Here is a 144179-nt window from a genome sequence, read left to right as displayed (position 1 = left end):
TTCAAATGAAGTTATTTTCAGCGGACAAAATAAAATGATTTCAAAATTTGCATCACAGGGTACCTTGATATGTACGCTATTACTCCATACATGTGGCGTTCTTGGGTCAGCTAGGTTGGCATTATCGTGATCCACGCTAACCGTGGATCACGATAATGCCAAGGTTATAATTATGGGAAATAAGTCTCTTCTGCCGTTGGTAAAAAAAAATAGTTACATAATGATTAGTAAATAAAAATATCAGTAACAAGCATGCAATCTTTTAGGATTTTTTTTTTTTACCTATTTTTAAGAGATTTAAACTGGCCTGTGAAATTTTAGATTTTTAAATATTTTGTAGCTATTTCAAGCAAAACAAAAATCATTTTCTAGTTTGAAAGTTTTATATGAAAATGTGTTAAACGAGTTGTCTTGTTGCTATGTTTATCTTTTTGTTTTTGGTTTTTACTTGAAAATGAATTTAATGTTTCACTTTATCTTTTCTAATTTTTATGATTCATTTTCTGTGTAATATACTTGGTATATGCTAACCCAGCACATCTTAAAACCTTAAAAATATTAGGGCAATTCCACGTAAAAAAGGAAAAAAAATAAATAAATTTCACGGCGACATATAATAATTTCATTAAATTTATTTTCCAACTATTTAAGAATACTTTTAAGAAAAAAATTTATTAAAAAAATCATTTTTTCATGCTATAACATACTTTTAAAGTTATAAGGGTTATATGAGCATTTTTTGACGTTTATATATAGTCATGTTGTGAAGCGTTGAAAAAGGTTTCAGTGCTGTTTTTTTAAATAACTTTTACTTCTAAATTTGACTAAAAGGCAAAATTAAACATTATGCATAATATTTTTTATAAAAACGAACTCTAACTAGGTCTATAAGTAGAGCATGCTAATTAAAACAAGACGTTACGACCGTCACAAAAAAAAGTCGAAAAGTTTTTTCTATGCTTCGTATCAAACTTTTTAAAGCTACAATCATGGTAAAAGTAAAGATACTCATACATATTTTATCATTGTTTCAAAAAAAAAATAATCAAGTGCTTTAGATCACCATTTCAACATGTTACTAAGTACGTTACGGCCATCACGAAATGTTTGTTTTTCCATCACGGTTTCTTGACTTAAAAAAAATGTTTAAGCGCGAACGATTTAATTTATTTCAAACGATATACATCATTTAAACCATGTTATAATATAAATCAATTTTGTTTATTGTTTAATTTGCAGTTTGTTTATTCATTTTATTGCTAAACTTGTTAAAGTTTTTTTTGAAACTATGAATAACTAATTTCAAAAAATTGCGAAATGTTGTAAATTTTTATTTACAACATTTCGCGGGTTTTTAAAAAAAATTGTAACGGAGCATATATCACAAACAGCAGCCGTTATATTTGATAACATTTAAAATGCCAAAGTCAGATGCTGAAAGATCGAAAGCTTATAGAGCAAGAAACAGAAAAGCTTTGTTAGAAAAAGAAAGAAAGAGAAGTTATCTAAGGCAGCTGTTATTGACACCAAGAAGAAAACAAACAAAAAAATCAAGCGAAGGTTCGTAACCAAAGGCTAAGAATGAAAAAAAAAACTTGATTTCAATGCTAAAGTCAGTCTAAATTCCACACGACAATTCTCATTACTGCAAATCGTCAATAAGAAAGGCATTAAACAAGTATTTATTATACTAACATTTTTAATACAATTGCTTACACATAATTTGGGTTTTTTTATATCAAAAAACATTTTTAGGACAAAACAGGCTCTTCCAAAGTCTCCAAATAAGAGACGAACTATTGTAGAGCAGTTGGGTACTGAATATGGCCTATGCACTGCTAAAGAAACACATTGAGTTCACTTCACATCAGAAGAAATTAAAAAAGTAAAAGTATTTTATGAAAGAGAAGATATATCAGTTATGCCTCCAGGAAGAAAAGTTTGTATGAAAATCGACGGAGAAAAAGTTCAAAAGCGCTATTTAGTTATGAATTTAAAGGAGCTGCATGTATTGTGGGGAGAGTGCTAGCAAAACAATTCAATTGAGTAAGTTTTGTGAATTAAGTCCTCCATACATTCTTACGTGCAAAGATACACCACTTGAAATATGTGGTTGTGTTTATCACAGTAATTTTACTTATTTGTGTGCTGCTTTGGCAAGTAAAATACCTTTTCCATTGTATTGCAATAAATGGTTAGAAAATTATGTATTGTGCAAGCCCCCAACGTACCAATGTTGGATAATCTAATGTTAATTGTGTTGTGTTAGTAAATTATTGAAAGTTTCTTTGCCCGAAAACGGAGACATGGATACCTTAATCATCTATAATTGATGGATTAAAGAAGATCATCGCTGTGTACTCAGTCAACATAAAAAAAACATAAAAGGTATTTTTAAGCATTTCCGCGACTATTTACTAGAGTTTACTTAGCATCATCTCACTAAAATGCACCAGTCTGAGCAATACCGCAGTCAAAAAGAAAATCTCGAACCAGACCAAATTTTGATACACTTTGATTATTCACAAAACTATACATGTGGTTATCAAGATGCTGTTCAAGCTGCTTATTGGTCGCAGTCAACTATTACCTTGTTTACAGTTGTAATTTATCGTTACCATTTAGAGCCGAAATCAGTTGTAATAATATCCGACGATGATAATAAATCAAAACGCGCCACTACTATATATTTAAGTGAAATATTTGACCTCTATTGCATTGATTATATAAAAAACGTTATATTATGGAGTGATGGTCCATGCACTCAATTCAAAAATAGATACATGGCCAAATTCATACAACATTGCTCTGTGAAATATCATTTTCAAAGTATAGAATGGAACTTATTTGCTACCTCTCACGGTAAAGGAGCAGTTGATGAAGTTGGAGGGTCATTAAAGCGATTTGTTTGGAACAGCGTAAAATCTCGTAAAGTGGTCGTCTTAAACGCTAAAGACTTTCTCTTAGCATCAAATGGGTGCAAAACTTATGTTAGACTTATCAACACAGATGATATTAATCTAAGGTGGGCCTTAATAGCTGATAAGATAGAAGAAGCGAAACCCGTTACAAATATTACTAAAATGCATTTTTGGCAAGTAAAAAAAGGAAAGTTTTTGTTTTCAAAATTCTCTAATATTTTGTAATGGGGCTGCGGAACAATTTTAAAATTTATAAGTAAAAAAAATTTACCTATCTATGATATTGCTTTCCTATATTGGACCCCCGGCTCCGCAAAACATTTACCAGGCGTATGAAAGTGCATACTCCTAGGTATTGAGTTGTGTTAAATAGAGTTAATAAAACAATGTGTAGTTAAAGAACACAGCAGAAGATTTTTTTTTTCACTGTGTAGATGGCTGCATAAAGATTGACAAAGTTTATTTGTTTAGACTTGTCAAAAAGTAAGCGTTACGACCGTCACGCTACGTTAAGTTGATTTTTCAAATAAGTTGAACACTTGAATGATTTAACTTTTTCATACTAAATTATATGATAGTATTTAACATTTCTGGAAATTTTCATGTAAATACCATTCTTGGTTATTTTTTAATGGCTAAAAAAGCGTCAAATGTTACGACCGTCGCTTGAGTGGAATTGCCCATATATATAATCGTCTTACTAAATAAAGCATCATAGCAAAAAAATTATAAATACCTGCAGCTTTAAAATCATCAGTAATATTATTGTAAATCGATGCAAGGTTCATGAAAAAATCTTGGATCTTCTGTAAAGCTGATGCGTTGGTAAAAATGGGGCCCAAAATTTGCACAAGCTTGTAGAAACTGAAAAAGAATGCATATTTTTTTGCGCCATCTTAATATTTTTAATGACTGTCTTTAATTTAGGATTTAAATTTTGTTTCTGCCACAAAAGGTTTTGCATTACAGAAATTTTTCATTGACCAAAGTATCAATTAAACAGTGAAAAAAAACTGATTGATTTTTACTTACTCAGCTTTACTTTTAAAATAATTATCTTTTTAAAATGTTTTTTGTGTATTCTTTTATATTTTTTTGCTACATTTTTGATATATTTTTTCGGTAAGGATTAACTTTGAAGTCGTAAATCTCGAAAGAAAAAAAGTAACAATTCCATCACAAACATTATTCCAACATTTGTTGTTGTTAACATTGTTGTTGTTAACACTCGAAACTAATAAAAGAAAAATAAATCCGCTGAATTCGAAGCTAAATTAAAAGAAAAAAAAACTTAATGAAAAATAAAAAGTTAAAAAAAAACAACTTATTTCAAAGTTACTTATTCCTTGTTAAGATAATAAGCTAGAATGACGTTAATAAAGTTTGGTAAATTTATGTCAGCTTATTTTAATTCTGATCTATTTACTTATGATTATTATTTATGATATGTTATTGAAAAAAAATTTTAGTTTTTTAAAAATTAAATAAAACGTTTACAATAAATAATGCAATCAAACAATTAAAAAGAGTGCAACAACGCATGAATATCTGAAATGCAGTTTATCATTTCGCCAAAACTTGTTTTTCTCACCTTTTTAACTTAGTAACTCAGCTACGTATGTCCACTGGTCCTGTATTGATAGTGTCCTGTAAAAGTAGTCCACTGGTCCTGTATTGATAGTGCAACTTGCATCAACGAGTTCTCAATAAGCTGACTGTGCACACTTTGGTCATTGGAATTGACAAATTTCGTTTGGTGAACGATGACTTCGTTTGTACAAATACCATTCTAAATTTTTGGAATATAAGCATGAGATGCTTTACCATAAGAGATTTTTCAACTACCCGGTAAAATCCACTGATGCTTTTGGTAGAAGTAATCCTTGACGTCTGTCAGACACCTCTACCAAAAACAGCGTCCCAAATGTGGTTCTGTAGACCCAAAAACCAAATGATCCTGCAGCCAGTGATCACGATGATTGTTTCGATTCGTCAGTCTCGCCATCTATTGGATCAGCATTCTCATCTGAGCCTCCAAATGTTGTGAATTTTCTTTTAAATGCTGCTCACAAATCTTTCTCATAAACTTGCACAATCAAATAACTGTTTTTCTGGTGAGGCAAAACTCTCTAATGATTTGTGACTGTATAAAACCAAAGTGCTGCAGGTGCAACATCAAAATTAATTTCATTCAAAAAAGTAAACGATGTCACACAGCTTGACTAAAATTGTCAGCATTGTAGGGGAGAATCTTAATGAATGGGACGATTATTGAATGGAACAAACTCAGATTCTTATACAAACATCGATGTAAGGATATTCAAATTCCTGTAACAAAGAATGATAGAAACAAGAACTCAACTGACCGATTCATCCATCCTATTGCTCTATGACCATAATGACAATGAATGTTATTGTATTTTCGAATGTAAAAAGTAATTTTTAAAAATGTTTTTTTTTCTGATTTTGCAGCAATTTTTGAAGTTATGGAAAATAAAATTCCATGCTTAAATAGATAGCAGTCTCTAGTACTACAGTGAGTAAAACATTCAAGCTTAATTAATGGTGTTTTTGGCGTGACTAATCATTTTTGGATAAAGTGATGAGCATATTGAATGGAACAAAGTACTACCTATTGAATGAATTTAACAAAGTATTACTTACAGCTCAGCAGAGGGATGCTGCAGTCCCTTACTTTTATCCCCATTGGTAATGGGTATTATTTACACACTTTTATACTGCAATATTTTACTTAAATAAAAATAACTAAATATAATATTCTAAAATGTGAAAATTCTACTTTGATTGAAATTTATTTAGAGTTAAAATGTTTAAAGTTAAAAATATTTTTTGTGTGGTCTTTATGTATGTATCTATATATTTAACTACATTTACAATTAATAAATTAATTTGAAAAATGATTGAATTAAATACGTTTATTTTTAATTCTTTTATGTTTGTCCCATTCAATGAGACATACTTAATGAATGGGACAAATGTCATGCTCCAATAAAACTCTCTTTTTACCAATAGCTAAATGTAAATCCAATTTTTTTGTTTTACTATATAATTGAGCAAGAGTCGGTGGTTATCAAACATATTTAAATATATATATTAAACAATTTTATCTACGTTTAAAAAGCATTTTGCAAAAACTGTCCCATTCATTGAGGTTTTCCCCTAATGCCATCTCCAAATATTTTAGTTTTGATTATATTTGTTCAATGAGGATGGTATGTTATAGATTGTACAATTTACAATGTTTGTCACTAATTGGTGTCTAGCTGCATATTGTAAAACAGAGAAATAGTCATTGAACTCTACAAAAAAAGAAAATACTGTGATATTCTCGAAAAGAATTTCTGATGCAGAAAAAAACTTTATCAACAGTTGCGATACTTGCTCTTGGTCTATAAGTTAAAAACACGGTCATCAATGTAATATTTCGTTCATAGATTTTTTCCGCATGTTAATGCCTTTGTTAGGTTGGCACGGTTCCTAAAAATTGCATTTAGCTCATAACCTGAGAAAATCTTTTAGGTTGTTGAAAGAGTAAAAACTTGTAGTTGGCAAAAAGGTAAACACCAAAAATAAGGATTTTTTTATGGCTCAAATGACAACTCAGTTTTGCATTTTTAAAGCATATTTATTGATTTATTTTCTTTAAGTATATCAAAGACATTTTTTATATATTTTTGACAAAGATGTTTTAACATTTTATATAACAGGTATTTAACAACCATCAATTTAAGACAAAAATTCTTTTTAGTTTGAAAGGATTAGAATCATCTCATTTTGAAAGGCTAGTAGTAATAATTTTTCTGGTAAAGTTCTTTATTTAATAAAAAAAAATCCTTGTAAATAATTCGCATATGAGCAAATTAAGTGGATGTTTTACATGTGTTTGGCATTGAAGTCTGGTAAACAGTGTTTTAGCCTTGTTCTATAATTTGGATTTGTGGAGTCACATTTAAATCAATCCCAATGAGTTTGAAAAGTGTGGTGGAGGGCTTCAGTAGCCTGTTCTCTGTAAATTCCAAACGAGTATCTTTTTCTCTGAATGAAATGCTCAACATGATAAAAGATAGCATGATTTTTTGGGGTTGTGCTAAGGTCGGCTAAAAGAAATTATACTTAGAATTCTTGACTTTTTTTCTGATAGTTGAAACACAATTTTTTTCCAAAACATGATTCAACAACTTTGTTAAACTTATGCAAAATGTCAATTATTGGAATGGCTTTGTGTGCTAAGAGATTTTCAACACATTGAAGATGATCATCAGATTTTTTCAAAATTTTTCGGCAATTAGGACCTTTGAAATGTCCACCATGTTAAGGCTGAGGATAAATGTGATGATTTTTCAGCCATTCATTTAGAGAACCAAATACATTCTTAAAATATTTCAGAATGTAGTTGACAACAACAGTCATTTGGTGCAGTTCTATAGGAGGGATAATATCAATCACAAGTAAGTTGTCAAAATTTGTGAGCAAAATTGGAAGGTGAACCGTGTTTTTAAAATACTTTTTTGATATCTTTTTCGGCAGTGACATAGCGATTGAAAGTAGGGATGGCAAATTTTCGGCTTCATTTTAATTCCAAATCGTCGCATTAGAATTAGAGGGTTCTATCTGCTTTTTTTAATTATATCTATCTGCTTTTTTTATATTATAAGAATTTGTTAATAAAAGTTTTAATTAATAATTAATAATAAAAACATAAAATTTTTAAATTTTGTAAATAATATTATCAGTTTAATTATGAAACATTAAATAACAAAAAAGACACATTAGCTATAAAAAATTGAAAGTTAAATTCTATAAAAAAATTCGATAGAACCCTTTAATTCTTATGCGACAAAATGTATGCGTGAATCTCAAAAATTTTTCAACTACTGTTTAAATTAATGAAGCTTTTAAAATACAGAAGGTTTATTAAGCAAACTTTTTTTACAGTTATTCAAAGTGGTTATCGTTTTCTCAGTAAAAAATTTATTTAGAATTATATATATCTGATAAAGAAGCCTATGTTGAAATAGTTTAAGAACTTTAGAACTTTATAAAAAAATTTCGAACTTCAGTAAATACTTTTAACCTATAATCTATAAGGGTAGAAAGTGTAACTTCTAAAACTCAAAAAGAAATGTGGTTATATGAAAGTGGTGCCAGAAGAGGTAATCACCTTCAAAAAGCATATGATTATATACTATCTATACGCCCAACAAGTGTGGAGTCCGAACGAGCAAATTCAGCGGCTGGGTTTTTATGCTTAAAAAATCGAACGCGATTAAACGACGAAATGATTGACGGTTTCAGTTTTTTAAGGTGGTACTTTCAAAAATTAATAAAATTCATGTATACTCATTTATATTCATATTATTTTTAACTATTACTTTTATTTATATTGTGTTATCTTTTTAATGTATTGTTTTATAATTTAAATTACTTAGGTTCATTAGTAAATGAACTATTTTAGTTAACTAAAAAATGAAAAATGGTTAATTTATTGATAATATAATTATATTATCAATAAATTAACATGACATAATTATAAAAATTTATTGGTAATATAATTATATAATCAATAAATTAATCATTTTTCAGTGTTTGATGAGTACTTTGTTCTTCACATGCTTCACCTCCAATAATAGTTTATGCGTCCTAATTAATCCCAGGATTTCCGGAGATAAATTTCTCAATCCCGAAACCCCAGGATTGAGAATGTCCGGGATTTTTCCATCCCTAATTGAAAGGTTTTTTGATTGATCCAATTGTTGTTAGAAACCCTGTTAGATGCAGATCTCTGGAACTGATGTTGCACTAGCAGCACGGATGCATGCTGGAGTGAACCTGAATGCCACAGATAATGTTTTCAAATTTCATGTCATATGATAAAACAAATTTTAACACATCTGCATGTACAAGATCCATTAAGTTTTGAAATTGTCGTAAGTTTCAGGCAAATCCTTGCAAACCGCAACCAGCAACTGTTGATTGACACCGGAAGCTTTAGGTCTGTTTTGGCAAAGAAGATTTTTTGAGAATAATGATGTTACTGATTAAGAAGTGTCTGAGCTCACGATATTGCTCAAGTTCCTAAGCTCACCTTTAAAAATCCTCCACATCCATCAATGCCCATTTTGGTAATGTGATTCAAAGGAATGTCTCTTTTGCTCAGCATTTTCTCATAGACCTCTCTGATATTTTTGCATTGAACAATTGTTTTCAAAGATGTAGTACCTTTCTCTGAGTCACATATCATAGATATTATTACAAAATAATCAAGATAATCTTTGGTTAATTTTTATAATTTTTCACGGAAATTTGATTTAACTAGTTTTTTGCCACTAATGTTTTTTAAAGTGGATGCCAGCTTAAACATTTTGTTGTTATACAAACCAGTATTGACCTGAACTTGTACCATATATTCAACTGTAATGCTTGAATTGGCCCTGCTACTTTCAGCTGTTTTAAATGATCCTGAAAAACAAAAAAATAATCAAAGAAGAAAAAATTAAAAAACTAAGGTGATATGAAATGTTTGGTAATGAATTACATTTGTACCTAATTGGACTGGAAAACAATTTCCACCAGAAGCTTGACGGAGATATATTTTTCCCTTCGGAGAAGCTGGAGCTATACAGAGAAAATATTTTGCAATATTTTCGAAGCCACCTGGTTTTTTGATGCTAATTCAAACAGATTTTGCTGAAGTGTTGATTTTTTTACAGAAATGATGCTTTTCCTTGCTAACACTAGTCAGACAGCTTGAATAACGTTTCTCTACCTTTGGCATTTCGTTTTTTTTTTTGTCTGAATTGGTTGTTGCAGTGATTGGATGAATAGCTTTCCCTTTAACTCTTGCAACGTCATAAATTAAACACTCACTAATGGTAGTTTCCTGTGTTTCTTTGGATGGTTTTATAGACTCAAAATCAAAAAGATCTGGTAGTCGAGCAAAATGCCCCTCATTTCTGATGGATGATTTGCAACTTTAAAAAACATCTTTTGGGATACGAGCATTATCAAAATCAATATTTTTTTGCTTAACAAATTCAGTGAACTCTTTTAAAACAAATAAAAGAGCCTTTTTAAAACAAATAAAATTCATATTGAGCCTTTTTAAAACAAATAAAACTCATATTGAGCCTTTTTAAAACAAATAAAACTCATATTGAGCCTTTTTAAAAGAAATAAAACTCATATTGAGCCTTTTTAAAATAAATATAACTCATATTGAGCCTTTTTAAAACAAATAAAACTCATATTGAGCCTTTTTAAAACAAATAAAACTCATATTGAGCCTTTTTAAAACAAGTAAAACTCATATTGAGCCTTTTTAAAACAAGTAAAATTCATATTGAGCCTTTTTAAAACAAATAAAACTCATATTGAGCCTTTTTAAAACAAATAAAACTCATATTGAGCCTTTTTAAAACAAGTAAAACTCATATTGAGCCTTTTTAAAACAAGTAAAATTCATATTGAGCCTTTTTAAAACAAATAAAACTCATATTGAGCCTTTTTAAAACAAGTAAAACTCATATTGAGCTTTTTTAAAACAAATAAAACTCATATTGAGCCTTTTTAAAACAAGTAAAATTCATATTGAGCCTTTTTAAAACAAATAAAACTCATATTGAGCCTTTTTAAAACAAATAAAACTCATATTGAGCCTTTTTAAAACAAATAAAACTCATATTGAGCCTTTTTAAAACAAATAAAACAGGCAGCTCTTTGGCTTTCTTCATGAATTCTTGTTAGAGGCATTTTTTGAATGATGCGTTTTGTTCAAAATTATTGGGTCGGCATGTCTCTCAAATGCGCCAAATTACCTCTAAATGATTTTGACGTAAATTTCGTATCTCTTCCGATCAAAATGATTAATTTAAATTTTTTATGCTATAAAAATGCAACACTGACTTGTCATTTGGGTCATAAACTAACCTTATTTTTAGTGAAATTTTAGGTGCAAGTTTCTCTGGCATACTTTAATGCCTGATTTTAAGGTTTTCATTTTTGTAAACTACAAGTTGTACTCTTTCAAGACCCAAAGGATTTTCTCGTGTCTTGAAGTTAGGGCTAAATGCAATTTTAGGGAACCGTGATGGCATTTGCGATGTAGTTATTACTTTTTTTTTATTATTTGAGATTTACGACACTAAAGTTAGTCCTTACAAGTTTTTCGACATCTCTTTATATTTTTTAAATATTTTTCATACAATTTTTAAATATCAAAATTTAGCATTTTTTAACTAAGCAAAAGTTAGAAAGAGAATTTTCTAAAAGACTGCATATTTGAGTGTAGTTTGTTATTAATTGGCTCCTAAAAGTAAAAGATCCGACAACCCTGTTATATTAATGGATCGTTTTAATATTTTTCTTTCTCATAAAAAAAGTTCTGTTCAAACTTTCTGTTTCGGCATTTAATGATCGTCGACTTACCCGTATATTTAGCAAGATTAAAATATTTAAAACGGGGAAAAAACAAAGCATCAAAAGTGTTAAACTAATCACTTATATCAATGTTAAGCCAAATATTTGTACCTATTAGTAATTGAGGAGATCATTGAATGAGGTAAATATTTACCTTAAGGAGATCAGTGAATTAGGTAATTATCCATATAAAGGAGATCAGTGAATGAAGTAATTTTTTGTAAATTATCAGCAATTACTATACACGTTTTCACAAACTTTTAAGCAGAAAACATATGCACCTTAAATCGTTACAAATGTGGTTCAAACGATGGAAATTTCAAAAAATAGTTTTAAAAAAATGCTTGTGAAAACCTCTTTCACAAAAATTTTTTGAATTGAGAAATTTTTTAAACAAAAAAGTAAACTGAAACTTATGAAAAAAATTAAAGTTGGACAACAACTGAATGAACAACAAGAACGAAAGGAGCACATGAAATAGTTCACTATTACAAATTGAATTTGAAAAAAATGAAATAATTTACGTCCATTGAGTCTAATAAGAAAAACTAGGTAAAAAAAAGGCTTACTTGGTTTGACTTAGGTTTGGTACCTCCTGTGGCTTAGTGAATATTTTATCAACCCTGTAATGACAAATTAGAGAGTGAACAAACGGTAGAAATCCGGCAGATGGAAGAGCTCTCGGAATAAAATAGATGGAGTCTAAACAGTGAAAATAGTCAACATATTTTCTGGAACGAATTAATAAACTCCTATACTTTATATAAGACTGATATTTTTGGAATTATCGCAAATTCTATTGAAAAGAAGGTTATCGAGATTTTTAATATAATTGATGGACTTCAAATAAAAAATATTGCTTTAACATAAGTGTTTATCAGAAGGTTTATTAGTTGAAAAGTCAGTTTTATCATCATCATCATCATCATCATCATCATCATCATCATCATCATCATCATCATCATCATCATCAAGTAAAAGACTTTTTTTTTGTCATATTTATTTTGTCATATTTATTTTATTCATAATTTAATCTATATTTTATAATATTTATATTAATAAAATGTTGAAATATATTTTTTTAACTGCGAGATTGAACCTTTTGGTCCTTAAGTATTTGGCTGTATCTATAAAGAATTCAAATGAATTGAAGCATTAAATAGTTAATACAAGTAATACTGATCTGACATGAAAATATCTTTTTTGCTCTGCAAATCTTGGTCATCTAGGGAAATTTACCTTTTGCATCCTCTGGCAAATATATTGGAGGTTTGGTCATGCGACTACCGAGTATTATAAGAAAAATAGTAAGAGGCCATACAACTTCGACAATGTTACGAAGCTAAAAAAGCAAGTAACTTATTTTTTAGTTGTAGTTGTTTCTTATGTTAAAAATTGGTCAAATTTTTTTTCTATATCCTACATGAAATTCTTGTTATAAAATATAAAAAAGCGTCACATTACAAATCAAATAATAGTACTATACCAGAGATCTTTTTCTTATCAAGAAGTTCTTCCATAGCAACAACTTAACTTTTGACCAGAACATTTTTTGTTTACCGGTAACTTTGTTTTATCTTTCAAAAATGTTTTCACAACATCAGTAATAAATTATGTTTAGAAAACTTTCTTAACTCCCCTTACACAATATCCATTTGAAAGTCTGATATTAGTAAGTTTTTCTTTCTTACTAAAAAACATTCCTTTTTTTTAAAGCTTTAATCCTACTTTTGTTTCAGGCTTAATTAGCGCGGAAAAAAAAGTTTAAATATCTGTAAGCAACTTAACAGTAAATAGATTAGCATTGTTATTACTCGTAATTAAACCTTCAAGGTTAAAAGAGGAGAAGAAATTTAAAAATCCTCTGGTTTTTAACAAAATTTACCAGGGATTTGTATAGTTACTCTTAATTAAGCTCAAATGATGGCTCACGATAAGTTGAAGATAACACAATAATACAAGTTTTATACGGTGTTAACTATCTTTATCAAAAAAATATTTATAAAATGAGTAATCGAAAATTGTAATCGAGTCACACCGTTTGGTTGTTTATTTTGATCTTGAATTATGATCAGTGATCATAACCAATCACCACCATACTTATCAGGATAGTTTATCTACTTTGTTGGTATTGGTTTTTTAAGTTTTTTTGCTAGGGATACAACATAACAGTAAAATATGAATACTTTTCAGTGCTTCATTAGTGTTCAAAGTGTTCACTATTTTTTTTCCCTTGAGCCAGTTTTTTAACTGTGCAATTAGCAGTTTTCTTTATTATTTGGTTTAATTGCTACTTAGCGCAATAAGTTTGTGTTAACGTACGTAGTGTAAATTTCAATACGTACTCACTGTTCCAATATACGAATAAGCCCAAACATAATTGTGATGGTTAATCAGCAGCTATAACACTTGATAACAATTTTAAATATGACTTTGTTGCTACGCAGTGTAGATCTCCCTAGCATTCCAAAAATAAATAATCATGCGCCTAATAAACATTAAGTAGTCGAACCGGTGGAGGACCGCTGTCAGCACTTATGCTGGGCCGACGTCGGCCGCCCGCTGTGGTGCCGTGCTGTCTTGCACATCGTATTTATATCGGTCCGTTTGTTTGCAAGCTTTGTTTAAAAAGTTGGTGGCAAAACAATGTAGGTACGATAGCGGTTCAATATAGGACCTTTAGTGGTTTTTAATACCGTTTCTAAGGATAGATATACTTGTTCACTTGCATTTTTAATTTTTTTTACGTACTAATCTATTGCAAAGTTAACTGATAATTATATTTTTCAAGTAACTGAATCCTAAGAATGAGCATTTTTATTTTAAGATTGCAACAGGCCGACACAATGTTGGCAAAACAACAGCCGATACTTTTGACCAAATGCTTTGATATATAAACACAAATAAATTCATAGATCAATGCAAATTTGTGAACAAATACAAAAGATATATAATATAAATAATATAAAAGATACTCAGAAATACTTTTATAAAAGATACTCAGAAAAACATCTTATTATTAAGATGTTTTTCTGACACAAATAAATTCATAGATCAATGCAAATTTGTGAACAAATACGAATATAAAAGATACTCAGAAATACTAAAACATTTTATTATTTATTATTATATTATATTACAAATTACATATTAAAGTCATAATGAAATTGTTATTAATAAATATAATATACAAGAAATTGGCGGGTTAGCGTTTAATTTACTGATCGATTCTTCGAATATAAGCAGTTTTTTTTTAAATCTGCTTTACTGCTTTAGCTTTAAGTCATGTTTATCATCATTTCGATCAGATGCAATTTATAGTAAGCAAGTCATTTCGTGGTAAAAATCACTTTACGTTACTTTTCTCGTCTGCAGATTTCTAATTTTGCCCTGAAAACAGATATTTAATCATAATTTAACAATCAGAAATTTAAGAGATATTGCAACAAACATATTTAAAAAACTATATCACTATACTATATAAGACAATAGAACACTAGCCAGGCTTTACATGCATCTTTTGAAGGTGTCTCACTGCAAGTTTTTAGCTAGGAATTCTCTTTTCATGGGTGTAGTTCTGACAGAAATATCTGCTTCAACTCCTCTACAGTGTATGTTTAACCCCTACATCTCCAATATAAAAAAGAAACGAAAGAGTTGATCAGAATTGCAGATGTACATCTTTAAGCTGAATTGAATTGACTGGTCAAGTATGAAGTAAAGTTAGAAATAGCAGAAGGCGACCCCTGAAAATATTAGTTTCAATAACTGCATTAGTTTTAGAAACTATAAATCTGAAAATGGAAAACCACTTCTCCCTGATGTTTCGTCTTTTTTAATAACGTAATAAGAAAAATAAAGCTGTTTTTGCTAATAATATTTTTTTCTTTTTTGTTTTGGTCATAGAATAGTAAGATAAGATAATACGGTATTTTGATTTTTTAAATCCAAATCTTTTATTTCAACTAGTATATGTGCGCGTTTTGGTTTGAGGAACACAAACGTTTTTGTTTATATCTATCTTCGTCCGCGTAAAAGACTCTAACAAGCGTACTCGTGTGTAGTACGCGTCTTAGATACATGTAAAGTTTATTTAAAAATTATGTGGTATATATGCTTATGTAGTTTTATATGGTATTTGAGATTTTTTATTTAAATCATTCTTTTCGCGTATAAATGGCACTAAAACGCATACTCGCGCGTAAAACGAGTCTTAAAAACGCTGAAGACTTTTTTCTAATAAAAAAATTAGATATTCTGACCTAAAAGTACTAATATTGATGCATCGCATGTTTACATTTGATGGTTATATAATTTTTGCTGTTTTTTAACCTTTCTAACTCACTATACGGCGATATTTACATTTTAAAAATTCTAAAATCTTCATAACTTAACGAAAGCAATAAACAATATTTTGTCGATCGGTAAAAATACTACAACTGGGGGCAATGCTATAAACAATTCGAAGTTTTTTTCGAGAAAAAAAAATCTTTCGTAAAAACGCAATTTTTAAATAAATTATTTTTACGTAAAAAAAATGCGTAAACTCGAAGAATTTATCGCTGTTCGTATTTTTTTCGGCCATTTCTATAAAGCATAAATTGTATACGTCACTAAAGTTCACGGACTTTTTTATCCGTAATACGTCATTGATAGCAATTTTTATTTTAATTTTTATTTAGTAGGCCTACTTAATAAATTTTATTAGTTATTAAGTAGGCTGTGCTGTCTATTCTATTTTTATAAATATTTTCACATTCTTGTATTTGGTGTTTAAAAAAACTGTGTAAAACTAAAATAAGAATATGGATTTAATTTATTCGGATGAAGGCTTAGATTTCGAAGTTGCAGAAAATGAGCTTCGCCACCGATTGCCTCGAGAGGTTGGTGTTTAAAACATTACTTAAAATTACTAAATTTTGATGTTTTTTTAATGATTTTTCATCGAACAAAATCAGAAATCATACTAAATAGGCGCAGAAATTATATTTTTGTTTTGTTTTTCAATTTCATTTTAGTTTAATGGCCGCTTTTTTAACGAAGATGTTTCTGACAACATTTTTCGAGAGCAGTATCGAGTCCCTAGAGCTTTATTAGATTTTTAGAAACTAGGCTTAAAGATGATTTGCAACATTATACTAAGCGAAATAAAAGCATTTCAGTAAGTTTCCAGATAATGGTATTTCTTCATTTTATTGGCACAAATGTTTTTTTTCATGTTCTCTGAGACTGTCATGTTATACACAGTGTAGGAGAAGCTATTTTCAATGTTAGTGTGTTAAGTTAATAAAACTATTGAAAGTATGTATGTATACATATATATATACATATACATATATATATATATATATATATATATATATATAATTGATATATACTATACATTACATCATTTTATCATTGTTAATTTTATATATTGTAATATACCTCTGCTGTTGCTACTGTTTTTGAATATAATGATTAAATTGCCACTATTATTACCCTTGTTATATATTATTAGCACTATTAGTAGTTTACTTCACATTAGTTTATAACTATTTGTGTGTAAACTTGAAGGTAAAATCTTTATTTAGAAATATGATTGATTACATACTTATATTATGTTAATATATACTATATATTACATACTTATAATATAACATTTGTAAATATATATATATATATATATATAAAACGAAGAAACAACAATTATGTATGGTACGTAAAGTTTCATGCCTAACGGCAATCATCAGCCATGAAATACAAATCAAAAATATATAAAAACCGTGACAAATTGAAAAAATTACTGTATCGTGACTAAAAGGAAATGCCGATTCTGAGCCATTGATACCTTTCCTATACTTAAGGTTGATACCTTGCCAAAATCCGCAATGAAGTAATAAAATTCTTGTCAGGTTCAAATCTTTAAAATTTTCCAAGATGGCGTCTTATTCCGGACCAAAGACTTGATTGTAGTCCATGAATTTAAAGCAGGGCTCAGGACAAGGTCTGTTTTTTGTTTGCCTGCCTGCCTGCCTACAGTCATTCTTTCCATTTTTTTGGCTCTGAGTGCCGATTCTGAGCCATTGAGTTCTTTTTGTTTATTTTGTTAGTTTGTTGGTTTGTTGGTTTGTTATTTTTAAGAAATAAAGTTTTTAAAAATTTCACCACAAGGTATTATTAACTTCTTGAAAGCCAAACCCTTCATTCAATTTTTTCAAGACGTAAAGACACAAGTGACCGCAATAAGACGTATCACCAAACTGAACCCTTTCGCTGTTATAATAAACGGGACTTTTCAAATATTTAACTAATTCGACAAGAGGAGGCTGTGCATAAGAATCAAAACTATATTTCTTATCACCGTCTTTGAACCAACACACCCAATGAAACCCACCTGTGCTCTAGTCTCCCGTGTTGATAATCCCGCATTCTTTTCTTCTCGACTTCTTTGGCAGATCATCTCTCATAAAAACACCTCGAAAGCTTTTTAATTTTAACCGTTTAGCAGCCTTTATCAATTTAAAGTTGGTCAAAGCTTCATTAGGTAAAATAATTCCTTCTACATCAATCCATTGAAGGTCAATCATTTTTTAAATTTGTTTAAAAGTTTATCTAAATTCTTGAAAAAGGTGAAAGAAGTTTATAGAATAGCTCCTAAGAATGGGATGCTTGAGAAGGGTGAATTGGGTCCAAGCAGCAAACCAGAACCAGCATATTTATAACCTTTTCCATTTTTAATGAAGAGTCCATCACCTTGAGCATTTTTAGTCCATGGAGTTATAAACAATCCGTTACCACTTACAGTCTTTAACTTCATTCCATGACCATTTTTGCTCAAGTAAACCACACCACGTCCAGCGATTTTATCAACCATAGCTGAACCTGCAGATGAAGCAAGTCCACCCAATAAGCCATTGGCAAGCACTGGAGCTGAACGAGATGCAAGCATTCCTAATAAAGGTAAAAGAGCTCTGATGAAACCTCCTTCCACTTTAGAGTTGTATGCAATTTGTCTTTTGCTGAGTTTAAGAGTGACACCTTTTCCATTGCTGTATGCTTTTTTAATTTTGTTCAATTGCGCGTTAGTGACAGCGAGAACATGTTCACCGTCCAAGTCTTGATGAGAGAGTTTAATGCTAGCATCAGTTTTATCATGCATTGCTTTTTTAATTTTATCAGCTTGACCTTGTGAGATGTTCAGTTTAATGTTTTGAGAATTGCTCATTTTTAATAGATAAAAAATTTTATTTATTTTACTTCTCGAATATGAAATCGTATTGTAACATCCTCTCCACGAAAATCAACCTAATTTTCATTTTGATCAATGATGCGAGTAACTATTGTTGAAATTTCGAACAGTTTAACAGGAAGATAAATCAAATGCATTGGTCTCTCAATGATTTTAAAAACTGGACTAACATTTGGATAAAAGGAGTAAATGCAATTTAATTGGGTTCCATTAATATAGGATGATCCGATAACGTTGTTAACAATTCTGATGGTGTTGATGCTTGAAATTCTAACGATATGATCAGACTCGTATTCAGAATTGGAATTTAATTTTCTTTTAGTAAACCCTAACACTGAAGCGATGCTGTTCTCCACGTTAAAGTCAATCAAATAATTCAAGCCAATTTCAATTGATTCCAATTTGAACGTTGTTTGGAGAGTAATTAATTTTATTCGCAATAATATAACTTCCGCGTTGAGCTGTTTTTATCGTGAATGAAATAGACTTTTGCAAATACTCGTTGATGTCTTTAATGTCATAGCTTCCATCAGGAATGATAACGTTTTCCCAATTAGCTCCATTGTTCATGCTGTATTTGAAAGAATTGTTTTTACTGTTTACATTTGGAATGCTGTTATAAGTCTCAAGCCCGAGAAAAGCCATTTCATAACTTTTTCCTTCGTCAAAAACGATTTTGTCTAAAAATTCAGTTGTGATAACACTTGATTTTCCATCTACATTGATTATAATACCAGGCATTTTTTAAATAAGAATTATTTTTTAAATAGTTTTTTAGAAGAATAAAAAATCGTCCAACCCGCTTCGGTATTTTCCAAATTCTTTTTTAGAGGATAAATCAATGACGGCATATCCGTGTGGTTTAGACCAGCAGTATTCGCAAAAGGCTTTAAATTCTTTAAAAGGCATGTCTCTCGAAGCGTGGTCTAGATAAATATGGTTAATATTTTTATCGTCTTGAGGAAAGAGACAAATAAAGTTGGCATTTTCTCGTATGGTTTGTCTGGGGAGCAAGAAATAGTTTTGAGCGAGATAAAAGCAGTCCACGTTGGAGTGTCTTCCTCGGGTGTAGTATTTTTTGCACGTGTTTTGTTTTGTTTCGAGTAGCAAGTCGTCAAAGATCATCAAATTGTTTTTGGCTGAATCGAGATTTTGAGGTTCAGGTACGTCTTCTTCATTTTCGAAAAATTGACACTCTATATTCTCGTTGACAGAATAATTTTTTGAAAGATCGTCAATAACATCTTCAGAGTTTAAATTCAATTTTTTTTATTTCTCCTTTTGCTTTCAACAAACCAAGAATATCCTTTTTAGAAAGTTTCTTCTCAAAGGACCTTTTGAGTATTTGGTAGTTGGGTTGAAAAAGGGATTTGGCAAAGACTTGTAAGTGGTTGTAATCCAGCCATCCAGGCTTGAGAAGCAAATTGAGTAGCAACGTTGTTTTTCCGCAACCGGACTTTCCAACGATGAGCCCTCGAATGCTTTTTGGCAGAAACGCGCTGTTGTTTCTTTTAGTTTTATCAATGTCCCATGACAAATTATCAATATCCATTTTTTATATTATAACTTTTTTTATATATGTTAAAATGTATTGTGTTAAATGCAAAAGAGAAGCTGAGACTATTCACTTGAAAAATGAGAAGACAAAAAAAAATCGAAATATGCTCAAAGGAACTTGCGACTCTAGCGGAACGACTAAATGCAGTTTTGTTTCTACGCATGCGCTCAATGGATCATCTTCGCCAGCAAAAGGAGGTGATTTAGTGGAATCGTTGAATAAGATGTCGAGCAGAATCAAGCTTCCGTGGGCTAAGTTTCCAGGAGAAATGCATATTCCTGGGATGAACTTTGCAGGACCGGGCACCAATTTGGATAAGAGATTGACTTCCACGGACATGTATCAAGAATGGAGCAAGCCAGTGGATAGAGTAGACAATGCAGCATATTATCATGATTTGGCTTATAAATATTTTAACGACCAGCAAAACAGAAATTTAGCAGATCAGATGATGCTTGAGGAGATGGATTCTATTCCTAACCCCACTCAAAAAGAAATCAACGAGAGAAAGCTGATTGCTCCAGTGATTAAAGCCAAAGCTAAATTCGGATTAGGTGTGAGTGATTTGAAATGGACAGATCAGCTTGCAGAGGAGTTTCATAAACCGGTGATTCATCATTTTAAAAGAAGAAGAGTAATTGTGAACGACATTGATGAAATATGGACTGCAGATTTGGTTGACATGCAATCGTTTTCAAAATTTAACAACGGCGTAAAATATTTGCTTTTGGTGATTGCTGTGTTTTCAAAGTATGGATGGATCGTTCCGTTAAAAAGCAAAACAGGCTTTGAAGTAGCTGAAACGTTGAAAAAGATTTTTGTAGAAAGAAAGTGTATCAAATTGTGGGTGGACAAAGGAAAAGAATTTTACAACAGGGATGTGAGAGCGTTGGGTGTTCAATTGTATTCTACTGAAAACGAGGAAAAAAGTTGTGTCGTCGAGCGATGGAACAGGACGATGAAAGAGAGAATGTTTAAATATTTTTCAGCCAACAACACTAATAAATACATTGACGTTTTAGATGAAATGGTGAAAAATTACAACAACACAAGGCACTCTTCCATCAAAATGTCACCAGTTGAAGACAGCGAAGAAAAGAATAAGAATAAAGTCTGGTGGAATCTGAATGGAAAGGTACAAACAGAAAGAGCAAAACCGAAATTTTTTATGGGTGATCAATAGGGTGTCCCAAATTTTCACTTTTTTTTTAATTTCAATGTGCACGCAGTTTTTTCCCATTCTCTTATGTCCCCTGATAGTAAATATATATAAAAAAACATTTTAGGAAATCAATTTTAGCTATATGTAAAATTCCAATTTTTGTTAAAAACCTAAATTTTACACAATTTCTTAATAAAAATACAAAAATGTTTAAAAAAATATGTATTTTAGGAATAACAAACTATATATTTTTTATCTGGGACTTAGAAAGAACCTTTTTAAGCTTCTTTCTATTGTCCCTTGCCACCAGCATTAAATTTTGTTGCATAATGTCAGATTTGTATCCACATACAAAGTCCTGAATAAGGCGTATGTTCCTTTCTGCACAATCGTTAACGCAAGTCAAATTTATAACAAATTTTTTGAATAAATCTAATGACTTCAAGGCTTTTTCCTTCCTCCACAGTTCTACTTCACCATCAGGGACTTCAGCAATTTTCAACAGAAGCCAACTCTCCGGACCTACCAATTCCCAAAGCTCAGTGGACTCTGATATGACGGGTAGCTTAGGTTTTCCAGTTTTGAACTTGTTAGAAACGTCATACTGAACTAATCTGTCCAACATCTTTATCTTCACTTCCTGCTCTACATCTTCATCAGCCAGAGATAGCAGCACCAACTGCTCAGTTAAGTACCAGTTGTGTCTTTGCATACTACCAACCAATGCTGAACCAAGATTGAGATATTTATCTTTGATGCTAAATGCATTTTTGAAAGCGGCAAGATCATTTGAGGGTGATTTTGCAACCAAATACGACTTTAGAAACCAAGGTGCATACCAGACAGATGTGAAGAATGCCGCTGTCTCTATCATATTTCTTTCCTTTTCGCTCATAATCATGGTGATCTTATCTGTTATTCTCAAGGTAAGAATGTATAAAGCATCAGCCATAAACCTAAAGATTAAAATTTTGTTACCATTAATATTTATCATATTTTTTATTTATAATACTTGCACAAATTTTATAATTTATCTATAAGGTTTTATTTTTTCAATATACTTTACCTGGCTTCATGGCAGGCTCCAGGTTGATGGAAACAAAATCCAGGTACTTCTCCTCCCAAATAGAAAACAAAAAGCTCACATAGTTTCCTGTAATCACTTCTGACAAATGTTTTTGAGGTAAGGGCTTCTTTTCCAAACTCCAGAGCTTTCTTAGCAATTTCATAAAGGGGTAACCCAGTCTGAAGCTGACTCCAATCAAACCTAACTAGATCTAGCATCTAGTCCGCCTCTTTCTTGACTGAATACCAACTTTTCTGGAGTTTGACATACAGCCCTTTTCTTGGGGCCTTCGTCTTCTCTCCAGTCAAAGCCTCCATAAAGTGTGAGATGTGTATTTCTAGCATATGTCTTCTACAGAGAAACCATAAAAGTGGAGTGTTAAGGATGGAGCTAAGGATAACAATAGCTCCAGAGTGTATTCCAGTATTAGATGCCGTAGTGTCGCAGCAAACAGCAAATATTTGATCAACAATGTTGAAGTATTCTAGCAGATTCAAAATTGCTACAGCCTGGTCACTACCTTTGGAACTAGCTGTCTGAACAACACCTAGCAGTATGTCATCTGTGTCATCCATATCAGGGGATGTAACACTCACCGCTATTCTTTCTACAGAAACAGTTATTTTCAGATCTTCTTCAATCTGTTTCACCCGTTTTCCATCAAAATGAACACATAGCTTTTTTCCCTTCAGAGTTGTTATAATTTCTTGTCTGAGTTTATCTCCTACTGCCTCTATTTTTTGGAATCTTTTTCTATGAACTGTACTTCTTGATAGGATAATATCTTCTAGATTCACACCAGCTTTATTGCAAATAGCAGCTACTATGGAAGTTTGTGGTCGTATACCTACTCTGTATTGGGCGGAAACTGCAGCAGTACAGTCAACCAGATCTTCAGCACTTATACTTATCATTATCTTAGATTTAGTAGAATGACTGAGTCTATTAGGTAAATCTTCATCATCTAAAGAATCTAAACTTGGTTCCGATTCAGATTCATTTTCAGATGAATGCAAAGAAACCTCAAGGTCATTGGATTTTACTGCATTCATTGTGGTTCTACCTTTACCTATTGCCTCCTCCATCCTCTTGAGCCTAATATTTTTATTTTCAACTGAATTTTGTAATACTTCATCAATTTCTCCTGTAATATACATGTTTCGCTCTCCTTTTTGATCTAGATAGAACTGAATATCCTCATCTTTTGCATTCTTAGAACGAAAACGATCCTGATTTACTTTTTGTTCAAAATTTGGTAATGAAATATCAAAGAGTGTATTACTCTCCTCTAAAAACTCTGTCTGTATCTTAGAGAAGTTGCCTTCACTAGAGTTCCAGTTCAATGATTTGAGATGATACAAATTTATGTACTTATTATGGAGCTTCAGTATCATATCCGTGACACTGCATCCACTGATGATAAAATCTTGAAACCCTGCTCTCTTCCAAGTGTCTATTACAGCGGAGGCAACACATCTTTGTTCAGAATTCTTGCAGAAACTATCTTTACATATCAGATCCCTGTTCTCATGTTTCTGAGGGCAGGCTACTATCAACTTAGTAGATTGAAATCTTATAGATCTAAAATAAAAATAGACAAGTATTAATCATTATGTTTTTTTTTTTCTTACGTAACTTTTTTACTCATTGCGTCTCATTTTTAACACTTGTAGGGGAGGGGGTGATATTAGATTAAATCTGTATTGCATAAAATAGACCATTTAAAAATTTTATCATTGTTTTATAGTATATTTATATAACAATAATAATTATTTGTTTTACCTGGGAGATTTTAGAAACTGGATGTATCTAAGAATATTTCCAATGGTTGCCAGCTGGTTTATTGGAAGCCCATTGATTGTGAACTTTAAGAGAAAAAGTAGCCTCCTTGGATTTGTTGACAGGCTGTACTTTCTCTTCTCACTCTTACTTTTTTTGTTTTTTTGAGTACGACCCATTTAAGTTATTAATTTTATTATTACTTAATCCTAAAACAATATTAAAAAAATTTAATTCTAATTTCCCCCTAAAAAAGTTACATTTAATGATATAATTTTTAAGTAAATATATGTATATTGAAGATATTCATAACTATTACATAATTATATATGAAAAAATTGGTTCTTATTTCAGTAAAATAAGTTTCTAGTTATTACTATAAGCTGTTAAAATCAAAATAATAAACAAAAACCATTTAAAACAAAACAGTATACAGAAAACACAAAGATTGTTCAAGTAGTCATTATTATCAATATTTTCTGTGAATCAGGCTTCAATGAACCTTCTATAAAAAAATAACAGATGGATTAATTCTTATAGTCTAAAATCATTGGTTTTCAAATCCTCTAGGGTAAGGGGCATTAAAAATGTAAAATTATTAGGTCCGCATCTAAAATAGTGTTATAAAATGTCAAATTTTATCAAAAATGAAGAAATTTAGATTTTACATATAGCTGAAATTGACCTCAAAAAAAAATTTTAGTCATACATATGAACTCAGTAGACAAAACGGAATGGGAAAAACATGCGTGCAAAAAAATTTTTTTTTTTTGGGACACCCTAGTGATCAAATGAGAGTAACAAAAAAGAAGTCCAATTTTGAAAAGGAGTATACACTGAGATGGACTGAAGAGGTTTTTACCGTGTCAAAAGTTCAGTATACGGATCCTCCTACGTATAAAATTGCTGACGCTAACGGTAAAGAAATTCAAGGTACTTTTTACGAGCAGGAGATGCAAAAGGCGCATCAGGACATATTCAGAATTGAAAAAATCGTTCGCAGAACCAAGAGCAGATCACTGGTCAAATGGTTAGGATATCCGGACTCGTTCAACTCTTGGGTGGACAATAATGAATTGATAAGTTTGCAAAAATGATCTAAAAATTTATTTTTTAATATGTTAAAATGCATGCTCCTCACAAGTTTTTTAGAAATGTTGTAGCAGCAGAAGTTCACAGTTTAGATTTGCAATTAAGATATTTGGAAGAGAGGATTAGAGAGTTGGAGGAAAGAAGACCGAGTAACATTATTGTGTCTACGAAAACGTTGGATTATCCTACTTATTACAATACGAACGGACAGTATGAGATTTTTGCTCAGAAAGACATTAAATTTGCTGCTCTCTCCCATACAACGATATCTTTATCCATTGGACTGAATTTGGCGAAAGGTGTTGCAGTGGTAACATTAATGAATAAAATCACTGAGCAATTGAATTATAGAAAAAACGAAGTTATTATTTCAGAGTCTGTAGATGACGTCATTATGGACGTGAATAGCGACAGCAAACAGGACGTAATTGTTAAAAAAGGCGAAAAACTTTGTAAAATTAATTACATTGATTTAAAATAACTTTTATGTATTAAAAAATGGAAATATTGAATGAAAAGCTTTATCCAGTTTTTCCAAAGGCTCCTGCAGATGAAGAAGGACACGTTTACAGGCTTCAGAAGATCGGTGAGATTCAGAAAGAGATAGAGAGTGAAAAAGCAAAGCGTGTTCATCTCAGCAAAAAGTACCATCGCGTTTTTAGGATCATTACCAATGTGGACAATACGATGCAAGCCTTATGCATAGCTCTTGGTACGACTGGAATAGGCCTTTTGTCAACGATTATTGCTAGTCCAGCAGAGATTGCGTGTGAAGGTGTTGGTATTGGAATGGGTTTTTTATCGATTGTTGGAGGCCAAGTGAATAAAAAGTTGGCGTTGAAAGCGGAGAAGCATGAAAAGATAAAAGTGTTAGCCGAGTCTAAATTGAATACGATCAGCGACCATATTTCGAAAGCGTTGGTAGATGGAAGAATAAGTGATTCTGAGTTTCAGTTGATTTTGGAAAAGCTTCAAAAATTTAAAACCATGATGGAAGAAATACGAACCAAAACCAAAATAGGTATTGATGAAGTTACTAAAGAAAATTTAATCCAAAAAGGACGAGAAGATGCGATTCAAACGTTCAACAACCTATTTAAAAAAGGATCGACATAATTGTAAAAACCAATTTATGTTTTTTTTCCACGTATTTTAAAAAGATGTTTTTCTTTAAAATACAAGACCCAAACAAAATGGATGAAATTTTGAAAGAAATTGATGACAGAAGAAAGAGGATTTATCAAGACAGCATCAACGATAACATTTCAGAGTCGAATTTTCAAGCTGATGTGAGCAAGCTGTTTCAGCCGCTCATCGAAAGCAACGAAAAGATGTTCCAACCGCTCATTAATAAAAAGCTGATCAAAAAGAAAATGCCTTTTGAAGTGAATAAAGTTGGAGATAAAATGTACATTGGAAAAATGGAGGTTGAAATGGATCGAGAGACATTATTGTAAGTGGAGGACATTATTGACATTATTGTTGTATGAAGGAACAAAAGGTCTTTGGGAGCTGATGACTAAATTTGAAATACCGAACGAGTATACTGAAGAAGATTTGCAAAATTATGAAAAAATTTTGATGGACAGTGATGCTATAAGATCTGATTCATAGCCACATAAACCAAAAGCTTCAAGGAGGCCGAAATATCTGCAACTTATTGCTCCTATTTGGGAAAAAATGATGCGTATTGAAAAAGAGAAAAAAGGTCGTGGAGTGATCATTCTTCCGAGCGATCCAAATGCGTTGTTGGAAAAGCTTGAATTGAGTATTGCTGCTTGGCATGCTGGAAATACAGGGTCGAGAAATGAGGCTGTTGCTATTTGCGACGAGCTGTTGAGACAAGGGGAGATTAATAAAGAGGAATATAAATCGTTAATGAGGACTATTGATAAAGTTATTTAAAAAAAATTGTTTTATTTAAAAATGCTTATTTGTAATAATCGAAGATATGTGAAAAAGAACGTTGTTGGAGGAGGTGCTATTGTAGACACGATTAAAAATTTCATCAAAAGAGTAGCTGCTTCTAGCATGACAAAAGCAACAGTGAATTCGCTTAAAAATGCTGCGAAAAGCGAATTAGGACGAGAAGCGATTACAGCTGCAAAATCTGCTGGTACAGAGTTAGCCTTTTCTGTCATCTCTGCTGCTAAAGACGTAGCCATTGATAAAGGTAAAAAGACCATTGAGAAATTAAAGACTGGTTCATCCATTCAAAGCAAGAAAATGTCAAAAAAGAACGCGATCCGAATCCAAGACCTGGTGAAGATGGGAAGAGGCATGAAGATAGCCTGAAGTATTCCGAAATTCTGGCTTCCGAAATTCTGGCTTCCGAAATTCTGGCTTCCGAAATTCTGATATTCCGAAGGTCTGAAGTGTACGAAGGTCTGAAGGGTCCGAAGTTCTGCCAAAGTACTTTTGTCGCAGGGGAGACACGCCCGAAGGGCGTGTCTGGGGTCTGAAAAAACTCATTTTTCAGACTTTTTCAGAGGGTGTGCGTGCCTCCGTCTTGCGTAAACTGAATTAAAAAAATTTATTTTCTATAATAAAAAATGATAAATACTGATCGATTAAGAATGACTGAGAACCCAGAGTATGATATTGGTATTGAAAAAGTGGATTTTTTTGAGTACCTTCCAACCAATCTCAATTTAAATTCTTCAGAAACGATTACTTTTGAGATTGACTGTCAATCGATTCAAACAGTACCATCAGAGGCTTACATTCTCATTGAAGGAGTGTTGAAAAAGAGTGATGGAACAATTTACGAAGCTACAGACAAGATCGCCTTGGTGAATAATGCTTTAATGTATTTGTTTAACGATGTGGCTTATGACTTGTCGGGAGAGCAAGTGGAGAGAGTTATTCATCCAGGTCAAGCTACCACCATTCTTGGAATGTTGAAATATCCTTACGGATTTCAGATTACAGATGGTTTGAAGCAAATGTGGTTTATGGACTCATCAAATCTTGTTGAAAATTCAGGATTTAAAGTTAGACGAGACCATTTGTTTGCAGACACTACATCTGTTGGAGCTTTTTCGTTTAAAATTCCGTTGAAGCACATTTTTGGTTTTTGCGAAACCTATGACAAAGTTGTTTATGGGTTCAGACATACCATCACCTTTACAAAGAAAGAATGCGATGATGCGATTTACAGAGCGGAGAGCGTTAGCGCAGGAATGATCGACCTTAAAAAATTCAGACTTTATATGCCTCGCGTTGAATTAGATGTTTCGAGAAAGACTGATTTCATGAATTTAATGGCTAAAAATATTCCCATTCAAGTGGCTTATAAATCGAACAAATGTGAAAGACAGCTTATTCCAGCTGGACAAACAGAATTTACCTGGTTGCTTGGAAGAATTACGGATAAAAGCATTCTAAGATTAATCGTGTTTGGACTTCAGACGAACAGATCTTCTAGTCAAACTGTTAATCCGTCTATATTTGACCATAGTGATGTTAGCAATTTTTATGTGACCGTTAATGGAATAAAGTATCCAAATTACAATTACGACTTGAATTTTGGAGAAAAGAAAGTGGTCATGGCTTATGCAGATGCGTTCTCTTTTGATGAAAAATACTACGGCACAAATGAACTTGTTTGTCAATCAGGGTTGACCTTGTTTGAGTATATAAAATTGTATCCCTTGTTCTTTGTTGATATCAGCAAGCAAAAAGAAAAAGTGGCGTCAGAAACAGCTGAATTGGTGGTAAACCTAAAGTTTCGAACAGCGACTATTTCAAATACTGTTATTTTTGCAGTGGTTATTTCTGATAAATTGCTTAAATTTGTTTCAGATGGAACTGCCATGACTGCTGTTTATTAACTTCTTTTTTTTAAAAAAATTGAATTGACTTAAAAAATTTTCTTCCCCTAAGAAAATGAGGTATACAACTTCGTATTTGAAAAATTTGTTGAATGAAAACGGTGTTAATAAAACAGCAAACGATTTAATCACGTTGATGGTGCTCGCGGTTGAAAATAATTTGATCAGTAAAGATGAGATTTTAGGAAAAGCGAAAGAAAAGAAAGCACATGTAATAAAAGAAGAAAAACCAGTTGATCCAAAATGGGAATGGCTTAGTTTAGTTAGAATAAATCCCATCACTGTGAGAATAACCAACATTGAAACGGGTGAGGTGACTGAATACAAATCTCTTTACAAAGCGATGGCAGGGACTGGTCGTGGATGGAAATATTTAGAGCGTCGAGATGGAAAGGTGGACAATGGAATCAAGATTGAGTTTCTAAATTCTGAAAAGCTTCGTAAAATGCAGAAAAATTAATTTTTTAACATGTTCAAAGTTAAAAAATTGCATTGAAAAAAAAATTTCTTTACTTAATAAAAAGATGAAATGGTTTAAAGGGAGTGATCTTTTAAATGCTCTTGACGATGATCCGACTTCTTATAAAACGAAATCAGCAACTTTATTTGCATTCTTTAACGATGTTGAAAAGCTTCCAAAGGAGCTAAAAATAGCTTTCAAAGAAATGTTTAAAGGAATACCTTTTGCAGAGGTGTTTCCAATTTTAAAAGCGGTGACTTCTTTGCATCATTTTCATGAAGTAGGATTATTAAGTCCAAAAGGTCTTGAACAATATCATAATTTGTCTAAAGCTTTAAAAATGTTTACTTTTATTCATTCGGATATATGTCAATTTGCACTTACTGGGAAAATGCAAGGCTTTTAATTCTTTTTGAAGAATTGAAAGAGCTGCTAAAAATAAAAAAAATTGAGTTCGGGTTAAGAAAATTCTTGGCATAAATAAAAAAGATGAGTAGATTCGGAAGATATTTTACCACCTCCTCTGGTGAACAACTTTGGGAAGGTCGTGAAGGATTTGCTTTACCCTATGAATTAGACTCATTTGGAAAAAGGGTTTTGATTCGTGAGGATGAATTTGGAAATAGGTATGTCGTTCGTGTTAACGAATTGGGTCATCAGTATGTGGAAATGCTCGATGGAACCGTTAGGAGTAAAATTAATTTGGAAGAGCTTGGTGATGAATTTTACTTTGACGAAACTGGAAAAAAGTATCTCATCATTCACGACTCTACTGACAACGAATTTTTAATTAAAGATTATTTCATGGACGAATTTGGTGATCGTTATTTTTTAAAAGATGGCAAAAGGGTCGTTATTCATAAAAATTCCCAGGGTGAAGACCTTATCACCGTCACATACAGATCAGGTGATCAGGATTATGTGCTGGCGTATGATTTACGATTTCCAATCCTCGATCCAGAGGATGACATTGATTATGACAGCGATGCCAGCAATCATGGTTCTGAAGGCGATGAAGAAATAGAGTTGGAAGATATGAGAAGACGGATGGAGAGAGATATGGAAGATGATTCGTCAGACGAAGAGGGTGGTTTGCCGGAAGATAAGTCGGAAAATGATATCATCGCAGAAGAGTGGGAAGAAATTCAAAAATTAACTTCATCTCGTTGGATGGGAAGATTTTGCGCTCCTGCTGCTTAATTCTTTTCAAAGATTTGTTTTTTAATTCTTTTTTAAGAATTGAAAGAGCTGCTAAAATTTAAAAAATTGAATTGACTTAAAAAAATTTTTTCTTCCCTTAATAAAAAGATGGAAAGGAAGTATGTGATTGAATTTGATGATATGGGTCGTGCACATGTGTTTTATGAAAACAAAGAAATTCACACGACTGGATTTGAATTTACTGCACGTGATAACTGGGGGAGAAAGTATACGATTAGATTTGATGAAATGGGTCAAGCGCATGTATACGATTCAATAAGCGAAATTTTTGCCAATTATCTTGCTACTTAATTTTTTAATTCTTTTCACGGGAGAATTGAAAAAAAAACGGTAAATACTTTTCGAAGAAAATATGCCGACAGTGTACCAAGAAAAAAAAAAAATTGAATTGAGCTAAATAAAATCACGGCGAAAATAAAGATGAGTTCTCTATCTTCAAAAAAATTAATCGTCAAAGAGCGAAAAACTGAAAGCACCGAAAATAATTTTCTTTCACCTAATAAAATGGGTGATAAAGCTTCAAAGAAATTAATCAAAAAAGAGGGAAAAATTGAAAGCACCGAAATTTTTTTTCCTTCCCTTAATAAAATGCCAGATAAAGCGTTTAAAGATAAAAAAGTCTCAATGGCAACATTGAAAAGTCAGGCTAGAGACCGGGCGATCTAAGGTTTTTCAAGAATGACCAGGGAACAGCTCGTTGAGGCCATAAGAACAACAAGGCCTATCATTGGTCCTGTAGCTCGTAGGAGGACCTGTAGCTCGTAGGAGGACGACTGATGCAAGGCCGCTTCCCCGTTCGATAGCTCAAAGTCCAGTTTCGAGGCCGATTCCAGCACCGCATCCTGTTTCAAACGACTTAATTTCATTCGGACCTGCTCTATTGCAAATTGGGTGATTGGATCTAGACCGTCTATTATAGATGAGCCTTTTCAAGATTCAACAAACGTTATTACACCTAGACCGGTTCCAGCACCGCGTCCTGGGTTGTTTTCAAGAATTACAACAACTGTCTCCAACGGTTTTAACCAAGTGCTTACTGTTATTGATCCATACGTTCCAAATACGGTGAAGAATACAGTGAGCAGCGTGAGAAATGGAGTTGAAAATACGATAAAGTCTCTCAAAGAGGTTGTATTTGGTAGACCTGTTCCAGCTCTTCGTCCGGTTCCAGCTCCTCGTCCTGCTAAGCCGGTTTCAACACCAAGACCTTTTACAATAAAGTTTAATACGACTGAGCATGCAGTGGAGCGTGCTGTTAGACAATTTTCTTACGAGCCTTCTGTTCGATATCAAGACCTTGCAGCCTTTTTTAATTTGGTTAGAGAGTCTGCTATTCATGTTATGGAAGGAGAAAGGAATACAAAGGTAAGAATTATTCTAACATGCGAAATGAAATGTGTAAGTTTCTTAACTGGTGAAGAAGCTACTCGAACGGCTAGTTTCTCATCCAACTCTGATATTATACTAGAGGCTACGAATTTAAGAACGTTAATGGGTGAAATGGAAGAAAAAGTCTTGGAAAATAGTGTCAAGTACAATAAGTTGGGATCCAATTGCAAAATGTCTAAGATTTTAAAAATGGATATTAACTTTATTGATTACGTGCCTCTTAGCGGCAGATCCTATATTGATTTACCTCCTGACTTGAAAAACAAAAAGGCGATCATCAACATGGAAAACAATGACGATCAGTGTTTCAAATGGTCGGTCACCAGGGCGTTGAATCTGAAAAATATGCATAATGCAAGAATTGATGAAGACTTGATTCTAAAATCTGAAGAGCTCAATTGGGATGGAATTAAATTTCCTGTTGATTACCATAAAATCGACAAGTTTGAAAAGATTAATCCGGAAATTAGCGTTAACGTCTTTTGCTATATTGAAAAAACACCTCGCCCTTTGCGAATATCCGAATTTTTGGATCGAAAGCATTGTGTTGATTTGTTGTTTATTTCAAACGAAGACACTAACCATTATTGTGTGATTAAAAATTTCAGTCGGTTTGCTGGTTCTTCAGCATCAGCTCGTCAACACAAAAGATATTTTTGCAGAAATTCCCTTCAAGGTTATGACCGGGAAGAAAAGCTTCAAAAACATCAACCTGATTGTTATAATAACGCTCCAGTAAGAATCGAACTACCTAAAGAAGGGACAACCGTTGAATTTAAAAACTATAAAAAGTCTATGAAAGTTCCATACGTCGTATATGCTGACTTTGAAAGTTTCATCAAACCTGTCAACACTTGCACACCAAATTCGAAACAGTCATACACCAAACAATACCAAAAGCACGTTCCAAGCTCCTTCTGCTATTATATCAAATGCTTTGATGAAAACCTTTACAAGGAAAAACCTGTCATGTACACAGCAGAAGGCGATGATGACGACGTTGCTCAAAAGTTTGTAACCAGTCTCGAAACAGACCTTAGAAAGATTTTCGATAAGATTGATTTAATAAAAAAGAAAGTGATGACTGATGAGGATGAGAAAAGTTATGAAGATGCAACAATTTGCCACATTTGCAATAAAGATCTTGACGGTGATAAAGTATGCGACCACTGTCATTTGACTGGAAAGTATCGTGGAGCTGCGCATAACAAATGCAACTTGGATTATAAAATTCCAAAATTCATTCCCGTTGTCTTTCATAATTTGTCTGGTTACGACAGCCATTTGTTTATTAAAAAATTAGGTGGGAAACTCAATTGCATACCTAACAACGATGAGAAGTATATCAGCTTCACAAAAAGCATCAAAGTGAGAGAATTTATTGATAAGAAAACTGGAAAACCAAAGGAAGTATGGAAAGAGCTAAGGTTTATTGACAGCTTCAGATTCATGGGAAGTTCATTAAAAGATTTGGCAGACAACCTTGTTAAAGATTTATGCGCTGAGTGTTCTAGGTTAGATCCAAAGACATGCAAGAAGAGCTGTCTGGATAGAAAAGGAAAAAAATGCAAATGCAAAGCAAATTGTAAAGATTGCGCTTATAGAAGATCTAAAAAAGGAGATGAAATGTGTAAGAATCTAAATTCACTATTCAGCGGAACAAAACGAGATTTGCTATTTGGAAAAGGCATTTACCCTTACGAACGGGTGGACTCAATCGAAAAGTTCTCCGAAACAGCATTGCCACCTATTGAAGCATTCGACTCTAAATTAAACGATGAACCAGCAGAAGTTGAAGATTACGAGCATGCGCAAAACGTTTGGAACGAATTTGGATGTGAAATGTTTAAAGATTACCATGAGCTGTACAACAAGTCTGATGTGTTGATTCTAGCAGATATCTTTGAAAATTTCAGAGATGTTTGCATGGAATATTACGGTCTTGATCCTCCTTGGTATTACACCTCTCCTGGTTTGGCTTGGGATGCAATGTTAAAAAAAACTGAAATTAAATTAGAGCTTCTATTTGACCCTGACATGCTTATCATGTTTCAAAAAGGAATTCGAGGTGGAATCAGCATGATCTCCAACCGACTTGGAACTGCCAATAACAAATACATGGGCAACTCGTACGATCCTTCACAACCGTCAAGATTTATCCAATACCAGGATGCTAACAATTTGTATGGTTGGGTAATGAGCAAACCTCTTCCTATTGGTGGATTTAGATGGATGACTGAAGATGAGTTTAAAAATTTGAAATCCATGCCTTGCATTTTAGAAGTTGACTTGAGCTACCCTGATGGTCTTCACGATTATCACAATGATTACCCTTTGGCTCCTGAAAGAATGCTCATTGGGAAAGTTGAAAAGCTAGTTCCTAATTTAAACAATAAAGAAAAATACGTCGTCTGTCACGAAAACTTAAAACTATATGAGCGAATGGGATTGGTCATTACAAAAATTCATCGAGGTATCACCTTTAGAGAAGAACCTTTTTTGAAAAAATACATTGACCTCAACACCGATTTAAGAGCGAATGCTAAAAACGAATTTGAGAAGGAATTTTTCAAGCTGATGAACAATTCTGTGTTTGGAAAAACAATGGAGAATATTCTAAAGCACGTTGATGTTAAGCTTATCACCACAAAAAAAGAAGCTTTGAAATTGTCTAAAAGCCCCAATTATGAGAGAAACACCATTTTTGATGAAAACTTAATTGCGGTTCATATGAAAAAAACAAAAGTCTTTTACAACAAGCCTGTTTACTTAGGAATGTGTATTCTCAACATCAGCAAGACTTTAATGTTTGAGTTCCATTATGACTACATCAAGCCTAAATATGGTGATAAAGCAAAGTTGTTAATGACTGACACTGACTCGCTCATTTACGAAATCGAAACAGAAGATTTTTATAAAGACATTGCTGGTGACGTTGAAAGCAAGTTTGATACTAGTGGATTTGACAAAGAACATCCTGCTGTCCAAGGTGTTGGGTTCAAAGTGGGTATGAATAAAAAGGTTATCGGAAAGTTCAAAGACGAGACTGGAGGCAAGCAAATTAAAGAGTTTGTTGGGCTTCGACCTAAGCTCTACTCTTACAATATCCCTGAAGAAGATGAAGAACACAAAAAATGCAAAGGTGTTAAGAAGAACATTGTCAAGAATAAAATAGAACATCAAGATTATAAAGACTGCTTAATGAATAAGAAAGAAAAGCTTGCAACCATGAACGTCTTCCGATCTCATCTTCATGATATTTACACCGAAGAAATAAACAAAGTTGCTCTTAGCGCTGAAGATGACAAGAGGATTATTTTGGATGATAGAATTCACACCTTGGCTATTGGACACTACAAAAACAGACCTTGTCCTGAGCCCTGCTTTAAATTCATGGACTACGATCAAGTCTTTGGTCCGGAATAAGACGCCATCTTGGAAAATTTTAAAGATTTGAACCTGACAAGAATTTTATTACTTCATTGCGGATTTTGGCAAGGTTAACCTTAAGTATAGGAAAGGTATCAATGGCTCAGAATCGGCATTTCCTAGTAGTATCGTGTGCTCAGATGTCATATTTGGAAAAAGAGGAGGAAAAGAAATAAATAAAGAAAGAAAGGAAATAAAAGAAGAAAGAAAAAAAGAAAGAAAGGAAATAAATAAAGAAACAAAAAAATAAAGAAATAAAGAAAGAAAAGAAAAAAGAAAGAAAGAAAAAGTAAGGAAGAAAGAAAGAAAGATAGTATGAAATAAAAAAGAAAGAAAGGAATAAAGAAAGAAAGGAAATAAAGAAAGAAAGCAATAAAGAAGTAAAGAAATGAAAGAAAGCAATAGAGAAATAAAGAAAAGAAAAGAAAGAAAGAAAAGAAAAGAAAAGAAAGAAAAGAAAGAAAAGAAAAGAAAGAAAAGAAAGAAAAGAAAGGAAAGAAAGAAAAGAAAGAAAAGAAAGAAAAGAAAGAAAAGAAAGAAAAGAAAGAAATAATATAGGCCTAGTCACCAGTACCAAATTTCGAAAGAAGAAATTTATTTCTATGGCTGCATTTTGAAACCATTTCGTTCTTCTTATTCAGTAAGGTACCTTCATTAAACATAATAATCATGTACTTCTCATGCAGGCATAGCATGCAACATTTTGTGGCCGGGTTGTACGGTTTGCAATGTTTGATTATCTTCCACTTAACAATTGGTGTGAAATTTTCTTCTTTTATTTTCCATATTTCTTTCGATAGTTCTGTGTCGTTCTTGTATTTTTCAATATTAAAGGATTTTTGGTGGTTTGCGTACCTTAGTTTGAAAGGTGTTTCGCTGATGCCGTAATATATTTTTTTCTTTCATTACTGGGTTGTTGGAGGAGATGGTGGCTTGGTAGACTATGTTTTTTGTAAGGCAATTTTGATGTAAAGGACACTTAGTTTTATCGATGCAATTACAGGTTTTTTTCTCTAATATTGGGGTTTTTTTGCTGGTTTTTTTGCAGAATGCTTTGGTTGTGGGAATTTATGATGTCTTTTATGTTCGGCATGCAGCTGTAGCTCACTTTAATGTAATTTCTATTGAAAATCTTATGGAATTTGTGGTTTACTGGGAAATGTTTGTCGACCAGGTTTAAAAACCGCTTTCCTATATTTGTGCAAACATTTTTGCTGTAAGGAGGATTGAACCAGATAATTTTTCGCTTACGGCTTTTGTTGTTAACAGGTTGTAAATTGGGGATGTATTTAAGCTTTTGGTTGTAACCTGATTTTTTTAAGGCTTCCTCGTACATATAAGAAGAATTTCTGAAGATTTGTTCGCTAGATGAATTGGCAGACAATTGTAGCTCGATGGAATGCGGGATCTGCTTTAAAATGTTAGGAGGATGGTTGGATTCAGCATGAGTATAGCTTAAAACATTTTCAGGTTTACTATAAGGCCGGAAAGAGCAGTCATTGAGGTTTAAAGTAACGTCAAGATACTTGACTATTTTCAAACTACATTGTCTTTGAAGATTTGAACAAAGTGCTTTTTTATTCTTTCCATTTGCGTGCCGCTGGTGTTTCTAAATATAGCTAAACCATCGTCACGATGTAATCCAAAATCAGCTTTGTTGTAATGTTGCGATAGTTGGAAAAGTAGGAAAATACCAACAAGTTCACAAACCTCGCCACCGTCAAAAGCACCCATGGTAACATTTCCTTTCTTTCTTTATTTCTTTTCCTCATCTTTTTCTAAATATGACGTCAGAGTACACGATACAGTAATTTTTGCAATTTGTAACGGTTTTTATATATTTTTGATTTGTATTTCATGATATATATATATATATATATATATATATATATATATATATATATATATATATATATATATATGTAATTATACATATTTTTATTTAAATAGTTTGCTAATTAAAACATGCTAAGCTTCCCAAGAAGAACCTCTTTGTTTTCTCTGATCTTTATTGCTTTTAACATTTTAAGCTCTTTAGACAGCATTTTATTTTGTTGTGTATTTGTGTATTTGTGTATTATGGCATATTTTATTTTGCTGTGCATTTGTGTATTATGGCATATTTGTCGACTATTTATACTTTTCTTTAGTCAAACACTATGAAAAATTTGTTTAACCAAAATAACTATCGAGAACCTACATAAATAAGCATGGAATGTTAAATTCATGCATGAATTGTTGACGAAACACAACAAGGAACTGAATAATCGATTAAATGCAGATTTTAAGTAATTAGTTTATTATGGAGTTACCAAAATCCTTTTCAGTTTTATCTATAAAATATCTACATAAAAACACAAACAAAGAATGTTCAATTATTTTGAAGCGCTAACGTTGTTCCAAGAATGGCCGCTAAAAATCATGAAGAAAATATCTAAAATTGAGATCAAAAATTTATCTTAAGTTTTTTTTCTAAAAAACACATTTTTTATCTGAAAAAGCGATTCCCTGGTTCTTTTATAGCATTGGATTTAATAGCGAAGTTTTTATCTTAAAAACGGAATTTTTTGAATGTTTATAGCAATGGACTTTTTTTTTTGTTCGCTTTTTACGGTTACAACTTCGTGTTTTACGGAAAAAACTTTGTTTTTTATGTTTATAGCATTGGCCCCAGGGCTATTTTTTTATTCAGATAAATTTAAAAAAAATTTCAACTTAAATACCTTCATTAAATACGCTTAATAGATAAACATGTAAGGCGCTACTGCAGTTTCTCTTCCCCCCCCCCCCCCTTCCCTCCTTTTTTTAAAATTATTATGACTGATTATGATAGAGAATATTATGCTGATTCAGGAAAATATTAAAACATAGACCTGAAAATCAATTGAAAGTGCTCTAATTCGAAGTCAAAGTTGTAAAAAAATCCCACTAAAAACCCAAATATTCGCCATTTTTTAAAAATCTTTTTCAATACACTTTCATTTTTCACGAAAATTAATTACCGTTACATTGCTCAATAAGCAGATCTGGTTTCCATCAGCCTTTTTATCATTATTTTAAAGTATTATAACGAAAGTGTTTTAACGAAATGAAATTAATGGAAGATTTCAAATAAAGGTTGAACGTAGAATGTGAGAATGTAGAAAAATTGATAAATAACTATTATTGTATTGTACGCTGGTTTTTTAATTAAGAAAACGGTTTGAGGGTCACATTTTGTAAATTTTACATGTGATAAAACAATTATGAACTGAATTTCAAAAGTTTTTCTTTTAGGAAACAAAACTATTGAATTCTTTTTTAAATATTATTACGAAAGTACATTACTTGCATAGCAGTTTATTCTCTAATAAATTAAAAAACGGCTATTTTCATAGCACAAAAAATTGTGCAAGATAAACATAGTAAAACGACTCTTTTAACGTAAAAACCATGCAACGAATGTATTGCTTTTGTAAGCTAAAAGATCATTAAATTATTATTCTCAAAATGACGAATATTAGGGTTTTTAGTGGGATTTTTGACAACTTTGACTTCGAATTAGAACACTTTCTCTTGATTTTCAGGTCCATGTTTTTATATTTTTCTGAATCAGCATAAAATTCCCTATCATAATCAATCATAAAAAAAAAAAAAGGGGGGGGGGGGAGAAAGTCGAGTAGCGCCATATTGCTCTCTAAATTCTTTATTTTTTAGGCTTAAAGCAACAACAAAGTAAGAAGAGACTTTAACAAAATATATGAGAATCCTAGATTAGGACGAGAAAGTGCTTTGTTAGGACAGTATGACTCATCTTTAGTTTACTATCAAGGAGTTTTGCAACAGATCCATAAAATGATGTTACACTCATGGGATTCTTTGTATAAACAAAGATGGCAAGTTGTAAGTATTTAGTCTTTTAATTTCAAATGTATATCTCCTTATGTGTTAAACTTATTTTGACTGGCTTTTTTTATGGTTAATGTTAATCTAGATAGCTACATAAATTAAACTTTGACAGCAGAGTAAGATTTAAACTTTTATAGTTTCTTGTGTTTAGAAATTTAAAAATAGTTTGTTTTATAATATTTTTTAATTGTTTACTAGTTTTGAATACAAAAGTTTGTTTCTTAGGAATATTGTTTTTGTGAACTTTCACAGAATATTAATAATACTGGGGGGAACAATTTTGAACTTATTTTCTTTTGAGTTTGATTTTTAAAGTCAACTTAGACTTAATTTGGCATGTAGATTTCAAATATTGAAATCTACATGCCAAATTAAGCAAAAGTTGTTGCAACTGAATGTGGAGCAACATTTTTTAATGTTACTTCATCAACACTTACATCAAAGTATAGAGGGGAATCTGAGAAACTTGTAAGGTTGCTTTTTGAAATGGTAGGTTACTACTTTTTATAATTTCATTATTCTAGGGGCTTGATAAAATTCCAAGGTGTTTGAATTTTGAACACTTTTTATTTAACTAGGCTCGTTTCTATGCACCCAGCACTATTTTTATTGATGAGATTCTCTATGTAGTCAAAGAGGCAGCTCAAGTGAGCATGAGGCTAGTAGACGAGTCAAGTCAGAGCTTCTTATACAAATGGATGGTGAATATTTTTTATTTTTGTTACATATTTTGTTCCATATTATTTATGTATGCTATTTTTTATAATGATAATATTTGTTGTTTTCTAGGTGTTTCTGGTAACACATCAGAGACCGATGCAACAAAAATTGTTATGGTACTTGCAGCAACAAACTTTCCTTGGGATATTGATGAGGCTTTACGCAGGAGGTTGGAAAAACGAATATATATTCCCCTGCCATCTGGTAGGAATGTTTTTTTAGTAGAAAGCTTTTTTCACTGTACCTGCTATGTATCTGCTAATGCTAATTTTATTTACATCATAACAGAATCTAGTCAAACTTAATTTCTTTTGTCTTTTGCTTTGAATCCATCATTTCATTTAAACAATCCCTGCAGCATTTTAACTACGCTTTAAAGTTGTTTTCCTGTTAACTTATTCTGATTTTTTTTTCTTAAAAGCTGTTGGCCAAGAAGAATTGCTGAAGATCAACTTAAGAGAGGTGAAATGTGCTAGTGATGTGGATTTTTTAAAGGTTTTTTGGTTTTTAAGCTAGACAAAAGAAAACAAAATTTTACTGAAAAGTGAAATGGAGATAGTATACTTTTGAATTCCTTTTTTAGTATTGAAGTGTAGATACTAACATCTATAGTAAGTTAGATGGGTTTTATCATCTATAATATGTAGATGGTTTTTTTTTGTTACTGGCATAGAGATGCTTCAATGATGGTCATGCGACGTCGAATTATGGGGCTCTCAGCTGAAGAGATAAAAAATATATCTAAAGAAGAACTTGATCTTCCAGTAACTCAAGCAGACTTTCTGGAAGCTCTTCAAAAATGTTCAAAATCTGTTTCTGAAGCTGACATTAAAAAATACGTTGACTGGATGGACGAGTTTGGATCAGTTTGAAATAGTGGCGCGAGAGATTTTCATAACAAAACTTGTAGTTTCATACAAATATGAGTGTACATATAGAATTTTTATAAGTTTGATTATCTCCATGTTTTTGTTGTTTTGGTTCTATTGTAGTTACATCTATGATACATATTATAAATATATCGGATTGCCTAGCTCTACCAACATAAACCCAGTCAAACTTATTTTTTTTGTCTGGCAAAAAAAAATATACCACTACTTGATAAAAGCGCTCTTACATGAAGAGCTAATAATGTATTTATTTGGGTGTGTATTAAAAATGTGTATTAAACTATTGAAAAATAAGTTTTTTTTTAAATTTCATGATGCACCCCTCCTATCTTGTCACTTTCGGCAAAATATGAAAGTGTACAAAGTATTAGATCATGAGATGATGTTTTGACTACGCCCAACCCAAATAACTGACTTACTGAAGGAATCATTTTCCACACTAAAATCATGAAGAAATATTTGTAATGCAGTACGGTTTAACAAAAAGAGAAGATTAAGTACATGGTAACTGAAAGGAACAATTACATAATAATAGTAATAAAATAAGTTCGTACAACTGTAAAGTTAGATTGTAAATTAAATTTAAGTCTATTTATATAAAGTTAAATTAAAGTCAGACAGTTTAAATCCTGCTCAGTGGTGGTGAACAGGATAATCACTCAGTTATTTGGGTTGGGCGGGGGAAACATCATCAAACGATCTAAAGTTTTGTACACATTCATACTTTGCCAAAAGATGCATCATGTAAGTTAAAAAATTTTTGAAATGGTCTAACGTGTGTAGACACAATTTTACAGAATCAGAATGTATGTAAATGTTATACATACATACATACATACATACATACATACATACATACATACATACATACACACACACTATCGGCAAAAGTTTGAAGCAGGTACGAAATTGCTAAAATGATCTAAAAAATTACTGATATACTAGAACAAGAGCTAAAACATAAAGACATGGTTGCATATTATAAGTGCAAAATCATCAAGTGTTCTAAGTTTGGCCGTAAGAAGTTGCAAAATATTCTTTAATGAAAAGTATGAATGCATACAAAAGAATAATTTTCTTTGATAGACTGCTCTTTAACTAATCGTTTGGGAACAATCGATGCATTCTGTTCATCAAGATTACTTAGCTGGTTTTTTGATTAATAGGCCTGTAGAACGGAATATTCAAGTGTAAATGCTTATGGATATTTTTTAGTGGCTGTTGTTGGATACAGGTTATGCATTTTACATATAAGTTAGATCTGATGTTAGATACTTCTTTGAAGTATACCGACTACTTCGATTCACACGCAGTAAAAGATGCAATATATTGTCTTATTCGTTGGAGTGATAGTATCACTCTTGTCTGGAGTTGCAAGTCCTTACTCCGTCTGCTTCTCTAAAATAATTGTAACAAAACGGTTTTTTTCTTAGAAGCTTTTTAGAAAGCATGTTTTACCTGCACGTTGGATCCCCCTGAGTTTTATAAATTAGGTAAACTCGTAATTTGCCTGAATATTTAAGTGGTCTTCTTTTTATTTGAGTTTTGCTTTTTCATAAAACTATGAATGCTGAACTTGTCTAAAACTTAACCAATGGTGTTCAATGTTTCGGGAAAAGTTAACCAATCTTGTTCAATTAGCCATGAATTTGGGTTGTTCGGGAAAAAGTAGGTCACTACTTTTTAATTGAACTCGAGAAGACTGTAGGGAAAGAGTGATATCGTACATTTCAGAATTGTACTGCCATTGGGGAAAGGTTAGTATTTAAATTGTCTTCACACAAATTGAATGATTATTATTCGTTGGATTACATTCATGAAGTTAAAATTTTACACTACTGTTTTGTATCTTTTTCAATTAAGACAAAGACTTTTTTACGAAAGTTTTTATAATTTAAGTTAAATATAATTAAAACGAGAGAATTGATGATAATAAAGATGAAATAAGAAAACATTCCTCTCTATTTCAGTAGAAGCGTGGTATTTAGCAGTCCTTAGCAACAAATGATCACCAGTTATCATTTGTTGCTCTTTTTATAAACTTAAATGATTTTTAAAAAAAGGAAGAAATATTAGTAGGTTTTAAGGGAATTAGTTCACTTTACCTCTCGCTCTTTTATCCTTACACAACAAAATAACTCTCACACACACAACAACCTTTCTTTTACTCTTTAACAACTTCTCTTTTTCTAAAAAAGACTTCAAAACAAACTCTTTTTTTAAAAAAGTTACCTATTAGGTCAAAAAGTTGTTGGCAACTGATTTTTTAAAGATATATCACGGGGGTTTAATTCGGCGTTATAAAAAGAATTTAAAATAACTACGTTTTACTGATTTTCCCATGATATTTTTAGAAGTCGCATGGAATTTTTAATCGTTATTTTTGGTCGTAAGTGTTATGTTAAGATTAAGAATTGCTGCCGAAAGAGGAATGAAAACTATGTTAGAATTCTTAGAATGCTATTAGCATTTAAGTACCTGCTGATATATTTAGACGTAAACACCGACGTAATTTTTTATTTTATTTATTTTTTGATCGCCGTTTTTGTTTCTTATTGCAACAAAACTAAAAAGCGCTTAGACTAAAAGTTTGGGAAGTCTTATTTTTTTTTGAATTAGAATCTATAAAAACGAATTTCTTTGTATCCTATTTAAATTTACCTTGGACTGTTTTTACTCTCTAAGTAACCTATTATCTCTCCAATTAAATTTAGCTCTTTTCATAAAATTTTTTCACCGAGAATGCCTAGGAAGTATCTCAGCAATTGGTTCATCAAACTGTTCTTAACTTTAGATTTTCATGTAAATGTTTATTATAATGGTTTTTTTGCTTTAAAACAAAACGATATTTTGACCAAATTTTTAATATAAAACTGCAGATATCAACTTATATGATTGGCAGTTTCATCAACATTGTTATTAGACGGGGGTATGATTGGAAATGGAGTAATGGTTATTTTTACTTCAACAAACCACAAAATCATTTTTAGTAGACATATATCTCATATTTTATTTCCTAAAAAAAAACTAACCTTTTTTTTTTTTTTTTATTATATAAGTATGTTTTGCGAGGGTTTCTAACTTAACGAAAACTCTAATTATATTCAGTTTCCCTTGTAATACCCACCCCGCCAATTCTCTGTGTTAGAATCGTTTAGTGCTTGAAGTACTGGATCTAGTAAATTAGTTTTGCGTTATGTAGAGCTTGAAGAAAAGTTTCCATTTTGGATTTCCATTGAGGATTTTATAAAGTTTGGCGAAGGAAATCATCTAAACTAACTACACATTACTGTATATATCTATTTATATATATTTGCCAAGATATTCCAACAAAGCTAAATTGTAATATTCGGATGGAAGCATTATTTCCGTCTGTTATAGTTTAAATGATTTAAGCTAATGTCTATGCCTATTTTAGAATTGTATTTCTGTTACCTACTTGCTAGACAATAGAGTTTAGGTCTATTTAACTTAGTTGAATCAATTCTAAGGTCTTTATACTTTAATAATGAAAGTTATAATTATATAATGAATCAGCAGAATATGATGCAACAGTTTTATGAGCAACAGCCTCAAAACAATATCAATGGTTTTCCTGCTGGGGCTGCTTTTCATGGAAGTCAGCAAGGTCCTAGTTCATATAATGGCTCAAATTCTACTACAACTCCCTATAGAAACCACAATGGTATTCCCCGGTATTCTCAAAATGAAAATGAATCTTTTGAAAATTCACAAAATAGTTTGTCACAACCATCAGTTAATTATCCAACTGGTGCCAATTACATGGATCCAAGAATAAGTGGGTTTGATCCACGAAATCACTCAAATTATGACCCTCAAAATGGAATGGTACCAGGAATGGATGTTTTCTCTCAAAATTTGTATCCTGGAAAAGGGAGGTTAAATGAAATGACTGGAATGCTAAATAATCCTGCCTCCATGACAGCTTTTCAAAGACAAAGATTAGGCATCTTTGGACCAGGATCAGAAAATGTAAGTTATATTTGCAAAAATGTCTACTATTTTCTTATATTTGCTATCATTGAAACTATAGTTCAACAGAAACACTAATCTTTTTAACATATTTTTTACTATACACACATCCACACATAGTGAGAAGGTGCAAAAAAGTTATTGTTGTCTGCTTATACATTAAATTTTATATATATATTTAAGACAATTTTTTAAATATTCTTCTTGTAAATGCTGCAAGTATTTTTGGAAACTTTATGAATTTGTTAATATTAAAACCTTTAATCTCTCCTGTGTACTTCTACATAAAGCTGGTTTAAAAATTCCTGATTTTAAAAAATAAAGTAATTTTGAATTAAAAAATTTTATTTTATGAGGGATTGTGAGAATTTGATAAAATAAAAATATTTATTATTGTTAATGAAAAATTAATCCCCAAGGCTTAATACCATCGGCTTTTGTAATCAAAAGTATTAGAGCCAAGAAAGTAAGAAAAGATTTAAATAGAGTATGCTTGTAATGAATAATTTTAATATAATATATAACAATTTTTTCATTTTGTTAATGCACATTGCATGTTATTATAGGTTAGTTTTATTCCCCTATGTAATGCAGGGTTTCAAATGTAGAGAAACTTAAGTTATTAAATTTAGTTGTTGGCCAGCCAGAATAGATGCTGCAGCATATTGGTGTATGAAAATCCTGTTGCATGAAAACCAGTATTGCTTTAATCATTTACAAAATTTTCATTACTGTTTTTTCAGGTTATTCTTTAAGTTATTAAGTTCCCTTGAACAAACCGATTTTGACAATTATTTAAACTATGTTAGCAACTGCTTCATCTATAATCACTTCAATAGTAATTATTACAATTATAATCATTGCAGTACCATTTGCTGTGAATAAGATTTTAATGCTATTTATCAATTAGGTTGCTACTATTTTAGAAGTGGTCACTGCAAGTACAATTAGTTTTTGGAGAATTAATACCATTATTTTAAAGTTGATCAGGAATATTTATAGTGACATATTTAGATTTTATGTACTAGTGATAATTGCAGGTGCAATATGTATGACTATGGTGTAGCATTTTTAGTGGCTTTGTTTTAATTGGTACCAATTGATTCCTTCTGCAATGATCACTTTGGCTACACTTACTAATGTAACATTCCCTGTGATATTTATTTTATTGAGTTTAGTTTTTTCTCAGTTGCTTCTTTTTCTTATCACTATTTTCTTAGTTATATATAAGTTTTTTCTTAATTATTTCATGCTGATAAAATCATTAAATTGTTAATAAATTGACCAATTTTTGAAAATACATAGGACACAAATACGAAACTTCGAACTGCATTTGTAAAATAAAGGCTGAATTATATTTTTTGTAATGTTGACTCAGAATTTTTTTTTTTTAATTAAACATTTGCTCTGTTAAAAAAAAAAAAAAAAACCTTTCTAAGTGATTTTTTTTTTTCAGAGCCTGAATTTTTATCTTGTTCACAGGATTTTATGTCTCCAACAAACCCATTTGGTGGTAGTTTTGGTTCACAACAAATGGCTCAGATGATTCAACATCAAAGGTTTACTGAAGCTTTCCAAAGACAAGCTCATGAACAACAAGTATCTGCACAGCAACTCACTAGAGATACACGTCAGTATCCAATGTCAATAGATGCAGACCAAGCCAATAGTAATTCAGATAATGATATAAAACCATCTCAAAACACTTTGCAAAGTCGACAACTAACAAATTCTACAAGACCAGATTTAACATCAAATCTGGTGTGTTTTCTTTTATCATTTTGTTTTTCTTATAAATATTTTGATTTTTTTCTTATGAATATTTTGATTTTTTTCATCCTATTTCTATGTGTGTTTTTGGGGAAATCGTTAAAATATATTCTAGATAACCAAATACCATTTTTCTCTTTTTTAGTTCAATTTTTTATCATGTTAGTTTTTATTATTTTCAGGTTGAAGGTATGCAAAGAAGTAACTCTTTAAATATAGGTACTTAATCATTACATTTAAAACAAAATTTATTAATTTTAAACAGTGTGACAAGTAACAAGATCTTTAATGTGTTGTCAGTATATTTGTATTTTTAGAAAAATATTTGTTTTATTAAATATATCTTTTAGATAGTGATGCACATAGAAATGCAGCCATTCTAGCTGCTGCTGCAGTAAGAGCAGAAGCTGCAGCTTCTACCAAAGGCAGGGTTCCTTTTCCAACGCCTAACTCAAGCACTATAAATGCTTTCCCCTTTAACCTAAGAGGTTTTCATGGTAATAATGATCAAATGCCATCTCCTTTTACACATAACATGCATTCACCAGACTATAGTGGCATTATGTCTCCAAATAAAGAATTTTCTGGAGTTGCTCTTTCACCTTTGAGTCAGCAGGGAAGAAGGACACCAAGAAGTGGAATACCCCCACCACCTTACTCTCCTCTTCCTCATAACCATGAAAGTAATCATAATATATCAGGATCTGTGAAAGGCCCCAATGCTAATCTTTCTTCACATATGAAGGCTCATAAACAAGTGGATATATTTACCCCAATCAGCTATTCAAATCAAGGTAAGACATTTTTCACCAATCTTTATGCAAAAATTTGTATAAAATTTTTTTTAAGCATCTTCATTGGCCTGTGACCAAATGGCTCTATCTTCATACATTTAGTGAATTAGCATAAAATGTGTATATAGTTAAGCAAATTTGTTATTATGTTATCTTGTTTATCTGGATTTTAGCTTTAATATGACATTTTATGATTATCACATCCATAAAATTTATGTTTTAAAAAATAAAAAATTTTGGGCCTGAGATCATAATTCCAAATTACATATGCTTACCTTCAATTTTTGCAGGAGATTTTGATTTTGTAAGCATGGGTTGTAGTCTTTTTAACTCTAATTTCTATAGAATACTTATGTATTATCCAGTTTTTCTTAAATATGGCAACAACAAAAGATTACTACACAAAAATTTGAAACCTAACTCTGTATTCTCTTAAAACATAGATACTGTATATGCGCTAAGAGAATACAGTGTTAGGCTTCAAATCTTGTAGCACAAATTGAAAATATACAGACCTAATATCAGCTGAACACCCTAAAAAATTTTGAGGGATAAAACTATATGCAAGTAATTTTGAAATCCTGGTTCAACGTCTTTGAAACTTTAAGTTATTCTGTTGTTTTTTTTTGTTTTTTATTTGTTTTTGTTTTGTTTTTTTCTCACTGTATTCACCATTGAAAGATATTGTTTTTTTGGTTTTTAATATGTCAAAACAAATTTTTAGAAAAAAATATTTCAAACAAAAAATATTCATCTTAAATTAAAATTTTATATTTTCTTCGTTTTTTACAAAAACAAAACAGTTTCTGAGTAAAGTATATTTTCTATTCATTCACCTTGAAATTTTTCTGTTGCAATCATAAACATAAAACAAAGATGATTCCTCTAATTCAATATAATGATTACACTTTCTTGCTGCTGGGTAATTCCATGTCAATTGAGCCAGGCCATGTCACCATACATCTCAGATTTTGCTGATTTTTATACAGTTGAGAGTACTTAGTAAAACAAGAAGTTCTTGAAAATTTTAGCTTCTAGCTCCAAGAGGATCCTGAAATATGATCATTTTACTTTCAACTGATCTTGGCCAGGCCCCTCTTGTCCTCTCAGAATTAAGACCTTTGTTTAAAGGTTCCAAGTCACATTGCTTTAAAAATATTTGATGTTTTGACTTAAAAATTTGTACCTGGCTATTTTCAGGGTTGAAGAATCCAATGAAATAATCAATATTATAAAAAAATATTTTTAAGTACCTGTAACTATCAATTTAAATAAATTTAGGCAATTTTTTATATACCTGATTTTGATGCTCAAGAAACCCGCGTGGCCTTGATGATATCAAAAAAAAATATTTTACACATTCTAAATTTTATGATCTTTCAGAAAACATAAGAATTTTGATCTGCAAGTATATGGATTTCCATATATGGATAACAGGGCACAGGCCCCACCTTTTTGTAGCAGAATCTTGCAATACATTTTCCACTACCTTTCAGACTAGCTAGAGCTATCAAAATTTCTGTATTTATATAGTGTCAATAAACTAGCATTTTAAAATTAAAAAAGGGCCCAAGACACTAGGGGAGGGAGCTGGGGGCATGTGCCCCACTTTTTTGAGCAGAATCTTGAGATGGATTTTTCACTACCTTCCAGACAAGCTGCAGCTCTGAAACTTTCAGCATTTGTGTAGTCATGATGAAAATGCGTTAAAATTGTTTCAGGTCAGACAACCAGATGGTCCATGGGGCTGGGGCACCTAACACCATGCCCCACTTTTTTTCTCAAAAAAAAATTATTTTTTTTTAAACACATAAATGTGTCTTAAATTTAAGATAACTTTGAAAATATTGTATTAAAATTTTTTTATTGCTTTATACTTGTTTCGTTTTACTTCACTATTTACAAAATAAAATACAAAAAAAAGAAAGTCAAGATAATTTTAAGATTAGATGCATCGACGGTCAAAGTATAAAAATGTCCATTTGTTGTTACAGGTGCATCAATTATACAAGTTATGTTGGTAATTGGCACCCAACACTCATCTACTCTAGCTGGCCAGAAAAGTTTATTAAAAGGACCATGCGGGTGCATAAATGTTACCATAACATCTTGCTCTATATTATCAATTTCATTGATCATACCAATCCAATCAAACGCATCATATTTACACATAATGAATTCACCCAATTTCAAGGCATCAATGTTAATTTGCTGATCATTTTGAGAAATTTAAATACCAGAAAAAGAAAAAATGCCTTTTATATGAACATCTTCACTTGTTCGTTTAAAGCTACTAGTATCTACAGATTCTGGTTTAAATTGATGATAGCTCCTAGTTCCAGGAATTGTTCTACTTAGCTCAAAACGTGTTTTCAAAGTGGTCCGCAATTCTGTCAGTCTTTCTTCTTCAATCGTGAAAAAAATAATCCCTTTACTATTGTTAGTACAGTAGTCAAACATTTTGTTACAATTCAATATCTGGTCATTTATGGGCCTTTGTAGACTTGCATTTGTAGTTATTCATTTTACAGTGCCACCAATACCATCACATGGTGACTTACCATGACTTGTAGCAAAAAATGTCCACTCTGCATCAATGTCATTTTTATGGAGACAGATTTTGTAAAGGTTTTAGTGATTTTTATACTGTGCAGCACAACCATCAGAAAAATAAAGAATCTTTGAAATTTTAGGATGATATTCTTTTAAATAGTTAATTATTTGTGTTTGAACTTCATACACAAAATCAGTGTCATGCTCATTATCTTCTGACATGAAGCAAAACGATTTTTCTTCAAGTTGGTCATTTTCGTTTAATAAATAGAGGGCAACGGGGTGCAATGTGCATTGACTTTTGTACCAATGGTAACTTTGGATTTGATCTTGAATCACAAAAGTGAAGTTTTCTGCAAAGTCACCTAAGACAATACAGCAATTTTTTGCTAAATTTTCCTTTTGTTGCTTTAGGTATCTTGCTTGACATTTTGCAATATAGGAATGAGCTGTTAACTTGTTTATTGCCTCTGATAACATCAATTTATATTCTTCCATTATTGTTGTCTGATAGATCAATGTTGTTCTGTCTGTTTTCTGCCACTGATTGAATGGCACCTCCTTGTCATTGTCAATTAGTTGTTACTTGTCACATCACAAACAAATTTTGTCATCAGATCTTTGTAAGTACATTTTATTTGTATAGCGTTGGTCAAGAGTATTGCATTTTGATGGAGGGTACATACACAAACAGAATGAGTGCCTGATGCTCCAACAGTTATACACCATTTTGGTCTTAAACTGCAAAACTTAGAAAATCCAATAACTTCTTGAGGATATTTAGTTTTAAAAGAAACATAAAGTTCTTTAAGATTACATAAAATAAGGCGCTTTTGCATGTGTTGTTTTCTACCAATACTTACGTAATCTTTTTTACCAGGCATTTGTCTATTAAATTCGTCATCATGGTATGTATTGTTGACTCTATTTAATGTTATTTCTGAAAATATTTTTCCTTTCTTAGTGCCTGGAACTGAAAAAATCCCACTTATTTTCTTTAGTTTGCGCGCTTCTTTAATTTGGTATATAGTGACGTTGAAACATCTTGCAGCAAAATTTCTTGACCAAGACTCGGGTGTAAATGTTAACAACTGAATTTTAGTTTTTTGGTCAGAAACAATTAACTTTTCTTTTATTTCTGCTGTTAGTTTGTCTAGATCATCACATTTACTTTTGTCAATAATTTTTGTATGAGGAATTTTATGTTTCAGTTCTTCTTCCCTAATCACATGAATCCATTCTTACTGTAACACTAAAAACAATCTGAGATTAATTTAAACTGAGAAACCAATAGTAATTAATTTAATGAAAGCAACTTAAGCAATCACCATGTAATACAAAACTAAACAGTGATTGATTTCTTTTATTTACTTTGACAAAAAGAAAGTTTCCTTTTCACAAAGTTTAATTATACTCAATTCTTTAATGTTAAAAATGTTAATGATGACTTTTATAGGTAACAAATTTCTTCTATACTAGTGTAATGACAGGATGTTTTTTGTTTCTGTTAACAACTTGCTGTTACCATTTTAGAATTAGCAAAATATATTAATCTTTTTTAATTCAAATTTTAAATTATACAAAATAAAATTCTGTTAAAATCATTACTTTAGACTGTTTTTAATCTTATACATGCAAATCAAAATTCTTATAAATATTAAGTTTCTTAAAACATTTTAAGAAAAATTATTGAACATAGAATGATCAAAACCAAATGGAACAAATATAAATCACAAAAATTTGGGAAGCAATATTATCAAAGAAATGTTTAAAAATGAAAATCTAAGAAAAAAATTTTAAGGCTAGTTTTAAAGTTATCTTAAATAAGTTTAAAAAAAAAAAAAATTTTTTTTTGAGAAAAAAAGTGGGGCATGGTGTTAGGTGCTCCAGCCCCATGGACCATCTGGTTGTCTGACCTGAAACAATTTTAACGCATTTTCATCATGACTACACAAATGCTGAAAGTTTCAGAGCTGCAGCTTGTCTGGAAGGTAGTGAAAAATCCATCTCAAGATTCTGCTCAAAAAAGTGGGGCACATGCCCCCAGCTCCCTCCCCTAGTGTCTTGGGCCCTTTTTTAATTTTAAAATGCTAGTTTATTGACACTATATAAATACAGAAATTTTGATAGCTCTAGCTAGTCTGAAAGGTAGTGGAAAATGTATTGCAAGATTCTGCTACAAAAAGGTGGGGCCTGTGCCCTGTTATCCATATATGGAAATCCATATACTTGCAGATCAAAATTCTTATGTTTTCTGAAAGATCATAAAATTTAGAATAATGTGTAAAATATTTTTTTTTGATATCATCAAGGCCACGCGGGTTTCTTGAGCATCAAAATCAGGTATATAAAAAATTGCCTAAATTTATTTAAATTGATAGTTACAGGTACTTAAAAATATTTTTTTATAATATTGATTATTTCATTGGATTCTTCAACCCTGAAAATAGCCAGGTACAAATTTTTAAGTCAAAACATCAAATATTTTTAAAGCAATGTGACTTGGAACCTTTAAGCAAAGGTCTCAATTCTGAGAGGACAAGAGGGGCCTGGCCAAGATCAGTTGAAAGTAAAATGATCATATTTCAGGATCCTCTTGGAGCTAGAAGCTAAAATTTTCAAGAACTTCTTGTTTTACTAAGTACTCTCAACTGTATAAAAATCAGCAAAATCTGAGATGTATGGTGACATTTTTGAAATTTTCTGGCTCAATTGACATGGAATTACCCTGCTGTAATCCAAGATGTACTTCAGAAGTTGCTTTGAAGAGTCTGGGTGAGAATGATCTTATTTGTATCTCTCCCAATGAATCTTGAAATTTGAATGAAGTGCTTTAATAGCTTGCTCATTTGAGAGACCAAGACTAATCTTAACAAAGTGAGGTACATGGAAGAAAACTGCATATATTCTAGGTATGAGAAAAATGTGGAAGCAATCTAATTTTTTTTAGAGTTCAAAAATTAGGATCCAAATTGTTGCCAAAGCATGACATGACAACTTCTTTAAACATTGGCCATTCTGTGACTTCAGCAATATGTGATGACTGCTCTTTTTTGAGGTCAGTTAAGATACTAAATTGCTTTAACTAGGAGGTCAGTTCATTCCTGAAAGAATTGTTCAATGGTTTTTGGATGGAGTTAGTTAAATAAAATTTAGAATAAAATGCTTTAGTATTTTTCTGTGAGTTGCAGATTTCTTGTTATCATCTTTGATAGGCTTGCCAGGTTTAGCATCGTCTTTGTTGGACTGTTACAATTCTATGATAGACAACATTAATGTTTACTGGGTTATGTCCTGATCCTCTGAAATGACAGAAGTATTTTGCACAGTTTTTTGAGAAATGGTGAAAAACATTTTGTCAACACTATATGTCAGATTCTCTGGGCCATGTTTTTAGAATTTTTTTCTACTCCTATATCTAAGGGCTGCAGTACATGAAATGTGTTAAGTCTAAAATAATAGAAAAGAATGCCCTTGATTTTTGCAGTTATGATTTTGTTAAATCAAATGGCCACCAAGTGTGAGAGTCACTGACTTCTTGAAATATTAAACTTCTGGAGCAAATACTTTTGTAAACTAGTAGTCAAATTTTTGGGCAATTATCCATCCTGATTCAGTGTATTGTACTCATATTTTGTATTTCTTAGATCTCCATTTATCAAAATGAGGTTTTAATATATAAAATAATGATGGAGCCTTCTGTGACAAAGACTTTAGCAGCTCAGGGATCAGTATTGAGTCAAGTTTTATCTGTTTTGAAATATCAAACGGGAATATATAACAACTTATTGAATTTGAGTAATCAAAAAAGAGTTTTATAACTAATGGTGAAAATCCTTAAGCTCTAGCCTTCATTAACCATTAAGATGTCCATTTTGTTATTTTAAGTTAGTTCTTGTGCTCAAATTCCCTTGCTCAATCATCAGGACAACTGTTTTTTTTTTTTTTAGTTCTCTGTTGTTTGGAAATGCACATTTAGTTAAAAGTTGCAGAACTTTAACAATCAGCCCTTTTGTAGCTCTCAGAATAAAAAAGTTTTTAGTTACCTCTAATTGGTTTTAATTTTTTTGTTTTAGAATATGGTATTGATAGATCAAACATTCAAGTAGTTGGTTCTGCTGTACGATTATCTGGAACACCCAATACTGTTGTTCCTTGTTCTCCCTCTGCCCCTTCACCATTTCAAGATGATTTTGATTTTGGCATGAGTCCATCTTGGCCACTTACACCAGCTTCTCCAGTATGTTAATTTTATTTGATTACTTGAGAAACCATAGAACTTAATAATTTTTTGGTACTTATTAGTTCAAACATAGTTTTTTGTTTTGTATATTGAAAAATTGCATTTAAGTTTTATCCAAAGTCTCTGAATTAATTTTTTATAATATGTGATACTGTTGTAACATTTTTCTTTTTAATTGTATGATAAATCTTAATAAGCATTTTTTTAAATCCTTTTTTATAAAATGAAAATAAAACAAAAACCTTTAAAATTGGATATTGTAATGAAAAATCAAAGTTTTTGATAAGTTAGGGATAAGTTAAATATAACTTTGCTTTAATGAAAGTTGTATGCATAGTGACTATTACATTTTTGGTATAAAAACAAATTACTATTTGTTTTACTAACATTCTTAAACTTAAAAAAATGTTGTGAGTCTAGCATGATTTATTACAAAATGATCATACTGGCTTTAAGTACAAATTTAAATTTTCTATATGATAAAATTAAATCATCTTTATTTATTTTAGGAAACATCCAAAAGATTGAAGTCACAAGCGTCTCCTAGGAGGTTTGATCAGGTAGGTCAGAAGAGTTATGTTACAAGATGTTTTTTTTTTTTTGCATTTTTATATAAAAGTAAAATGATATTATTAAATAGTTTTAAATAAAAAAAAAAAAATCACTTTAAATCTTTTGTTTTTATTCTTTTTTTAAACTTAATAAATAATTTTTATCTTAGTAAAATGATTTTTTCACTTTTCTTTGACAAAATTTTATAAGCAACAATATACTATTAACATGTACAATTTTATAAAAAGCAACCATTTTTAGTCAAATTTTTCTATTTTTTGTCCTTGCTTTTCCTTTAAACTTGCTTTCTTATTTTTTGATTAAATAATTTTCAGCTTTCAAAAATTTACGAGGTTATTACTGATGATGAGAAAAGAAATTTCTTAGATAGATATTTGGCATTCATGAGTATAAATGGTATAATATTTTGTTTGTAAAAATTGTATTTACTCAGTATTGAAACATCAATATAAGAATACTGAATTTCAAATTTAAGGCAGTGAAAATATATACTGATGATTCTTTTAAGGAACGCCTGTGACAAAAGTTCCTGTAATCAATAAGCAACCATTGGATCTTTACATACTTTTTCGGTCTGTTTGTGAACGTGGTGGAATTAATGCGGTATATAAATTTTTTTTTTATTGTTAGAAATATAAATTGTTGTTTACTTAGTTTTGATATCATGTCCGCTTTTTTTTTTTTTTTTTAAGCTTGATTTATTTTTCAATTGCATACAAGAATTCTTTTAAATTTTTTATGATAAAAATATGATGAATTTTTGTACTTTTTTAGTATGAAATTTTTTCTTTTCTTTCCTTTTCTTTTTTTAATGAAAAAGTTTTATTCTCATGAAAAAATTAAAGTTTACTTGAACTGCATCTTCAAAAAATTTTTCCCTATTTAACAATCATTTAGGTGTTAGAGAAACACCAGTTTAAGGAGATTTTAAAGGCTCTCAAGCTTCCTGTTGATAATAGCTTATTGGCATATTCTGTTAAAGAGCAGTATATGAAATACCTACATGCTTATGAGATTAAAGCCAAAAATACGTTGCTTAAACAGTGGAAAGACACAATATCTCTTGATACAAATGTAGTTCAAGAAACTCCAATAGCAACTATCTCTCTCAATGAATCATTACATTCAACAATGAATGATATGAAGCCTTTAGTTGCCCATCCAAATACTCCTAATAACAGTACAACTGTACCTGTTTCAAGTTGGTCTTCTACTCCTCCTGTATCAGACAGCAAGACAAATAATTCCACTATGACTTCATCTGCTTCTGTTCAATATGGTCCATGCCTTTCTTACCATAATCAGCCCAACCCTAATATGTCTGCATACGGACCTCAAAATGTCCCAAGTTATGGATCAAGTCAACAAGATATTACAATGAATAACACTTATCCAAGTAATATGTCTTATACTGGGTATCCCAATCCAATGTTTCCTCATGGGGCTATTCCAGGATATAATTCTATGTTACCTGGAATTCCATCAGAAAATATGCAAGCTAACTGGCCTCGTGTTTTCTCGCCCCATCAAGGTCCTCCAGAGCTGTTTCCTGAAGGCTTGCAACGTATGCCATGGAATCAGCAGACACAACGACACCCTACCCAATCTTTTACCGCACCAACTTTTACACCTGGGAAGTCTCGTGAACAAGTACCACCAATGTCGCGAGATCAACTTGAGCAAATGAAATACCATCAACAAATTAAAATACAACAGTATCAACATCAACAACTGCAACAAAGGTTTCCTCTACCAACTAAAAATGCAACTAAAATAACTCGTCAAAGTAGCACTCCGGATGTAAAGTCAAGTAATACTTCATCAAACAAACGTGATTTAGGTTTCCCACCAGATAGTGTAGAAGGTGCAAAGCCACTGTTGAGAAAACGTAAAAAATTGACGTCCAAAGATCTAGGTTTTTTTTAGTATTTTTATTTATTTATTTTTTTTTTTTTTTGCTAATTTTATGGTACTAAAACTTGGTATTTAATGCTAATGAATTAAAATACATTCTTTTTTAAAGAAAGTATACAAACTTTTAAATTTTGTTTAGGTCCCGTTGAGGCTTGGCGTATAATGATGTCGCTGAAATCTGGCTTAGTTGCTGAATGCAGTTGGGCTATTGATACATTAAACATACTTCTTTCTGATAATAAAACGATTACCTATTTTCACCTTACCCAGTTACCAGGACTTCTTGACACACTTATGGATCATTACAGACGATGCCTATCAATGATGTTTAAGTATTTTAAAAGCGATGAGGTACCTCTTTTTCCAGAGATAGTTGATGAGGCTCTTGATACAGAAAAAATTCTCAATATGCTCTGGGTAGGTGTTTGTAAAAATGCTGAACAAAGTTATACAGCAAACGTCGCATCTTCTGCCGTCATAGCTGAAGTTGATGAATCTATTGTAAGACTGAAAGAAATCGGGGCCAGAGTTGCAAGCGATTCTATCTCACATATTCAAACGAACTTTCCGTCTAATAACTTGAAGACAAATCGTTTTCCTCAAGGTTTACCATACGAAAGTGAAGCTGACATCGAAAAACGGCAAAGACTAGAACGCGTTACCTCTCCTCGTTTTTCTAATGATAAAGGAAATCTTGAACATGATAAGAGTTCCAATAAAACTAATACTGACAAAAACAACATTATTTCGGATGTTAGTACAGAGCAAGTTAACTCTGCTTGTCTCGATATTCTGAAAGACTTAATAAATGCGTATGAGAGTAAAGAAACTTTGAAATGTTCGGATCTTTTAGTGGAAAAAGTTATCAAAGACTTAGAGTTTGATCTGCCTTGTGATAAGAAGTATTTAGAAGACTCGCGAGAGTTCATTAGCTATCTTAACAGGCGTTTCCAAAGAGAAAATCGCGGTAATGTAGAAAATGAGCAGTGTGTTTTAAAGCAATTTTCGCCCTTTCTTGAATTGCAAGAAAGTGAACTTTCTCTTCTTCACAGATGTGTTGCTATGTCAAATATTTTCCGGAGTCTATCTTTCATTCAAGGAAACGATAGTGAACTTGCAAACAACGTTGGGTTATTGATTATTGCTGGTCATCTTCTAACCTACAAGCATGAGCATACTGTAACTGATCATTCTAAATTTAAAATGGGACTCGACAAGCGAGACTTAGATAATAGTTCCATTTCCTCTAGCGAGAATGAAGTTTGGTTAGAGTCTTTGGCTTGCATGCGAGAAAATACTATGGTTCTTTTATCAAATATTTCTGGACATTTAAATCTTTCAATCCTTGGTGAAGAAGTTCACAAGCCCATAATAAATGGTCTCATCCATTGGTTAGTTTGTAAATCATCTGAAGCTTTGGATCCGTTGCCTACAGCACCGGGACCACATGCACTTTCACCACAACGTTTGTCTATAGAAACTCTAGCTAAAATTACAATTAATTTAAATAATATTGACCTTATCGCTCGTTGTTCTAATCAGCTGGTGTTGGAAAATATGGCTGATGCTCTTATTGAGCAGTTTTCAAAAAAACACTTAGTTCCTGTGCGTGAATTTTCTTTAATACTTTTAGACAATTTAGCTCGTTGTGAGGATTTCTGTAAAGTATTGGCATTGCGGAGGTCTTGTGTAAGCAGCGTAGTGAAATTTATTTGCGATGCTGAAAGGAACACTTCGAACTATCTCTCGTCCGGAGGAAGAGTTCAACCTGGACTTAATGCTGAAGATATATGTGGAACAAGCATTAGTTTGTTGCGCCGCTCCGTTAATATCCTTCTTTCTCTCTCAAAATTGCCGTGCAACAAACAACGACTGCTACCGTTTACAGATGACATATTGGCTTTATCTACATCTCAAATGATTGACACAAGTGTGCTTGCTCTCCTTGCGCAAGTATTATATGAACTTTCAGATTAATTTTTGTATTTTGTATATTTAGATTTATCGCGATTTATATTTCTTCATGTATCTTTTCTCGGATAGATTTTACGTAAATATTCGGGGTTGAGAAATGAGACCTATGTATATTTTTTCAGGGTAGTAGGGATTTAACGTAGGATTTTACCTGCAAATAAAAAAACAAAAACGCGCAAAGTTTTCATCTTCAAAATCTTTGTTTTAACTGTGGAAGCTATGTCTTGAATAAATTCTTTATACAAGATGTGTACTGTCAACTAGAGTAACTGGTCACTAATTGTGATTTAGTTTCCCTGAAAATTATTTCTTTTATTATTTTATTTAGTTCTTCTAATAAATTATTGCCTATGTATGTAGTTTTGTAGTTAATGTAGTTTTTTTCTGGTCTTTTGACTGAAAGTGAACAAGAAAATGATTTGCGGAGAAACAAAATCACAAATAATGACCAAGTTACCCCAATTGACGGTAGCTGTTTTCCATCTCGAAGGACACGTTTTTATCGTCAAGCGGTTTCAATAAATGTGTCAACAATCTGTAGCACCATAATAGAATATTTAAATAATTCACGTAACGAATGTATTAGGTAAAGACTAAATCTCTAACCATATGCTTACATTCTGTTAGCATATCTGAAATGAGCTTTAATCTGAACAGTTTGAGTACTTTTTTCAAAAAAGTACTCAAACTGTTCTATTTAAATGAACAATCTTTTTTCAGTTGCAGCAATATGCAAGCATATCTGGACTAGTTCTAGTTATTACTTTAGTTGTGCTTTTAACCAAATCGTGGTATTAATGTAATATTGCGACCTGATTGAAATAATTCTCTGAAAAAAACAATTCCCCACAGCAAACTTGACCCAGTTTAATTTTAAAATGTTGACCCTGGATTTTCCATTCACATCAAATGTGGAATTTTTCGATGGGAAGTAAACTTTCAGGAACCGAAATATTGGGACATCTTGATCAATAGGTTTGTAAAGTAAACCTTTCTAATGGGAAGTCCTAATGAAGACTCATTATTTATCCAGTAATGAGATAATAGATTGGAATATAAGATTACTTCTTTTGATATATCTAGAAAAGGTTAAAAATAAGGTTGTACATCACTTGTAGAAGGCTCAAGAATATGCAACGAAAGGTATGGTCTTATTTTTATTATCATATTGTTAATATTAGTAACAACAATAAAAATAATAAGATCATTATAAGTTAAAGAAGCTTTACATGGCTGACTGTTTAAAAATGCTCATTAAAAATACACACCCAATATTTCTTTCCAACTTCTGAAATCAATAGTTTTTTATGAACTTTAAGATGCTTTTAGTTATAATACCTTTAGACGAAATGCGATTTAGGTATCGAAAATAAGAAAATTTATAACTAGGACGTTCGCGAAAAAAGAAAAAAAAACAAATTTAAGAGAAAAAAAAGCGACGCAAATAAGTTCGACATTTCCGACAAAAATAAGAAATACTTTCTGATTTAAACCTTAAAGTGGGGAGTGTAATCTGAGAGTGGGGTAAAAAGAACACTGAAAATCTCTTATTCGACCTTTAAACTATGTCATAGCAATTTTAATTTAACAAGGAAAATTTGTTTCACTTTACTCTATCCATTCTAGTAAACCAAACATAGGCCTTATTTTAGACGTCAAAGTTTAAACACAGTTAAATTTTCATTAAGTAAAGTTCATAGCTAAAATCAACCTTTTTCAGATTTGTGAACTATTCTTGATTAATTTTTTTGTCTTTTATAACCATAAGCTTCAGTAAATGCATAATTATAATGGGTTTACTGAGGGAGGTTTTTTGACGGAAATTTGACGGGTAGAAGTCGGAATATCTGTATCATAAATTTAGAAAATTGACGGTAACACGGATAGTTTTTGGCTAATTGGCGTCACCTTTGATCTATAACAATGCGTTGAACGTCCATCTATTAATACGTCCTTGGTTCACACTACGCTTACATAATTCTGTAAGGGCCTGTTTATATGAAAAGCGGGTTGGCTCGTTTGCCGAGCCACCCCGTTTGCTGAGATATCGACGTCCTCAATATTTTAACTTAATTTTATTTTGCGTTTATATGAGTAAACGAGCTAGTCCGTTTGCCGTGATCTCACTGTTTTTTGCCAAGATCTCGGCAAACGGGCTGGTTAATTTCTTATATAAATTTGTACGCATGCGTATATTTTTTAAATTTGAAAGCTTCCGCGTAAAATAATAAATTTAATAATAAAACTGACAACTTCCGTGGACTTAAAATTTTAGTTGTTTTGCTTTTATAATTTACCAAAGATCCAGTATCTTTTAAGTAATATAAAGTAATAGCTACTTTTTTATCTGCTGATAGAGCTCTAGAATTAAGAGAAAAAGGGTCAGGAGATAAATAAAGGGCTTAACTCTGAAACCAAATTCATGAAAAGAAACCATGAAAGGCTAAAATTTGTTTTCCATACATCAATAGGAGCTACACCAGTTATTATATTATGCCACCATAAATCAGTTCTGCCAGTTTTGAACCAGCAATTACAATTTTTTCTTTTAAGGCGCCTCTCTCTTGCTTGTTTCATCTTTTGAAGTGATTGTGATCGTTTTCGTAAAAGAATAATATTCAAAAAAGTATCAAATTTAAATTTGTAAAGCTTATATAACACAATTAGGCTTGTAAGAAGCATTATTTGTGTTATAATACAAGTTAAACATGTTGTTAAAATGCAATGTTTTTTTTTTTGTCGCTAGCCGCCATCTTTAAAGTTATTATTTTAACGATAAAGAGGCCTGCCCTGCTAGAAAAAGCCAGGCTGACCTCGATATCATTTTTTATTTTTTTATCAAAAATTCATATAAACGCAATTTTAAAACTGGCTCGTTTTCCGGGCTAGCTCGGCAAACGGGCTAGCCCTTGTCCATATAAACAGGCCCTAAGTCGCTACATTACGATGTTAATACCAAAATAAAAGTAGTTAACACAAAGCTATTTTAAGACTTCAACTAATGTGAATCTGCTCTATATTTGTATTGGAGAATCGCATATTTCGAAAACTATTCTGCTACACTATTATCAAGAATACCAACTTACAACTTGATTATAAACTAAATATAATTCAGTAAATAAAACAGTTAGGAAAAAAATCATTAAAAAACAATTATTTGGTGTTCCATAGCACAAAATGGAAAAATAAAATGAACGGCTAAATGAAAAAAAAAATTCCTTCGTAATTAAAAATATACTAAGGGCCTGTTTATATGGAAAGCGGGCTGGCTCGGCAAACGAGCCAGCCCGTTTGCCGAGATCTCGACGTCGTCCTTATTTCAACTTAATTTTATTTTACGTTTATATGAATAAACGAACTAGCCCGGCTGTTCGTTTATTCATATAGTTTATTCATAATTTTATTCAAAATAAAATTAAAGGCCTGTTTATATGGAAAGCGTGCTGGCTCTTTTGCCGAGCCAGCCCGCTTTCCATATAAATAGGCCCTTAATTTTATTTTGCGTTTATATGAATAAACGAGCTGGCCCGGATAGCGATCCGGGTTAGCTCGTTTGCCGAGCAATCCCGCTTTCCATATAAACAGGCCCTAAGGGTTCAACCAATAAGATAATATGCATATTAATAGAATTAGTTTTAGACAAAAAAAAAAAAAAAAAAGTTGAATTTTAAAGGAGCATAAGGAAGTCCAAGTTAAGCAGTTTTATTCTATGTATAACCTTCTTATGATGAATTATTGAGACTTTAACTAGGCCAAATAGATTTTGTATATATGGAATGAGAGATGTTTTGGAACAGAGATTTAAAACTGGTCAAACCATGTCTGGGATAAGAGATTTTTATCACTTTCCAAATAAAAGAAATATAATCGGAAAATGTAATTAATTGGCAGATTCGAAATTAACGATTGTGACTTACATTTAAAAACTCCTTTTTATAGCATATTTATGTGACATTTTTTTTAGCAGTTCAGCCTCCTTATTGATGTAAAGAATAAAAACAAAAATGTTCAAATCTACAAGATCAAAAATGTTCAAATCTACATCATCACCATCGACATAAGACGGTTTAGATGTTTTCAATTACGTGTATACTTGCTTCTATTAAAGTTCCTCAAACCACATCTGGTTTTAATTTTAGCATCACAAAAACTAATTTTGAAAAAGTTTTCAATATCTTTAATTTGAGAACAAACAAACAAAAAATTAAATAAAAGCTCTGATTTTATTCCGAATAATTTATCCAATTTTAAAATTGTCTTAAGGTGGGTAACCTCAAAGAAAATAACTTTCGGAATTATGAAAATACTTTTAAAAATGCCAATTGATTTAAATTGGTTGATATGTTGCAATATAAATATTACTAAACAGATAGGTCTTTCATAAAAAAACAAAAAACCGATCAATTTTTTACGCAACATTTGCAACACGATTTTTTTTAAAGTAAAGTATAGTAAATCTAATCTATAGTATAGTATAGGTTAAGCTTTGAAACTGAGTAATTGTATGCTAACTCATGAAATAAAGTGAATGTGTTAAAATCTTTGAAAACCAATAATATTTAACTTTTTGTTTGAGATTTTGTATTTTTTAGGGGATAGAGTTATGGCAAAATAATAAAATGACAAAAAATCAACATAAATTTTTTTCATCAGGGTTTGTTGAACGACTCTAGGAATTTTGAAGTGAAAATCTTAAACGAATTTTAACATAAAAATGTTGCTGGTCAAGCAAAGTATCATTAAAATGAGATTCTGGGAAAACAAGAAAATATAAAATAAAAACATTTTTTTGTGAAGAAGTTTTTTTTTATCAATCCAACACTTTTTTGCGGCTTTTAATTTTACTTAACTTTCTTTAACTTTGCAACAACCTTTTTTTTAAACATATTTTTTTTAAACATATTTTTTAAACAAAGATAGTAGCAAATTTTAAAGAAGTCATATCTTTTTATAAAAAGATTTCTTTAAACCAATTCTTATATTTAAAAAACTAAAAAGTTTGCTAGGGCCATATGTACTATCATTGAAGTAAAGAATTAAAGAATTAATACCCACTTCAAGCAAAAACATATTTTTAGGATATCAAAATCATATTATGTTGTTAATTCCTTCATTACAATCTTGTATCTCACCACGAATGATTTTTTTTTCGAAGAAAGAATAATCACTATATCACTATCATAACTTGTGTATTTAAAAAAGTTCTCAATGGTATTCTTAAGAATTTCAAAGTTAAAAAGAATATTATAACTGTTTTTAGTGTCTGTATTATCATTTGAGCTTTTTAGACAGATAGCATATTTTCTACTCATACCTTTTGCAGTCTATTCGTTTAACTATTGGCAGCAATTCTTTTGTCTTAAGCAGCATTGGTAATTCGTTGATGCCCTAATCGTTTCCAATTGACCAAAATTCCAGTTTCTTTCTTCATTTTTATAATATTCCATAAGGCTGAAAAAGAAATCGTCGGGTTGCTGGCAGAAGTTGGTAACTACATTTTTTCGTAAAATGATATTTTTTGATATTTGTCACCATTTAGTCAATATCTTCGTCTGGTAAAAAATTGTAAGTGATATTATAAGGATAAATTACACTTTTTTATGGTCAAAATAAATGTAAGTGCTCCTGAGATCAAAATAGAACAGGCTAAGATTTGTAACATCACTTACTGACTTCTGGGATTAGGTTTTGCTCACACTATGGGCAACACTGCTTGGTAAAGTCACTTACTTATTTTTGCCTGACATATTTTGAAAATATTCCCGTATGGTGGCAGCACTTACCATTAAACCCAACTGCCATTCCTGTCAAATTGGTGTGTGTGCTTTTTGCTTTGATTGAAGATTCATATTATTTGGAGTATTTTAAACAGTGTAAAACGTAATTTATTCATTTTAATTTTTTTGTAACATTAAAGAACGTGTCAATTACTGAAAAAGTTAGTAAAAGGACACTAAAAATGGTAAATATTGTGAAAAAAACGTGTTCCGAAAATGATGATTCTTGCTACCAATCCACGACATCTCATGTGAGTATTATTGTTTTATAATGAAGAAAATGGTTCAATCCTTTTGCCCCAGTATTACTGTGAGCTTATTTAATCATTGGTGTTGCGCTAATCAAATCGTAAAATGTATCGTGTTTGGATTGGTTAATATTATATAAACAATTATTTTCCCCTTGGGAATATGTATAAATAGCGTGATCTTCGAAACCTCGTTCTCTTGAAGTAACAACAACGGACTCGAGCAACTCTTCTATCACTAGCTGTGATATACAAGCTCTTCTTTGTGTTTATCGCAAATTTGTATAACATTATTCTTATAATATATTAATAAATTGAACTTGTTTTACAATACCACTCTTACATAAAACAACAATTGGTGCATAACTTTTTATAATTTTTATAATAACAATTTCGTTTACAAGTTAAAGAAAAAAATGCTAACGCCGGAAATGGATACTAGTAAAATTACATTATCCGAGGATTGTAATACTATTGTTGTGGACTACTATGATTGCAGTAATAATGACGTTTTTGTGGTAAATTTTGTACCAAATCAATACTCAAATTCCGATCAGGTAAAAATCATAACTTTACAATTACAAATCAAATTAAAGTAAGGAGATTCATTATAAGTATTTATCTATTATTATTTTTTCACATCTTCCATAATCGTTTTTACACTATGGTAATTGGTACATTTTGTTGAAATATTATGAATTCATAATTATATTATTCAATTTCAGGGTAATGAAGCACTGCTTAGTGAAGGCACGCTACATGAGAGCGAAAATGGTGCGGATCTTGTGCCTAATAATATTCAGATTTCTGTGGTTAATGAGGACAATGAATCAAGCGAAATTATAATAAACAATGATGTTATCGTACACAGCGACCAAACTTCCGATGTAAATGGCAACAGTGAGACAGTTACAGTTGAAAATACACTTGATAATGATGAAATTCAAATTGCTCGTACTCGCAAACGTACTCGTAAACGTACTCGCTGGACAATATCTCGTCCAGAAAGTTGGTCGGTCAATGTAGAAAAAGGTAAACGCAAAAAATGTTTACCTTATAAATCAAGGAAAGGAATTGAAAGACCAGCAAAGCAACCAAAAGTGGCATGTAATAATTCATGTCGCTTTAAATGCTCACAGGTATTTACTGAAGAAGAAAGAATTGAAATATGTAGAACTTTCTGGTCATTGGATTATGATAGGCAAAAGGATTTTTACATTGGTAATATAGAGCAAAATTTACCTATAAGAAAGAAGTTGCAAACAACTAAAGGAAATCGACAATTGTCCAGGTCTTATTTCTTCAAGAAAGGTGACGCAAAGGTGCGAATTTGTCAAACTTTCTTTAAAAATACACTAAGTATTTCTGATGGACCTATCATCCACGCTTTTAAAACACGGAGCAATATGGGAGTATTTGAAGGACCAGATAAACGAGGTAAACACTCTCCGTCAAACAAAACCTCAGCAGATTCTATAAATTTTGTTAAATCACACATAGAAAAGTTTCCTGTAATGGAATCACACTATTGTCGTCGATCAAGCAAAAGGTTGTACCTTGATTCCAAGCTTTCAATTACAAAGATGTACGAGCTTTACTTTACAGAGTGTGCAAGCCAGAATAAATCTCCAGTATCAACAATATCGTACAGACGAATATTTTCATCGAACTACAATTACTCGTTTTTTAAACCCAAGAAGGATCAATGTGTGACATGTAACAATCACGACAGTGCCTCTAATGAAGCTAAACTAACATTGTCAACAGAATACCAGCTTCACCGAAAAAGGATAGAAGATGCTCGGTTAGCCAAAGCTACGGACAAAGAGCGATCGAACATTGATCCGTCTTTTTTATCTGCAACCTTCGATCTCCAAAGTGTGCTACAAATACCGTCTAGTGACACTTCTCAATTGTACTATTCTCGCAAGATCTGTGTCTATAATTTGACGATATACGAATCACGCTTGCCTAATGACGGATATTGCAATGTTTGGACAGAAATGAATGGGAAAAGGGGTAGTTCGGAAATAGGAAGTGCCTTGTGGTTCTGGCTGAAACAAATTCCCAAAACTGTTAAAGAATTGTCTTTATTTTCAGATTGCTGTGGAGGTCAGAATCGAAATCAACACATAGCTGCATTTTTTATGTATGTGGTGCAAACACTCCATTTCGATTGCATTGAACACAAGTTCTTAGAAACTGGACATACTCACATGGAAGTTGACTCCATGCACAGTGCAATCGAAGCTCAAAAGAAAAATGTACCAATTTTTTCAATAACTGATTGGATGACAGTTTTCAGGTTGGCACGGTCTTCAAGGAAACGAAAGAATGCTAAACCATTCAATGTACATCAACTGACATTTTCTGATATGTTAGATTTGTCTGATTTATCAAAAAAAATTATAAAAAACCGTAACAAAGATGAGAATGGTGCTACCGTTAAATGGCTAAAAATAAAATGTCTAAAGTATGAGAAATCTAAGCCAAATTGTTTCCAGTATCGTTATGACTTTACCACGCCGTATATAAATGTATTTACAAAGGGCAGAGGTCGGCAATTCAGCATGCCTACAGAAATAAATAAAGCATACTCAACTCCACTGCCCATATCACAGGCAAAAAAGAATGACTTGGAAAGGTTGTGTACTTTGGGAATAATTCCTATTGAAGTACAAGAATGGTACCATAATCTGCCCGTCAGTCAGACTGCAAGAGACGTGGCACCAGAGTCTGGTGAAGATGACTCTGAAGACGACGAATGAATGTCACCTACTATGTAGCATTAATTTTTTAGTTAACGATTGAAAAAATATGTCTTAAATATTAAAATTCTTATTATTAGTATGTTTGTTTATCAACAATTAATTAAAAGTAGTTTTGTCTGCCACAAAATAATAGGTTTGCCTTTATTTTAATCACTACATCATAAGAAATCATTCACTTAAGTTTCTTATAAGCATTAACTCTTGACAAGCAGAAGTCTGTAAGTGCAACCAATTTTTGATTTTTCTCGAAATTTATAAAAACCTCCTTATTTTGTGAAAAAAATTATTTTGCATCTGTATCTTTGTAAAATAATAAACATTTTGAAGTATGCAACATGTGTTTTTCTTATGATTCCTGATTTATAGAGTTCTTCAAATATTAAAATTCAAATATCTCAGAAACACCGAAATGTTAGTTACAAACTTCTGCCAGTAACCCGACGAAATTAAAATATTTTCGCAATTAGTCTTATTGAATATTTTTCTTGCCACAATCTAAAAATAAAAGTAAAAGCCTCTTTTTGAAAATCTCAATATAAACTTTTGTACATTAGTGTATATATATTTTTTTTAATTTAAAAAAATTATTAAATGATTTTAAGAAATTGTTTAACACACGAAACATCCCTGAAAAACGATTAAATCCTTGGAAACCGTTTACGAGATAAAATAGGGTTAGTCCATCTAGTGCCTTAACCCCTAACCATATGAGTCTTTTTTTTTTTTTTTTTTAGCAAGACAGCGTATAGCGCCTCCACTCGACATTTTATTAATTTAGAAATAGAGTATTGGTCTATAAATTAAACAATATATTTTAATGGAATATATTGTTGATAATTTATTTCCAAAAGATTTTTAAAAAATTACCAACAATATTTCCCATTAAAAGATATTGTTAAAATCATAGCGCGTGTAACCATACTTTCCTTAAATTCAGATTGTTTCTAATATGATACTCCATGCGAAAAAGGGTTTAAAATATTGTCACTTATAAATGTATAAAATATTGGTCACGTTAAAAGTACGGACGTAAATGGAAGTTCTTGATTTTGATTTTAACGCAAAATTTTGTTCAAATCGAAACTCGATATATATAACAAGTTTTTAAATGTGCGAGAGTTGTGGATTCTGGGTAAGCAAGTAAAAAATCTGTTTAAAATTAGGTACATAATTATCTACATAATCTACCACGTGGGTTTTTGTTTTAAAGTTATTAATGGTACCCGTAAAAAAGAACTTGAAAATCTAAATAAACTAATAAATCAAACCCCCATATGCACGAGTTCAAAAAAACATTGAAGTATTTGTAAGGTTAAATAAATTCTTATTATAAATAAAATCTGAAGCAAGCATGAATATTTAGAATAGCTAACAAATCGTAAGGCATGTTTCCAACAACCTTCATAACCTCGTGTTTTATAAATTAATTTAAATGGTGTTTTGATTTCAGCATTTATTGGAGATCTACGTTTGAGTATAATTTCGAGAGTAATAACAGTTTTTTATTTAACAGTAATATTATTTATGTTAAACAAACATTCAAAAAGAACTACCGTTTTTGTTTAGAGAAAAGGTTTTAAAGAAATCATATTCACTGGCGCTATTTGTCTACATACTGACTGGTACTTAATTTTTAAACCTAAAAAGAGAATACACAAGTTTCACAATAAATGTAGCCAAGACTGTTGTTAAAGAATATATTTAAAGAATGGTTGTACATAAGTCGAGATGTTTATAATGATTCAAAAATGTTACTTAAGAGAATAAACAAAAATATTAATCTGAAAAAATATACTTTGATTTATAGATCAACTTGTAAAACATCAAGCTACTTAATTTAGTTAAAAATGGAGGGTGGACTTATATACTTGTTGGACATACATCAGTAAATGTAGTACTCTTTTAGTTTACACCACAAAACGCCTGAAAAATCTTTAAGCCAATTTGATAGTATGGAATAAAAGGTACTAGTAAAGTATATTTAACTTGATACTAAACAATTTTTTTTAGTTATATCCCTAGAAAATTTCCAATCCAATAATTTTTTAATAAGTATTTTCCTAGCCGACATGTGGCACTGCTCAAGTGAAAGCTATTTCATTATCTGACCTATCCCTTTATAAAGTGATACAATAAGTAACACATTTTTACTTTAGCATAACAGCAATTAGTAATTAAAAATCTAACTTTTACTTCATTTGAAAAAACACTTACCCATATATAGATATCAAAAATAAAAAAACACCCTAAGATATTTTAACAAATAAAAAAGTGCTATAAGAGAATGAGAAAATCTTCAGCTTTACATTTTTAGATTTTTGTCTTTTAATTTTTAGCATAAACTAAAAAATGCTTTATCAGAGAATCCATGGTGTTCATTTTACTGGTTACACTGCAGAGGATATTAGAAAACTTGCTGTTAAGAAAATTGACAATCCAGAAACATTTGATCAATTACTTCATCCCAACAAAGGGGGCTTATATGATTCAGCACTTGGTCCAAATGATAAAAGTGATATATGCGATAGTTGTTCTTTGAGTTCTTTTAAATGTCCTGGGCATTTTGGCTATATAGAACTTCCATTGCCTGTGTATCATCCTATGTTTTTTAAAATTATGATAAACATTCTAAAAGGATCTTGTTTCACTTGTCACCGATTTATATCTAAAAGTTGTCAGACAAGACTATTTATCAGGTGATACTATATCTTCAAAAATATTTAACTTTAGATCTAAAATGAAATAAAAATATTTTTAGCTAAAAAACTTTTAAATTTGTATTCTTCAAAGCACTTCTTAAAGTTTTAGTAATTTTAGTACTTTCTGTATGAAAAATAATCTGTTTAACTTTTTTTTTTACAAATAGGCAATGTGATCTTCTTGAAAAAGGATTCTTAACGGAAGCTGCAAATTTGTATGATCTCTACAACTCTTTTACTATAGAAGCAAGTGAAAATAATGCAACAGAACTCAATGTCCAAAAAATTGTGTGTAGCAAAATTGACTCTTTTTATGAAAATGCTGTGAATACTGCAACTAAAGAGAGATCTTCAACAAAAAACTTAATCAAATATCGCCAAGAACTTATCAAAAATTTTCTCAAAGTTGTTTTGTTAAAAAAACTCAAGGAGTGCCCACATTGTAATTCAGTAAAACGAGAGATAAGGTGTATATTTTCTTTGAGTTCTAACCTCTAATCTGTACAATCAAAAAATATTTTGTTTATCCTAACAAATAATAAAACCTAATAACAATTTGTATAATTTAGGTCAGAGTACAACACACGTCTGTACTTTTCTTCAGCTAGTAAAAAATCTATACAAAAAGCATTAATAGAACTTAAAAAGTCTGGAAACACAGAAGTAAAGCCATTTTCTTCAATAGATGAGAATGAGCATCAACAAGAAGAGGAAGAAGATTATAATGAAGATGAGGATGAGGATGACAATGGTTATGCAAAAATGCAAAATGAAGTTGACAGAAGAAAAAGTATTTTTTTAGTAAAACTTGTTCTTTTCAAAAATTATGGAGTTTTTTTCAATAAAATTTTAATAAAAGTAAAAATTTTTGGTTTCTCACTTTAAGTGATATCAATGGAAAATTTAATACTATTATTAGCATTTTTTTAAAAAATTGATTTCTCTTTGAGGCTTCTGTAAAGAAAATTTTTGCTGAAAATAAAATGTGGCTAAAAACATTTTTTTAATAATTTGAGTTTTTTTAAAAAACAGAATGTACATGTTTTTTTCAACTTTTTGTTGTTTTTATTTTAAGTTAATGGTTTTAAATTATCTTTCTAAATATAAAATAAATATCAAAGATTAATAATTTACTTTTTAGAATCAAAAAAACCTTTAATTGAAGACAAAGAAATAGATGATGTAGATCTCCAATTAAAAAAGAAGCTGGGTGTAGAGGAGTACATAACTCCAGATGAAGTTAAGAAGCAAATAGTTGCATTATGGAATACAGAATATAAAGCTTTAAAGGCATTGTTTGGTTCATTTAATTCTCCTTCACGCCAAAATAGAGTGACTTGTCCAGAAATGTTCTTCTTGGATGTAATTGCTGTGCCTCCTTCCAGGTTTAGGCCAGTAAGTCAATTTCTTAAGTATTTTTTTTTGTGCATGCATATTACAAAAGTTGAATTTTGAACAGTTTAACAAAGCATTGGATTGTTTAGTAATTTAAATAATTTGTGTAAAGTAATTTAGATAACTTGAATAAATTTTTAAAACTACCAAGCAATGACTAGAGATTGAAATTAAAGTTACATACTTTGTTAAAATATTGTGTTCATAGTAATACTTGATATTAAAGAGATTGTATCAATGCTTTTCATAGAAAGTTAATTTGATTGTTGAAAAAAATGTACTTTTTTTTATAACTTCTCTAAAAACATTTGATTGTTTGGTTTTATGATGAACTGATAGCTTATCCTTGCTTTTCAATGTTTTATATATTTAATTTGCTGCTATTCCACTCTTCCTGATAGTAAGATATCAATTGCAAAATACTACATTCCTATCAACAAACCATAAATAATTGATCAAAATTAATCAACCGTCTTCTTTAAAAGATTGTATCCCCTCTTGATTTTTGTGGTCTCTAGAGTCTCCAAATTTTGATTTTGGCGTTTATAAAAAAAAAAATGAAAAGTTATATAAACAGTTTTAAACTATGAATTTTTTTACAGTATCTAGCACAACTCTTAAAAAGTTGAAGGGATAAACTATTGTTATCCCTCCCAATAAAAAAAAAGTCTTAGTGTGTGGGTAGTTAGACTCTTAAACCTCCATGAATTATGTCCATGTTTATAATTATTGTTGTTATTATTTGCTGTGTTTGCAACTTGTTTTTTCTTTTGTAGATGTCTTATATGGGCGAAAAAACTTTTGAAAATCCTCAAACAGCAAACTTGTGTAAGTTGTTATGGAATTGCAAGTTTATACATGAGTTATTAAATTGCTTAAAAGAACCAGTAAATGAAGAAGCATATGTACCAATTTCTTTGACTTCTACTAGTAGTTTCCAGGTTAAAAATTATTATTGGTTTCATATATTTTTTAAAATCAGTTTTTCTTTGGTAACTTTTTCACTCATTTTTGATTTTTTTATTATATTTTCAACTTTAGTTAACTTATGCTTAACATTGAATTTTTTGTGTTTCAGAAAAAAGCTGGTTTCAAAACAGTACCTGGAAGTACTCACAAAGAGCAACTTCAAATTGCATGGGAGGAACTGCAAAATTCTGTGAACACCTTCATGGACAATACATTAAACAAATTGGCTACTAATCCTGTTCCTGGTATACGCCAGGTATATAGATAGATAGATAAATAGATAGATAGATAGATGGATGGATGGATGGATGGATGGATGGATGGATGGATGGATGGATGGATGGATGGATGGATGGATGGATGGATGGATGGATGGATGGATGGATGGATGGATGGATGGATGGATGGATGGATAGATAGATAGATAGATAGATAGCAGAAGTTAAGGAAAGCTTGATAACCCAAATAAATAGTTTCAATTTGCAAAAAAAAAAAAAAAAAAAAAAATTATTGCAAAAAAACAAATGAAAGTCAATGTTTTAGAGGTGTAAAATAACAAGGTTTTAGGGGTGTAATCTAAAACAAACTTTCTTTAGCTTTCCAAATATTTCCAGCAACTAAAGTCTCCTTAACCCAGTCATTAACTTCTTCCTTAGAAATACCACAATATTAAAAAAGATCCAGCTTTATGGGCTAACAAGGTCAGGAAAAGTTAGACTACTGTCAAAATCAGGAATTTTTCTCAGGTGGACATTTGAATATCTCTTAAAATTGATAACAGGCAGATCACTGTCTGCTAATGCAAAAACAACTAGTTTGTCCAAAATCCAAACATGATACTTCATGCTTTTGATTAAAGCATTTCCAAGATCTTTACATTTCTTAGAGGAGTTTCTTCAAAATATTGAGTGTCATTCAACCTTTTCACAATCTCTATGCTAATTTATCCTCTGCTTAAAATCTGATCTATACATGTCAAAACAGATCAGACTCTTCTAAAAATCAAATTTCAATCACTTGATTGTGCTTTTTTCTTTGATTCAACCTTTGACACTAAGCAGGTTTATATATTTCTTCTGTGACACAGGCTAATCTGTATTCAAAGTTTTTTTCCCATTAACTGCAGTTTTTATTTTTAAGCAAACTAAGTTTTCTTTTTATAACAAATTCTTCTCATGAGTTTATGCACCAAGGTTAACATTTCAGATTCAAATGAATTTTTTTTATCTAAAATTTTGTCCATAGCTTACATCAGTCTACTTACATACTACTTACATCGGTCTACTTACATAGGTCTATGATTTGGAAGATTTAAAAACCTTCATGTAAAATGATATTTTAAAATTTTTTTTAAAAAATCTTTAACAATTTTGTAAAAAGATATTTAAAAAAATTTTCTCATTAAACTAAGTGAACATCTTTTTTTAGCTACTAGAAAAAAAAGAAGGGTTGTTTAGAAAGAATATGATGGGCAAACGAGTTAATTATGCTTGTCGCTCTGTCATATCACCTGATCCATTTATCAATATGGATGAAGTTGGTGTTCCTCTAGTATGGTTATTTGTTATGTGTTTAACAGATTTTTTTTTTCCCTGAATTAATCATATCTTATTTACGAAAGCTCAATTCTTGTTTGTTTATATTATTTATTATTTGTTATATTTTTCTTCTTTTAAACAATTAAAACAATTGTTGTAAACCAACATTACTTTTAAGGTATTTGCAAAAAAACTTACCTATGTTCAACCAGTAACTACATGGAATCTTTCTAATTTGACACAAATGGTCATTAATGGACCAAATAAATGGCCAGGGTAATAATTAATTACTGTGTTTTTTAAAGTATGCTTATTTAAACACATAAAACTTTTTTTGTTAGTGAGTTTTTTTAAAATTTTATTGTTTTAATTTACATTTAAATAAATCAAAACTTTTTATGTGCACTTTTTCTACACTGTTAACCACAGTAGCCTCCAGATTTGAAATCTCCCCACATCCATTTTTTTTTTATTTTTGACAAATAATATATCAGTTAAATAAACTAAGAGTATTAAGAACTTCTATAGAGATGGATAAAATGAAAAAGAAGAAATATTTAAGTTTTAAATAAAAAAAAGAGGGGCGCTACATGGTTGGCTGTTTTGAAATAAAGATTCACATATCTTTAAGAAAAAATTAATGTATGATATATCTCAAACTAATTTTACTCTGTTTTATGTGTCTTATATAAAAATGCATTAAAAATGGTATGCATTTATAAGGCTGCACCTTATTGCACAAATAACATGATACTCTACAAAAAACAACAAGCTTTCTTTTTTTAAAAATAGTTTGAAAATCCAATTTACTCAAAATGAACAATAGTGTTTTAGCACAATTTTGCACTAGGTCAACAATATATCACTCCAATAACAAACATATAGACAATTTATTTATTTGGTGCTGCAATTTCAACACTTGACTTCAACCTTTTAGCATATTCTGTGTGGTTTTGTTGTCTCTTATACCTAATCCATTTTTTTTTGAAGTCATGATGAATGGGTTCACCAGCTTGTTCTGAGTAAATTCCAAGTCCTTTATCAGTATTTTTTCTCTCCAGCATCCAAAAGACTCTTCTTAACACCACAGACAACTATATTATCCAGCATGACATAAAATACCGAACATTGAGTTTGCGCACTTTAAATCAAATGCAACAGAATACTTAATATTTTGAAGATCAAGAGGATCAAGTAATTTCCTAAGATTTCCATTGTGTTCTGATACTCCCTCTGCAATAGCAACAATAAAACAGTGCTTGATTCCAGCATTTTCAAGATCAGGATGGTTGCTAGTTTTATCAGATGGATTAAAAACATTCATAGTGACCTTCAAAAGAACTTGACCAGAATCACAGCAACTCTTACAATTGCAGAAAGAGGGTCAATATTTCTTTCAATGATTATAAATTTAGTAAATTTATCAATATCCTTTATATAAACCATTAATTGATTTTCTATATCACCAGCTTCATAGAATTTTTCTTATTTATAAGTAAAATACTCATCCAACTCAGCTTTTAAAGCCTTTAATTTTTCAAATATATTTTCTTCAATGCTACATCGAAACCCAAGACTTCAAAATATAAAAAACATTTTCTTGGTTTGATGCTGGCAAAGTTCTAAACATTTATTAAGCTCCATTATTGTTCCAAAATTAACTTGGTTAGGACCAGCACAGTCACTTTTTTTGTCTTGAATCCCAATTATTATGGTCAATGGTTTACCATGCGTAGCAAGTGTGAATTTTTCACCTCTAAAAATATTTTCCTTTGTCATTTTGGTTTTTAAGATACTTGAGGCAACACGCTCTGCACTTGCTGATCCCAACCCATATGCTGCATCAAATAAATTCTTTACAGTTTGCACTTTCCCACAAAAGTGAACAATTCCTGAAGTAACAACTCTATAACTTTTTAAGCACATCTTTTCATTTTTTTTTTTTTTTTTTTTTATTCAATTCAGCAGCATTAATACTAATATCTTTTGATATTTCTGAAATATCTGAAGTTCTTCTGATAACTTGATGTTTTATCGAAACAGAAAATATCTTAATATAGAACAATTTACTTTTTATATTTAGTTGCAGAACTGAATTTCAATGAGTCCATAAATAAAAACAGTATTTATGACCACACAAATCTAACAGTATATGTGTAGAAATATAAATGTAAAAAGGCAATTTACAAACTTATTTAATTATTTATGAATAAAATTACTATATCTATAAAATGAGTTTTTGCCTTCTATAAAATTGATAAAACAAAAAAACAAAAAAACAAATAAAGGTAATCAAACAGTTTATTAGTCATGAATAAAATGAAAATTTATTTTATTAACTAACCTGAGATATTTGTTTCAGCAATTTATCAAGGTATTTTGTATAATTTTTTCCAAACAATAAAGATTCTTATAACAATTGCTACAAATAACTTGAGGATGGTTTGCTAAATTTTGATCATAGATATTCCAGATAAATGCTTTTTTTTTCTTTAGTAGCTCTAGTTATTTTATGAAGTTTTGTAGACTTCTTACTAAAAGTTTTAAAACACATTATTTTCCTCCATTTAAAAACACTGAAGCCGCTGTTTACCCAAGTATGTTAAAATACAAAATTGCTGATTTTTAATTGAGAAATTAATGCTATTTTGGTTAAAATGGTGGATAGTTTTAACTAAAAATTCTTCTTTTATTATTTTATTTTACCTATATTTTTCCACACCATTAGAGGTTTTTACCAATCAAATATTTATTTTCATAAATGGAATTGATTATACATAAAATAAAAATTGATGTGGGGAAATATTAAACCTGGCAGTCACTGTGGTTCACAGTGTCTATATGTATTTTACATTTGTTCAGGGCAACCATGGTTGAATATGAGGATGGACATAAAACTATGCTGACAAATGATGAAAATGAGCGAAGAGCTGTTGCAAAACAGCTTTTAAGTTCATCTCTTGAAAACAGTATAAAAATTGGGTATAATAAAAATTATCAAGAAAAAAAGGTAAAATGCAGGTTTTTTAGTTATTGTTGTGGTAAAATACAGGTTTTTGAATTGTTTGAGTTACTGGTTGTTAAACACAAAAATCTGTTTCTTTAATAATTGTTTAAAGTTAGTTAGGATTCAGCAAAAAGATTTTTTTCTTCTCACAACTCTTATGTTAAAATGTTTATCTAAATATTTCAATTTTATGATTAAATAAAAAATAGTTTTTAGACATCAAAACATAACTGTTGAAATCTACTACTTAAAAATTTCAATTTATTAATCAAATAAAAAAGATTTTTTAGACATGAAATAAATATGGAAGCTCTCTTATTGAAATCTAGAATGCCTGTATAGTTGAGGAAAGCAAATTAAAAGACAAAAAACTTTGTTTGTAGTTTTTTTATAATAAGAATATAAATATAAAGTTACTTATTTTCACAGTTTTGTTTTTCTAATGCTTTTATAAAGTGCTTTCAGCACCTTCCTTATTTCTATTTATTAGCTGTTAATTGTTAAAAATTATTTCAAAAATTGTTTGTTTTTTTTTAATAAGATCTTAGAGTATGTGGCTTATTAATACAGGTTTTCAAGCTTTGAATTAAAATGAGTTTGATAGAGAGGGGGTAAGTTGATGCAGCAATAAGGAAAAGAGGAGGGTAAATCACTACAGCAATAAGAAAAAGAAAAGGGAAATGAAGGGTTCCAAGTTTTAAAAAATTTATTTGTTTGCAAGGGTTCCCAGTACAAAAAATCATTTGTTTTCAAATTTGGATTCATTTTGTTTTTCTGTATACGGAATTTTATGTGATTGAATTTTCAGGATATCTTGCTTCACTTATTTTTATTATATTACTTTGTGTATTTTTATTCTCAGGTGCATCGACATTTAATTAATGGTGATGTTTTGCTGCTAAATCGACAACCAACCCTTCATAGACCAAGTATCATGGCTCATAAAGTGAATTTTTTTTAAAACTTCTGTAGTCATTAAAGAATGTGCCTTAACTTAATACTTATTTGTGTATTTTAAAAAATTTTAAAAAAAGTGAAAAATAAGTTTTAAGAAAAATAATGAGTTTATAAATTTGGTATGATGATTTTATGCAAATCAAATGGTTTTTCAGGTTTTCTATTGAATTTATGTATTAAATTGTAGGTACCTTAAACTTGCTGGTATTTATTTATTTGGTATATAAATTTTTAATATAAATTTTTCTAATACTTCTTTTTTTTACAGGCAAAGGTTCTTCCTGGTGAGCGAACACTTCGGATGCATTATGCAAACTGTAAATCTTATAATGCTGACTTTGATGGTGATGAGATGAATGCCCATTTTCCACAAAATGAACTTGGAAGGTCAGAGGCATACAATTTAGGTAATATCTAGGTATAATCTAGTATAATTATTAATTTTTGAAAATAAAAGTTCTTAACTAAAGCCTGTAAATCTTTTGTTTCATCAGTTTTGGCACTCCTTAAGTTTCCTGACATTTTTAACATGATCCACTTTAACTGTAAACAAACTGCTATTTTTAACATATATCAATGTATAGTTTACTAAAATGATAAAAGCTTGATACATTAGCTTTTGGCAGATTAAAAACATTTTCAAGATCAAAAACTACAACTATTACACCGTTAATTATCTGTCACTCCTTTGTTCTTTCCTCAAATCCTTACAATTTTCTTTGGATGTGCAATTCTTGCTGATACTTTCTTTCCTCTGATAGTTGTTCAAGGATTTTATACTCTTTGTATTCATCACATCTATCTTTCTTAGGTTTAAAAAATGATTAAAAAAGTTAAACTCCTCATTGAAGACTTTTCTGTAAATGTTTTCTTTTACAGAATTTTCATCTGTAACCTTGTACAGATCATACATTTTTGTTAAAGTTAAACTACCATTTAAATATTGCTTATTGCTTTTGGCACAACAGTAATGTGATTCGACAACAGGAAACGATTTAATGTAATTTCTAACCATTTCTAGTTTTTCTTTTGATGTATGTTTTTTGACATTTCAACCTTTGAGTGGTGATCTTGGCACAGAAGTTGTTGGATTTTGAATTTTTTCATGAAAGTAATATATACGTTGTTGACTGATGCTCAGTGTGGCACAAAAAAATTCTTTACAAACTTGCACACGTGTATTGCTGTGTTCTAAAAAATACTTGTACACATGTGATTTTCTGCTCTTTTCTTTGTATGTTCGCTTCCGAAACAGTTCACCCCTAATGATGTACTTACTATAAAAATGTAGCTTTTTCTCATCCAACAATTTATAAAGTTGTGTAATTATTTGATTTCTTTCTTCATTGGAAAAATAATCACTGCATTTATGACTGCATTTCAGTTTACAGCCTCTTTTAACTTTTTTTGCAGGTTGTAGTTGTCCTTTAATATCAACACTCTCTTCTCCCCTCTCTCTTTTTGTTTTCCTTATATTTTTAGTTAATGTTCCTTTACTTTCTGTTGTTGAAATCAAAGATTTAGATTTATTTAAACTATCTTCATTCTTCTCTGTAGATGTACTATTACTTTGTTCCACATGTTCAATGTTGTAAATATCCTCTGTCATACTCATGGTTTCAGTTTCATTTATAATATCATTATTTTCAATTACTAAAGATTTATCCAATATAAGTGTTTACTAACTGACAATAACTTTTTATCAGACAACTTGTCATGCAATCTCACCGGATGCAGTGATTGGCTTAGCTGGATATTAAACTGAGCAGAACTAACAATGATTTGGAAGTTAAACCACAATTACACACGCATTAAAATAGCGTTTTGGTTTGTTCAATATCGGGATATTGAACAAAATGTAATAAGTTGATGTTTCCTTTTTTGGATTTTGAACAAAGAGATCTGAATATTTTGATAAGAAATGCAGATTCTGTATATTTTATAGTAGATATTAAACAAGCTTATCTTAAAATGAAATTCTGTAACAGTAACTCATTTTCAGTAAAAAGTGGATATTGAACAAACCAATTCTAGGGTGACAATATGATGGATGATCATGCAAAATGTACTTTGATTTATTGATTTTAGATTTTAGTTAAATAGCTTTTATGAGCAGGTGCTTGATCTTCACTAACCCTGGTCTAAGCTTACAAATTTTTTCATCCAGTTATTAAAATTGATTATTTTACTTTTCTTAAGATAATTGATCAACAAAATTCATTTGTTTTCACAAAAAACTGTTTTAACCTTACCTGCTGATGGAACAGTATTTGGCTTCTTTATGCACTTCCACTGGCTTCAAAGTTTTGACTGTTGTCCAAGTTTCATCAAAAGTTATTGATCATTTGCCTCTATTATGCTAGTCTCAGTTTTTTTATCCTTTTCCTTACTTTAAAGATAATTGCTTTAGTCTCTATCTTTCTATCCTCTTCTCCAGCTAATGGTTTGTATACACTACCCTTATAGCCTCTGTATGGCCTGTGTTGCACATTTAAGAAAGATCTATCTTCAGCAATATTAATCAGTTGCATCGCATCTGGATGTGTAACATCAAACAGTTCAACCAATTAAGGCAGTTTCATTAATGTGTCTCTGTTCTTCAATTAATGTTCTTCTTCAGTTTTTGGCATCAGGGTGATTCCATGTCAAAACATCCAGGGCATGCAACCCTAAGTCTCAAATTTTGCTGATTTTTAAATCACTTAAAGATTTTAGTAAATTATGAACACCCTGAAAATTTTATCATGCAATTTCAATCGGTTCCTAAGATATAGCTATTTAAAGTTTGCCTCCAACCAACAAAAATCTGCCATTTTTAAAAATGGTTTTGGTCCTAGTTTCTGTTATATGTGTGTTGGAAAGCTGAAAATTTGTACCTTTACATATTTTGGGCCCACGAATCCAATGAAACAACTTAAAATATTTAATAAGGAACATAACACCTAAAATTTAAATGTTTACCACAATTTTACTGGGGCGAGTCCAACCACAAAAATGCCGATGTAGCTCGATTTTTTTTTTTTTAAATTTTTTTTTAGAATTTGTCCTGAATAGTTAAGTTATAGTTATTACAAAGAATTGGAGAGTGGTCTTTACTAAAACAGAAATAAAAACATGATCAAATCTACTTAAATTTAGTGCTTAAAAACAGGTATTTTGATAAATTAAACAAGAAAAAAAGGTGTAATTGTTGTTTCTCACATTAACTAACTTCACATTCATATATTGCTAAATGCTAAACTCGCTATTTGAAGGAGCTAAAAAATAATTTAGGTTACAATGAATGTATTATACAGCCAGGTTTTGCAGTGAACTATCAATTTGTTATACAGGATGAAATACAAAGTTATCATTGGAATAAACAATAATGTACACTACATCCTGTTGTTATACATTTAAAGGAAATTTCTAAAACAAATATTCAGCATAAGTCGTTCTGTTTTTTAAGTGATGACAATGATTATGATACATGCTTTGTGTATGATATTCAAAAGAAAGTTGTAGAGTACATTAAAGAACATTTAGTTGGTATCAATAAAATTTATTATTTTTCTGATGGATGTTCTGCTCATTATAAAAACTATAAAAACTTTATAAATCTATGCCACCATAGGGAAGATTTCAAGATTACAGCTGAATGGGTGTTTTTTGCAACCAACCATGGAAAATCCACTTGTGATGGCATAGGTGGTACCGTTAAAAGAATAACAGCAAAAGCAAGTTTGAAAACCAAATATTGACAGTTGATGATATGCTTGAGTTTTGCATCACCAATATAAACACAATCATTTTTTATAAAATTACCAAAGAAGCAGTTAATTCAAGGCAACAGCAACTAAAGGAGCAATTTAAAACAGGAAAAACTGTTCCAGTTACCAGAAGTTATCATCATTACATACCCATTTTAAAATTTGAAATTAGTTTTAAAAGAAAAAGCGAACATAAATGTGTTGACAGATTTATATTGTCAAAAGCCAGTAATGTCTGATGTTGCAATTGTACTAAATCTAAATGATTTTGTTGCATGCAAGTACGATTCTTTTTGGTGGATAGTAATGGTTACAGAGATAGATATTACTACAAATGATATTCAAATTAAGTTTATGCACCCTCACAGTCCTTCTCAAAACTTCATTTGGCCACAGATGGATGATATCTGTTGGTACCATTGTCAAGTTTAATTGCAGTAATCAAAGTCCCAACAACAAAATCAGGGCAAACATATTCAACAACAAAATCAGGGCAAACATCAGGGCAACACATTAATGTGAATGATTATAACGCTATAACTAATAAATTTTAATTTTTTTGAGTTTCTAATTTTTAAATTTTATATATTACTTTTGTTTCTTGAACTTCTTTCCAATTGCTCTATTTGTTTTGGAGCCTTTTTTTAAGTTTATTTGTATTAGTTTGATAAATATGAAACCAATGTTTTGTCAGTAATAAATTTAAGTATATTTGAAGGTGTTTTTATTTCTGTTTTAAGTTTGCAATCTGATTTTTTCTTATAACTTCCAACCAAACTATTTAATACAATCTCTGAAAAAAACACTTAAACTTGCGATATACATCTGCATTTATAAAATCTCCCCCTTTGAAACAGTTTATTTTAGGATTAGATTCTATAAAATTACAGAAACAGCTAGTCAACAACAACTAAAAGTACAGTTTGATGTTGCCAAAACAGTTTCAGTTACAAAACTGTCAAATTACACCCCTTTTTTCTTGTTTAATTTATCAAAATACCTGTTTTTAAGCACTAAATTTAAGTAGATTTGATCATGTTTTTATTTCTGTTTTAGTAAAGACCACTCTCCAATTCTTTGTAATAACTATAACTTAACTATTCAGGACAAATTCTAAAAAAAAATTTAAAAAAAAAAAAATCGAGCTACATCGGCATTTTTGTGGTTGGACTCGCCCCAGTAAAATTGTGGTAAACATTTAAATTTTAGGTGTTATGTTCCTTATTAAATATTTTAAGTTGTTTCATTGGATTCGTGGGCCCAAAATATGTAAAGGTACAAATTTTCAGCTTTCCAACACACATATAACAGAAACTAGGACCAAAACCATTTTTAAAAATGGCAGATTTTTGTTGGTTGGAGGCAAACTTTAAATAGCTATATCTTAGGAACCGATTGAAATTGCATGATAAAATTTTCAGGGTGTTCATAATTTACTAAAATCTTTAAGTGGTTTAAAAATCAGCAAAATCTGAGACTTAGGGTTGCATTTTCAAAAAAAATTGGATGTTTTCACATGGAATCACCCATCAGTAAAATGTATTCCACCTTCTCTTTCAATATTTTTTGGGTAACCAGCCATCAAAAAATCTCAAAAACAGCATACCATGAGCTTTAATTGATTTACCAAGAATTTTATGCTGATGATAGAAGATGCAGAGGTGTGTGTTTCTACCATACTGCATGTTTGCAAATGGCTGATGTAATGCAACAACAATTGTTAAAGTTCTTTTAAGTCAATAATGTTGCTAAATATAAAAGCAGTGTTTAAATAACATAAAAGTCTTTTTGTAATATTAGTGTTTAAATAATCTTATCATGGTACTAGAGATAATGGAATTTGGAGTGCATAAATAGAACACATAACTGCAAGTTTCATTTCAAAGTATAGATTATAGAATATAATATTGGTATTACTGCTTCATAATTGAAGAACTTTCTTACACATAGGTAATATATGAATATAAAATAAAAATAAAAACACTAAACAACTAAAAATAAGCAGAATATAAATGCAGATTGCTAAATAATAAATTACACTACTATGTACTACTATGAAGTCAGAAGAACTTTTGACATTATTGAGTAGAATTTGCAGTAACACTTCAAAAGTTATCACAAAAATATAAGAAATTTCAACGTCTTTTTGTTTTTCTATTTCCTCTTTTTCTTTTTTTAAAAACTTTTAACAATTCTTTTAAATCAAAACAGCAAACAATAAACAAACAGAATTTGTTCTATGTTTGATAATATCCAGCGACATGTTTTTTTCAAATCACCATTGTCTCTATATTACCATTACATAGTCTTAATTAAATATAGTATATATAGTTTTGCTTAAATCTATAAAAATCTGCTTAAATCTATAAAAAAGTAGAAGAAAAATACTACTTTGTTTTTCATTGTAAAATATGAAAAATTTGTTGACATTTTATTGAAGTGTGAAGCCTTAGCATTGTTTTTTAAGTAAACATAGAGCAATTATTCTTTGCAAAATACAGTGTTTTTAGTGTTTCAAAATGGTATTATATATTCCATTAACATTAATTTATTCATATTTTTGTTAAACTCACAAGAATGAACAAAATGTTGATAGATGCAGACTTCAAAACTTAGTTAATTTAGAGTTAAATTTTTGGTTTGCTGATCGAAATGGCTGTAAATAGGTTTACATTTGTAATTTTAGCAATTCAATATAAACAAAAGAGGAGGTGTTCAATGAGAATTTTTATCCCTTTTAATGCTAAAGAAGTTTAGAGCTATGTTAAAAATTGACTAATTAGAGAAAAAAAATTTTCCAAACTTTTTAAGTTTCCTATTTTAGTGAGCACCCATTACAACTACCTAAGTCCGAAGGATGGTAAACCATTAGCTGGCTTAATTCAAGATCATATTGTATCAGGTGTTTGGATGACATCTAGAGATAAGTTTTTCACAAGGTATTCTGTCTTATGTAAATCAACATAGCTCTGTTTTCTTGACTATTTTAGAGTGAGTGTGTGAGAGAAATTAGTAATTGTTACTTATTTCATAATGTCAAATTAATTTTGTTTTACTATGTAATAATATTTCACTAAGTAAAGCAATAACAACTTTTTATAAATTTAAGTTATTTTCAGATGCAACAGGCAATCTAAATGACTGCCACCATTGCATCAGTAGCCATGTTAAAGAATTTTTTAAAAATATAGTAAAGCTTTTCCAGACCTAATGTTCATTTATTTGATTGCTTAACTTTTAAACATCAAAACACAAAATATTTGAGTGCTTGGCATCAAATGTTTGTTCCATGTTTTAATCGATATCAAATGCATACTTTAAATCAATGGTTTTCTTGTTAAATATTTGATGAAGTGACTTCTTATGAAATTCTGCTAATACTAACCATTCAATATTGTATATTCTAGTTCAGACTTGGGGAATGCTTTTGAAAAGTATTTTAAATACAAAATACTTTTCCAAAATGCTTTTAAAATGCATTTTGAAAAATGTATTTTAAATACAAATACAAAATACTTTGAAATGTATTTCAAAATAATTTCAAAATAATTTTGCTGAAACAGTGGTTTATGTCCTTCAATAAGTGTACAATCCCTGCTATGAAAAAAAATTATTAATTAAGTATACCATATGTACAGTACTACAAGAAATTTTGTGTTGTACTTGATGAAGACTCTTTTCATGTTTGGGTACCTTTAAAGAGACTCCAGCAATGTGCTCTAATACTCCAAGTATTAGAATACTTCAATTGAAGTTTGATTGTTTGATTCTGAAGAGTAAACTGGTTTTTCATCTGATCACTCATAATAGTCATCTTTTTGGGGGATCTCAATGTTGTATGTGTTCTTGTTATTGAAGCTGTTTAAGTCATTTGTAGTTTGTAAAAGTACTAGCTTCAACTTCATGCTTGTCTTGGAAAATAGGCTTTGGCTTGAACATTGGATTTGAGACTGTGGCAAGGAGTGTATTTTTGACCTAAGATTCACCTTGCTCCAAAATGAGTTTGAATCTCTTTTGTAATTCTTTACCAGTGGGTCATTGTACTTGAACCTTTTTTCTTCCATGCACTTAACCAAAGTTTTAGTCACAGTACAGTGTTGGCCATCCCATAGAAACAGTTTGTTTTGCTTTAAAGCTTGTCTATCTCAACTGCAATAGGTCCTCAGTCTCGGTCCTTTCTGGGTGATTCAGCTTCCTACAAAGCTTTTTCTGTGTGTCAAGATCAAACTCAAGCAAACATTTCAGACTGTCGTACACGGAATTCCAGTGAGTGATGTAAGGGGTGACCAGACTTATTTTACAAATGTTTTAGATGTTTTCAGCTGACTTGGGGCATGGATGCTTTCGTTTTAAATGTTAGAGAATGTTTGAAGTCACATTTCATGAGCCACTCAGAGTTGATTTACCACACAGACAGAGAGTGCATCTTGCATTTACTTTGCCATCCAAGTCTTCATTTATCACTTCAAACAGTTTTTCATCAAACAAAATGAGTTTTTTGCCATGTTTTGTTGAATTTTGAATTTTTTTTCAAAGCAGACACACAACAAAATAAAAGTAAACAATAAATATAGAAAAACAGATTAACAGGCTTTTAGCACCAAAAAGTATTGCATATTTTAGGCTATGCTAGTATCTTTTGGTAAATATGAGACTTAATATAGTAATACAAAATAGTTCATGGTAAACATGAGCTGCAGTGTAATGAATAGCCTAGCAGTCTAGAGTACTACAAAGAACTAGCCGATACTGATTGGGTAAAAAAAAAAAAATTTTTGACACAAATAGTTCATATAAGTGCTAAAAAAAATTTTTTTTAGCTGAAAGGAGAAATGTATTTTGTATTTTAAATGTTCAAAATACAAATACTTCTCAAAAAAAGTATTTCAAATAAATTACAAAATACTTTCCAAAAAATACTTTAAATATAAATACAAAATACAGTATTTTGTATTTAAAATGCATTTTTATATTTTAAAATACAATTACTTCCTCATATTCTTTGCTATTCTGCTTTTATAAAATTTGAGAATGTAAATACTCTTTTTTTTTTTTTAGAGAGGAGTATCAGCAGTTAATTTATAATGCATTAATTGACAGTCCTAGCAAAGTTAAAACTCTTCCTCCATGTATTAGAAAACCAGTTCCATTATGGTCAGGAAAGCAGGTGATATGTTTTAGAATATAGAACCACTATTCACACAAAAATATTACATGACTGTTAATATTTAAATGTAGTATAGTTTGTAAAAAGATTTTCTCACATTTTATGACTATATATATAAATATACATTGAGTTATTTATGCAATTTTGTTCTTTGAAGTTATGGATATTATGCACATGCATGTTTGTATAAGTCATGTGTTGTGTATGTTATATTTGTATATTTTGTATTGCTTTTATTACTGTTATTAGTTCTATGATTTCCTCTCAGATATTTTCTTCAGTGTTGCTAAACATCATTCCTGATGGATGCATCCCGTTGAATATGATAGGAAACAAAGCTAAATTGACAGACTCTGTAAGTAACTATTGTTACTGTTATAACTACAACTAACTGATGGACACTGTAACTTTTTTTGTTAAGGGAGAAATTTATTCTACGACAAAATAAATTATTTATTGGATTTTTTTAAAGTGATTTTTAAGTTTAAATTTTTTCTTAAAAATGTTTTTAACTGTATTTGTTAGTTATATTTATATTTTTAAATGTTTTCCTGGTGAAGAATGTAAAGATACATTCTTTCTAATTTTTACATCATTTTCTCATGAAAAAAAGATCTGTCAGGGAGTTTTCAGCAAACCTTTAATGAAACCTTAATTTTGATTTTGACTTAATTAACCTATTTTAACTTAAGGCTTATTGTCCCATTTGGGTGAATCCCTCATCAAGACTGTACATATGGCTTGATGCACATAATTTTTATGCACTTTTGTTGTTGCCTTTTGTGTTTTTATGTGCATACTTTCTTGTTAATTATGCTTGTTTGTTACTTAATATTTTTGGTTATAAAAGCAATAGTATAGTAATATACTTTTTATGAAATATCTTTGGATTGCGGTATATACCGGTGTATAAGTTGAGACTTAGTTGTTTAGTATAGATCAAAAAGGTTTCTTAAGAACATAAGAAGATATTAATCTTGAAAAATACAATTTTTTCCCTTATTTTTAAAAAAATATTGAAATAATCTTTCCAGATAAAAATAGGAATTTGGCATGTAAAACAGGTAAACTTCTACACCAGTAAAAAGTACAAATTGTGGAATTGGGAATTTTATTTTATGTAACATGAATTAATTTTCTTTATATAGTTTAATTTTTCTTTTTCTTTTTAGAACTGGGGAAAAGATAATAATAAGCTCCTTGGATGTTCTGTAAAGGATCCGTTTCTCATAGAGGGTCAAGTTAGTATCTTCAGTCAATGTATTTTCAATCATTAATAATCAATGATATAACTATTGCTTAAAGTATAATAATTTGAATGAGACAAACAAACACCACAGCATTTACTATGTTACTTTAAAGTCACAAAATTGTGAAACTATCAATTATAAAGTATCATTTTTACTAAGTATCCTTAGTACTATTTTTATGGAGATAATAGATAATATTACAGTAATAATATTACAGTGGGTTGCACAAATATAGAGTCACTAGTTTTTTTATGCAAAATTATTTTTGAAACCAACAAATTAATACGATTAAAAGTGTATTACATGTGTTAATTAATTGATTCTCTATCGAATGGTATATAATTGGAACTCATTAGGTTAACCAGTCTTGAGTAATTATAAATTCAATTAGAACATACCTGTATTTATAATGTAGCAAAAATATAGAGTTAAAATTTAACAACTTAAGTTGAAATATCTTAACTAAATGTTATTCAAATGATATAAAATTTGGTAGTTGATTTCTTTTGAAATATATAATGTTTGCTCAAAATTGCTCTAAGTATTTGTACATAAGCTTTTACTGTTTCTAATGAATTAATTTTATTCCTTGACCTACAGTGTAATATTTACTGCATCTTAAGTTAATATCGAAAAATATATAAGGATTGATAAAATGTATTGTATGTATATAATACAAAGCTTTTACAATATATTTAGATATGATAAACATTTCTACATTCTTCTTTAAAAGACTAATTCTACTAAACCTACCGATTGTTTACTTCCAACTCTAATTTCGTGTAAAAAGTAAGTATTAATAGTTTTTAGTTTTATGTTTTTCATTTGCAGGTTGTTATTCGTGGGGGAGAATTGATGACAGGAATTCTTGACAAAACTCAGTATGGTTCTACTCAATTTGGACTGGTACATTGTGTTTATGAGGTCAGAGGTTATTTAACTAGTATTTTGTGATTTTATGATAAAGTTAAATTTTGACAATAAAGTTGTGAAATGAAAATAAGATAATATTCTGTAGGACACATCAAAATTCATGTACATTTAGGCATCATGAAAATACCCGTACAATCACTACTCTGCCTATTATTGAAGCATAATTTCTTCATTTTATTGTTTACAATCACTTTTTGTTATGTTAAAGTTTGCATTCATATATTTTTGACAATAGTTCTGTTTTAATAGCATTTATCAGATATTAACCACAGTCCAGTAAATGCTGTTGGACTTCATTATTCATAATTTTGTGTTGTAGCTTTATAAAAAAAAACTTATAATAAACACATATTAATTTATTAAATAATAAAAGTTGAACTTTCTATTTCTTTATAGCTATATGGTGGAAAAATATCTGGATTACTGTTGTCTGTATTAGCAAGGTTGTTTACCGCATATCTTCAGCATACTGGGTTTTCTTTGGGTGTTGAAGATATTCTTGTTGTTCATAAATCTGAAGCGAAGCGAAGAGAAATAATAGAGGAAGGAAAGAAATGTGGCAATGAAAGTGCTATGGAGGCATTAAATGTAGAGAAAAGGTTTTCTGGAAATATTCCATTAACTTTGTGTTATCATTTCATGAATTACTTGTTATTAGATTAGCTATGCAATATTTAATTATCTTTTAAGTTTCCTTTCAATTAGCTTGAATTTGTATATTTTATAACTTTAATTAGACCTTATGGTTAGTTTCAAAAATGATGGTATGACAACAGGTAGTACCTCATACCCACATTGACTAAATTTAAAATAAGACCATAAGAACTACTTAAAAAGCTAATATAATTTTGTTTATTATTACAGAGAGCAATTGGGAGAGTGTCTGCAAAAAGCTCATTATACTAATAAGGGAGCTGAACTTGCACAACTTGATTTGTCAATGAAAGGAAGAACTGACAAAATTACCAATAAAATCAACAAGTAAAACACATGATAGGCTTGAGCTTTGCATTTTACCATTAGCATTAAATCCTTAAAAGTTGTAACTTTAAAGGTTATAATTTGTTTTAGTGAATGTATAAATGGTTTGTTAAAGAAGTTCCCAGAAAATGCTCTTCAACTTATGGTGCAATCTGGGGCTAAAGGTTCTGCTGTAAATTGTACGCAAATATCTTGTCTTCTTGGGCAAATTGAATTGGAAGGTAGAAGGCCACCTCTTGCAATCTCAGGTACAATATATCACAAGAAAAAATTATATTTAAGTATTTGTTTCATTCTTTTTTAAAATTTTTGTTTTGCTTTTTAAGTTTATAAAAAAATTTCAATATTTATTTTAACTATATACACTTTTTATATAAAATAACTGGCAACATTTTTTATTTTAGGTAGGTCATTGCCATCTTTTCTACCCTATGATACAAGTCCTCGTGCTGGAGGTTTTGTTGATGGACGTTTTTTAACTGGTATTCGACCGCAAGAATATTTCTTCCATTGTATGGCAGGGAGAGAGGTGAATAAATGATAGAATATATTTTTGAATATAAAATCTGCTCTCATTGAAATCAATAAGATTAGTTTCTGTAATATGTGTAGGGTTTGGTTGATACAGCAGTAAAAACAAGCCGCAGTGGATATTTGCAACGTTGTCTTATCAAACATTTGGAAGCTCTGTATGTTCAGTATGATATGACTGTTCGTGATGGAGATGGATCTGTCATACAATTTCTCTATGGAGATGATGGAATTGATGTGTTACAGAATCAGTTCTTAAAAAAAGAACAGTATAAGACTATCATTCAAAATTATAAGGTTTTTTTTATTTGGTTAAAACTTTGAAATTGATTTTATAAAATTTCTGTTAATGTCACAATTTAAAATTTTTAAAGAATTTATTTGCATTAATGGAACTTTGAACCTTTTTCCTAAACTTTTAGTTTCCCATTAGGCTCAACCATTTTAAAGTTATCTAATATATAAATTTATATTGTTTCTGGTGATGTAAAATTTTTAGGCTTACGAGAGGTTATTGAAACCATCAGAAATGAAAAAACATGTTAATTTAACTAAAGCTCTAAAAATGCAAAAAAAAGTAAGTATCAGTTTTAATCTTGAAATAAGTATCAAAAAATTTTGTGAGATTTACTATCGAGTTTCTTTTTCTTAGTGTGATCGGTGGAGAAAACGAAATGGTAGTCCATTCTCAAGTCTTTTTTCACATTTACGCATGTCCCCATATAACTATTTTGAGTTAGAGAAAAAGAAAAAGTTTCAGAAACGATATCCAACTTCTTGTGTTAAAAAGTTAACTCGTGCAGAGGTAACTTTACTTATAGATTTTTTGAGTGTTTCAAATTTCAGCTCAGAATTTCTTTACTTTAAACTTTTACTTGCATTTTAAGGTGGATTTAAAACTCATGAAAAAATGGTACAGTGTTCAACAATCTGAGAACAAAGATAAGTAAGAAAACCTTTTTTAAAAATATTACTAAAATCTTTTTTCTTTTAATATAGAATTTTATGCTTTTCAAATATTTTTTTCCCAGAATCCTATACTATTCATAAATGATTGTAATGTTATACTATGCATAAATGTTTGCAATATTAGGAAGTTGGAAGGATACAAACACCATCCAATATGGTTTTAAAATTTTATTTTTAATTTAAAATAATTTTTTCCAAAACAAGTTTAAATGTTTTTTGAACATTCATTATTGTTTAATAGATTATGTTATATTTCTAATCAATAGATTATGACGGTATCACTAATTGATACATTATAATGTTAAATTACTAAAAACAAAGGCATTGTATATTGGAATTCATAATTGGATGTTTAAAGTTCATGGCATGGTTACATTTCAACTTTGTTTTTTAAAAAGATTTTAAAAGATAAAAGAACTTATGTAAATGTTGTTTTCACTATTTAGAAGTAGACAATGATTTTAAGAATCAGGTTAAATATTTTTTAAATCTATTTAAATCAATAAAAAACAAGGTATTTAAATAAATGCAATTGAATTTAAAGTATAAATGTGTAATAACTTTAAGAAATACAGTTTGTTTATAGCTTGAACAACTAACACAAAGTAGTTTAATTTGAACCTCTTTAATCATCAAGTTTATTTTTTCCCCATTTCTGGTTTATCTTTTTAATTCTTTAATTATAGGTTGATAAAATATTTTTGTTATCAGAATAACAATTAACTTGTATTTAAAAAACATGTAGTTTACAGATTCCTCAAATCACATAAAGTTTTTACACCGCCCATTAGCAGATGGAGCTGGATTTTGGATGATTTGTACCTAAAAAGGATTGATTTCATTGTATTAAAGATTTGCAAATACTTATTATTTGTGTTAAATGAACTCTTTCAAACCATATTGAATCCATAATCTAATTTCTTAACAAATACAAGACATTTTCAGAAAATTACCAAAACGGTTAATGAATGATAATTAACTGAATTAAATGAGTTGTCATTAGTAAATTAATATTTTTAACAAGCGAAATAAAACTTTTGTCTTTTGAATAAAATATTTAACAAATAAAGATAATAACATTAGTAATAAATAATGACACTAATAATAAAAATAAAAAGATAAATAATATAGAATATAGAATATAAAATATAGAAAGATAAACACTGATAGTACTAAATCAGTCATAGTCTTGTAAATGGTCTATAGATGATTATGGTCTCAGAGATGGTTATGGTCTCATAGATAAGTAAGGCTGACTTGGTATCTAAGTATGGCAATAGGTACTGGTTAGTAATTTCAAATTCAATTAGGCTCTTCAACACCAGAATCAAATAAATATAAATTTATTTCTTCATCTTCTTCCAATATCTGAGAACGAGTATATTAATCAGAAGCTCAATTTTAGCTTTTTTTATATCATTACACTCAGGTTTTAAATTATGCTTAATATAAATTAGCTTATTTATTTATCAACCTGTTTTGTTTGGCTTCATGAATAAATCCATAAGTAGAAAAACTATGTTCAATATATGCAGATGTAGCTATTACTCTTTAATTACACATGCAATGATTTTGTCCAATATTTGACAATTTATTGTTGATATATGATGATCGATGTCAGATGCTTTTGTTGTGTCATTTAATGATAAAAATTTGATGAGACCTATTTGATCTTGTCAAATTATTTTTGTTTAACAATTCTTCATTATCAATAATGAAGTGATCAAATCTAAATTGAAAAATATCATGCATAATATTTGGGACCTCCATTGCCTACTGGGGTTTGATCAGTTCCAATGGTAAGAAAATGCCACCTTTATTTCTACCATCTAGACTGAAAATGGGTGCCAAAGATTTAATTGAGAAAGTTATGTAGCCTCAAGTCCTTTCTGGGTTCAAGCCAATTATCTAAAACCTGAAAATTGTGTTTTCATGCAAAATGGAGCTCTTTATGACAAGATCAATATTATCTAGCAGTAGTTTTCTGATCACCTGAAATTCATCCCCCCCCCCCCCAAAAAAAAAAAAAAAAAAAAAAAAAATCTGGTCACCTGGCTCTTCTTAGATTTCATTTTCTGGGTTAAAGTTCAAGCACAAGCTTGTAAGCAACAGAACCCTAACACTGACCAACTCATCATCTCACTATCTGAGACCTGGACTGGGCTACCAGATGAAAACATCAATAAGACCTGCTCAAAGTTCTGATTTCAGATTGAAGCAGTGATCACAACTGAATGCAGTTATAAACTTTATTTGTATGTTTATTTGATGAAATAAAAGTTTTTTTCTTAATCTTTTATCAAATCAGTATCTTAGGGTTCCAAAGTTTTGTCTCCAAAAAGTGCCAATTTTTAACACATGTACAGTACCAAGAAAAAAATTGAGGCCAACACAACAATCTCAAGGTCAATAACTTTAATTCTAAAGCCAATGTCTGCAAAAGTTGATTTCAAAAATTACATCTCTGTTTAAAATATTTCCTCTGTAGAATGTTACTCCAACTTTTACTCTGACACTTATCACACTTTTTTATAGATATTTTAGTAAATGTCTCGCCTGTCCTGACACTGTTTTTTATAGATATTTTAGTAAATGTCTCGCCTGTCCTGACACTTATTACACTTTTTTATAGATATTTTAGTAAATGTCTCCCCTGTCCTGACACTGTTTTGTCAATGTATAATCCAGCTTGTTACTTTGGTTCTGTATCAGAAAACTTCCAAAATGATCTCAATGAATTCATTAGATTAAATCCTGATTCGATTTTATCAAATGAGAATGATGAGGAGGATGAAAGGTATATCTTTTACTTAATAAATAGCAGACATCAAAGTTTGTAATAACTATTGTTTTAAGATTTGAATTATTTGTTGTTTGTTTAAAAAAACTCCTTTAAAATAATTTACTTTATAAGAGCTAAATTTTTCAATATATGCTTTAGTTAAATTGCTAAAATTTTATGTTTATTTTAACAAATCTGTACCTGTTATGTAGCTGTACCTATTTATAATCTGTAGTATTCTTAAATATGCTAAGTTTTTTTTTTTTTTTTTAAATAAATCCTTTACAAAGAAAATGTTAAATTTCTTTTTACAGAGTGAGCTTGCCACAAAAAAATAATGATAATTTAAGCTACAAATATTTGTATTGCAATCAATTTTTAACTGTGTTTTGTAATTCATATGTACATAAAATGTGATTTGTTTATAAAATGTTAAAAGGTTAAATAATACTTGCAAGTTTTTTGAAATAATATTTTAAGTCTTACTGCAAACCAACAACACTATCTAACCACATTTATTACTGCAATTTTATAACTGGTTTTGTGGGAAATTTAGAAACAGATTAGAATATTACTAATAAATAAGTCTGTTTAGCATTCATTGTTTACATTTGGCTCCCTTTAAATATAAGAAAGACCACTAATATGATTGAAACAAAACTTGCAAGCCTGTAGTTTACCTGAATATTTCTTCTAAATGTTTTTTTTTTTTTTTTTTTTTTTTTTTTTTTTTTTTTTTTGAAGAAAAGTTAGTTAAAGTGTTATTTTGATATTTGATAATGTAAACTTGCAGTTAAAAAAATGTCTCTTTTAAAGGTTTTTTAAAGAGTCTGTTTAAACAAATTTCTAATTAACTTCAAGTTTTTAAGCAAAGAAAATTATATTCTTTCTACTTCTAGAAAAATTTCAGCAGACACATTCCGCCCATTTATGTTTGCTAAATATTTACGTTCAGTTGTGCATCCAGGTGAAGCTGTTGGGCTATTAGCATCACAGGTGCTAATATGATCCTTGATGTTTATTTAATTCAAATTTTTTTTTTTTTTAACATTAAAAATAATGAATAAAAATCTTTAGTTTAAAATTGAATTTAAACATATTGAAAAAGTTAATTGCATTTTACTATTAGTCTATTGGTGAGCCATCTACACAGATGACACTCAATACCTTTCATTTTGCTGGTCAGAGTGACATGAATGTGACATTGGGAATACCAAGGTTAAGGTATGAAAACATTTTAGAGGCTAATTTAGGGTTATGAGAGACGAAGTATATACTTTCAAAAAATTTACTTTATCTGTTTTTTTTAACAACCTGGGCTTTTGAAGATAACTTAAATAAGTAACAAATCACATTTTTAGGGAGATTCTGATGACAGCTAGTGAGAACATACAAACACCCCAAATGGATATTCTTGTTCACAGTGGTAAAAATGAAGATGCCAAGAAAGTTTGTAGATATTTCAACAGAGTTACCCTTATACAGGTGAATTTTTTTCCAAAAAAAATTCTTAGATGATCAATCTACATCAGCTCTATAAGGCATACTATCGGAAAAATCTGCCCACCTTTCTTGATCAAAAAAGGATGTAAAAAAGCTTAAATATATTTAAATCAATATATTTCAGAAAAATTAAGACTGTAAAGATTACATATTAATAGGGAAAAAACAAAAAAAAATTAGGTTTTACAGAAAATTCTGACTTTCTTTTTAATGCCTCCCATAAGTTTCTGGACAGAGTGATTTTTGTAAGTTTTAGCAGCTTAATCTCATTTTTTCTTCAAATCTGTAGCTGATTTTACTGTTTTTCCATTTAATTTCAATTTCTTTTTTATGATGGCCCAATATTTTTCAATAGGACGTAATTCGGGGCAGTTTGAAAGATTCATCTTTTTCGGAACCAACATCACTCCGTTATCATCGTAAAACTTTTGAGCATCTTTTGAGTAATATATTGTGGCTAAATCAGGCCAAAACAATACTGAAGTACTCCTATGAGCTTTAATTAGTCGTTTTATACGAGAAAGACAACATTTCACATATTCCGAAGATTTCATTGTACCCAAACAAAATGAATTGGCGATTTTTTGCCGCAGGAGCAAAGTGCCTGCCAATCATCAATTTTTTTGAAAATTTATCAGTCATTACATACTTGTATTTATCACTCACATTTCCTCTTATTTTAGAAGCATAGTAGCACTGCCCAGGAATTTGAAATTGAATTTTTTCAACCACTTCCTTGTTTTCTCTGAATAGTTTTCTGTTCTGTAAACCGTTTAAGAACAGTATCTACAGTTCTTCTTGATATTTTTAATGATTTCGCCAACTTTCTATTCGATAAAGTTGGATTTTTTAAGTGTTTGTCCACAATCAAAAGTCTTTGTTTAGTTTGCTCTGTTGACATTTTGAAACTAAATAATATTTTTAATAATTTTTTTCTGCCAAAATGTTCTATTATACAAACTCACTATTAACCACACACAAAAAATAATTTCAAAAAACGACCATTAACTAACTTTACCACACCGCAGAAGGTGGGTAGGTTTTTCCAATAGTCATGCCTTATCATCCTGATTTTATGCTCTTAACAACTTTCAAGTTTTTTATTGAATTTTTTACCTTTTTTATTATGCATTTTTTTACATAATTCTGTTTTTTTATTTGTTTGTTTGTTTTTTGTAGGTGATGAAGCATTTATCAGTCTTTGAGTCTTTAACAAGGTCATCTAATGATAGAACATTATGTCGTCAGTTCAGGATTCGTATTGAGTTTTTGCCTGAAAATACTTATGCTGACAATTATGAAACAAATCCTGCTTCAATTATCAAATATGTGGAAACTGTTTTTATAAAAAAGTTATGCATGGCTATTTTAAAAATAATGAGGGATAAAGAAAAGCAAAAGTAACATATTTGTAATTTGTTTATTTTTTTAAAATATATTTTGAATTCAACAGTTTAACTCAGTTCTTAAGATTTTAAACAAACCTAATAACTTTGACATGCAAATATACTTATATATATACTAATATACATATGTATAAATACAATATACACGGTGTGTCCCAAAATAACCAAACTTTTTGGATATAAAATAAAACACACATTATATCATCATTGAAAGTTATCATTTATTCAAAATAGATTCCAGCAGACTCAATACAAGGTTTGGCACAATCAACCAGCGCATGCATAGATTTTTTTTATGTCATTTATAGGAATGTTCTTCAGCATCTCAGTTACAGCTGCTTGAATGGCTGGGATATCATCATAAAATGCTCCTTTCATCTTGGTTTTCAGTTCTGGAAATAGAAAATAGTCACATGGTTATAGATCAGGCAAATATGGAGGGTGGTTGATGAGAGAAATCCGTTTTTTCATCAAAAATTCGTTCACTTTTTTGGAATTGTGAGGCGGTGCTTTGTTGTGCAATAAAAACAGTTGTTTTCCTGCTGGATATTCAGGTCTCACATGACAAATTCTTTTCCACAAACGATATAAAACTCCTAAATAGTATTCTCCATTAACAGTTCAACCTTCTGGAACAAATTCCTTGTGGACAATACCTTTTGAATCATAAAAAGTAATCAACATTGTCTTGATTCGAGACTTCTGGAAACGCAATTTTTTTGGTTTTGGCTCTCCTTTGGACTTCCATTAGCAGATTGACGCTTAGTTTCAGGATCATATTTAAAGCACCATGACTCATCACCAGTTATGATAGAATCAAGAAAGTCTGGATCGTTTTCAACAGTTTCAACAATGTCTTTGCAATGCTCCACATGAGCGATTTTTTGGTCTTCATTTAATTCATGTGGAACAAAAAGCGCACATACCTTTCTTTTACCCAAATCTTGAGTTAAAATTCTCCAAATAGTGTTTTTACTTGTATTTAATTCCTCAGCCAACATTCTCGTAGTAAAATTTGCATCGATACCAATGATTTCATGGACTTTTTCCACCAATTCAGCACGATTACTAGCTTCTGGGCGATCTGGCCTCAGATCGTCATTTAAATCCTCACGACATTTTAAAATCGTGTAAACCACATATAAACTTGAGTACGACTCATACAATCATCACCATAAACTTTTTTCATCAATTCGTATGTCTCAGCGAATTTTTTTTCAAGTTTAACACAAAATTTTATATTCGCTCTTTGTTCCATTTTTATTTTGTAACATTAGGACGCGTTTTTCTTTTATTGAAATGGCTGTAACTTTCACATCTGTCATCCGATTTACATGAATGTAGGTGTGTTTGAAAGAGAATGAATGTATCTTTTTCATGCTGCATATTATCAATGGATGGCGCTGCATGTTATATGATTTAAATATGAAGTTCGGTTATTTTTGGGACACACCGTGTACTAATACTTTTTTTCTCACCATTTATTTACACAATTATTACTTTTTTTTTGCTTGATATTTAAATGTATCTGTATATATTATCTTATAGAACAATTGAATCACATGCAACAAGATCATTAGCAGTTCCAGGTATTTTAGATTTATTTTAGCTATTTTTTATTATATTTTATTAAATTTTTATTGTAAGTTAAAATCTTGTTAAGATATCCTAACAATCCTACAAGTAACATCAAACACTGCTAAAATTCCTAGTAATAGCAATGGACACTAATAATGACAATGATAAATATTGGTTTGAAAACATTTTTTATTTTTAAATTTTTTCTCTACAGCTGGCGATGATGATTCAGCAAATATTCCTCCAGATGAACCAGATGATGCAGCAGACTTATCTGAAGATGAATTCAGAGACGGTGATGCTACAAGCATTAAGGAAATGAACAGACAAAAACAGGCTAGTGTTTTTTTTTTCTCTTACTAGTGTTTGTTAGTTTAAAAGTTCATAAAATTTAGTATTACATTATCATTAATTTAATTAATTATTTATTATGTGTTCATTAATTTACTATTACATCTGATTCTTAAGTAAAAATTCGAATTCTTTCATTAAAACATTTGAATTTTCTAGTTTTCCTCATATGACAATCCAGAAGAAAGGGAAGAAGAATTAGATGAAACTTCTACAATATGTAAGATTTTGCTTAGATTAAAATATTTGTTATATTTTGTGTGATTTTCTACAGTATTTTAAACAGAGAAAAAATGTTAAAATATGATAAAATATGATAAAGTATGATAAAACAGCCTTGTTGTTTTGCGAGTTTAGTTACAACCAACATTAAACGTGAGCTAATGGATTTTGAAGAGGAAAATGGTAAATTTTAATTTTGTTGAACATAACTAGGAATTTGAAAATTCAGAGTTTTCCAGGTATTTCTTATGTAATTAGCAGTATTGTTAAAAATCAAACTTTTTATCACTTTAAATCTATAGCTACTTTTTTTTTACATGTTTTCTAGAGGAGGAGTTAAATCCTGGTAACTTGATAGTTAATGAATCTGACCAAAAGAAGAAAAGAGGAATCAATGTTCTTCACATGGATCCAAGGATAGCTGTAATGAACTTAAAATTTTTTGATTTTTAATACTGCTGTTTATTTTATATTAAACAATCTTTATAATAGTTTTGATAATAACAATTTTCTATATTCAAAATTTTATTTTGCAGAATGTTCTTAAGCGTGATCGTCATATCACTGGGTACTTAGTTGATACTCAAAATCAATGGTTTGAGGTAACTCTTCAGGTAATTCTTTATCATATGAAAGTTGCAAAAAAATATTTGTGTTTTTTTGTTGTTGTTTTTCTCGCTTTTTTATATGAAATTTTTTTTTAGTTCCCTTTGTCTGGTAGTAAACTGATGATGACTTCAATAATCGAGAAACTTTCTCAAAAGGTAACGCGTTTTTAGTTTTTAATATAAAAGTGCTTTTATTAATTCAATAATTTTGTGTTTAAAAAAAATTTTTTTTTTTTAGTCAGTTGTTCACGAAGCTCCTGGAATAACAAGAAGCATGATAAAAGAAAGTAAGATCCACGGAGAATCAGACAGATTAAGGTTTAAAACAGAAGGTGTTAACATTCAGGTTTGTAATAATGTGAAAAGTGTTAGAACGCCTGTTTCAACCAATCAGTAAGATTATTCATCGTAAATGAAAAATCTTACTGATTGGTTGGCGTTTTTACCTCTAATTTAACCTCGTGCTAACTTGTAGGGATGCTTTAAAAATTTATTTTAAATGTTAAAAGTATTTGAAATTATTACGTGGTAATTTTTTGTGGATAATAGGAGCTTTGGAAATATCCAGATGTTTTTGATCTAAATACACTCTATAGCAACAACATTCACTCAATAGCAAAAGCTTATGGAATCGAAGCTGCGCGAAGTGTTCTCATTAAGGTAAAAAAAAAAAAAGCAATTTGTTAATTGGAGCATAATTTTATCAGTTTTGTTTTTTTACATTGTTAAAATAATTTATCTGTAATAATTTTAATTTTAACTCTGTAACTATTTCTGGTTGTTAGAAAATTACTTAAATATTGTTATTCTCTATCTGCTAGCAAAACGGTCACCCAGATATAAAACCTTTCATCTTCAAACACTTGCACGCAGAATATGTCGTTTTCTGAATCTCCTTGACAAGATATCGAGACATCGGCACATATCTTTTTTTCTGTCGATGTTATCGAGACTAAAACCTTTTTTTTATTTTTTGTGAGTTCTATTAAATCATCTCTAAGGTGTTTTGCTAGTCCTTTGCACATTTTGTAAATGTCTTCGCTTTGATCATAACTTATTAAGTTATCTATTTTTATTTGAATATCTTTCTTTAGGTCTTTGAATTTTTGAAAATCTTTTGATACTGCTAGATTTTTAGAATCCTCGTTTTTTTCTCTTTTTGTGAGGTTTTGAAGTTCATAAACAGGCGGTTGGTTTATCTTTTCTCCAAAGGCTGCTTCGCTGATATTTACTTTAACAATAGATTCATTCAAATTGGATTTTTTCTGCTCGTTGTCTTTTTTTACCTCGACGCAATCAATAAAGACGTCGTTTGCTACGTATGTCAGTGGAACTAGTAAGTTTAACTCTCCGTCTGAAAGAGACTTTCGATTTACTTTAGTGGATGTTGGATCTTGTTGGTTTTCATACAGTTCCGATAATTTTGGTCTTGTAACTTCTGCGCTTATTTTTCTTTGTCGAGGGTCTTTCTTGATATTCTGTAAAGAAGCCGTTCTATCCAGTGAACCGTTGAAAATTTTTTTCACCTCTTTTATTTTGTTGCGTATGCTGTTTGTTATTGAACTCTTTCTACTAATATTTGATATTTGATCGATTTCTTCGTTCTCATCTTCCTCTAATGTTTCCCATGCGGTGTTTTTATCGTATTCCATATCCGTTATTTAAAATTGCTGACTTGAATATGACATCGCTACTTTATTGAACAATATTTTAGCTATTTTTTTAGTTTCAAGTTAGTTAATTTATCTTCTGACATTTGTTGATTATCTTTATCTGTGTAATAATGCATTTTACAACAAATCATCTGATTTAAATATTTCTAAACCATTGTCTTACATACTGCCAATAAACATTTCTAAGCTATTGTTTTATAAGCTTTCTTTAAGTAGGATTAATATGTGTGTAATGGGTATAGATAAATAAGTATATTAAAAAGTAATTTTGCCTTTGCTTGTTAAAAAATAGCTATCTGTGTTGTGTTTCACCTATGTTACATAATTCCAATATTGTTATCTCTTCAAGGAAGTTCAAGATGTTTTCAAAGTGTATGGTATTCAAATCGATCCCCGACATCTATCTATGCTTGGTGACTATATGACTTTCGAAGGCGTTTATAAACCTTTTAATCGAGTTGGAATCGAGTCTAATTCTTTTCCTTTCCAGAAGATGAGTTTTGAAACGAGCGTCCATTTTCTCCGCTCTGCTACTGCGTTCGGGGAGCTAGATGATTTAGGTTCGCCCTCTTCAAGAATTGTAGTGGGTCGTGTTATTGGCACCGGCACCGGCATAATTGACTTATTACCTAAGATAACTGTTTAAACATTTGCAAGTTGTAAGATTATGTTCTAATCTTTAAACAAAAGTTGCTTTTCATAAAGAGATTTGTTTTAAAATATTTAACGCGTGGATGAAAAATTTATAAAAATAGATTTTCTTATAAAGTGGTTAGAACGTTCAATGAAACTCGTGAACGTTCAATAATTTTTTTTTGATGGTCTATTGAATTGCTCTAATAAATTTGTGATATGACTTTTAGTTGAGCACATTGAAATCGTTGATGAATGAAATTAGCGATGTTTTATTATTATCTACACTAAGTAAAACTCAACGAATAACTCACAAAGACCTGTACTCAAAGAGCTGCAGATTCATTGTTGAGTTAAAAATGAAAGCAACTGAAAAATAAACGAGAAAGAGTTTATACTGATTGGTTGTTCTTCTTTTCGAAATCAGCACTTCAAATTTGTAAACTTATTTTATTACTATCAGGTGATGAGAAAAGAGTTGTACCTTTTTAAAAGGCCTAACTCTTAAATGTTAATACAAAATCTTTAGAAAACTAAATTTATGGAATTTTGTGCTTTAACCAAGTTGGTTAAGATGGTTAAAAGTTTAAATTGTTTTTATAAACTTAGTCTGCACTCTGTTAGACTATCTTTTTTCAACAAAAATCTTTTTTTTTTTATCTAAAAAGTTTATGACAGTTTAGGGTTATGGCTAGAATCTGAATCGGGCCAGAAGAGGTACCATCAGAACGGGCCCGTCGAGAGAATGAGAGTGCCCCAGGCCAACATGCTCTAGAGTCTTCTATACCCCAGGTAAAGCTGCAAGAATGGAGTTATGTGATTTTTCCGGTCGCCCCTTATCGTATTTTGAGATTTTTTTTTTGTGATTTTTAAATGACTAAAAAAAGAAGTCATTTAACATCTAAAACGTTTTATATATATATATATATATATATATATATATATATATATATATATATATATATATATATATATATATATATATATATGTATGTATATATATATATAACTATTATATATATACAGTATTGGACAAAACAAGTGCAACTCGACAAAATGTTGACCAAGCTGTATTTCGCTATCAATATTTCATGGCGAATCCTTTGTTGTCGATCACAGCCTTGCATCTTCGAGGCATAGATTCAATCAGGTGAGCAATGAAACTTTGTGGAATCGCTGCCCAGGCCTTTTGGATTTGTTCAAACAGTTGATCCTTATTACGAACACCTTCACGATTAATTCTGCGGTTGACGATCTCCCACAGGTTCTCGATAGGGTTAAGATCCAGAGATTGAGGCGGCCAATCCATCACCGATAGGTGGTTGTCTTGAAACCACTGCTTGACTACTTTTGCAGTGTGTTTCGGATCGTTGTCTTGCTGAAAAACCCATTTTATTGGCATATTCCATTCATCATGAGGTAACATAACATCTTTCAGGATATTTTTATACATGAAACGGTCCATTATTCCATCGTTTCGATGTATTGGACCTAGACCGTTAGGAGAAAAGCACCCCCAGACCATTACATTGCCTCCACCATGCTTCACGGTCTTACGGCAGTAACGTAAATCAAGGCGTTTTCCGGCCGGTCGACGTACACGGCAAATACCATCGCTCCCAAAGATGTTGAACTTCGGTTCATCACTGAACAGGACAGTTCGCCATTATTGCACATTCCAATCAATGTGAGATGTAGCAAACAGGAGTCTTTTCTTCTGGTTTTTTTTAGTGAAATCAGCGGTTTCTTTGCAGGGCGTCGAGAAAACAATCCGGCTTCAACAGCACGTCGTCTCATTGTTCGGTCCGATACAGGCAGCTCTAATTGCTTTTGTATCTCGAATGATGATATCCAGGGATCCTTCTTGACGGATCTGACGATCATAGAATCTCCTCTAGAAGTGGTGGAACGCGGTCTTCCACCTTTGTTATCTGCTGCCAACTTCCCCGTAGAACGATATTTGGAACATAGTCTTGATACGGTCCATTTTTTCACCCGATATTTATCACAAATACTTTTTTGTGACATTCCACTTACGTAATCGCCAATAATTTTCTTTCTTAGTTCCAACCCAAGACTGACTGTCGGGAACCATTTTTGCACTTGAAGTCATAAAAATAATAAATATTTCTGGATGCTACTGAATGCTTCCAGATGCTTCTTCTGGAAACTTCTGGAAGCTTCTGCATGCTTCTGGAAACTTCTGGATACTTCTTTTAATTATAAAAAAACTTCCGTGACGTTGACACGGACCAGACTTAAGAAAATGAAACAAACCAAAAAAGTTGCACTTGTTTTGTCCGCTGCAAAATGGCACTTGTCAACGAAATTCTGCCTGTGTGCTGTCACCTGTCAGCTAATTGCTCATGTCATGGCATGCTATGACTCCAGACTCCTGAACTGTTTGCTGTGGTAGTATAAGTTGTTTCGTTTTTAAGACATGTAAAATTAGGAACACTTTTTAGAATTGTTTCGATGTTGGTTGCAAATGTTTTGTCCAATACTGTATATATATATATATATATATATATATATATATATATATATATATATATATATATATATATATATATATATATATATATAGATGGATGGATGGATGGATGGATGAAAATATATGCCAAAAATTCATAAAAAACATATAGTCATTAACATAAATAAAAAAAAGCTGTACTACTGCCCTCCCATTCCACCTCTCTCGATAAAAGGAACTAATCTTTTACCTGAACATATATCTATATATTGGAAGGGTGTAAGTTGTGATGTGTTTGGTGAAGGGCGATTGCGGGATAGAGGGTTTAGTGGAAGGAATATGGAGGTTGGGGTTGAGTTTGAGAGTCTGAAAGCTGTTTGACTAGGAAAGAGCAAGGGTTAATTGTTAAAGGATTAAGTTGGTTCTTCCTCAGTGGAAACTGGTTCTCAAAACTGAAAGGGTTCTCAATATAATGCTCAATCAATGTGTAATGGTGGAAGCACTCTTTTATTCGTTATATTTATAAAATTGCACATATAAAATTACACATTACCTAATATTTTTTTACTCTCCTTACAGTATCTAATACTGTATATATGCAATTGCTTTTATTAATTACTCCTCTTCTGTTCTGTTCTCTTCTTTAAACGATTCTTTCTCTCTTTTGTCAGAAACGGTAGCACTTGAGGTTTCAAAAAAATGGTTAAAGTTAAAAATTGAGGAAATTAAAAAAGCCATTTTGGGTAGTGTAACTGATTGATGTAAAAAGTGAAATTTTAGGGTTTTTTTTATTCATTTTAACCTCAAATAAATCAACTAGCTTTTCATCTTTTCTCAAATATTTGATTAAAAAAATTTTTTAAAATCTGTTATGTTTTTAAAATAAATATCCAAAAAAGTATAAAACAAGAAGTGGGCAGATTTGGGCGTTAGAATTTTCAGGAGGCTTTGATTTAAAAAAAAAAAAAAAAAAAAAAAAAAGACGGCAGTTAAGCAGTTTACTTTTTAAAAGTAAACTTTGCTTCACATCTCTAGGAATTAAAAAGTTTGAAAGCTAGGTGGGGTTTTAAGTTTTTCAGCATCCTTTCTAGCGTCGTCTCCGATCGCTTAAACTAAAAGCTGGTGAGGTACTAAATATGGCTGTTTGTACTTTTATCTAAGCTCTGCTATAGCTTCTAATTATATTGCTTAATAATTTTTGCATTGACTTAGATATATTTTTTCAAAGACTGAGGAATATGTCAAATGAAAAAAGTTGCTAATTGAATTTTTTTTCTCAAATTTCTATCATAATAAAAGTTTGAGAAAAAGAAATTCAAGCTAATCTTAAAAAATTGTGAATATTAGTAAAGAAAAAGATGCCAGATACCATGAATAAAAGATTCCTCCATGTACCAGAAAGACGTAAAAGATGTTTCTTTTTAAACTTGCACAAAAATTTTTTGTTTTAAGGTCATTTAAGCCATTTTTTGGCTGCTGCAGAACTCAGATCAAGCAAAGAAAATCAAGTTGTGAGATAAATTTTCAATAATAATTTTTAATCTTTGACTGTTGTCTCGCTAAAAGTATTGGTTCTGGGCTTGATATTTGAATGTAGCTGAAGGAGATTCAATCACAAAAAATCATGAAAATGAGATTGAGTTGTGGCATCTCGACAATCTCAAGCTGATTTTGAACTGTTTTTATCAATGATTCTACTGAATTGTGTGAACTTTGACCTTCAACTATGAGAATTTGTTGTCAATCGAAATATTTTAAACAAAAAGAAAAGCAAGTTAACCTAACACTAAAACAAAACAAAAGAAAAATTCCAGTAATCAAATTTCAATGTGACCGACGCGATTTCTGTCGTACAAGATGGATTGTTTTTTCAAAGAGCAGCAGCAATTCCGGTTGAAGTCTCTTGGATCACATTTAAAAGCTAAGATTTATTCTACGTTAAAATCACGACCGAGACTAGATAAACCAAACTGGTAAAATATGCTACGAAAGTGGCAAACTGGAGTGCTAGCAAGTCTAGTTGAAACAGACAATCGATACGATAGCTTTCATTAAAAAAAAGTATTGGTGAACCAGAAATAAGACTTCGATCGTTATCGGTTTTCAGGACGTTCGGACGTATAGTCACCATTACGATTTCGTGTCTCGTGCCCGTAATAGCTAACTTTAGGGTAAAATACCTAAATTCCTACTTTGACTTTTTCTTCAATGAAATGGCGGCTACACAAATTCGAGAGATCTCTGCAGTTAAAGATCAACAAATGAAGGAAGCAGCAGAAAAATCAGCAAGATCTGTTTTTGGTAAATTTAGTAAACTGATATTGAGGTACCTGATTCTAAACATGCAAATTGTAACAACGTCCTAAGTATATTGAAGAATTTAAACATGCAAATTGTAACAACCTTCTAAGTATATTGAACAATTTAAATATGCAAATTGTAACAATCTTCTAAGTATATTGAACAATTTAAACATTCAAATTGTAACTCAACCTTCTAAGTATATTGAACAATTTAAAAATTATTGAACAATTTTTTTTCAGAATTTTGGATAGAACTAACTAATAAAATATAAGAATTTCTTATAGTTACTATAAAAAATTAGGTTCATAATATATTTGCACTTGCAAGAAAATCGATCATTAAAAAATCAAAACATGATGTTTTTTATTGGTTCAATCAAACTGAAACATGATATATTGGTTTATAACTTATCATTTGTTATGATAAGTTATAAACCAATATCATAAGTTATGTCTAACTAGTTTGTTTTGCTATCTTTTAGTCTAAATGCTAATTTATAGAGCAGATCTGCCTGTTATAACCATAGGCTTTAAATGTTCTAATTTTATAAGGGCATCAAAATCCTGATTTCTACTAGTTATAGATTAAAAAAAAAAAGTATAAGTATTAGTCATGAAAAAATGAGTGCCTAAATGATTCTCTTAAGTAGGATGCCTATCATGTTGATTTTTTTCTATTCCAAGTGAATTAAAACAAACTAAAAGCCAAGCTTTGCAACTAAACATTTGTTCTAATCTTCTCAAGCTACCCTAATATGATATTTATGACATATTTAACTACACCATGATTAATTTGATTATCAATGAAATAGTTCTTAAGCTTTGTTATACTGAAAATTTAAGTTGTATAAATATCATTCATATATATATATATATATATATATATATATATATATATATATATATATATATATATATATATATGAATGATATTTATACAACTTTATGAAACTAGAACTAGTTTCATAAACGATATATATATATATATATATATATATATATATATATATATATATATATATATATATATATATATATATATATATATTGTTTATGAAACTAGAACAAAAAATTCTAGTAACTTTTGCTTTATTTGTCTAATTAGTAAAGGACAATTGTTTCAGGGCCACCATATTTTTCAATCATGGCATTTGATCATGGGATTTAATCATTTTAAAAAAATTTTAATTATATTTTAAAAAAAAAACTTTTTGTGATATTCTGCAATTAGTGATATAAATTTATATTTTTGGTAGACTTTTTAGTAGTTTCTTTAAAATTTTAGTTGGAAATATTCCTTATGAAGCTTCTGATGATCAGTTAAAAGATATTTTTAGTCAAGCTGGTCCAGTGCTTAGTTTCAGGTAATTTTAGTAATTTACAATCATTAATAGTTTTAATACTCAAAAGTGATTTACTTATTGAAATTAAACACATCTGTTATATAAAGAAATACATATTTATATTTCTAGCCTGGCTTGTGTTAGCATACTTCTTCTCCCTCCCCATCCTACCTCTTCTTCTCCTTACAAGTTCTGATAAAGTTTGAGAAAGAGAGATAACTGCTCACATGCTCCCTTCTCTTCTGAATAAATCACTATCTTGATACTTTTATTTTGTATGATTTATATACTATATAGTTTATATATTAGAGTAGATTTATGAAAATTTATGAAATGTTTGCAAATGATTAGGACCTAATCTAGAGTAATTTTAAGTCTGATTGATTGCCAAGCCACTTGAAAAGAAATAAGCTTATAAAAATCTTCCAGAAAAACAGCTTGACTTCAAATTTTTCAATCAGCCAATAGTTAACACTAGCAGGAGTCTTTCAAAATTACTCTTGTACAAGATTTCACATTGGTAAGTCAAGTTACTGGTAACTTGGCTTACCAATGTGAAATATGACTTATGATTGAGGATATACAAGTTTCTCTGAAGCTTCCATTTTTTATATTGTAGTAAATATGCATTCAGTTCTGCTGGTTATCTGTTTGCAGTTTAATAATTCTTAGTAAAGTGTTAATCTTCTCAGTCAACATTTTGACAATACATAGTTTGGAGCAAATACATTTTTGAGCTACTTTCTGAAACTGCTTTATTATGTTCAAAAATTTTAAAAACTTATGATGTGCAGCTGTGTAGCTCAATATCATTTTAAAAACATGTTCACCAGGTTTTAAATATAAAATATTTCATTCTTCAAAAAGTCATTTTGATTGTTTTTAGAAATATCTAACAAGTTCTAAGCAAAATATTTATAAAATTTTCTAAAGGCAAATAACCCAAATGTTAACAGGAATAGATAAAATACAATTTTAAACTATAGGAGCAAATAGTTTAATCAAATCAAAATCTTTATTGCAGCTATATACCTATTTAGCTCAAGAATATATTGAAGGTATCCCAACAGAAAATGTTAATGAAATACACTGAACTTTTATGTATGCTGTTTTACAAAAAGTCTTTTTATATGTTATGTAAATGAAATAAGGGATTTGGTTGAATTATATATATATATATATATATATATATATATATATATATATATATATATATATATATATATATATATATATATATATATATATATATATATTAGTGGTGCTTCTAATGAAGAATTCAACCAAATATATATATATATATATATATATATATATATATATATATATATATATATATATATATATATATATATATATATAATTTGATTTTATGTTATTGTATTTCTATTATTAAAAAACCATTGAAAATAATAAGTAAAATTTTTTAAACAAATAATAAACAAAAAAATAATTATAGGAACTGTTAATAAATATGTTAAATCAAATTAATGTTCTAACCAATCCATCATTTTTGTGCTTTGCTAAAGGAAAGCTGTATTTATACAGAGTTTATGTTATTTACAGACTTGTATATGACCGTGAAACTGGCAAACCAAAAGGTTATGGATTTTGTGAATATAAAGATAGTGAAACTGCTCAGAGTGCTATGAGAAATTTAAATGGCACAGAAATTCATGGTCGTCAGTTGCGTGTTGATAGTGCTGCAAGTCAAAAAGGAAATGGGGTTGAAGATCCAAAAGGTTCTATATTTGTTTGTAACTGCCAAATTTATAGTAAATTTGTATGCACAAAATTATGTTCTGATACAGTAATTTTACGTTTTTTCAGCTTTTATGAAAGAAATATCACCTTATGGCCAAGCTGTTAATCCTGATAAAGCTCCAGAAACAATAACAAATGCTGTAGCAAGTCTTCCACCAGAACAGATGTTTGAGTTAATGAAACAAATGAAGGTATGAAATATTTGAATAAGAAATTAAAAAAACATTTTCTATCATAAATGTTTTTGTAATATTTTTATTAGAATTTGATATTGATTTCTTAATACAAACCTGTTACATGATCAAGGTCCAAAACAATGAAGTTTAACTCAAAAAAAAGTGAAATGATGAAAGTTTATGAGAACATAAAGTTAAAAGTGTAAATTTTGACTTCTCATTAATTGTTGAAGAAAGTATTTTTATCAAGATTTTTAGGGTTTCATGAAAAACCTCTTTCTGCTGGTTTCTATATGCTTCTCAGTTAAATGAAAAGTTGAAAGAAAGTCTAGATGTTACTATCCTGTTATTCTTTTTTGTTTCTGACTTTGCATCTAATTAATGATATAGACACATGATACATGAAAGTTTTTAGAGTGTATTTATAGTTTTCTCTATAGTGTCACTTGTTTAAATGTATTTTGTTTGGAACTAAATAAAAATTTGTATAGTGAAGAAAGTTTTGTTGCTATACAAAAATATTCATTACCATATGTTGGTAAATCAAAATTTTTAATGTAAACAAAATCATGTGTTTTTTTTTTTTTGTGGCTGCAGTCTGCTTCTATATTTATTCATTCCTGTGCTATTATTTAGCAATAAAGTTCAGTTTTTGGTTTTTCTTCAGTTGTGCATTCAAAACAATCCTGAAGAAGCACGTCAGATGTTATTGCAAAATCCTCAGCTGGCATATGCTTTACTGCAAGCTCAAGTGATCATGAAGATTGTGGACCCTAAAGTTGCTGATGTTAGTTGTTTATTGGTGCTGTTGTTTACTTTTTTTTTGATTAAGAAAAGCAATATATGAGTGTAGGATTATTTATGTAATCCCAAGATGTTTAAAAAAAGTAAATATCTGATAAATAATTTTTTATCTTAAATTTGTAACATCTAAAATAATTTACATTTTTCTAATAAGTACCCACTAACTTTCATTTAACTTACATTTTATTGTACAAAAGAAAAATGTTAAAAAAATTAAAAATACTATAAAAAATATAAATAGTAAAAAAAGAGCCTTCTTTTGCTGATTATTTGTTATTTTAATTGCAATAAATATTTGTAAATATTAACATAAAGCAACATGAAGATTAAGTTAATATTGTTTAGGCAATTCTCCATCAACCCAGAGGAGAACCTCTTCCTATCAATCAGCTAATGGAACAAGCAGGTATTGGTCCTGGCTCTCAAAATGCCCCTCCTATAAAACACGAGTGGCGTGGAGATGGGTTGCCTCGAGAGATTGGTCTTCCTCTACGTGGCGAAATATATAGAGGTCCTGCACCAGATATTCGAGGTGAGTTTGGGCGTCCACCAATCATGGAACGAGATATGATGAGAGGACCACCACTACATGAACGAGGTAATTTTTAAAAGAATGAATTTAAACTTGTGTTATTCCCATTTTCATACTAGTAGGGGAGACCAGAGCTAGTTGGCTACAGTTTTAGTTTTTGAGCTCTGTGCATTTCTGGGTTAACTTTTTTGAGGATATCAAATTGCAGTTCAAAAGAATATGAATTTGGCAAGCATGTTCAAGTGTCAAACATTAAAAAAAAAATAGTTGGTGGCCCAAAAAGGACCTCCAAAAAAGAAAAAAATATGTGTCAACTTACCCCAGCCCGGAGTAAGTTGCCTATACTCTCAGGGTAAGTTGGCACACCATATAAAAAGTTACAAATTTAGCAACATTAAGCATATATTTCAAGTACATCCTTTTTATGAAAACTCTTGATGATTTTTATCCAACAATATATTTTGACATAAACTTTTATTGCCCTTAAGTCGATCAAATAGACTTTCCTTCTATAAAAATAGCATCAACAGCATTTTTTGAAACATTTTTAGAATTTACAGGCCTGTCTACTTTTTTTTTATAATTTCGCATGTCTGTAGTGTTATATAACTTAAGTGAATTTACGGCTAATGTGAAAAGTTGTAAGTTGGCACATGTTGCTAACTAGCCCCGCAATCATTGTGCCAACTAACCCCAAAAGCTTTTTGCTCACAAAATGGCTTATAAATCCCCATGCGAAATATTGAGAAACACAAAATGTGACTGGTTAGAGTGAACCATACAACACCTACATCAGCTTCTGGTGGAAAATCCCAAAGTTAAATGCAGTGTGTCAACTTACCCCTGTAGCCAACTAACATGGGCCTCCCCTATATATATATATATATGTATGAATGCACAATATAAATTTTTGAAATTTACCAATAGACTTTCGAGGTCCTCCCATGGATGATCGTCGAGGTCCACTAATAGATGAGCGTTTTCGTGAACCAGGTGCTCCTCCATTTGATCCTCGTGATCGGCCTATTGAAAGGCATCCAAATGATCCTAGAGGTCCCCCTCCAATAGACCATCGAATGCGAATGGATGGTCTACCTGGTAGAGATGAAAGAGGAATTCCAAGAGGTACTTATTCTTGAAAGTGAATTCAGAGGCACTTACCTATTGACACAAAAGATTTTAGATACTTAGTAAATTACGCTACTATTAAACCCAATTAGTGCAATAATAAATATTAGAGTTCTGCAAATACAGAGCTCAAAGAAAGAACACCACAACGGCTTAAAAAGTGGTAAAACGCTTTTAATACATTTATTAGCTTTTGGTGAAACTTGACTAAGTAATTAAAAAGAAAAAAAAAAGTATTTTAAAATTTTTTTTTGATTTTTTCAAATATGGAGCATGATTATTTAGATGATCGAATGAATAGGGGTCCACCTCCACCACGTGACAACAGAGATCCACGACCAGGACCTCCTATGCCTCACGAAATGAGAGGACCACCACCACCGCATCATGGGGGACCTTCTAACTTTAATGTCCCGCCAACCAATCATGTACCACCTCCAACAAGTCAGTTTGAAGGGCGCTCGCCTCAACAGAAGTTCACACCAAATCAAGGTACAGAAAATATCTTATGAGAATTACTTGTCATTTTTTGAAGTAATAATTCTGTTAAAAAAAAAATATCTAAAGATTTTTTTTCCTACACAGGTTAATTAAGTTCACATTAAATTATGTGCAAAGTAAATGCTACATAGTAAAGTTTTATGTTGCAATTCTGCCGACGGTTAAAATGAATAAATTTAAGTAACAATTCATAATAAATAATCAAGTTTTGGATTTGTTTAGCTTTATTATATCTTGCTTTAAATTTGAAAACTTCGTAAGAGAACACGAATCCATGTTAATCATATATCGTGTTTTGAAAAATAAGTCTAAATCACTACCACGTTTCTGTAAAATAGTTGAACAGATAAAAAAGCGCAGATTGCAATTGTGATTGCAAAAGCGCAATTGTGTACAGACACTAATAAAAAAAACAAAACTTTTTTCAGACGCAGAGAGCTCTGGGACGAGTGGAGCAGTTGGTCCCAATAAAGAAGAAAAGGTAATTTGTTTATATATCAATACTTATTATACTTTTCCTATTGATATTTTTCTTTAAACGACGTTTTGTAACAATGTTATTCTCTTTTAGGAACGTTTGATCATGCAAGTCCTAAATCTAACAGACGCGCAGATAAATATGCTCCCTGAAGACCAGCGAGAAAGTATACGTTTGCTGAAAGCTCAGTTCGCTAACAAACGAAATTAGAATAAAAATCATGATGTCTTCGTTACTTCGTAAAAAAGGAATTAAAATCTTGCTTTTTTTTTTTTTTTTTTTTTTTTTTTTTTTTTTTTTTTTTTTTTATTTTAATGTTAGTTTTACACTTTTTGAATAAGCGATCTTATTGATATAATTTTCTCTACGCTTTGAGTGTTTACATATTTATGGACGTTTTTTGTTAGCTTGATGGACGGAAAGTAACGTAGCAGCCATTTTTGTGTTAGTAAAAGTTCTCTTTTTTGAAAATGATTTCCATTTTTATTTGGTCTATATTTTAGTTTGATTTTTGTGACAACAGCGTTTTTAACTAAATGGATGACTTAAATGCGCCTATAACGCTAACAATGTATGGTATACTCTGACATGCGTTATGTTTTGAGTATGCACTGGTTTCACTCTCTAAGTTCTTTACAGGGATTAACTTTAATCAGTACCTTTTTTTCTAAAAGTGCACCAACAGTGTTTCGTTCTACTAAGACTGACTGATACTTGCTCTGATCTTTTATTTCAAATTAAGGGTTTAGTAAACAGTTTGCGTCACAGTTTTAGAGCTTCTCAAGCGGGATCCTAGTGGTGAGAAAAACTTTTAAAATTAACGGTATCGAAAATATCCCCACTCTGATATGAATAGCAGGCCTCATAATCGATTGACAACACCGATTTTGCATTAGAACTTCGAAGTATGACAAAATCAAACTTTGGTTTTAAATTTTAAAACCTTGTAAATTTTTCAAAATAGTAAATATGTCCGTGATCAATGTGATTTCAGCATTTCATATGTTTTTACAAAGGGAAACATCTTACGAGCTAAGTTAAGCTTCTTAACATGTAATATTCGTGTTTTATGTTCTCTGTTGATAAAAATGTAATTACGAGAGGCATGTTTACTTATCTGGCAAAGCTGATTATATATCGATCAATCTTTTTCTGAATCTATCGATTATATATCATATTGATCGAACTTTTTCTGTCGTCCCCATTTTGTTTTTTGTTTGAAAACAAAACGCGCAATTATTATCTCGGAACACAAGTTTTCTTTTCTTTTTCTATTTTAAACAGGTGGTTAACAAGTATAACAATTTTTTTTTTTTCTTTAATTTATTTTCATATTAAAAATAAAAAATGTGTTTTCCTGACCTTTTTTTTACAATCTGATGTGAATTCAAGTCTCTTGACGTTTTTATAAACTCAGATTGAAAAAAATGACTTTTAGTGAAGCATTGATTTTAGTTAAGCATTGATGAAAAAGCGGCAGATTTAGGCCCAAACAAACATCTGAACGCGTAAATGACAATTCGTAAAGAGTTTTTTTAAGTTTTCAAAATCCATTATAAACTTAAGTCCTGCCTCCTGAAACGCATCTAAAAGCGAAAGATGAAATTGAGAAAGACACTTTTTAATATTGTTTACAAAAATACTTTACGAATCAGAACTTTAGTTAGAACTTTTCTCGTTCTTACGTTTATTTCATTTTTAAGGTACCCAAATTTAAGACTGATTCTACTGTTAAATTTATTTAAAGAATTTCAAGGGACCTGCTACAAAAAAATCGTTACAGAATTTCTTAATTTTGGTACATATGCATACATGTACGCATGTAAATATAAAAATTATATTGAATTGTCATACATTTTAAGACATTTTTTTGGAGCTTTAAAAAATATTATAAACACGAGGATATTTATTGTCTTTAACAAATATAAGGTAAAAAAATCTTAAATAATTTCTTATTAAGGAAATTTGCATATATTATGTCAAGGAACATGTGGAATGTAATTTTTGTAACTTTTTTTGTTATTAAACTGCGTTGTTTTTTTCTTGATAGACTGTTATTTTTGTAGCTGGTTTTGAACAAATATTTTTAATACAAATATTGAATACGCAACAACAACAACAACAACAGAAAATTATGGTTGCCACTAAAGAACTGTTAACCGTTTTTGAACAAAGTCATTTAAACAAAAAAAGTTAACATTAGATGGCATTAATGCAAAACATAATTTTTAAAAAGGAAGATAATTTTAAAATCATTAATTTTGTTTTTAATCAAGTCTTATTTTTTTTACGTTAACTCTATGCCTTGAATAACATCTATGACTGGGAAAAAAATTAGGAGGTTTATTGCACAAAAGATATTTAATTTCAAAGTCGCAATTGCATTAAAGAGCTGGTATATTAACTTTACTTAAAGCCTTCTGTTTGTTTTTTTTAAGGAAATCTTTAAACGTGACGTTAACAGAGTTTAAGAGTAGCGCCAATATTTTTATGGTGTTTACAGCTTAGTTCATTTTTATCTTTTGAGCTTAAAGAGCTTATTGCATATGTGCATGAGCAAATACATCAAATACAAACCACAAAACAAATTTTTATAAATTTAATATTTATTAAAATAAATACATTTGACAGAAAAGCATATGCATAATTAATTAATTACTGTTTCACGTGTTTTCATACGTTCGAGGCTTTCTTTAATAATTTATTAGACCGCTTTATTTATTTTGCTGGTGAGATATGACGTAAGTTTTTATAGGTTTTTTCCCTTTAATTCACATAGAAAATACAACGCGTAAAGTAATCGATGCAAAACTATGCACAGTATTTTTTTGTGTGCGGATTAAATTTAAAAATTGCGCATAAAAGCTAATATTAAGTTGGTCTAGAGTTAGTAACAATAAGTTTGTAAAATTCACTGATGTCCGTAAGAGTAATGAGTAATACCAATTAGTCGGTATTTGCGTAACAAAAGATTTAGAATTAAAATCGTAGGATTAAAGTGGCATTGAAAAACGATGACAAATAAAGTTCACATAAATTCACAATTTGTATTTTATTTCCAGTTACAAAATTTGGTTTTTACATTTTTATTTATTATAAAAATAACTCTGGTCTGCATAATTGTTAGGTCATCATGCGCTTAAAAACTCTAAAAAAAAGTAAATAAAGTCACCCAAAGGATAGTTCAGTTATAACAGTTACAATAATTCTTCAACACTATCGTTCGACGATACTACGTAATACTTTAAAAATAAAGTGAAAATTATAAGAACAAAACTTCTTTAAGCATACAAATTTCTCTCCTGAAATTTTCTCGGCGATAAATAAAAAATCTAGCAAGTTAATAAAAAATGAAACAAAAAAATGAAACAAAAACAAAAAAGCTCCTTTATTGAACACGATTTCTAAACTCCAAAAAATTTTACACACTCGTTTTAAAAGATCTCGCGATTATGGGATGATAACAAACCAATAACAAGATAACTAAAATACTGATAACGGTTAAAATCTTCTTAGAAGTTTTGAAAACCTGTTTGTTTGATATTAACAAACTGGTCTTGTTTATAGATTTAAAAAAGCTCAACTCAAGATTTGCAAGCCTTCAGCATGATTTTCTTTGCAACCTTAGTAAAGAAAACAGTCAAAACTATATTTTTGAAACGGTCGAGTGCACAGGATGTAAAACAACAAATTGTCTAAATTGTTTAAGCGAAACTCAGATAACCATTTTAATGGTAAAGCTCAGCATGGAAAAAATAAAAGTTGTGAAACAAAATCAAAAAAATTAGTCCAGCAAATTTCATAAAGCTGTTTTTTAAGTTTCACATGAATTGCGTTTAAATGTCAAAAGCAATGACAATAAAAGTAGAAAAATACCTAAAATAAATCTGTCTTTGATAATTCCAACACTAAACTATAATATTTATATATGAATTTCAGAAGCTTTTTTTTTCAACACAAATTTGCTCAGCAAGACCGCTTAGTGAGTCAAACTCTATTTGCCTTACAGATAAGAAAAATGAAAAAAAGAAAAATGAAAAAAAAAAAAAAAATCTGTGTGCTTAGGTGTTCTTTTCAGGAAAGTTGTGACCAACTTTGCAATATTCAAAAGTAAGCATTAGCATGAGTATGAAGCCACTTCAGGAGTATTCCATGAACCTAATAAAACATACTCGCTGTTCCTATTATTAGGAACTGTATAATGTTGTGTTGGGTAATAAGTTTGTCTATAATTGTGAGTATAAGAATGCATGTAAGGAGGAACAGAATAAAATACAGTTATGTGCTGATAGTTTGAAGGCTGATAAACTTGATTAGTTAAATTGGTTATCATGCGTAAAGTCTGACGCCGCTCATGTCCCATTAAACAAACAGTTGACTTCTCGATGACACTGTGAAGGATGGTAAGGTACTTGTATCGTTTATTATTGTTTTCTAAATCATGGCTTTGTAAATATCTTTCAAGCTTTTGCTGCTGGGAAGGCACATCTTTGAAGTCAATAAAGAACCTACTACACATGTATTTTTCCATGTTCCTAATTTCCTCAGAAACAGGCTGAAAGTCTCTACATAATAAACTGCAATACTTCATCAACCCACCACCTCTAATTTCTTCAGGATTCTTTGTAGCAATTAACTTATTTCTTAAATGATATCTTGCTTCTTCAAAATCACCATAAACTGATTCTGCTTTAACTGATGGATATAAGTTTGAAGACATTTTTATATCATTTTGAAGATCCTGAAATTTAATCAATGAATCCAGCAAAATTTGAAATGAATCAACAGAAAATTCAAATTTTCTTTTCATCGAATCCACAAATTTAAGTTCAATATTACGACCTTGATCATTTGTAAGGGAAATTAAAGACCAGTTGTCTTGTTTATTTGTAATTTTAACCATTTTTCTTACATATGCTTCATTCATAGTGCAGCCAGACATTCGATCTTTAGAGACTTCAGCCGGTAGAAAATCCATTAACGTTTCAAGAACACAATCTTTAACTTTCATAAAGTCTGATGACGATTTTAGCTTTACGTTAAAAATCAAGTCTAAATCATTGTAAGTATAGTTATCATGATCTTCATTTTGTCCATTTAAAACATAACTTGCAGTACTACCGTTTAGTCTATAATCTGTTATATTAAGTTCTTGAAGTAATAATTTCGCTGTCAGTTGTTTTATGAAATCTTTTGGCTTAACTTCCAAGGTAGGAAAATTTCCTCGACCATGAACCTGTATAACACTTCCTAAAACTTCTTCAAGTCTGCACACTTCTTCGTAGTTCAAGATATACATTTTGGTTGAATCCATGTTATTAAAAAAAATTTAGTTAACTTTGAGGATTAATGAAAAACCAAGACCTTCAGAGAATCTGCTGAAGTGGCCTCGTTTATTACTTATTTTTATTTCAAAACACGCTCGTGTTCAACCTCCTTGATTGCTCGAATATGATTGGAGTCTGAGTTTTGTTGCTTAGCAATGAAGAAAAAAGTTTCAATCATGGGCAAACACAATCTACGAAATTTTAAATAAATAAATCTTAACTAAAATCAAACATGCCTGACCAAGTAAAATATTATTCTCAACAAACAAACAGAAAAACTCATTATTCGTTCGCTAAAAACCGCCTCTGCAAATGCAAAGTTACGTATTTATTACAAGATTGTGCAATTAATTATATCGTTATTTCATGTTTATCTTCCACTCAAGTGGGAGTTCTAATGTTCTGTATATTTGGACGAAAATCAAATATTATTGCTGAAGTAACGCATTGTTTTATAAATAGAATATTCGAGAAAATAAAAAAATGCATGTTTTACTTTCTACGTATTACATTTAAAACGTGTTAACAAGTTCTTAAGTATATTGTCAACTAATTCAATTAATTAATATTCATAAACTATTACGGGTCTTCCTGTCTCAATTTAACTAACGAATAATAAATAATTAAAAAATGTCTGGGATGTTCCCCCTAAATTTAAATCAAATAAATGAAAATTTGTTAACCAAATTCTCTATGATCTACAAAAATGTAAATGAATAAAACACAAGAGTTTAAAATATGTAAATCCAAAAATATCTGAATATAAATTTTGAGTTTTCTCCTGGAAATATCTATAAATAGCTTTGATTATGAAGACTTCAGCGAATAGAGAGAAGTAACGGTTTGTTTTATGCGCTTTGTACTAACAAAATGATTGAGTAGGATGTTTGTTAAAATGCCTTTGGAGCTGACCAAAAGTGCCTAGATGCACGTTTTTATGAATATTTTTCCTGGAGAACCATTTCTAATTTAATATCATTTAATAAAGAAATATAAATTTGATGAAAAAATTTGATTAAACTGTAATTAAAATTGATCAATTTTCAGGTTTAATTTTTAAAATTGTTTCAGTTTCTTTGTCTAGTTTTGTTTTCAATTATAATTTAAACCTTAATCGATTTTAAAATGTTTATCAAAATTAAGAATGTTGAATTTTCTAATTGCTTTTTGTTCCACATTCTGAAAATCTTTTTTTGATATAAAAAATGGAGTTTTTTCATTTTAAAGAGTTTTTTACGCAAATCCCTGTACACTTTTCCTTTTGTCTTCAATTATTTTGAAGCTGTGAGAAAATACAGCTTTCGAGATGCTTAAGAGCCTCAATCACGTTCAGCCAAGTTTCATAGCTACTTTGTTAAAGACTAGCAAAAGATTAGATTTATTACTTCCTCTACCATTTTCAGAACACCCGACCGGAAAACAAAATTGCCAAAAATTTGTAATAAGAAATAAAAAAACATGCGCAAGTAAAACTTTTGAAACCTCTTTAATGCTGATAAAGTCAAAAATGAAAAAAAAAAAAAAGAAAAAAAGAAAAAAAAAAGGAAGCGTTCTTATTTCTTTTATGCTTCAGTGAATTAATTAGAGGCCTTTAATAATAAAGTTACAGAAAAAATGTTTTGCATGAGTTCAGACACATCCGACTGATTGTTTCTTTACAAACATTTTCCTTTTTCCTTCCTTAAGTTAGATCAGAATATTTTTGGTTATATTATTTATAAGTTCTTTATTAACTTTTTTTTATGTCTGTTTACCTTACAGCTGATTCTATCAAATTAATAAAAAAAAAAAGAAGTGGAAGCGAAAAAGATTAACATATAGACAATTTATTCTTGATTAGATATCTATCCTTGAAAGATGCGAATAAGTAATACGTAAGTAAAACAACTTCCACCACGAGCAGACGTTATTTTTTTGATGTTATAGCTTTGAAAAGCGTAATGTATTATTAACTCTTTATAACGGAAACGAATCAAGGTGGTTTTTCTCCAAAAAATAAATTTTAAAATTCGCACGAGAGCTTTACTTTTATTTGCGCTAAGACTGTTGTTTTTTTTAAGTCGAAGATATTTTCATTTTTCTTTAGGAGAAAACTTCCATTATACTTTTAGAAAAAATATGATTTGATTTTTTTAACATTGGTTACAAAATAACATGTGTTATTAGCTTCCTATTGCTATATTTGCGTTTTACTTTTTCATTCGCATTTTATTTCCCTTTTTTCATTATACTTGCGTTTACGTTTTTGTTATATTTTGTTTCTTTTTTTATAATTATACAGTACATGACAAAAAATTGATTGAGAAAATCATTTTAATTTTAAGCCAATTAACATGTTATTTAAAAAAAAAAAAAAAAATGCTTTATACATGATTCTAAAACATAAAGTTTCTGCATCTTCATCTGTAATCACATGTAGCATTCAGTTAGAAAGTGAAATAAAGAGAAAATAACAGTTTTTTGAATGATGCTTAAGCATTTAAAACTTTCTTTTAAAACAAACTTTAATTCACTTTAAGTGAGAAGACAGCTTTTTTTAACAGCTAATAACATTTTCATATTAAAATTGTTTAATTTTAAAATATTGTGCAAAAAAATCCTGATGACGGATAGAACTTTTTTTATTATTTAAAATAATGAGTGACATAATTATGCTTATATTTATAAAACATTTTTTAAAACTTGGTTTAAAATCTTGTTAAGACCAATATGTAAATTTACCAATTTTGTCCAACTTGGCGTCAATTCATGGGATCTTGCTTTACATAAGACTTATTTCTGTTTAAAGAACTTTTTATCTGGAAAATTTATTTTTTCAGGAAAATAGCGCACGCAAAGGTATTTTTTCTTAACAAAGAAAAGGAAAAATAAATAAATATTAATATCTCAGGACTTCTCAGGATCCCTCCTTGCCTCAACGTGCGAGTGTCTATGTCTTAACATGCCTGGGCTCATATTTCAAACTCTATATCATTTAAACTGCGGAAAAAAAAAAAAAAAAACTTACTATATACTCTAAAACCCTTTTAAGTTTGATACCATCATAAAAATAGAACAAATTTTTTTCGAATTAAAATCTATAATTTATTTATTCTCAAATCGCCGTTATGTAAATTTAATTACTAATTATTTATTTAATAATTTAGTTAATGAAAATATTTTTCAAACCATTAAATAGACATCTCTCACTTTTCTTTTCTATTACTATTATTTATTTACGCGTTTTATACTTTTATAAAATAATAAACTCGATACACCAAAACCGATCATATTACCCTAGAGATGATAGAAATATACAGGGTGGCCCATAATTAGTGTCCCATCTTAAAAAAGCAATTCCTTGAAAACTAGGGATGGAAAACACATAAAACTTTTTGATAAACAATTTATTAACAATATCAAATAAAATTTAAAGATTTTTTTCGAAATGTCGACCATCGGCTTTCACACAAGCTTCAAGACGCTTTGGAAAGTCATCTACGGTGGCACGCAAGTAGGCGGGTGAAAGCGAATCCCATGCTTTTTGAAGCGCTTTCTTCAGAGAATCAATCGTTTTATGCGGTTTTTTGCACGCTTCAGCTTCCAGAACACTCCACACTGAGTAATCCATTGGATTGCAGTCGGGACTACTTGGAGGCCACTCATTGTGCTTGATGAAATCGGGGGTGTTTCGGCCGAGCCAATCTTGCACAATTTTGGCTTTGTGGGCTGGAGCACTATCCTGCATGAATGTCCAACAATGTCTACGAAGCTCCTTTTGACTCCATGGAAGTATTTCTTTGATCAAAACGTCATTCAGATAGTTTTGGGCTTTTACTTTAACGCCTTGTTGAACAAAAATCAATGGTGTCTTCTTGGTGGCACTGATACCCGCGAACACCATTACTGAAAGAGGATGTGCTGCCTTTTGTATTGTGATATTAGGCTTTGAGGAAGCGTAGACACGATCATTCTGCACATTGTGATGTTGTTGAACTGTAAAAATCTTCTCGTCTGTGAAAACGATGTTGAGATGAGCGTTGTTGGCGAAACGGGCGAGGAGATCCTTGCAGCGATCCTTGCGCTTCTGCTTTGATGCCTTAGACAAAAGCTGTGCAGGATTTTTCTTGTAAGCTGTCAAATTTAGATAATCCTTGGTAATTCTTCCAAGAGAACTTCGAGAAATTTGGAGCTGTTTGGCCATTTGTCGCATACTGCGTTCTGGGTTGCGGCGCACCCGTTCACGAACTTGCTTGATTTTTGCATCAGTCACCACGGAGCGCTTTCTTCCTTTGCGTGGACGATCTGACATTGTTCTCAATGCTTTGAAGCGTTGAATTGTTCTATAAACAAGCTTTCGCGGCACTTTGAGTCTAGTCTGGATGTCGCGTGCTGAAACTCCTTTCTCATGAAAATCAATAATACTTTGCCGATATGGTGATGGTCTTGTCATTGCTAAAAAAACAAGTAAAGTGAGTGAAGGCAGCAGTAAATAGATCAAAATATATAATAATATCAAAAACCAAAGCAAAATTAATAGTTTTCCATCCCTAGTTTTCAAGGAATTGCTTTTTTAAGATGGGACACTAATTATGGGCCACCCTGTATATTAAGAAATTTATTTAAACTATTTTAAATTTCGTAATAAATGCGCGCTGTTTACTTTTAGTCTTTTTTTTTTAAAAATCGTTATTAAAATTCAAGCTCGTTATTAAAATTCAAGCAGAAGTAACAAGTTTTTCCAGAAATAACAAGCTATTTCAGAAATAAATTATTGTAGCTTCTAATCTCATTAGGCAACAATTGACAAATGCACAGGCATTTTTAAACGGATATATGATACGTTAACACGCTTTGAAAGCGTTTGCACATATTTGCAACTATTTCCATAAAATTAAAAATCTATGCAGACATTAAAAGTGACAACAGGAATGTTTGCCAATATTAAATGCCGTTTCCACGAGTGAATGTAACATGCAACATTTTCCAAGAGTGAGCATGCAACAAATGCGTTAAAAAAAGTTAAAGTCTGAGTATATTGCATTAGGTCAAATTTGGCAAGTAAAATTCAATTTCTTGTCACTTTAGTGATTGCATTAAAATCTATTCATAACAACATAAAAAACACTATGCATCTTTTAAAAATATTCTTTCAAAACCTAGACTCTTTTTGGGATGTTCAGTTCACAACCCATTAATGTGGTCCATTTATATGAAACTGTAATGAATTTGTAAAATAGAAAAAAAAGTTAAACATCCAAATTAGTTCCATTAAGAACTTACTGAAAATTAAGAATGGAAGTCTGATCATTTTTCTCGAATCAATTTCCTTTAGGAAAAAAAAGATACATGGGTAAATTTTCTTAGGCCTAGTGTCACTCAGAAAATTCCCTTCAGAACCAAACGTCCTTGGAATAATTGTAATAAAGACCAAGGCTCAAGTCTCCAATGACTTTAGTCTAAAGGTTGGTTGATTGTGACCCCAGAAAACGAAACAACGAATAAGAGCACGTTTAAACAACAGCCGCCAGCTTGTTCTTTACCAACACACCAGCATCACAAATCATTCATTAGCTAAAATTGATGATTTGATTTATGAATATCATGATTTGGGGTGACTTCACACAGTGAGGGGGTTTTCACAGAAATGTTATATGGTACTGTCCTAGTAAGGTTTTTGAAGATTTTTTTGTGTATATTGATTTATCATACTGTAATCTATAATAAAAAAAAGTATAAAAATGCTTATTGGATTATTTAGACATCGTGTAAACGAACTATTTCGAAAGTCTTAAAAAGGAGATACAGTGGGTTGCATAAATATAAAGTCACTTGATTTTTAATATGATTTTTTTAATGTTTTTTTTTAAATTTAAAGAAAACAAACAAATTTATTATTTAAATTCTTTAAACTTTATTAACAGTGGTATTATAAACAAAATAAGAAAAAAAAATTTTTCAAAAAAAAATTTAAGACTTTAAGAGAAATATATACAAATGTTAAAAAAACCAACAAACAAAAAAACAGAGCAAAAATATAGAGTCAGGGTGCATTTTAGTATTTTGTATGCGCACCACAAACTTTAACACATGCACGAACACGTCTAGGCATAGATTTAACTAGTCTGATGCATAATTCTCTTGGAAATTCTTTCCAAAGCTTTTCCAAGGCCTGTTATAATTGCGCAAAACTGGTTATGCTCTCTTTGACCAATCTCTTGCCCAAATATTCTCGATAGGCTTAAAATCTGGAGAAAGAGCTGGCCAAGGCATAACTGTAATGTTTTTCCGATCAAGCCACTCTTTAACCGAGATTGCAGTGTGAGCCATTGCGCAATCGTGCTGAAAAATCCATTGTTGTCGTCTTCCGTAAAAAGCTCTGACTGTTGGCAAAAGTTTACTTTCGAGGGTCTCTTTGTAGTTACACTGGTTAATTCTGTCGTTATAACTGTTGTATGACCCTGTTCCTTTATGGGAGAAGCATCCCCATATTCCGACTGATTCTCCTCCGCCTTGTATCCTTGGTACACAAAAACGCTCTTTAAACTTTTCACCAGCCAGCCTCTTGATGATTAATCTTGACTTGCGATTTATCACCTTATAATTGGATTCGTCACTAAAAATGAGTTTGGCCCAGTTTTCTACAGACCAGTGAAGTTTTTCTCTACACCACTTTAATCTTTTTAGGCGATCTGAGACACGCAAAAGTGGCTTTTGAGCAGCGACAGAGCAATCTAAGCCTTTCTTATTTAGGCATATTCGTAAAGTCCATCTACTAACACTAACGTTACAAGGCGTATTTGTGAACCCTTCAGCAAATTTGCGGTGAGAAATTTTAGGGTCTTTTCTAACCTTTCGATAGAGATAACTTTGGTCTTTTGAAGTTAGCTTTAAAGGCCAACCAAGCCTTGGTAAATCTTTGACATCATTATAAAGTTCGTGGTGTTTCGACATTGTTTGTACACATTTAAGCGAAATATCACCCATTCGAGCAATTTCTCGTAGGCTTTTTAATTTATCTTTTAGCAGACCTGCAATTATCGATTGTACGTTGTCTGAAACAATTTGCCATCATATGTTGACTGAAACAGCTTTTCTGCACATTTTTTGTATTTTTACTTTACCAAATAATTACCAATGCAAATAACTCAAGATATAAAAATGATAACTTAACTTTATTTTCGCAAGAACATTTATATAGTTCGAAAGAAATCAACTACCAAATTTTAGATCGCTCGGATAACATTTCGTTGAGATATTTCAACTTAAGCCGTTAAATTTTAGTTGACTCTATATTTTTGCTACATTAGAAATACAGGTATATTCTAATTGAATTAATAATTACTCAAGACTGGTTAACCTAACAAATTCGAATTATATACCATTCGATAGATAATCAATTAATTAACACTTATAATACGCTTTAAATCGTATTAATTTGTTGCTTTCGAAGATAATTTTGAAAAAAAAAAAAAAAAAAATTTCGCATAAAAAAACTAGTGACTCTATATTTATGCAACCCACTGTATGTTGACATGCTGTCAAACATCTCAATTGCTCTCAAGCATATTCCTTAGCCATGCCATAGCCAAAAGTTATTGACCTATATCTAGGCTTTCTAAATTAGTATATATAAAAAGTTTAGTGCGATTCTGTTTATTTTCAAAAAAACCTTGTTTATATCTTATTTATTACAAATATTAAACATCTGTGTAAAGTCACCCCAAATGACTTTACACAGCTTTTAAAGCAGCTAAAAAAAAAAAAAACTTTTTTTAAAAATGACTATTACTATGATATCATAAGGAATATATGTACCAATTTGGAACATGTTCGATCACTCGATAAATATTCAATAAAAAAGAATTTTTCAATCCTGCTTTTTCTAACCTGCAAATAAAAAAGAAATCTATCCTGCTTTTTCTAACCTGCAACCACAGAAATCTTTAAATCAAAACCTTGTCTTTCCTTTCTTAAAATATTTGGGCACTCGAAAAAGAAATTAAATCCCCGCACTAAAAGCATTTTCTAAATTAAAGGAATGGGTAAGAATACTGTACAGCTGGCCTCCATAAAAATGCAAGTTGCTGTTAAAAAAACAAAATGATCGATTTTTTTAGCAACTTTAAGTACTTTTATACAAAAATTCATTTAGTTTTGCAGAAAAACCTCACAAAACTCATCATACTTTAAAGAAATTCAAGAAAAATTAAAAAATCAGCGCTTGAGTTATAATTAGTCAATTTAAAAAAGATCGTCGCGTAGAAAAATTTCTTACAAAAAACCAAGAATATTATAAATGGCTTCGGTTGCAAACATTTCAAAAAATATACTTACTATAAGAATGCACAGTGAAATGTAACGAAGAAAATTCTTTTTTTTTTTTTTTTTTTTTTTTTTTTTCATATTTATTTCATATTTTCGAGCCTCGAATAGGTCACCTTTTACGTTGATGATGACGCCAGCGTATGCGTAACTTTTGGGGTGTAATAGCTGGGACCATTTTCCTAAAGGGAAAAAAAAAATTCCGAAGTTATAATATTTACTTTTTTCTAAGTCACCCTGCACTATTTTTTATAAGTTTGATTCGAAATTATTTTCTTTTTAAACAAATAAGCCTCGCTTTTCTGTCATAACAACAAAATGAAAATTTTGTTGTTATGACAGGAAAGCGAGACAGAAAACGAGTTACCGCTTAAACAGAGCAAAAAACATTTGATGTCGGAAAAATATGTTCTTCTCTCAAAAAACATATAGAATGATATAAAAAGGGAAAAAGTCTTGGTTTTTTTTTTTTTATAAAATGGTGATTTAAGTACTTTAGCATTGAGGTCTTCGAATGCAAATTCGATATTTTTTCAAAATTTTTAAGATTTAAGATCAATATTGTTCAAGTTAATTAACAAAATTTTTACGTTAATAGAATTCTCTCTATTTAACATATTAAGTTAAACTGCGACGAAACTTACATTAAATAGAAGTACATGATTATAGAGATAAATGAAGAAGTATATGATTATAGAGATAAACGAAGAAAAAGCTTAAACAAGGTATGATTGATTAAACCTTTTTGAATATCATATAAATTTCATTTTAATAGAAATTTGGTAAAAAAAACCTATTATTTTAACATTAAACATGCAGTATTACTTATACTTAATTTATTACAATGAAAACTTTTAGAGACGGATAATTAATATTCTGGTTAATAATCTGGTTATAAGTCAAACACTTGAAATTCTACTTTCATACAATTCTAATTTCCCATACTCTTGATGCGTACAATTTGCTCTCACGATAAAACAATTCAACAATGAGCCAGCTGAGACGTATTTTTAAAATAAATGTGTTAGAGAAAAAATTAAAACGCTCACTCGAGATAACATCGTAAATAAAAACCAGTGTTCACAATCAAAGAGTGTTGTGCAATTTGGGATATTGTTGCATAAGAACATGAGGAATCACTTGGAACATTAAACTTACAGTAACTCCAAGGAGAGAAAGTATCACTGATTGAAGGGCTAGCAATGCTATACAACATAAAAAAACACAAGCTCGAGTGATAAGTTCTGGCCAAATTTTCAACGTTTAGTTTTATCTGAAGCCTTTTATCTTTATTTTCGTTTTCGCTTTGAATAATAGCAGACAAGCTTATTTGGTAGCCCTTAACAAAAACGTTGTTCTTTTCGCAAGTCTCGAGTTCAAAACGCTGAATATAACCAGAATCATCACTAAAAAACTCTCTTTTTATGGAACTCTTGGATTCTTTTTTGCATAGTTGGAAATATAAAAATAAATCGTGGTCATACGCAAAGTTGATTTGTCTTTTGACTTTTTGAGGAAAATCTGGATAAAAGAGGTTAGCCGATAAAAAATATTCTAGAATTTTTATATAGAATTTTGGATACCACTCACAGCCAGATAAAATAGAATGATCTAGGGGAGCAACATCCAAGAGAAACGAAACGTCACTGACGTCCGTAAAGCGACAAATATTGATCAAAGCGAAGAGCTTTGAATCGTCATCTTTTATAACGCTACTATTACAAGCTGACCAATGTAGCACCAACGCGATGACGGTGTTTTCTGTAACAGATATTGCTGTTTCAATACACTCTAAGAAAAACAAAATGGAGCTATATGGCAGTTTTAAAAACTTTTGCAGCAAACATCCGAAAATTTTCTCACATGGGCAGAACTCTTTTTTCAAATATTTGACGCAGGCAAGTTTGATTTTATCCACAGCATTAGAAATAGCTTCATTTTCATTATTGATAAACTCGTAATATGTCTTAATAGATTGATTGACCACATCAATAGTTTCAAGCATGCAACAAGAAATGTGTCGTAACAACTGCTCACAAATAACGCCACAGGAAAAATTCACGGCTAATCCAAGGGTACGCATACTATTCGTGACAGTCATTTGTTCGATAAAGGAACTATCATAAAGTAGTTTGACCAAATCTAGGAAGTGATCTGTATCATTTGGCTTGATAAATACTTTAATTCTATAAGGAGGTGATGTCGAAACCATCAATTTTCTGAAGTATTCACTGTTGGAAGAAAACAACAAAGAATGAATCGACAGGATTGTTGTTTTCGCTTCTTCCAACTTTGGTTTCTTTGCTTGACGCACTGTGTTGCTATTATAGAGCTTCAGTTTGTGATGGCTGCTTTTTTCTATGACTTCAAGAACGCCGTCACTTAAATCTTCGCAGTTAAACAAACCGGCCAAAGGACTTTTACTTGGCATCTTATCTAAAACGACTATGGTTGATATAACCCACAGAAGCTTTCAATTCAAAGTGCGCGTCCTTTAAACTTACACGTCCGTTTTGTGAAATCAAAACGCGAACATGTCAAAAACAATTCGGCTCAACTAAGTTTTTTTTTTTTCCATTAACAAAAAACAACAATGTATGAACGAGAAAAAATAATCTATAATTTTATTAACGAAAATTTGTAAATAAGATATATTAGTTCACGATAATCGAATTAATATAAAGACCTGCATGAAATTTAATTAGATTCTCAGTCAAGTATACATAAATTATTCGTTCCCTCTGTGATTTTGTTCCGACTAATCAAATTAAAAAATTCATTTTTAAAAATCTCGTTGCGCAAAAACGTGCGCAATTGTTAAATTACTTTTCTTATCTTTACGAAGTTTGAAAAAAGAAAATGTTAGATATTTGTACTCATAAAATCATGAGGATGTAAAGAGATCCTTTCAATACAAGCATTTGTTTCCCAATTAAATTTGAACCGAAATTTAAAAAAAGGTTAAAGAAGCAAACATAGAATATTGTATTAGTGGGTCGTGTGCTGGAAGATGCTCGGATAAAAGTTTTATCCGGTTTTTTTGCGTGATACTTAGTAAACTGAGTGTGAAAAAGCAAAAACCAATTTAGACAGGGTGTAACAAATGTATACAGGGTGCTCCGTATATATTTACCCATTACATAAATATAAATAGTTAACGAGTAATTACTAATATATTACACATTACTTAAATACTAATAATTAACGAGTAATTACACATTAAAACTTTTGTTATTCCATAAATTGTTTTTAATGATGCCTTTTCAATAAGTTTTTCAATGATTAAAAAACATTTACATATCAATACTTACCTTTTATAGTATTTTATGTGGAAGATAGGCACATTGACTTTATATGTACAAGAAACTTTTATGATTTTTTGGTAGAGTTTTTTCAATGATGATAATCTCAACACCATATGGAATACTTTGATTTTTGCTTTTCCACATTCCGTTTACCATTTTAAGTTATGTATCACGTAAAGAAAATCATAAGGATAAAAGATTTGTTCTAGGGTACCTTCCAGCCTGTTTAGTGTTTCTTACCATCTTTAAACAACTTTTTAGCGACCTGTTTTAGCCTGCTTTATACTTGCCTCGATTTTTTCCTGCTTAGAATTTGTTTACTTACTATTCTAAATACCAATATTTTTAAAAAATATTTCAATATAAATGTTAAAATGACATTTAGACTTCATTTTGAGATAAGTGAAAGATAAAGTATTTGATTGGTGGAAATAACCAAAAGCTCATTTTCTTATGAGTTTATTCAATAATAATTATCATAGTTTAGTAACAAGAGATATTGCTATGAAACTTTAGCAAAAGAAAGCTGGTGAAGGTTTGGGGTTAGGGGGAGAAGAAGATGTATTTTATAACAACATAAATAGCATTTAACAAAACAAAACACATTTTAGTGTTAACCTAAATAGAAAATGATTATGAAATATTAATGTAAATAGAAAACAATTTGTAAATAGAAATGATCTAAACCTTTAAAAATGAAAAGAGAAAAATGAAAAAAAACATTTTAAAGAGTTTTTAAAAAAAAAAGTTACTTGTATATCGAACTCCATGATAAAAGGTGGTAGCTCCAATTGGTCAGGACTAATGATGTCATATAAATATTGAACACCAGATACAAAGTTAATTTTATCTTTTATTGTGGCTGCATTGAATATTGTGAAAAACCAAGTGCATACACGCAACCACACAGAACCATGAATAATTTGAAACGAATGCATATTACGGCGGTACCTTAAATGCAATCACATGATTTTAACACAAAACTCCATGAAAATAAAAAAAAAATAATTAAGAAAAAAAAAAAAATCTCAATGAAATTAAAATCAATTTAGAAGAAAACAGTTTTCATAAAATTAAATTTACACTTTAAACATGCTTTAACTGTATAGAATTCACTAATCAGGCGTCTTTTAAATTATTTCAACCTAATGAATGCTACTTCTAAATTGACTTGAACCTTAAGTAAAAATTAAAAAAAAAAGAGATCTAAATACCTACTTGATATCTAACATTTCATAAAAATGCTTTAAAAACGTCATGTCCAGTTGATGGTCTTCAGTAGTAAGCGTATGAAAGTATAAAAACACATACTCTCGACTCGCAATTGTATCCATGAAATGTATAAAATAGGAAACAGCCTACATGTAAAAACAATTTGCTGAAAACATCAGAATTCAAATTTCATTTGAAAAGTTGTATAGTAACTGTTACTATAGTAGCATTACTTATCAAGAACAATATATTACTGACCAAGAATAATAAATCTAATATTCTTTAAAAATCTTGAAATAGAAAAAAGCGACAGCAACAAATGTTAAGTCTTTACTGCAAAGCTTTCACAAAATATTCATTCCAACAGATTTTTCTCTGTGCAGACAAATCGATATAATTAAACATACTTTATTAAGGTCAATTGCATGAGCAGGAAAGTATCTTCCAATGAATACAACCACTGGCCGCCCTTGAAAATCTACACCTGCATAAATTATAGAATTAAAGAATCATACAAATAATGTTTTTTACATCAAACAATTAGACAGAACATAATCTCTAAATTAAGAAAAACTATTTTTCATTTTATCTTTCAAAGCATAAGTTACAAGCTTATATAAACATTGAAAACAAAAAACTAAGAAAACAGTTCTTACTGAAGCTCTTATATGCGAGTTTTTTTTTTTTTTTTAATATTCTGAAATTCTTAAGTAAAATATTTAAAAATATACAGAAGAGCTGTTAATTTTAAATAAAAAATTAAAAACTATTAAATTACTTGGAATACAATATTATTTTTATAAAATATATTTAGAACTTGTTTGTTTTTGAAAATAAAATTTTCAAAATACACTAGTTTAAGTATATTCTATAGAATTTTTTTTTAAATATATCAATTCTGAAGGGAAGTTAACAAACTCTTTTTAACAAAGTGCTTGTTTACAAAGTTTAAAAGCTTAGATAACAACTGAAAGTAGTCCTTTGTGCAAGGAAAATGATTCTCAATAAAATAAAAAAAAACATTAATTCTTGCGTATGAAACATTAGTTCAATAGTAAAAAAAATTATCACCCCCCTCCTGCATCTAAAATATCCTCCAATACTCTGCTTGATGACTTGTTTACTAAAAAACTTAATTTGACAAATTCAAAAAATTCATTTATTACTTAATCTTTTCATAATACGTAAACACGCCTAAATATAAATTTATTTTAAACTAACCTGGATTATAAAGAAAACCCATTCTTGAAATTTCTGAGAAATCTTCTGTTCGTGAACGCTTCATCCATTGTGAATATCTCAAATAATAAATCCATATAAAAAAAAATCCTATAAATCTTAAAATTTGAAAACTCTAAATATATATATATATATATATATATATATATATAGGATAAGAGGAAAATTTCTAACTTTCTTTGTTGCTCAAGAATATCTTGCTCAACTTGACTCCTTCCCTGAAGTTTTGCGCGTCTGCCAGTGTCAAGATCTGCTGCTACTTTTGAGAAAGGATGACGTCCCACAAAAGAATTTAACAAATCAATACCATTGCTAGCTGAGAAAATAATCATAACATTTTATTTTAAATTCAAATGCAAAGTTTGAATTTCTGTAGTTTAAGTTACTAAACTATATCAAGATATAAGCATATTTCGATAAAAAAAATTAAATTTTATGACAAATGAGCAGAAAATGCTATGAAATTTTTAGACCATCAATAAAAATTATTAGATTATAAACTTATTTAAAATAACAGCCTAATAACTTTTCAAAATAAACACCCATTTTGATGCAAAATTAATAAAAGTTGAATTATTAAGTGATTTCTAAACTTTCATTTTTAGTTTAATTCATCATGTTATAAAAAAAAATGCAAAACTTATGTTATATATATGAAGACCTCAGTGGAAAAACCAGCGTTGTCACATTTTTCTTATTTTGAGATAATCAATTTTTAAAATTCAAAACGTTCTTTAAAATTTAATTTATACACTGCTTTTTAGTTTTATGCATATATATATAGATTAACTATATTTATATCAGATTATTTCTTAAAAAATAAAAAATAAATATTTTTTCAATGTTTTTTTCGGAAACTAAAGTTCATTATCAATAAATGGACATCACTGACTTTTTCCTTGGAATTTTTAAGTGGCGTAATTACTATTTTTAGCCCTTCTTTTTTGTTTAAAAACAAAACAATATCTTAAAAATGGGCTCTTAATGATGTAAGGGGCCTCAAAAGACAATTGACCCTGCTGTTTCTTTAGCTAATTTTTTTTTGTTATCCCACTGAAACGTCTATGGGAAGTTATTACATTTTGTTAACATCTATTGTGGAGCGATAGATTTTTTTTATCTAACAAAGTCAAACTAATTAAAACATAAATTTTAACACAAATTAATCAGAAACATTACTATACATGAAATTAATGAGACCAGCATGAAATTAATGAGAAACATAACCATAATTAAAATATATTTTTCTAATCAGTATCTGAATCTTCTGATACCGAATCTTGTGTTTCTGTGTTTGAAGTAACAAGATTATCAAAAAAACTGTGATTATCATGTTTACATAGACGCTTCAGAACTTGTAGGTCGTTATACTTGGCAGTAGTTATTGGTAGAACTGAGGAATACATATTAAACTGATTGAGTGCAGTTTCTGTTTGATTATTTTGTCTACGTTTTACCAAAGCAGTATTTTCAATATTGCCATTCCATTTGTTACAAAAGAGAAGCAGTGCAGGGTGTATATCTTGAATGACAAGTTCTCTGACTGGTCGAGTTTTTATCGGACATGCGCACTTATAATATTGTTTCAAGTAATCAGAAAATCTGAAAAAATTTACATTGAAAAAATTTACAACATTAAAAGGTGAAGGTTTTTTTCTGCAATTCTTAAGAATCTGACGCCAATCCTCAGGAATTTCAACATTAGCCTTTATATTAACATTTGTCATGTCACAATCGCATTCCATATAGGAATGACCTCGTATAGGAAATGACAATTTAATACATTTAAAACGTTTTTGAAAGTGAACCATCCAATGCAAAAAACAAAACACAGTGTAATTTTTGTTTTGTCCTGCACATCCATTGCAAAAAAAATGTAATTCAAGGACTGTGTCAGAAAGATGATTAATGATAAAATAATAAAGCATAGAGCAAACATCATCAGCTCCCTTTTTTCCTGTTGTTTCATCGTATGTATAAAGAAATACTTCATCACTGGATAGGATGTGTATATTAAATGAAAAAAATTTAAGCTGTCTTCGGTAATACACATCATTAGATGATTTATTAGGCAAGGGTGAATTCTTCTGAAAATCAAAAGCAATAGCTTCAAACATGTCTGAGTTTTTTGCTCATTTTTTTGCATCTGACTTTCTGTTATAAAATACAGCAGCTTTTTTTGTGTGAAAATCATGCTCTGTTTCAAGATCTTTTTTTTCTTTTATTAAGTTTGATAATATCTTGACCAACTGCATTTAAAAGCTCTTGGTCAGTGTGTTTTATATTTACAATGAACTCATCACAAGCTAAACAAGTGTCTTTTTGTGGAAAGCCAAACCCAATATTAAATTTATTGCTAAAAACTACTCTGTATGTTTTGTATCCTAATTTAACAGTTGGGTAAGCATGTTTGAATAGTTCAAACATTTTAGAGACATTTAGATCTTCAGATAAGTAAATTTTTTTAGTTTTTCCAATAGCATAATGAGATGACCTTCCTCTGAAAGAAGATATATGTTTTTGGATAGCTTCACTGTCACTTTCGGTTATTTTGTGTGGCCGATTTTTATGCTTGCCTCTACCATCAATTGGAGGGTGACCTAAAAGAACAAAATGACACAATATTCATATACACAAATATATATATATATATATATATATATATATATATATATATATATATATATATATATATATATATATATATATATATATATATATATATATATATATAAATAGTTTAGTTCATAACTTAAAATATTATAAATAACTTCTTTAACTATTTACTAACCAGTTGTAGCAACTGATTTCCTTATTGATTCGATCCTAGCTTTTGTAATTCTGAAAAAAGACATCATAGCTTTAATGCAGATTGGAACTTCGATAGCTGATTGTGCTCTTTGCACCCTTACACAATAAGAATATGAAAAATTGTGTAAGTAAGTTTTATCTGCATTCTGTCGTGATCTTCTTTTGTTAATGTTTTGTATTTTTAATTAGTGTGGATAAGTACGCGCCCTGACTATTTTTTAGTTGAATATTCATTAAAGTTCTTAATTAGTTCGTTCCTTTCCTCACTACTAATATTTTTAAAACATACAAGTCGAATACAATTACAGTCTGTCCTAATAATGTGACTCGATAAATTGTGTATTTTTTTTCTATTTTTAAAATTAATATTAATCTTTCTTTTTCTTGATTTTTCTGTAACCACCGGACTATCATTACAAGCCATTTTGTTTTTTGTTTACTTTTTTCCGCGGCTTTTTTTCAACCAATACTTGAGGTATTAAGGAATCACGTGGTTTCGTAAACTATAAAAACTTCGGACAACGCAGGTTATTTCAAATGTAACCCTTGACATCACCGATTGTTCCATTTGATCATGTTTAATTTTATCCTCTTTTTTAATGAGTGGACTAGTTTTTTCACTTGGTAATTAAAATAAAAGATGAAATAAGATATGCTTGCTTGAAAAATGATAGTTTCTCAAAAATTTCAAAAATGTGACATCGCTGGTTTTTCCACTGAGGTCTTCATATATACCATTATCTGGGAGAAAATATACCTTTTAGTGGTTTATCCATTATACGTATTTGTCTCTCAGGTAAAAAAGGTTCACCTTCTTCATTACCTAAAAATGATTTTTAAATTTTCATATACTATTTAAATAAAAGCTTTTAAATAGAAGATAAAAACTATTTAAAAGAATAAATAATAATGTTGATTGTTAAAAAACAAGGTTTTTTTAAGAATGATTTACTATTTTTATCAGGAGAAAAATATTTCCTATCTTGTGTAAATAATGCAAGATTGTTTTTACGCATCACTCTTCCTCGAACTATTGAGATTCTGCAAAAAGGCTACATTTATTATTTTTTTGTTAAAACGATAGATGATTCTTTTTTTGACTGCCGTTTGAAATGTTCTTAAATGATATAAGGTAAAATTTTATAACAGATTTCTCAATAGCTCAACTGTCTTAAACTAAAACCATTCTGCTACTCAAGTTCATATAAACAACTGGACCCATTTTTAAATTAACTTGAAGGGATTTAAATTTGATGAAATTTGATGCAAGAATGTTATAAGAAAACATAGGTTGACCGAAAAACAAAAACTTTATGCTTTTTTTATATAAATTGTAATAGAAACTACTTAATTACTACCTATATCTGCAGGTAGAAAATCAATAGCAAACTGTTCTTCTTTTTTGTCCCTTGGAAAATACATTGCCATTAACCTTTTGTATGTGCTCTGTAAAACAAAATTTAAAAGTTATTTCACTCAGACTTATTTTTAAATCAATGTAATCATAGTCAAAATTGCCGCTTAAAAGTTGTAACTCTAAATAAGTATTGTATTTAAAAAGAAAAACTTTCCTGCAATAAAATAAAACATTCAAGGGTTTTAGTGAAAAATTTTATTAAGACTAATATAGTTAAAAAATATAAACAATTTTTTTTACAAATGTTAGAAAATATGAATTGGTTTTTTTTAACTGATTCATCAAACTTAATTATAACCATTTGCCTTAAGAAGCCGAATTTCACTTCAACATTTAATACTCAATAATTAACCAAATAAAAGAAGACTCTTATTTATATCATGTCATTAAAATAACTTTATGAAGGTCTATAATACAAAATGCTGAACATTTTCACCTCATCTATAGGTTCTACAACAAACACAACAACACCAAATGCATCAATGTTATGTTCAAGATATCTTCGAACAGTACCTGTTTAGAAAAAATTCAAAATTCTTATAAATTTAAATAAAAATGAACACACCCATTAAATATTTGCATACTTATGTTTAATTATAAGCAGAAAAGTTACTTGTAAATTTTTGAAAATTTGCTACATAACTTTCCAACCATTTACATAAATTGCTATGATGCTTTTTTAAATTATTTTGATTTGATTTTAAGGCTGATGAACCAAATTCATTTTGTGTATTTAGAATTGCTTAAGCATCGTCTTTGACTAAAATGTTTATCAAAGATTGGTGAAGAGGGATTTAAAGTAAGAGAGCTGATAGAACTTTAAATCTTTAGTATAAAAACTGTGATAATTTGATAATGGAAAACTACATAAACATACTTCATGCACCTAGAATAAATATCCCTTTATATCTAATCCATATCTGTAGCCAGTACCTAATACAGTTGTTCATCATCAAAAGTAAAAGATATTGTTTATGTCCCTTTTTCAGACCTTGAAGATGACAGGCACGCTGCAATGCTGCATTTTATTTTTACAAAATAATTAAACATCTCTAACACTCTGTGCCTTCAACCAAATTAACTATTAACTATTCAGCTGATTTTTTTTTTTTTGAGAGTAATAGATTTTTTTGTCCTTTTCTGGCTACTTAAAGACATTTTTTTTGAAAATTATTTTCTATGATAAAAATAGGTAGCAAAACTAATTAGATCCATCTATTAGGGGAAAACTCCTCATAATGCACAGCAAATAATTGAAAATGCAAATCTGTTTGAATCATAAATAGCTGAACATCATTAGTCTATATTAAAAAAACAGACTTTACTTACGCAATGCAATATGAGCTCCTTCTTCAGGAGGATAACCTCTGCGAGTTGAATTTATCACAGCAAGTCCAATTGAATGAAGGTTATTTTCACTTTAAATACAGATGATGTTAAATAAACTTTTACAGTCTTGTTGATATGAAAATGAAAATTACATAGGATATACTGCTTTAAATTATGTATTAGCAAATTTATTGCAAAGTAGAACTCACTTAGCTAATTGAAGAACATTTCTATAACACATGTATAAAGCACTTTCAGCAGCAGTTTTATACTTTGTGTTATATCGAGGTCCAACAGTATGTACCACATATCTAGAAGAGTAAATAAACTAGAATTTGAATAATTATATTTAAAAAATGTTTCGACAGATTTTTTTTTATTATTTTTTTTTATAAAGGTAAAGGGTAAAAAATAAAGAACCTGACTCTTACCCCATGTTTGTTTTACTTAACTTTGCCAAACTTCTTTCTCTTGTTGCACAAACATAATATTTTCTAAAAAAAAAAAAATCTTTACCTGGCTGGAAGTCCATAACCCTTTGTCATCTTTGTTTCACCAGTCCGACAAGCTATATGTGCAAATTATTTATCATTACATCTTTTCAACAATATAAGTTAACATTATATTTTTAAAAGGGGCCAAAAAAATAAGACTTAAAACAAATTCTAGACACTAAAAGACAAAGTATTAGGAAAGAGTCAAAGCAAATAAATATTTAGCAAAAAATAATATAAAAAAAAGTAATTTCATGCTGCTACACATACTTTGAACATCTATATTTATTTCTTGTTGTAGTAAGGGTCCAGCTACTTTAAAAATTCTTTCGCTGACAGGATTTTTGTCATTTAATGATTCATTTGTAGAATTCACAATTATATCACAATTTAATTTTGTGATATCACCTTCCCTTTTAATTCAATAATAAAAACAACAACAACAAATTAACATAATAAAATCTAAAATTACTCCTTTTTCAAAGGAGCTTAATATATAAAATAATATTAAAGGTTTTTAAAACTTTTGTATAAAGAAAGATTTTCTTACAGCTCAATTTATTATCTAGAAATAAAAAGGAAACTTAACTCATACCATAAGCATATTTTATCATTTATGTCAATGTTAACAGGAAATGGACTTTCACGCTCTTCAAGTATCTCTGGACATTTTGATAAAGGACTTTGTGACCATCGAGGTAATTTTTCTGCATCTGTTAAACCAGACAGTAAACCTAAGGGATCCATTAGACTAATTATTTTCTAAAAACAAATTATCAAATATATAGGATTTTAGAGGCTAGAAATAATATTTATTATTTCATGAGGTTTCCTTTCAATTGTTCAGTTGCCATGGTACAAAATCAACCTCTTTTGGAGTCATTTTTACTATTAATTTTCATTAAACATTTATGAACTATTTTTGATATTTTCACACAACCATCATGCAATCTACTTGAGGTCATTGTAATGCTGGATAATATGGAATTTGATGTTTATTTGTTGGGAATTTATCAATAGTACTGGTACATTTTTTATCTCAACATATTATCTTATTCCAAAATGACTGCAGCTTGTATTTGTAGCATAATCTAATTTCTGAACTTTATTGGCTTTTATGACAATGGTTGCTTTTTTTTGCAACTTAGCCATGACAGCCAGCTTCTTTAAAACATTTTTTAAAAAAAGAGGTTCCAAACCTGGATAAACAATTTACAATGGCTTTAGCAATTCTGAATTGTTTTTTAATTTAGATGGAACTTTGTTTTGATTTTTTGTTCTTTGAGTGTAGCTTCTTCATTTAGCTCATCTCCTTTAACTGATATAGAAATATAGTTTAATGGTTTAAAAAACGACGATCAAATCTGTGATTATATTAAAGAGATCGCTTACTACTTAAATTAATGAGAAGAGCCAATAAGAATCCATTTAAATTACAATATTATCATCTTTGTTGAGCATTTTTCATTACGGTTATTTTTTCCTTTGTTGTTATTAGTGAGAGGACGCTTCCCTGCCTCAGTCCATTTATACCTGCCCTTTAGGAGCAACTTTAATATTTTGCTATCCATATAAACCAATGATATATTAAGAATAACTAGATGTCTAACTGCCGTAAATCGGTATAAGAAAAAGTGAAGCAAAAATCGGCCATTATGGGGGGCAAAATCTTTACGCTATTTATCAAAACAAAACAAATACGAAGCTTTTGATTTGTTAAATTTGCCCCCCATAATGGCCGATTTTTGCTTCAAAAAATACGCGAAAGTTAGACATCTAGTTATTTTTAATATATCATTGATATAAACAGTTTTGGGCTCGTTAAAATTCGCACCACTTAATGTAATATCTCCGAAAATAATTTAACATATACAAAAAGGGAAAAATTCAATAAGAAGTAAAATTTGCAATCAAACTATAAACATTCAGAAATCTTCAAAACTATAAATTAAGGTTATCTTGGGATTTAGGACTCTCGAACTTCAACAAACTATTTTAACAATTTTTTAAAAATACTTTTATCTCTATTGTAAGTAGTTTTAGACATCTCTGCTGGATTTCTTGCATCTTACAACAGATATTAACGTGAGTATTTTAAACAAGAGAAGCTAATTATACATGTCTATAACTTGAATATATAAACTGAAATAATTACTGATATAAAGCTTTCATTAAAAAATAAATGCTGCTTAAGAATTAAAATAGTTTCAAAACTAAGCTAGAAACAATCTCAGACTTTGAATTTTTATGATTCTATTCAATCCCCTTTTCCCCTGCCCTCCCCAAATGCTGGAATTTTGTAAAGCTGGATTCTAGAGTAACTGCAATTCTATTTTCTCTTTTAAAAAAGTTTGTATCACAATTAGCGAAACCGCTTTTGTTTGTAAAATCTTTCAAGATTGATTTTTAGTAGGCAAAATATATTACTTAACAACAACTCTCTTTATTGTGAGGGAACCAATGGTAACCAATTCAATTGGCTCACATATATATTATATGATGAAGTTGATATAAAAAATTTTTTTAATTGTTATCAAAATATTTTATTCATTAAAATTCTTGAAATAAAAAGTTTTGCACACCAATTGAAAAGACTTGCTATTTGAAGTCCAGCGGCAGGTTATCTTTTTTGGAACAAATAAAAGTGATTTAAACAGCAGCAATCCATTGCTGCTGTTTAAATCACTTTTATGATTTTTTATGAATTTATGCTGATTTTTATTTAAATCTTCAATAAATCAAAATAATTGTTTGAAAAAATCTATAATCGTTAAGTGGAAAAGTAAGTGGAAAAAACGAATTATAATCGTCATATATATATATCTTCCCATTTAAAATAACTTGCATGCAGTGTTGAATAAATTTTTTAAAATCGTTAAAACCTGATGGCAATTAGTGAAATCAAAGAATGCAGATATTTTACATGTGTATATTGAACTAAAGAATTTTTAAAAAAAAACATTAAACCGTCCCTGATATTTTTAGTTAATAAGCTACAAAAAACACTGTAACTAGATAATGAAAATTCATCAATAAAGTGAAACAATACAAATGCATCAAATTTATTCAATAATCTTATCATACTTTGTTAAATTTTTATGGTCTGTGAAACCTACTAGAGGATGTATCTTTTTTGGATATGCATTAAGTAACTGTACTCAAATACTTATATTACATATTGTATTAAATTCTATACTGTATTCAGTGTTACATTCAATTAGTAAACTGCATACACAATTACTTAATTACAGTTCTAAAAGTTGAAACCTTTTTTTAAAATTTTTATATACTACAGCCAGCAATTGTCTATGTCAGCGAAAAATTCATAATGCTATTTACACAAGAGCATGCTTTATCTGGAGAGGTGAAACGTACCCTTAGATGGCAAACACATTAACGGCTTTGAATATCAAGCAGTAATCCTCAAGAATGAAGTAAAAGAGTTATTAGGTTGACTGCGATCAAATTGAAATATGGGAAAGCTTAAATAATCGTAGAAGGACACCAGGGAGGAGACATCAGTTGGAGGAGTTCAACCTATGGGGATCACTTGTGATTATTGTCAACACAAAAGCGTTTAAAGTGATCTACATTAAGGTGGTACATCCCCATTAATTTTGAAATTTTTTAGAAAAAATCAATTTTTTGAAAATTGGTTTTTTAAATTCAAAATTTTTCATAGAACAATATTATTAATTTTTTTTTTAATAAATAAATAAGGAAGTGTGTATAATTATGTGTTTTTTGGCCATAGTAAATTGAGAAGTCCGTAGCAACGCCATAGCAACGCATTTTAAAAACAAAAAATGTAAACTACTTACTAATCATATGATTTAATACGAAAAGGACCCACAATATAATAGTGGAGGTTTTTAATTGGGCTCGTGCTTCTTTTCCTAATATAACGAACTTTTATTTTGTTTTTTGTGTTTTTCTCAAAATGTCATGTTTACCTAATACCTAAATTTTAAAACGCAATATTTTCTGTTTGGGACCATATGCTGACTTGAAATTTTCAGGGTGTTTTTGTTATTAATTGACTTAGGTAATGAACCAAAACTACAAATAAATATGATGTATAAGTATGTTTAAAATCTTTTTTTCTTGCTTTTTTTGTTAACAATTTTTTTAAATATATAGAAAATTATTTTTAAAATGTTTTATGCATCTTTAATGCATGATTTTGGTTCATAACCTCTTCGTACCTTTTAGGAACATAGTGTGAAAATTTCAGAGTTAAAAGATATATAGAACTGGAGATATCTTGTTTTAAATTACACCCATATTTTGGCAATTCGTATGGAATAAGTGAGGCAAAAGTTGAGCAATCGAGATTTCTTATTTAAAAAAAAAAATCAGCATACTTGTTTTAACTTGTGTATTGTAGTTTTAATTTTGTATTGATTATTTTAAGGAAATTTTTTAGAATGGGGGTGTACCACCTTAAGACAAGCGTTGTCATTTGACTGCATAAAATGTTCGAAGAGAGAGATTACCCCGAACCCAAGTGTATTAATTGCCAGCACCATGTGCTGGATCGCGCTTTTCGCATTATCATGGGTAAAACATCAAGAATTTCTTTAAGCAGTGTTTGATGAGAATTTATGATAAACTGAAAGTAGCCTTTAGCAAAGAGAAAACTGAGATTAAGGC

At 30.1% G+C, this 144179-nt stretch overlaps 8 protein-coding genes and 4 pseudogenes across 16 annotated transcripts in view; 5 read left to right on the top strand and 7 right to left on the bottom strand.

Moving 5' to 3' along the window:
* LOC149890848 (phospholipid-transporting ATPase ABCA1-like) overlaps positions 1 to 13096 on the bottom strand; it is a 32709-nt gene extending 19613 nt beyond the window's left edge. The window contains exons 1-4 of the mRNA XM_090083342.1: positions 12844 to 13096; positions 12597 to 12699; positions 11927 to 12059; positions 3658 to 3785 (exon numbers count right to left, since the gene is read on the bottom strand). Of these exons, the coding sequence (XP_089939468.1) occupies positions 3658 to 3785; positions 11927 to 12059; positions 12597 to 12699; positions 12844 to 12906 (427 nt within the window). The 5' untranslated portion in view covers positions 12907 to 13096. The remainder of the gene's footprint in view (positions 1 to 3657; positions 3786 to 11926; positions 12060 to 12596; positions 12700 to 12843) is intronic.
* An 8517-nt stretch (positions 13097 to 21613) lies between these two features.
* LOC149890847 (uncharacterized) lies at positions 21614 to 23084 on the bottom strand (annotated as a pseudogene). The gene is made up of 2 exons (XR_016451203.1): positions 22375 to 23084; positions 21614 to 22264 (listed from the first exon to the last, which is right to left on the bottom strand). The product of XR_016451203.1 is annotated as an uncharacterized LOC149890847 (transcript).
* A 15913-nt stretch (positions 23085 to 38997) lies between these two features.
* LOC149890846 (katanin p60 ATPase-containing subunit A1-like) lies at positions 38998 to 41366 on the top strand. The gene is made up of 5 exons (XM_090083493.1): positions 38998 to 39459; positions 40044 to 40166; positions 40255 to 40389; positions 40607 to 40647; positions 40859 to 41366. Exons 2-5 carry the CDS (start codon positions 40160 to 40162, stop codon positions 40907 to 40909), a joined length of 234 nt encoding a protein of 77 aa, XP_089939619.1. The 5' UTR covers positions 38998 to 39459; positions 40044 to 40159; the 3' UTR covers positions 40910 to 41366.
* A 2879-nt stretch (positions 41367 to 44245) lies between these two features.
* On the top strand, positions 44246 to 58990 carry LOC145201246 (AT-rich interactive domain-containing protein 1B-like). The gene is made up of 10 exons (XM_080074671.2): positions 44246 to 45068; positions 46551 to 46829; positions 47021 to 47057; positions 47189 to 47632; positions 54262 to 54425; positions 54938 to 54988; positions 55316 to 55397; positions 55510 to 55604; positions 55899 to 56916; positions 57055 to 58990. Exons 1-10 carry the CDS (start codon positions 44604 to 44606, stop codon positions 58890 to 58892), a joined length of 4473 nt encoding a protein of 1490 aa, XP_079930797.2. The 5' UTR covers positions 44246 to 44603; the 3' UTR covers positions 58893 to 58990.
* LOC149890845 (uncharacterized) lies at positions 47945 to 51713 on the bottom strand (annotated as a pseudogene). The gene is made up of 2 exons (XR_016450492.1): positions 51701 to 51713; positions 47945 to 51425 (listed from the first exon to the last, which is right to left on the bottom strand). The product of XR_016450492.1 is annotated as an uncharacterized LOC149890845 (transcript).
* Positions 58991 to 65253: 6263 nt separating the features above from the next.
* LOC149890844 (uncharacterized) lies at positions 65254 to 67682 on the top strand. The gene is made up of 2 exons (XM_090081980.1): positions 65254 to 65432; positions 65640 to 67682. Exons 1-2 carry the CDS (start codon positions 65331 to 65333, stop codon positions 67680 to 67682), a joined length of 2145 nt encoding a protein of 714 aa, XP_089938106.1. The 5' UTR covers positions 65254 to 65330.
* Positions 67683 to 68774: 1092 nt separating this feature from the next.
* LOC145202512 (DNA-directed RNA polymerase I subunit RPA1-like) lies at positions 68775 to 102657 on the top strand. 6 transcript variants are annotated; one of them, XM_090082227.1, is made up of 42 exons: positions 68982 to 68996; positions 69252 to 69307; positions 69493 to 69649; positions 70022 to 70381; positions 70552 to 70851; positions 70954 to 71174; positions 71526 to 71779; positions 72556 to 72720; positions 72858 to 73004; positions 74177 to 74299; positions 74465 to 74562; positions 77149 to 77296; positions 78156 to 78239; positions 78519 to 78657; positions 84824 to 84938; positions 87058 to 87166; positions 87435 to 87521; positions 88339 to 88407; positions 89248 to 89340; positions 89746 to 89948; positions 90214 to 90330; positions 90421 to 90578; positions 90735 to 90859; positions 90943 to 91158; positions 91361 to 91438; positions 91514 to 91666; positions 91749 to 91807; positions 94463 to 94627; positions 95512 to 95608; positions 95742 to 95836; positions 95974 to 96097; positions 97295 to 97515; positions 99070 to 99110; positions 99314 to 99435; positions 99610 to 99670; positions 99808 to 99855; positions 100001 to 100095; positions 100209 to 100286; positions 100377 to 100436; positions 100519 to 100626; positions 100830 to 100940; positions 102303 to 102657. In XM_090082227.1, the coding sequence occupies exons 4-42, from the start codon at positions 70035 to 70037 to the stop codon at positions 102597 to 102599; spliced, it is 5331 nt and encodes a 1776-aa protein (XP_089938353.1). In that variant the 5' UTR covers positions 68982 to 68996; positions 69252 to 69307; positions 69493 to 69649; positions 70022 to 70034; the 3' UTR covers positions 102600 to 102657. The 6 variants fall into 6 exon arrangements, 5 of the variants coding, with proteins under 5 accessions (XP_089938355.1, XP_089938353.1, XP_089938356.1 ...); XM_090082230.1 differs by lacking the exon at positions 68982 to 68996 and having other exon boundaries at positions 69216 to 69307; positions 100004 to 100095; XM_090082226.1 differs by lacking the exon at positions 68982 to 68996 and having other exon boundaries at positions 69216 to 69307.
* LOC149890843 (uncharacterized) lies at positions 75365 to 76212 on the bottom strand (annotated as a pseudogene).
* Positions 102658 to 107115: 4458 nt separating the features above from the next.
* LOC145202542 (cleavage stimulation factor subunit 2-like) lies at positions 107116 to 114673 on the top strand. The gene is made up of 10 exons (XM_090082231.1): positions 107116 to 107360; positions 108648 to 108726; positions 110272 to 110447; positions 110536 to 110660; positions 111313 to 111432; positions 111795 to 112047; positions 112909 to 113106; positions 113395 to 113601; positions 114039 to 114091; positions 114182 to 114673. Exons 1-10 carry the CDS (start codon positions 107273 to 107275, stop codon positions 114296 to 114298), a joined length of 1416 nt encoding a protein of 471 aa, XP_089938357.1. The 5' UTR covers positions 107116 to 107272; the 3' UTR covers positions 114299 to 114673.
* Positions 114674 to 117125: 2452 nt separating this feature from the next.
* On the bottom strand, positions 117126 to 119688 carry LOC145200047 (terminal nucleotidyltransferase 5C-like). The gene has a single exon (XM_080074411.2). The coding sequence runs from the start codon at positions 119400 to 119402 to the stop codon at positions 118206 to 118208; it is 1197 nt and encodes a 398-aa protein (XP_079930537.2). The 5' UTR covers positions 119403 to 119688; the 3' UTR covers positions 117126 to 118205.
* Positions 119689 to 127618: 7930 nt separating this feature from the next.
* On the bottom strand, positions 127619 to 141068 carry LOC145202437 (protein GDAP2 homolog). Of its 2 annotated transcripts, none has more exons than XM_090081880.1 (14): positions 140122 to 141068; positions 139797 to 139939; positions 139549 to 139600; positions 139242 to 139343; positions 139033 to 139121; positions 138140 to 138216; positions 137645 to 137732; positions 137044 to 137109; positions 133650 to 133791; positions 133458 to 133534; positions 132644 to 132720; positions 132243 to 132382; positions 131777 to 131975; positions 127619 to 127901 (listed from the first exon to the last, which is right to left on the bottom strand). In XM_090081880.1, exons 1-14 carry the CDS (start codon positions 140271 to 140273, stop codon positions 127839 to 127841), a joined length of 1467 nt encoding a protein of 488 aa, XP_089938006.1. In that variant the 5' UTR covers positions 140274 to 141068; the 3' UTR covers positions 127619 to 127838. The 2 variants fall into 2 exon arrangements, with proteins under 2 accessions (XP_089938006.1, XP_089938007.1); XM_090081881.1 differs by having other exon boundaries at positions 139464 to 139600; positions 140122 to 140297.
* Positions 134611 to 136827, bottom strand: LOC149890842 (uncharacterized; annotated as a pseudogene).
* Positions 141069 to 144179: the final 3111 nt, after the last annotated feature.

Source organism: Hydra viridissima, unplaced genomic scaffold, assembly GCF_058129835.1.
Source record: "Hydra viridissima isolate aposymbiotic clone 2 unplaced genomic scaffold, HvirCarnegie_v1 scaffold_3, whole genome shotgun sequence".
NCBI classification, from domain to species: domain Eukaryota; kingdom Metazoa; phylum Cnidaria; class Hydrozoa; order Anthoathecata; family Hydridae; genus Hydra; species Hydra viridissima.
Note: the sequence above shows the minus strand (reverse complement) of the source record. Positions and strands in the feature narration are given on the sequence as shown.

Coding starts and splice junctions, on each gene's coding strand:
- LOC145202437 (XM_090081880.1), bottom strand. CDS start 140,273: ATGGATCCCTTAGGTTTACTGTCTGGTTTAACAGATGCAGAAAAATTA. Junction 139,601..139,796: donor AATAAATATAGATGTTCAAA/GTATGTGTAGCA, acceptor TTGCACATATAG/CTTGTCGGACTGGTGAAACA. Junction 139,344..139,548: donor GGTTATGGACTTCCAGCCAG/GTAAAGATTTTT, acceptor TTACTCTTCTAG/ATATGTGGTACATACTGTTG.
- LOC145200047 (XM_080074411.2), bottom strand. CDS start 119,402: ATGGATTCAACCAAAATGTATATCTTGAACTACGAAGAAGTGTGCAGA.
- LOC145202542 (XM_090082231.1), top strand. CDS start 107,273: ATGGCGGCTACACAAATTCGAGAGATCTCTGCAGTTAAAGATCAACAA. Junction 111,433..111,794: donor TGGACCCTAAAGTTGCTGAT/GTTAGTTGTTTA, acceptor AATATTGTTTAG/GCAATTCTCCATCAACCCAG. Junction 112,048..112,908: donor ACCACCACTACATGAACGAG/GTAATTTTTAAA, acceptor ATTTACCAATAG/ACTTTCGAGGTCCTCCCATG.
- LOC149890844 (XM_090081980.1), top strand. CDS start 65,331: ATGCTAACGCCGGAAATGGATACTAGTAAAATTACATTATCCGAGGAT. Junction 65,433..65,639: donor GTAATAATGACGTTTTTGTG/GTAAATTTTGTA, acceptor ATTCAATTTCAG/GGTAATGAAGCACTGCTTAG.
- LOC145202512 (XM_090082229.1), top strand. CDS start 70,035: ATGCTTTATCAGAGAATCCATGGTGTTCATTTTACTGGTTACACTGCA. Junction 74,300..74,464: donor ATGAAGTTGGTGTTCCTCTA/GTATGGTTATTT, acceptor ATTACTTTTAAG/GTATTTGCAAAAAAACTTAC. Junction 90,579..90,734: donor GCCACCTCTTGCAATCTCAG/GTACAATATATC, acceptor TTTTTATTTTAG/GTAGGTCATTGCCATCTTTT.
- LOC149890846 (XM_090083493.1), top strand. Junction 40,390..40,606: donor ATATATTCCCCTGCCATCTG/GTAGGAATGTTT, acceptor TTTTCTTAAAAG/CTGTTGGCCAAGAAGAATTG. Junction 40,648..40,858: donor TGAAGATCAACTTAAGAGAG/GTGAAATGTGCT, acceptor TTACTGGCATAG/AGATGCTTCAATGATGGTCA.
- LOC145201246 (XM_080074671.2), top strand. CDS start 44,604: ATGAATCAGCAGAATATGATGCAACAGTTTTATGAGCAACAGCCTCAA. Junction 47,058..47,188: donor AAGTAACTCTTTAAATATAG/GTACTTAATCAT, acceptor TATATCTTTTAG/ATAGTGATGCACATAGAAAT. Junction 55,398..55,509: donor GGCATTCATGAGTATAAATG/GTATAATATTTT, acceptor GATTCTTTTAAG/GAACGCCTGTGACAAAAGTT.